The sequence below is a fragment of the Tachyglossus aculeatus genome, chromosome 10 (assembly GCF_015852505.1).
Source record: "Tachyglossus aculeatus isolate mTacAcu1 chromosome 10, mTacAcu1.pri, whole genome shotgun sequence".
Classification (NCBI taxonomy): Eukaryota; Metazoa; Chordata; class Mammalia; order Monotremata; family Tachyglossidae; genus Tachyglossus; species Tachyglossus aculeatus.
The window spans coordinates 59764583-59879924 of NC_052075.1; the positions used below are offsets into that span (position 1 = coordinate 59764583).

At 59.1% G+C, this 115342-nt stretch overlaps 3 protein-coding genes across 5 annotated transcripts; 2 read left to right on the plus strand and 1 right to left on the minus strand.

The window, feature by feature from the left end:
* Positions 1 to 13093: 13093 nt before the first annotated feature.
* On the plus strand, positions 13094 to 18710 carry NAB2 (NGFI-A binding protein 2). 2 transcript variants are annotated; one of them, XM_038752505.1, is made up of 7 exons: positions 13094 to 13257; positions 14083 to 14935; positions 15334 to 15467; positions 16389 to 16440; positions 16615 to 16714; positions 16963 to 17180; positions 18111 to 18710. In XM_038752505.1, the coding sequence occupies exons 1-7, from the start codon at positions 13175 to 13177 to the stop codon at positions 18285 to 18287; spliced, it is 1617 nt and encodes a 538-aa protein (XP_038608433.1). In that variant the 5' UTR covers positions 13094 to 13174; the 3' UTR covers positions 18288 to 18710. The 2 variants fall into 2 exon arrangements, with proteins under 2 accessions (XP_038608433.1, XP_038608435.1); XM_038752507.1 differs by having other exon boundaries at positions 16963 to 17163.
* Positions 18711 to 19460: 750 nt separating this feature from the next.
* STAT6 (signal transducer and activator of transcription 6) lies at positions 19461 to 34874 on the minus strand. Of its 2 annotated transcripts, none has more exons than XM_038753139.1 (22): positions 34730 to 34874; positions 31707 to 31848; positions 30717 to 30855; positions 28431 to 28514; positions 28073 to 28211; positions 27814 to 27857; positions 27447 to 27586; positions 27205 to 27336; positions 26759 to 26950; positions 26409 to 26496; positions 25945 to 26067; positions 25720 to 25812; positions 24958 to 25164; positions 24071 to 24165; positions 23641 to 23777; positions 23322 to 23468; positions 22779 to 22842; positions 22521 to 22634; positions 22253 to 22333; positions 21158 to 21229; positions 20463 to 20552; positions 19461 to 19966 (listed from the first exon to the last, which is right to left on the minus strand). In XM_038753139.1, exons 2-22 carry the CDS (start codon positions 31820 to 31822, stop codon positions 19810 to 19812), a joined length of 2454 nt encoding a protein of 817 aa, XP_038609067.1. In that variant the 5' UTR covers positions 31823 to 31848; positions 34730 to 34874; the 3' UTR covers positions 19461 to 19809. The 2 variants fall into 2 exon arrangements, with proteins under 2 accessions (XP_038609067.1, XP_038609066.1); XM_038753138.1 differs by having other exon boundaries at positions 31707 to 31843; positions 34730 to 34747.
* An 18259-nt stretch (positions 34875 to 53133) lies between these two features.
* On the plus strand, positions 53134 to 102589 carry LRP1 (LDL receptor related protein 1). Its single transcript, XM_038752247.1, has 89 exons — positions 53134 to 53239; positions 57548 to 57670; positions 58597 to 58734; positions 59741 to 59860; positions 59951 to 60079; positions 60192 to 60455; positions 61579 to 61741; positions 62127 to 62349; positions 62481 to 62670; positions 63115 to 63258; positions 63572 to 63808; positions 63958 to 64138; positions 64235 to 64457; positions 64664 to 64853; positions 64940 to 65065; positions 65185 to 65325; positions 65600 to 65725; positions 65911 to 66027; positions 66154 to 66234; positions 68517 to 68684; positions 68810 to 68992; positions 71358 to 71558; positions 71977 to 72222; positions 72647 to 72844; positions 73002 to 73206; positions 73461 to 73625; positions 73725 to 73969; positions 74302 to 74433; positions 74649 to 74876; positions 75291 to 75465; positions 77179 to 77273; positions 77451 to 77600; positions 78543 to 78683; positions 79132 to 79266; positions 79496 to 79627; positions 79841 to 79975; positions 80121 to 80250; positions 80539 to 80665; positions 81223 to 81374; positions 81471 to 81595; positions 82332 to 82715; positions 82917 to 83106; positions 83448 to 83652; positions 83783 to 83975; positions 84143 to 84268; positions 84407 to 84535; positions 84822 to 84941; positions 85070 to 85183; positions 85388 to 85537; positions 85686 to 85808; positions 86069 to 86185; positions 86327 to 86455; positions 86581 to 86706; positions 86854 to 86994; positions 87150 to 87337; positions 87799 to 87982; positions 88076 to 88161; positions 88884 to 89003; positions 89106 to 89293; positions 89403 to 89608; positions 89795 to 89983; positions 90112 to 90260; positions 90650 to 90743; positions 90873 to 90989; positions 91115 to 91234; positions 91346 to 91468; positions 91694 to 91819; positions 91918 to 92034; positions 92602 to 92708; positions 92825 to 92957; positions 94559 to 94678; positions 94779 to 94901; positions 96326 to 96469; positions 96779 to 96913; positions 97114 to 97233; positions 97401 to 97669; positions 98090 to 98268; positions 98372 to 98478; positions 98699 to 98815; positions 98909 to 99085; positions 99237 to 99377; positions 99503 to 99676; positions 99810 to 99971; positions 100089 to 100263; positions 100674 to 100778; positions 100997 to 101061; positions 101301 to 101391; positions 101625 to 101769; positions 101927 to 102589. The coding sequence occupies exons 1-89, from the start codon at positions 53176 to 53178 to the stop codon at positions 102068 to 102070; spliced, it is 13635 nt and encodes a 4544-aa protein (XP_038608175.1). The 5' UTR covers positions 53134 to 53175; the 3' UTR covers positions 102071 to 102589.
* The last annotated feature ends 12753 nt before the right edge of the window (positions 102590 to 115342 follow it).

The following is a 115342-nucleotide window of genomic DNA, read 5'->3' on the forward strand; positions in this document are numbered from 1 at the left end:
TCAATCGTATTTATTGAGCGCTTACTATGTGCAGAGTACTGTACTAAGCGCTTGGGAAGTACAAATTGGCAACATATAGAGACAGCCCCTACCCAACAGTGGGCTCACAGTCTAAAAGGGGGAGACAGAGAACAAAACCAAACATACTAACAAAATAAATAGAATAGATATGTACAAGTAGAATAAATAAATAAATAGAGTAATAAATATGTACAAACATATATACATATATACAGGTGCTGTGGGGAAGGGAAGGAGGTAAGTGGGGGGGGATAACTTCTCTGTCCCTCAGTTACCTCATCTGTAAAATGGGGATTAAAACTGTGAGCCCCCCCCCCGGGGGACAACCTGATCACCTTGTAACCTCCCCAGCGCTTAGAACAGTGCTTTGCACATAGTAAGCGCTTAATAAATGCCATCAGTATTATAAGGGGCCGGGACTACAACCCAGGGCTTTCTGTCTGTCTCTCCCGACCCTTCCCCTTCAGTCAGCGGCCTGAAAGGTCACGGGCTTCCTGTGTGCAGAGCACCGTACTAAGCGCAAATTTGCAACATCTAGAGACGGACCTTACCCAAAAGTGAGTCAGAGGTCATGGGTTCAAACCCCGGCTCCGCCAATTGTCAGCTGTGTGACTTTGGGCAAGTCACTTCACTTCTCTGGGCCTCAGTTCCCTCATCTATAAAATGGGGATTGACTGTGAGCCCCCCGTGGGACAATCTGATCACCCTGTAACCTCCCCAGCGCTTAGAAAAGTGCTTTGCACATAGTAAGCGCTTAATAAATGCCATCATCATCAACAGTGGGCTCACAGTCTAGAAGGGGGAGACAGAGAAGGCCCGGGTCCGCCCCCTAACAACGGACAGGCAGTCAGGCCCCGCCCCCTCACGACCCGCTGCCTATTAGAAGAGGTAGAAATCAATCAATAAATCGTATTTATTGAGCACTTACTGTATGCAGAGCACTGTACTAAGCGTTTGGGAAGTACAAGTTGGCAATATATAGAGACGGTCCCTACCCAACAGTGGGCACACAGTCCAGAAGGGGGAGACAGAGAAGGCCCGGGTCCGCCCCCTAGCAACGGACAAGCAGTCCGGCCCCGCCCCCTCACGACCCGCTGCCTATTGGAAGAGGTAGAAATGATTGACAGGACACCAGACCATTCATTCGATCGTATTTATTGAGCGCAGGCCCAGCACTGTACTAAGCGCTTGGGAAGTACAAGTTGGCAACATTCATTCATTCAATCGTATTTATTGAGCGCTTACTGTGTGCAGAGCACTGTACTAAGCGCTTGGGAAGTCCAAGTTGGCAACATATAGAGACAGTCCCTACCCAACAGTGGGCTCACAGTCTAGAAGGGGGAGACAGAGAAGACCCGGGTCCGCCCCCTAGCAACGGACAGGCAGTCCGGCCCCGCCCCCTCACGACCCGCTGCCTATTGGAAGAGGTAGAAATGATTGACAGGACACCAGACCACTCATTCGATCGTATTTATTGAGCAATGACTGTGTGCCCAGTACTGTACTAAGCGCTTGGGAAGTACAAGTTGGCAATATTCATTCATTCAATCGTATTTATTGAGCGCTGACTGTACTAAGCGCTTGGGAAGTACAAGTTGGCAACATTCATTCATTCAATCGTATTTATTGAGCGTTTACTGTGTGTCCAGCACTGTACTAAGCACTTGGGAAGAACAGTGCTTTGCACATAGTAAGCGCTTAACAAATGCCATCATTATTATTATTATTATTGGGAAGTACAATCAATCAATCGTGTTTATTGAGCGCTTACTGTGTGCAGAGCACTGTACTAAGCGCTTGGGAAGTCCAAGTTGGCAACATATAGAGACGGTCCCTACCCAACAGTGGACTCACAGTCTAGAAGTGGGAGACAGAGAAGGCCCGGGTCCGCCCCTTAGCAACGGACAGGCAGTCCGGCCCCGCCCCCTCACGACCCGGGGCCTATTAGAAGAGGTAGAAATCAATCAATCAATCAATCGTATTTATTGAGCGCTTACTGTGTACAGAGCGCTATACTAATTGCTTGGGAAGTACAAGTTGGCAACATATAGAGACGGTCCGTACCCAACAGTGGGCTCACAGTCTAGAAGGGGGAGGCAGAGAAGGCCCGGGTCCGCCCCCTAGCAACGGACAGGCAGTCCGGCCCCGCCCCCTCACGACCCGCTGCCTATTGGAAGAGGTAGAAATGATTGACAGGAGACCAGACCATTCATTCATTCATTCATTCAATCGTATTTTTTGAGCGCTGACTGTCTGCCCAGCACTGTACTAAGCGCTTGGGAAGTACAAGTTGGCAGCATTCATTCATTCATTCAATCGTATTTATTGAGCGCTGACTGTGTGCCCAGCACTGTACTAAGCGCTTGGGAAGTACAAGTCGGCAACCCACCCCTTTCTGCCCCCTTTTCTCTCCCCCGGCCGCTCCCTCCTCCCTTCTCTTTCCTCTCCCTTTTTTCTTCCCCTCTCCCTTATTCCTTTCCTCTCCCCCCCCTTCTGCCCCCTCTTCTCTCCCCCCGCCCCTCTCTCCTCCCTTCTTCCTCTCCCTTTTTCTTCCCCCTTCACTTACTCCTTTCCTCTCCACCCCTTTCTGCCCCCTTTTCTCTCCCCCCGCCCCTCTCTCCTCCCTTCTCTTTCCTCTCCCTTTTTTTCGTCCTCTCTCCCTTATTCCTTTCCTCTACCCCCCCCCACCCCCCTTCTGAGAAGCAGCATGGCTCAGTGGAAAAGAGCCCGGGCTTTGGAGTCAGAGGTCATGGGTTCAAATCCCGACTCCGCCGCTTGTCAGCTGTGTGACTTTGGGCAAATCACTTCACTTCTCTGGGCCTCACTTCCGTCACCTGGAAACTGGGGATGAAGAATGTGAGCCCCCCGTGGGATAACCTGATCACCTTGGAACCTCCCCAGCGCTTAGAACAGTGCTTTGCACATAGTAAGCGCTTAATAAATGTTATTATTATTATTATTATTATTCATTCAATCGTATTTATTGAGCATTTACTGTGTGCCCAGCACTGTACTAAGCGCTTGGGAAGTACAATCAATCAATCAATCGTGTTTGAGCGCTTACTGTGTGCAGAGCACTGTACTAAGCGCCTGGGAAGTCCAAGTTGGCATCATATAGAGACGGTCCCTACCCAACAGTAGGCTCACACTCTAGAAGGGGGAGACAGAGAAGGCCCGGGTCCACCCCCCTAGCAACGGACAGGCAGGCCGGCCCCGCCCCCTCACGACCCGCTGCCTATTGGAAGAGGTAGAATGATTGACAGGACACCATACCATCCATTCATTCATTCAATCAATCAATCAATCAATCAATCGTATTTATTGAGCGCTTACTATGTGCAGAGCACTGTACTAAGCGCTTGGGAAGTACAAATTGGCATCACATAGAGACAGTCCCTACCCGATAGTGGGCTCACAGTCTAAAAGGGGGAGACAGAGAACAGAACCAAACATACCAACAAAATAAAATAAGTAGGATAGAAATGTACAAGTAAAATAAATAAATAAATAAATAAACAGAGTAATAAATCGTATTTATTGAGCGCTGACTGTGTGCCCAGCACTGTACTAAGCGCTTAGTAAGTACAAGTTGGCAACATTCATTCATTCAACCGTATTTATTGAGCGCTTACTGTGTGCCCAGCACTGTACTAAGTGCTTGGGAAGTACAATCAATCAATCGTGTTTATTGAGCGCTTAATGTGTACAGAGCACTGTACTAAGCGCTTGGGAAGTCCAAGTTGGCAACATGTAGAGACAGTCCCTACCCAACAGTGGGCTCACAGTCTAGAAGATGGATATAATAATATCCATCCATCCACCCCCCCTTCTAGACTGTGAGCCCACTGTTGGGTAGGGACCGTCTCTATATGTTGCCAACTTGGACTTCCCAAGCGCTTAGTACAGTGCTCTGCACACAGTTTTGCTCAATAAATATGATTGATTGATATAATAATAATAATAATAATGGCATTTATTAAGCGCTTCCTATGAGCAAAGCACTGTTTGAAGCGCTGGGGAGGTTACAAGGTGATCAGGTTGTCCCACGGGGTCTCAGTCTTAATCCCCATTTTACAGATGAGGTAACTGTAGCCCAGAGAAGTTACGTGACTTGCCCAAAGTCACATAGCAGACAAGTGGCAGAGGTAGGATTTGAACCCATGACCTCTGACTCCAAAGCCCGGGCTCCCCCCCCCCCCCCCCCCCCGGTTTTTCTATCCGATATCCGATATGGTGTGGAGTCTCTCTAAGTCGGTTGGGTTGGTTCCTTCCTAAAAGGTTCAGCGTTTGAAAGTAGGGTCTGCTGCGCTAGCCCTTCTATCACGATGCTCGTTATATGACTCAGGAAGAGCTCGGGCCCCTTTGTTATTGTAGGGTCTGCCCCGAGCTGGGTGGTTCTACTACTAATTATGGTGTTTATTAAGTGCTTATTATCTGCCAAGCACTCTACTAAGCACTAGGTCAGAAACGAGATAATCAGACTGGACACAGACCCTGTCCCATGTGGGGCTCACAGTCTAAGTGGGACTGAGTAGGATTTAATTCCCATTTTATAGATGAGTAAACTGAGGCACAAAGGAGTAAAGTGACTTGCAGTGTCTTGCTGTTCTACCATCAGTAAAGTCTTTACTATGGCCTCAGTCATTCATTCATTCATTCAATCGTACTTATTGAGCACTTACTGTGTGCACAGCACTGTACTAAGCGCTTGGGAAGTACAAGTTTGCAACATATAGAGACGGTCCCTACCCAACAGCGGGCTCACAGTCTAGAAGGGGGAGACAGACAACAAAACATATAAACCAAATAAAATAAATAAAATAAATCTGTACAACTAAAATAGAGTAATAAATATGTACAAACATATATACATATATACAGGTGCTGTGGGGAGGGGAAGGAGGTAAGGTGAGGAGATGGGGAGGGGGAGTAGGGGGAGAGGAAGGCAGGGGCTCAGTCTGGGAAGGCCTCCTGGAGGAGGTGAGCTCTCAGTAGGGCTTTGAAGGGAGAAAGAGAGCTAGCTTGGAGGATGTGCGGAGGGAGGGCATTCCAGGCCAGGGGGAGGACGTGGGCCGGGGGTCGATGGCGGGACAGGTGAGAACGGGGCACAGTGAGGAGATTAGCGGCAGAGGAGCGGAGGGTGCGGGCTGGGCTGTAGTCAGCCTCCCTGCACTGTCCCTTTCTGTCTCATCCCAGTCTCAACCCTGAAGAATCTTTCTTCAGATAAGGCCGGCTTCAGACTTGGAGCTGCGGTGAGGTGGGCCAAAATGGCTGCCTCCCACTCTCCGCGCAACACCGTCCTGTCACACTGCTCGCAAAAGCGACATAATATCAATGATGTCATTCACCACACTTTTCAGAAGAGCATTTCTCTGCCCCAGCAACCGCCTTCCCACCTCACACCCTAGCAGCTCGGTTCCAAGTACCTGACTTACGTTCTTCTATTGGATCCCTTCCATCCCACCACCGTCTTTGAGGAGGGCAGCAACGTGGCCACCACCTTTGAGATGAGCAGTGGCGTGGCTGCCATCTTCGAGAAAGGCAGTGGTGCAGCCGGTGTGGTCTACTGGAAAGATACAGGCTTGGGAGTCAGCATATCTGGGGTCTAATCCTACCTCTTGCCTGTTGTGCGGCCTTGGGCAAATCACTTCTCTGTGCTTCAGTCTTCTCATTCTTAAAACGAGGACTATTCTCCCACCTACTTAGACTGTGAAAACCTTAGGGGACAGGGTCTGTGTCCAACCTGATTATCTTGTATCTACCCTAACACTTAGTATAGTGCCTGGCCCATAGTAAATCTTTAACAAGTACGGAACTCTGTGTGTCCAAGATCATTAGCATGATGGCAGTACCCAGCATAGCAGGTGTCTGCAGTCTAACACAATGGGATTCTGAACCTAGACTGCATCCCTCTTTCACTTCAAAGCCTTACTGAAGGCACATCTCCTCCAAGAGGCCTTCCCTGACTGAGTCCTCCTGTCCTCTTCTCCCACTCCCCTCTGCGTCGCCTTGACTTGCTCCCTTTATTCTCCCCTCTCCCAGTCCCACAGCACTTATGTCAATATCTGTAATTTATTTATATTAACGTCTGTCTCCCCCACTAGACTGTCAGCTCGTGTGGGCAGGGAATGTGTCTGCTTATTGTTATACTGTATTCTCCCAAGCACTTAGTACAGTGCTGTGCACACAGTAAGTGCTCAATAAATACGTTTGAATGAATGAATGAATCCCCAGGGGCATTTTTAGCCCCCAACACCAACTCTAGAGCTCCCCACCCCTCTCATCCTGGGGAGTAAGGGGCACCTTTACATTTTCTCCACCATCTCCACCACCTCTCCTAACCCACCCTGCCAGCCCCTCAGTGCCACACCGCTGCCCCTGTCTCCCCTTCCTCCTACAGCCTGTTCAGTGGTACCATGTTGCCATCCTCACCACCCATGCCACCCTTGACCCTGCCACCCGCTGAAGTGGTGGCCTTCCTCACTTCCATCTGTCCCTGGCCCTGATCAATGCTGTAAACTGAGCGTCTACTGAGCACAGCACAAAGCACTGTACTACCACTACTAGGAACAGCAATTCTGCCATTTACCAAGCACTTACAGTATGCTAAGCACTGGGATAGATACAAGGTTATTGGATCGCACACAGTCCCTGTCCTACCCAGGGCTCACAATCTATAATAATAATCATAATGTATTTGTTAAGTACTTACTATGTGTCAAGCACTGTTCTAAGCACTGGGGTAGATACAAGCTCATCAGGTTGGACACAGTCCCTGTCCCACATGGGACTCACAGTCTTAATCACCATTTTATGGATGAGGTAACTGAGGTACAGAGAAGTTAAGTGACTTGCCCAAAGTTGCACAGCAGAAAGTGTGCTTGTCTGCTCCACCTGCCTTCAAGACATCTCTACTTGAATGTCCTCCCATCATCTCGAACTTAACATGTCCAAAACGGAGCTCCTTTTCTTCCCACCAAACCCTGAACTCCCCTGACTTTCCCATCACTGTAGAAGGCACAACCATCCTTTCTGTCTCATAAGCCTGTAACCTTGACATTATGCTTGACTCCTTTCTGTCATTCAACCCAGATATTCAATCCGTCTCTAAATCCCGTGAGTCCCACCTTCACAACATCGCCGAAATCCGCCCTTTCCTCTCCATCCAAACTGCTACCACGTTAATACGATCACTCATCCTATCCTGCCTGAATTACTGCATCAGCCTCCTTGCTGACTTCCCCGCCTCCTGTCTCTCCCCACTCCAGCCCATACTTCACTCTGATTCCCGGATCAATTTTTTTACAAAAACGTTCAGGACACTTCACCCCCTGCCCCGGGCCCCTCCTCAAAAAAATCCAGTGGTTACCCATTAATCTCCGTAGCCAACAAAAACTTCTCACCATTGGCTTTAAAGTGCCTTACCTCTCTGCTCTCCTACTACAACCCAGCCCGCAAGCTTCACTCCTCTAATGTTAATAATAATGATAGCATTTTATTAAGCACTTACTATGTGCAAAGCACTGTTTTAAGTGCTGGGGAAGTTACAAGGTGATCCAGTTGTCCTATGGGGGGGCTCACAGTTTTCATCCCCATTTTACAGATGAGGAAACTGAGGCCCAGAGAAGTTAAGTGCTTGCCCAAAGTCACACAGCTGACAATTGGCGGGGCCGGCATTTGAACCCACGACCTCTGACTCCAAAGCCCGGGCTTTTTTCCACTGAGCCACGCTGCTTCTCATAACCTTCTTACTGTATCTCAATCTATCTCGATGCTGACCCTTCAACTCACATCCTGCCTCTGGCCTTAAACACCCTCCCTCCTCATATCCACCAGACAATTACTCTCTGCCCCTTCAAAGCCTTGTTGAAGGCACATATGCTCCAAAAGGCCTTCCCAGATTAAGCCCCACTTTTCCTCATCGCCCACTCCCTTCTGTGACACCCTGACTTGCTCCCTCTGCTTTCCCCCTCCCAGCCCCACAGCACTTATGTACGACGTACAGCACTTTCGTACATATCTGTAATTTATTTGTATTGACATCTGTCTCCCCCGACCCCGTGACTGTAAGCTCGTTGTGGGCAGGGAGTGTTACTGTTTATTATATTGTATTTTCCCAAGCGCCTAGTGTAGTGTTCTGCACACAGTAAGCGCTCGATAAACACAACTGAATGCATGAAGAAGTGGCAGAGCTGGGATTAGAACCCAGGTCCTTCGGACTCCCAGGACCGTGCTCTATCCACTAGGCCATGTTGCTTCCCATCTATCTTTAGCCCCATTTTACAGAGGAGGAAATCAAGAGAAGAGAAGTTAAGGAACTTGCCCAAGGTCCCAGGGCAGGTCAGCTACAGAACTGCGACTAGAAAATGGGTCTCCTGCTTCCCATTCCCGCGCTCTCTCCACCAGGGGGCGCCTGGGAGAGGACACCTGCAGTGGACACCCAGTCCCTGCCCGCAAACAGGCGACAATCAAATGGGAAAACCGACGGACTCAAACTACTGGCAAAGAGCGGATGTAAGAAGGAGTAAAAGTACACAGCAAAAGAAAGGGAAAGGGGAGGCTGGGGAGCAACAGGAAAGTCCTCAGGAGAGAAATAACACCTGTTTTTTTCTGTCTTTGGCCTCTGGCCCGATCTCAGCCTCTGTCCTATCTGGCAGAGGAGGGAAGGGAAAGGACAGGGAGGGGAAAGAAGGGTGGGGGGAGAAGAGATGGGAGGGGAAAGGAGAAGAAGGAAGTGAGGGGAAAGAGAGATAAGAGGACGGGGGGAGGGAATGGAGAGGAAGGGAAAAGTGGGGAGGAGAAGGGAGGAGAAGGTTAGGGAGGGGAGAAGGAGGGGGAAACAGAGGAAGGGGAGCTGAAGGAAGGCTGGAGGGCCGGAGGAGAACAAGGGAAGGCAGGGGAAGGGAGGGGTAGGAAAAGAAGGGTAGGTAGGGAAAGAGGAACGAGGGGACAGTGCAACTGTTGTGGCTTCAGGACCGAGGCCCTGTAGGGGCTTGAGGTTGGAGCCTGTGCCTCACCATTCGGAGATTAAAACTCAACATTTTAGCCAGAGACCGAGACACAGGCCCAGTTTACACTCAGACCTACAGCCTTAACCACAGAGTTAGAGAAGCAATTTGTCCTACAGTCTCTCTCTCTCTCTCTCTCTCTCTCACACACACACACACACACACACACACACAGACTCACCCCAAACAGTCCGGTCCCCCCACCCCGGGGCAGCTCATCCCTCCCCCTCCCCTCCTTTGGCGGAGAGCCTGACTCCTCGGGGACCGAGCCCCGAAGGGCAGCTCCCGGTGGCAGCCCGTTCCGGGGTTGGTGTGTGTGTGCGTGGTGTGTGTGTGTGTGTGTGTGGTGCGTGGTGTGTGCGCTGGGGGAGGGGGAGCGGGCTGCCTTTGCCGTCACGTGTCTCCGTGGCCGCCCCCGCCTTGCTCCCTCCCCGTGGGGGGGCCGGGCAGCCGGGCGGGCGCGCGTGGGTGGAGGATGTGCGTCAGCGGGGAGCGGGGGCGGGGGCTTCGGGAACCGGGAGGGGGGACGGGCTGGGCTGGGCCGGGGCCGGCGGGGGGCACGTGGAGAGCCGGGGGGAGGGGGGCTCCGCGCCCCAAGATAGCCAGGGCGGGGGCTGGGGGGGTCCCACTTCTCCCCCAAGCTCGGGGGAGGGCACGGTGCTGATTCACTGCCCTGTCCCCAGGGCGGCGGCGGCGGGGTGCGGGAGAGGCTCGTCTCCCCGGGTCCCGGGATCCCCTCTTCGCGCCCCCCCCCCCCCGCACCCCCGGCAGAGGGACGCGGAGGAGAGAGGACCGGAGAGGGGAGGAGCGGGGAAGAGAGAGGAGGAGGGGAGGGGAAAGGAGGCGGGAAACGGGAAAGGAGGGGGAGGAGGAGAGGGGAAGGGAGGGAGAGAGGAGGAAAGGGACGGCGAGAAGAGGAAAGGGGAAGGGAAAAGGAGAGGAGAGGGAGACAAGGGGAGGATGGAGGAGGAGAGGGGAAGGGAAGGAGAGAGGAGGAAAGGGGAAGGGAAAGGGAGAGGAGAGGGAGACAAGGGGAGGATGGAGGAGGAGAGGGGAAGGGAAAGGGAGAGAAGAGGAAAGGGGAAGGGAAAAGGAGAGGAGAGGGAGACAAGGGGAGGATGGAGGAGGAGAGGGGAAGGGAGGGAGAGAGGAGGAAAGGGGAAGGGAAAGGGAGGGAGAGAGGAGGAAGGGGGAAGGGAAAGGGAGGGAGAGAGGAGGAAAGGGGAAGGGAAAGGGAGGGAGAGAAGAGGAAAGGGGAAGGGAAAAGGAGAGGGAGACAAGGGGAGGACGGAGGAGGAGGGGGAAGGGAGGGAGAGAGGAGGAAAGGGGAAGGGAAAGGGAGGGAGAGAAGAGGAGAGGGGAAGGGAAAAGGAGAGGAGAGGGGAAGGGAAAAGGAGAGGAGAGGGAGACAAAAGGGGAGGATGAATTGAGAGAAGGAGAGGGGAAGGGACGGAGAGGAGGCGAGAGGGCGAAGGGTGGGAAAGGAGAAGAAAAGGGGAAGGGGACGAGACAAGGAGGAGGAAGGGAAGGAGAGGAGGGGAAGAGGAGAAGGGGAGGGACGGAGAAGAGGACAGAGAGAAAGGGGACGGGAGAGAGAAGGGAAGGAGAGGAGAGAAGTGGGGAAGGGAGGGAGAGGTGGAGTGTGGTTTAGTGGAAAGTGCCCGGGCTTCGGAGTCAGAGGATGTGGGTTCTAATCCCGACTCCGCCATTTGTCTGTTGTGTGACCTTGGGCAAGCCACTTATCTTCTCTGTGTCTCAGTTACCTCATTTAAAAAACGGGGATTAAGACTGCGAGACCCACGTGGGACAACATCTTGTAACTCCCCCAGCGCTTAGAACAGTGCTTAGCACATAGTAAGCGCTTAACAAATACCATAATTAGTATAATTATGAGTACTATATTATAAGTACTAATTATAATTAGTATACTTAGTATTAGAAGGGACGGGTGGGAGAGGGGAAAGGGAGGGAGAAAAGGGAAGGGAAAGGAGGGAGAGAAGAAGAGAGAAAGAGGAGGAGGGGGAAAGGAAGAGGTGGAGGAGGCAAGAGAAGGAAGAGGTGAGGGGACAGACAGTTATGTACATAGTAAGCGCTCAATAAATACGATTGAATGAATGAATGAATCTATATTCACACGGCGACATGCATATAGTCACAGAGGCATTCAACTTCATTCCCATCCTCGGAGACAAAACATAGACCCTTTGATACACATACAGACATTATACACACATACGCGCATGCACGGACCTGCATATTCATGGGGGTACACACACTGTACATGCATGCAAACACAAAGGCATACTGAAACACACCTACAGCACACAGTCACTGATTCAATAGAGATACACAAACACACAATGGGGAAGCAGGGTGACCTAGTGTAAATAGCATGGGCCTGGGACTCAGAGGACCTGAGTTATAATTCAGACAGTCTTTGCACACAGTAAGCGCTTAATAAATGCCATCATCATTATTATTATTGCTTGCTGTGTGACCTTGGGCAAGCGCTTCACTTCTCTGTGCCTCAGTTTCCTCAACTGTAAAATGCGGATTAAACATCTGTTCTCCCTCCTATTTGGATTGTCAGCCCCACCGGGACAGTGAATTGTGTCCGACCTAATTTAACTTGTACCTTCCCCAGCACTTAGAACAATGTTTGACACATACTAAGTGCTTAACAAATACCATAAAAAACCAGACACTGATATAGAACATAAAGATATGACTATTCATAATGACATATGAACACATATTGACACAGATACATGTAAGATAAGATATCTTGGTGCACACAGACATGCTAAGCACTGATACACATGGAGACACATATATACATACAGACATCTATATGTGTGGAGGCATTTTTACATAGACAAGAGACCCACTGACATACACAGGTATACTCATCTACACATCAAGCACTTAGAACATTACTCTGCACCCAGTAAGCATTCAACAAATACCACTGATTGATGCCCAGGAAGACATACTGGTACACATGTGGACACTGGTGTACGTGAAAACATGAAGGTATACACACACACAATGTCATACACACACGGACTTGTGTTCACACATCGATACACGAGGACATACTGAAACACATGTAGACTGCTAATAATAATAATAATAATAATAATGGCATTGATTAAGCGCTTACTACACTGTTCTAAGCGCTGGATAATGTTGGTATTTGTTAAGTGCTATGTGCCAAGCAGTGTTCTAGATACAAGGTCATCACATTGTCCCATGTGGGGCTCACAGACTTAATCCCCATTTTACAGATGAGGGAACTGAGGCCCCAAGAATTTAAGTGACTTGCCCAAAGTCGCACAGCTGACAAGTGGCCGAGGCGGGATTAGAACCCACGACCTCTGCCTCCCAAGCCTGGGCTCTGCCCACTACGCCACGCTGCTTCGCTAATGATGGCAACATGCAGGCCCACAGTCACAAAGACTTGCACACCGCGTTACATGTGCGCAGACACGGGGCTACACATTTACACAAAACCCCCCTCTTTCCCCATGACACCGGGGAGAATACAGCCGGTCCAAAGGCCCGGGAGGCTGGTTTACGTGTGCGTTTTTGTGTGACTGCATGCTTTCTGTGTGTGTGTGAGGGAGTGAACTTGTTTGTACGTCTTGCAGTTTGAGAGACTTGTGTCCAACGACTTTCTCCGTCCTGTGTCCGCGCGTCCCCACGCGTGTAGGGCTGCGTGGCCGTGGCCGGGGGTGCAGGCCTCTGTGCGCTGCGGGGTGCGGGAGCCCGGGGGAGGGGCCGCCTCTCTCTCTCTCTCTCCCCCAGTTTTGGGGGGCCTTCCCCCTCGTTCCCCGAGCCGTCCTCCCCCTCCCCCCCGGGCCGAGCGGGCCTCCAACCCTTCGGGTCTATCTCCGGCGCCGCCCGCCGCCCCCGGCTCTGCCCACGCTCGGCTCGGCTCGGCTCCGTGCGTCCTGCGGGGGAGGCGGCGGCGGCGGCGGGGAGAGAGAGGGGCGGGGGCAGGCGGGAGGGGCCGAGCCACAGCCGCCGAGCCCGGACCCCGACAGCAGGCAGCGCCGCGCCCGCCGCCGGCACGGAAGACCACGGGCACCGGCACCGGAGCCAAGCCGGGCGCGGGAGCAGGGCCGGCGGGCCCCGCTCCCCCCATGCGTAAAGTCCCTTCCCCCGCAGCCGACCAGCCTCCCGGCGCGGGGGACAGCGCCCGCCGGACCCACCAGCCCCGACCCCAGTGAGTGGAGCGGGGGGGAACGGACGGAGGGACCGGAGGCGGCGGCCACGCCCCCGGGGCGGCGGGCAGGGCCACCCCGCCGATGGGGCCCGGCAACCCACCCGCGGGTCGCGGCGGGACGGGCGGGGGGCGGCCCGAAGGGGTGGGGGCGGCGAGGGCTAAGGATGGCTGCCCTCGGGGGTCGTGGCGGGCGCCAGGACTGGCTACGGAGGGGAGACCGGGGGTCGCGGTGGGCACCGGGCAGGGGGTCCGTGGGGGCAGGACCGGCGGGGGCTGTGAGAGAAGGGCCGGGGTGGGGGCCAGCGGAAAAAGGAGGGAGTGGGGAGCCCCCCCACCCGGTCCCCTCGCTGGGGAGGGGGCGGCGTGGGCGGCCCAGCGCCCACACGCTCCACCCACAGTGGACGTGGGCGTAGGCAGATCGGTGCCCGCGGGAATCGTGGAGGCGCCCCTGGCTCCGGGGGCCGAGGGGCGGGGGGCCATGCTCGCCCCCTCCTCGGCCTCCCGCCCCGGCCGCTATGGGGGGCGTGGCCAGGCCCCTCTTCTGTCCCTTATTGCCGAGGAGGGGAAGGGTCTGTGCCCCGGCCTTCAACCAGAGTGTCCGGCCTACCCAAGCCTCCGGTGCCCGCTCCCTGCAGGGGGTGGAGGTGGCGGACGGGGCCTGGCCCTCAATCAATCGTAGTTATTGAGCGCTTACTGTGTGCAGAGCACTGTACTAAGCGCTTGGGAAGTCCAAGGTGGCAACATATAGAGACAGGCCCTACCCAACGGTGGGCTCACCGTGCGGCCCCTCTGTCTCCTCTCCTCTCCGCCCCGTCCCGCCCGTAGGCCCAGCGGTCGCGCCATGGCACTGCCCCGCACGCTCGGGGAGCTGCAGCTGTACCGGGTCCTCCAGCGCGCCAACCTGCTCGCCTACTACGAGACGTTCATCCAGCAGGGTGGCGACGACGTGCAGCAGCTGTGCGAGGCGGGCGAGGAGGAGTTCCTGGAGATCATGGCCCTGGTGGGCATGGCCACCAAGCCGCTGCACGTCCGGCGCCTGCAGAAGGTGCTCCGGGACTGGGCCACCAACCCGGGCCTCTTCACCCAGCCCGTGCCCGCCGTGTCCAGCATCCCGCTCTTCAAGATCTCCGAGACGGCCGGGGGCCGGAAGGCCGCGGCGGTCAGCAACGGGCACCAGAGCCCCGCCGACAAGGCCGGCGGCGCCCGCAGCTTCAGCCCCCGGAGCCCGTCGGAGCTGGGCGAGAAGCTGTCGCCGCAGGGCGGGGGGGCGTCGGACCCACGCGGCTGGCCCGGCCGCAGCACCCCGGAGTCGGACGGGCCCGGGGCCGAGGAGGAGGCCGGCTCCCCGCCGTTCTCCCCGCCGGCCGGGGAGGGGGTGGCCGCGGCGGGGGCGGCCCCGGGGGTCCCGGGGCCCGCCGGGCCCGAGCGGCTGGAGCCGGAGATGGTGCAGATGGTGGTGGAGAGCGTGGAGCGGCTGATCGCCAGCTACCCCCGGGGAGACGCGGCCGAGGTGTCCTCGCTGCTCCGCCTGAACCGAAAGCTGGCACGCAGCGTGGCCCACATCTTCGACATGGACCCGGCCGACGCGCAGAAGGAGGAGGAGATCCGCAAGTACAGCGTCATCTACGGCCGCTGCGACTCCCGGCGCCGCGAGGGCAAGGCCCTCAGCCTCCATGAGGTGACCGGCCCCCTCCCTCCGTCCATCCCCAGCGGAGGGGGTCCAGGAGGTTCGGGGGGGAGGAGGCCCGGGAGGCCCGGCCCTTCCAACCCGCCCGGCTCCCCCGTAGCCCCCGGACATTCCTGGGAGGTCGTGGGCTGGGTGACCCGTGCCTGCCCCCGTCCCGCTTTGATCCCCGACGGCCGGGGAGCGAGGATGGGGAGCAGGGGATGGGCCCCCCTATCCCCCTCTGCCTTAAGGACCGGGTGGAGGTCAGAGGTCATGCAGCCCCAGCAGAAGTATTGCGCGGGCCTGAAGTCGGACTGTGGCGTGCTTCCCAGCGGGAATTCATCATCCCTCTCCCTCCTTCTTCCCCCCCGTCCCCGACTGTCCGCCCTTCCTCCTCCCGTCCCCCGCAGCTGACCATCAACGAGGCGGCGGCGCAGTTCTGCCTCCGGGACAATTCCCTGCTGCTGCGCCGGGTGGAGCTATTCTCCCTGTCCCGCCAGGTGGCGCGGGAGAGCACCTACCTGTCCTCCCTCAGGGGCTCCAGGTGAGCGCCTGCCACACAATCATTCATTCATTCAATCATTCATTCATTCAATCAATCATTCATTCATTCAATCGTATTTATTGAGCGCTTACTGTGTGGGGAGCGCTGTACCAAGCGCTTGGGAGCTCCAAGCCGGCAACGTATAGAGATGGTCCCTACCCAACAACGGGCTCACTTATTGGGCGGTTACTATGTGCTGCGCACTGTACCAAATGCTTGGAAAGTATAATTCGGCAACAGAGACAGTCCCTACCCAACAATGGGCTCACAGTCACTCCATCATTCCTATTTGCTGAGCGCTTACTGTGTGCTGAGCGCTTGGGAGAGCAGAGAAGCAGCGTGGCTCAGTGGAAAGAGCCCGGGCTTTGGAGCCGGAGGTCGTGGGTTCAAATCCCGGCTCTGCCAATAGCCAGCTGTGTGACTTTGGGCAAGTCACTTCACTTTTCTGGGCCTCAGTTCCCTGGAAAATGGGGATTAAGACTGTGAGCCTTCCCGTGGGACAACCTGATCACCTCGTATCCTCCCCAGCGCTTAGAACAATGCTTTGCACATAGTAAGCGCTTAATAAATGCCATTATTATTATTATTACAACATTGTATTATGAGCTCTTTGTGGGCAGGAATTGTCATTGTCTACTGTTGTTTTTCCCAAGCGCTTAGTACAGTGTCCTGCACACAGTAAGTGCTTAATAAATACAATAAATGGATGAATGAACAGAATTGGCACACACTTTCCCTGTCCTTAACGAGCCAATCGATCGACCGTTTTTACTGAATGCTTACTGTGTGCAAGAGCCCTGTACTCAGCGGGCCCTGCCTGCCTGCGCCGGGGTGGGAGGGGGACATGTCTCCTCCAGCTGGGCCTGGGGGCGAAAGAACAAGCCCTGCCCTGACTGCTGTCTCTCTCACCACTCCCCGCAGGCTGCCCTCCGACGAGGTGGCCATGCCGCAACCCAAGAAGCTGAAGCAGGAGGTGAGTGCCCCTTAGGGTAGTACCTTCCTCCCTCCTTCCCTCCCTCCCCTCTGCCACCCGGGTGGGAGCGATCAACTTCTACACCCACCCCCCCTAGCTCCCCTTTGCCCCATCTGGCCCACTCCGGGTCCCCTCCTTGCCAGTTTGGGGAACAGTGGTTGTGAAATTCTGCAGCCAACCCCAGTGCCCGAGGCTTACGTGCCCCCATACCGGCCCAGCCTGGAAGAAGACAGCGCCAGTCTGTCCGGAGAGAGCCTGGATGGCCACGGGCACGGTGAGCCGAGTGGCGGCGGGAGAGGGGGGGCACGTGGGCAGGATGGGTTGGGGGGGGGTTTCCTCTGGGGGCTGGGGGCGGCGCCCCCAGGGATCAATCAATCAATTGTATTGAGCGCTTACTGTGTGCAGAGCACTGTACTAAGCGCTTGGGAAGTCCAAGTTGGCAACATATACAGTTGCCCAGCGGTGGGCTCCCAGTCTCCTTAGCCTTCCCGCCGATGACGGGCCCTCCTGTCCCCTCCGCAGCGGCCGGATCGTGCCCCCGGCTGACCCCCCCTCCCGGGGCGGCCGCGGACCTGGCCCTCGGCCTGCCGGCCGCCGGCCTCTGGAGCCGCCACCTCCTGCAGCAGACCCTGATGGACGAGGGCCTGCGCCTCGCCCGCCTGGTGTCCCACGAACGCGCCGGCCGCCTCAGCCCCTGCCTGGCCGGCAAGCCCCCCCCCGCCGGTGAGCCCCAGGCCCAGGTCCGGCCTCCCGCCGCCCCGGGGAGGAGGAAGGGGGTGGGGTGGGGGGGCAGGGGCGGGAGTGAGGAGGAGGGGGTGGGGGGGCAGGGGCGGGAGTGACGCGGGCCCCTCCTCCGCCCTGGCTCGGTATTTTTAGCCGGGCCGTGGGCGGGCGGGGGGCGGGCCGGGGGCGGCGCGGGGCGCGGCTTGCCGGGTTTCCGGAGGAGGTGGGGGGGCATTCCTGAGAGCCGCAGGGCCTGGGCGGGGGGCGGGTCCTAAGGAGGCGGGGGAACCGGGAGGGGAGGAGGGGGGAGCCGAGCCGCCCCCGCGCCTCCTGACCGAACCAGAAATTCCAGCAGCGCGGGGGCGGCCGGAGGGAGGAGGGGGGTGGGGGCCGGAGTCTGGACTGTGGAGTGCCGCCCCCCGCCCCGAGCCGGAGCCTCTCCGCTCGATTGTCTCCCCCCACCGCGGGCTGAAGGATCTCTTTCAGCACCCCCCACCCCAATGTCTCCATGGAGGGTCTCTTTAAGCCCCTGAGCTGGAGTATCTCTTCCCGCCCTCCCCCCGTCGGAGAGTCTCTTCCCCCATTGAGTTTCTCCTCATCGCCCCCGTTGTGGACCCTCTGCTCTTTCATCAATCGTATTTATTGAGCGCTTACTCATCATCATCATCAATCGTATTTATTGAGCGCCTACTGTGTGCAGAGCACTGTACTAAGCGCTTGGGAAGTACAAATTGGCAACATATGGAGACGGTCCCTACCCAACAGTGGGCTCACAGTTCCTGCCCCACCCCAGCGTCTCCTCCCCCGACTATCTTCATCAATTGTATTTATTGAGCGCTTGCTGTGTGCAGAGCACTGTACTAAGCGCTGTCTTCACAAGCCCCCGTCGTTGGAGTGCCTTCTCCCCCGGTCCCCCTCCCTAAATCCGCCGCCCCGTCTCCCCGCAGAGTTGGAGGAAGCCTCGTGTCCCGCCCCGCCCGGGGCCCAGCCAGGCCTGGTCGAGGGCCGTAGGGCCAGTGTCAAGGTGGAGGCCGACGCCGCCCGGCCGTGAGGGGCCGAAGCTCCGGACCCCCCACCCCGGCCCGGGCCCGCGGGATCGTCCCCCTTCCCGACGCCTGGAGTAGAGCCCTGCCCTTCCCCTCCCCCCGGACTGAGCATCGAGGGGAGAGGGCAGGAAACAACCCTGTGAACTGGGCCGCACTTGGGCCGGGGCGAAGTGGTGGGGAATCTCAGCTCCCCTCCCCTCCACCCTGAGCCCCCCTCGCTGAGAATGGACTCGGTTGGACCCTGCGGCACCAGTGAAGCCGGGACCCCCCCTCTCTCCTACTTCCTCCCTGTTTGTGCTTTTCTAGTTGGTTTCTTTGGTTTAACGGACGCCGCAGCCCCGTCAGCCCGTCCCCACTGTCCAGGCAGTAGGCGCCTGAACTTCCTCCCTTCCCCATGCTTTCTCCGTGCCCCGGCTGTGCGTCTGTTTAGTTTTTCCTGGCGGACTGTACAGTAGATTATTTATTTTGTTATTTTGGAATAAAGTTTATTTTATGGCGTAGGGGAGGACTGGGGGGGTTGCCAAGCGCATGGCCCCCTGAGTACTTAATATGGAGGAGTGGAGGTGGACGGGGGGCCTGGGATGTTTGGCTGGCGGGAGCCACCCCACACTCCCAAGTTCCTTGGCAGCGTCCCCTCCTGCCAAGGTGAGGCAGGAAGCCCAACTTGGGCATAAGTTGGCGCTTCTTCCCACTCAACTGGGCATATGCGCAGAGCTCTACTGCACTGCCTTTTCTCCTCTGCCGGCACCTCACTATATCCTGCCAGTGCCTCAGTCACCCCCCTCCTGGTGCCTTAATATCCCCTATTGGTGCCTCGGTCATCCCTGATAGCACCTTGGTATCTCTCCATTGCCTTGATCACCCCCACTGGCACCTTGGTCACTCCTGCTGGTGCCTCAATATCCCCCACGGGTGCCTCGGTCACCCCCATGGGTGTCTTAGTGTCCACCGCCAGTGCATCGGTCATCCCTGCAGGCACTTTGGCAAACCCCCCCCCCCCCCCCCCCCCCCCCCACTGCCTTGATATCCCCCCGCTGGCGCTCTGGTTACCACCGCTGGTGGTGTCCCCTTCCTGGCTCTCAGTCACCCCTGCTGGCGCCTGGCTATCCTGTTGGCATCTCAGTCACCCCTGCCGGAGCTTCAGCATTCCCCACCGGGCCTCTGTCCCCTCGGTACCCCCTGCCAGCCCCTCGGTGTCCCCCTCCAGCGCCTCACACCTCCCCTGCCCCTCACTGAGCTGTGGCACAAGGATCAGGATATACCATAAAGTTTTAATCTGTATGAAACCAGACCAGGCTGCCCCTAAGCCCCCACCTCCGATGCCTGCGTACATTTGGGGATGCCTGGGCAGCCCGTGTCCAGAACGCCCCTCCACCCTTCCACCCCCCAAAGGGGGTGGGTGCTCTCCGGGTCCTCTTTCCCCCTACCCTTCTCCCAGCTCTGGGTTGTGGGTGTCTGCTGGGGGGGTGAGGGCAGTATACGGAGACAGGTCCCTTGCTTTCCCACAGGAGAGAGGTAGCCACTGTCCACTCTCTCTCTAGACCATCTTTTCCTCTGCCGGGAAGGGGCGGGGGGAGGGAGTGTGCTCGGGCCACCCTTGTCACCAGCTGGGCTTCGGCCTCAGGTCCAGGGAAGCCAGGCCAGATGGCCCGTACTGGGGGAGGGGCAAGGGGGGCTGCGCGCCCCCCGACTCCAGCAGCAGCTGTGTCAGGTCCTGCTCCGAAGGGGGCATCAGCGGAAACTGGTCAGTGTTCCCCCTGGGCCGGGAAGAGTAATAATAAATAATCATGGTGGTACCTGTTAAGTGTTTACTGTGGACCGAGCACCGTGCTACCAACGTGTCTACCAACTCTGTTGTATCGTCCTCTTCCAAGCGCTTAGCACAGTGCCCTGCACACAGTAATCACTCAGTAAATACCACACTGATCGCTCTACTAAGCACTGGGGTAGATATAATCAGGTCAGAAACGGCCTGTCCGACATAGGGCTCCCAAGTCTAACTAGGAGAGGAGAAAGGTATTGAATCCCTATTTTACAGATGAGGAAACTGAGGCACAGAAAACTGAAGTGACTCGCCCACAGAGCAGGCAAGTGGCAGAGCCAGGATTAGAACCCCGGCCCTCTAACTCCCAGGCTCTTTCCTCTAGACCGTGCGGCTTCTCCAGCGGGGATGGGGACATGAGAGGGGCCCACCCCCTTTTCCCTCCAATCACGCTGCCCCTCCACGCCGTCCTCTCCCCCTCCCCGTCTCACCAGGTCTCTGGGGCAAACACATCTGCCATCTCAGTGTCTGAGCACAGTGGTCCTGCAGGACCCCCAGGGGCCAACGGACACAGCAACTCCCTGGGCAAGAGAAAAGCAGTGAGAGAGCAGGACGTGGGGAAGACGGGGGAGTAGGATAACCACTAACTACGTGTCAAACTCTGTTTTAAGTGCTGAGGTAGGTACAAGTGAATTAGGTCAGACATAGTCCCTGCCCACATGGGGCTCACAGTGGAGGGAGAATGAGGATTTAATCCTCATTTTATAGTTGAGGAAACTGAGGCAGAGAAGTGACTTGCCCAACTATAGCAGCAAGTGAAGTGACTTGCCCAAGGTCACACAGCAAGAAATTGGCAGAGTTAGGATTAGAACCCAGGTCTGCTGACTTCTAGGCCTGTGCTCTTTCTGCTCTTGCCTGCTGCTTCTCTAAATTGGGTGAGCGGAACGTGGGGAGAATGGGGAGCGGAGGCAGGATGTGGGGAGGATGGGGAAGTGGGATGTGGGGAGGAGACGGGAGCGGGCAGTGGTGGGGTGCACTGCGGGGGAGACAATATATGGGCTGTTGTTACAGGGCCATGCAGGGAAAGTATGTTGGGAGCCACACCTAGTCGATGTCAAAAGGAGGGGCTCACACAGAGGTATATGTGCGCGTGTACGTGCGTGTGTGTGTAGGGGATGGCACACACCCATGACTTGGTTGGTCATACGGCAGATTCATCTGGTTCAGTTCGCAGGGCATCGCAATCCTCTGAGTGGGGCTGGAAACAGATGGCAAATTTGGGGGGCATAAGGCAAAGGGAAGGGGTCTCCCTCCTCACTCCCGTCCCCAAGGAGCTGAACTGAACGCCCAGAGCCCGTTCTGACGCTGTGCTGAACGATCGCTAGTCATACGGGCCCCGACGCCCCTGCAACTGACTGTCCGGCTGCAGTATTGCATTGAAACCCGAGCGTCCCATCACATGACGGGTTTCTTCATGTGAAGAAGACCCGAGGGAACTGGAGGGCTGAACCGGGTTGTGCCACGTGGGGTCACAGTCCAGGCCCGCCGGCTCAGGGCTGGACAACTGGCTCGGCCACTCCCTTTCCTGCACCTCCCTCTGGGCAGCGTGCCACTGCCCAGAGGGGAGATGGGAGAGGAAGGGAGGGAGGGGGAGGACCAGGAGCAGTGAGGCACATAGTAAGCGCTTAACAAGTACCCATCATTATTATTATTATTTTCCAGTGCTTAGAACAGTGCTTGGCACATAGTAAGCGCTTAACAAATACCATAATTATTATTAGAAGGGACCCAGCTGCCCGTGGGATTCCCCATCCCTTGCCCCTGAGAGTGGCTCCGGGCATGCCCCTGTCCCCTCCCCACCCTCCCAACACACACACTGCGTGCGTGACCTCCTCGATTCAGTGCAAGGGCCCCCGCTCCAGGAAGCCTTCCCAGACTGATACCCTGCCTCCACAATCGACATTATCCAGAATGCAGTACCCCCTCCCCCTACCCCTGTTTCCCCATAGAGTCTGGCTGGCTATCAGTCCATCTCCCCTGCCATACCTAGAGCAGGACCACGTCTGCCCCAGAGCACCCACCGAACCGGGGCTCCCCAAGGGGAGAGGGGACCGTGTCCATCCTGTCTTCCAGGGGACTCCGATGCCCGGCCCAGGCAGCAGGACAGGCAGCCGGACAGATGTGCTGACTTGATTGTGGTATAACGGGGGGCTCTCCTTGATGGGGTCCTCTCTTGGACCCCTCTACTACAATGTCCCAGGCCTGGGGAAGTTGGACTTACTCGGGATACGGGGAGAGGCCCCTGGACAGTTCTTCCGTCGGGTACTGGCTCAGCACTGGTGGCGACGAGAAGGCCGGGGTCCTGGGGGGTGGGCAGCGGAAGGGCAGGGGTGGGTGGGAGCCTGGACTGGTAGACTGAGCTACCTCCCATGTCCTTCATAATCCCCACAACCACTGACCCCCCCGCCCCTCCCAAACACACACACACACACTCTCTCTCTCTCTCTCTCAACCTCCCTCCCTCCCTCCCAGTCTCACTTGGCTCTTACATCTCTGTCCCGAGCCGCATGCTCAGCGGCGGGTCAGGGCTGAGATGGATGTCATAGGTCGGGATGGGCACCATGGCGGGCAACTGGCTCTCCAGAATCGGAGGAGGCTGGTCACTGGGAGAAGGAGAGAGGCGCATGGGTAGGGCTGAAAAGCACCTGGCAGGCCAGCAGAGGCTTTCCCAGCCTGCCAGCCTGACTTACCAGCCCAGGCCCGGGACTATCTGCAGGGCTGGCTTAACTGACTCGTCACCCACTCACCGCTCCACAGTCATCTTGATGGTAGCCGGGACGTAGCCTCTGCCGTCCTTTCCGATCTGCTCCTCTGTGGGTGGGGAGAGGAAGGTCTTGGGAATGCTAGGGAGAGGGTGGGAGGGCGGGGGTGGGGGGCGAGGGCCAGGGGAGTCAGTCAGTCAATCATTTATTGAGTGCTTACAGTGTGTAGAGCACTGCACTAAGTGCTTGGAGAGAGTACAATATAACAATAAGCAGACATGTTCCCTGTCCACAATAAACTTGCAGTCTAGAGGACGAGGAAGAGCTTACAGTCTAGAGGGTTGATGGGGGAGGGGGTAAGGCAGGGCTTGTCGGGGGGAGGGGGTAAGGCAGGGCTTGTCGGGGGGGCCGGGGCCTGGGACCAAGGTGGGGGGGGGGTTGTGAAAGGAAGGAGGTCAGGGCACGCTGGGTCTTGGGGGATGGGTAGGGATGAGGGGGAGCCAGGGCAAGATGGGACCAGACGGGGAGGGGGGATGGAACCGAAGCTGGGGGGCAGGCAGGGCTGGGGCACGGAGGGGTCCCCCTCACGCTTATAGTGGCTCCGGAAGGCCTCGTCTTTGGGCTTCTTGGGGTAGAGGTTCTTGAGCTGCCCCAGATCGCGGATTCGGTCCCCCAGAGAGCGGATGGAAAGGTCTTTGGCAGAGAAGGGCTGGATGTTCTCAATGTGCCCGGAACCTAGCATGCAGAGTAGGGTGCTCAGTGAAGTGCAAAGCGCCCCTTCCCCACCCAGGGGGACCGGGGACCAGGGTTAGGGCTCTAGGCCTGGTGGAGGGTGGGGGGCAGAGAAGCCCTTGGGGGACAGGGACTGAACACGAGGAGGCGGCGAGCGGCCGGGATGACCCCTCACCGTCCTGGCCGCGGATGATGTGGGCAATGGTGATGCCGCCGATCTCAGAGTCACTGAAGCGGAGCAGAAAGGTGCCATCAGGCTGGGAGAGGAGGAGGCTGTTGACATACTGTTTGCTGATGAAGCCAACGATGAGCCTGGGGAAAAGAGTGGGTCACTGTGGGGGTGGGAAAGGTGAGGGACAGAATATTATTCCAGGGAATGCCCCCACCCCCAGAAGCCAGGTTCCAGACCTAGGCTCCAGCCAGAGCCCGGATAGATCTTTTCTGGGGGTCCTTCAAGGGCCGGGAACACTATGGGTGAGTTGGGGGAGAGGGGACGGGAGCAGGGGAGAGTGAAGGCCCAGGGCTGGAGATTGTAGGGAGGGTTAGGAATCAGGAGAAGAGACCCCGGGGTGATTCCTGTCCCCTCCCCTTCCACACTGTCCCACCTGTCTGACCAGTAGCTGCGGAGGCAGCGCTTGGTGAGATCCAGGACGCCGTCGAACCACTGCCAGAAAGTGAACCCACGGCCCAGCAGGATCTCCTGGAGGGGCAGGGCAGAGGGGGTCAGGGTCAGGGTCTGGGGTGGGTCACTTGAGCCTTAGTGAAGGCACATCTCCTTCAAGAGGCCTTCCCTGACTAAGCCCTACTTTCCTCTTCTCCCACTCCCTTCTGCATCGCCCTGACTTGCTCGCTTTATTCATGCCCCCACCTAACCCCGCAGTACTTCTGTACATATCTGTCATTTATTTAATTCTATTAATGTCTGTCACCCCCTCTAGACTGTAAGCTCATTGTGGGCAGGGAATGTGTCTGTTTATTGTTCTATTATACTCTCCCACGTGCTTAGCAGAGTGCTCTGCACACAGTAAGTGCTTACTAAATACGACTGAATGAATTAATGAATCCCCTCTCCCAGCCCCACAGCACTACTGTACGTGTTTATAATTTAGTTATTTCTATTAATGTTTGTCTCCCCTTCTAGACTGTAAGCTCGTTGTGTGCAGGGAATGTGTCTGTTATACTGTACTCTTCCAAGCACTTAGTATAGTACTCTGCACAAGATAAGTGCTCAGTAAATATGACTGACTGGCTGACTGGCTAACTGACCAGAAACTGTGAAGAGCGTTAGGGGGCTGGGCTACGGAGAGGATGGACCAGGAGGTAGCGTGAGGAGTGGGTTGGTGGTGGGGCTATGGATTCGGGGGCAGAGCCAGGGTGGCGGGAGGGTACGGGCAAAGCACCACTTGGGGGGTGGTCGAGGGGCAGGAGAAGACGGAGCAGCCAGGGCCTTGGGTCCCGAGGTTGTGGTACCCCCAGGATTGTGGGTCCGCACCTTGTTGAACTGGGCCCAAGACACTGCGCGGTGCCGGAAGGCGTCAGCACTCAGGTTGTTGTCGTTGAAGATTTTTTGCGCCAGGAAAAGGAAGTGTTCGGGGAGCAGTCCCTGGGCCGTGCCCACCTCCGCCATGAACTTCAGGTTCAGGGTCTCGCACATCCGCTCCCACGGCACCCGCTCTGCTACCACAAAGGGCACCCGTTCCTGAGGGGCACGGGGAGCCAGGGGGCAGTGAGTCGGGAGGAGGGGGGCTGAGAAAGGGGGCAGAGGGAGGAAGGAGGAGCAGGGAGGGCAGGGGGAGGGGAGGAGGGAGCTGGGTCGACAGGGGGAGAGAGGAAGGGGGCAGGGCAGTCCAGAGGGCTCTCCCTCTGTCCCCAGCCTGCCCTCCTTCTGTCCCCTCCTTCTCTCTTGGTCCCTGCCCTCCCTCCCTCTGTTTCCCATCCTCCTTCCCTCAGTCCTCACCCTCTCCCCTCTGTCCTTTCCTTCTCCCCTCCATCCTCACCCTCTCATCTCTGTCCTTACCCTCTCACCTCTATCCTCGCCCTTTCCCTTTGTCCTCACCCTCTCCCCTCTGTACCTGTTCTCTCACCCTTCTCGCCTCCCTGACTCTGTCTCTATCTCGGTCTCTGTGCCTGTTTCTCTGCATCTCTCCTGCCTTTCCCAGTTTGCCTATGGCTGTATCTTTCTGCCCTTCTGCGTCTCTCCCGGCTCACGTGTGCCTCTGTGCCCCTACCCAGTGTCTGGATCCCATCTACTCACAATCTCTGAGAAGGCATTATCCCACAGGATCGTAGCCTTGGCGTTGTTGTCCTGGTTCCCGTGGACGATGACCACGAGGGGCAAAGACAGGGCCTAGACCGGGTAGAGGGGGCAGGGTCTGTGCAGGCGACTGGGTGGACGCAACCCGGGGAATTACGGGGTGGGTAGAGGATCCATTGGGGGTGAAGGGGAGGGCAGGGGAAGGTGGCGGAAGGGCAGCGGTACCTGCAGACGGAAGGAGGTGTTGTTGGGCCCCAGGGTAACGCAGGCAGAGAAGAGGACAGCACATTTCTCCTCCGTCACCGACTCTGTGCCTTTCCGCTCGCAGCGCTTGATCTTCTTCAGCAGCTGGGGGGGGGGGGGGGGGGGGGGGGGTCCGGTAGGGGAAGAGGAGGTAGGGACAGAGAGGAAAGAGGGATCACATAGGGCAAGAGAAGCTGATGGAGGGGGCGGGGATGGAGAGTGTAGGGTGGGGTTGGGCGTCTGAGAAGGGGTGGGGTCAGATGAGGTGTGGTGGGGGTGGGTGGGAGGGAGGTTACAGAGCCTGGTTGGTAGGGGACCGGGGCGAAGGTGGTGAGAGTTTTGGGGGGGACGGGGTGCCCAAAGAATTGGGGTGGGGGACTGGCAGGATGGGTGTGGCTCGGAGTGAGGTTGCGGCAGGGGACAGCAGCCTCCTGCCCCTCCCTCACCAGGTTCTTGAAGACAGCTGAGCTGCAGTTTCCTGGGACACTGTGCTCCAGGGGGGCCGTGTGGTTGATGACTTCACCTGTGCTCTCCCTGTGGGGTGCAGGGGGTGGTCACTGGAGTTCAGCGGGGGATCACTGCCCCAGCTTGCCGTTGCCAGGGGCAGGGGGGAGAGGGCTCACTGGGGTTCAGCAGGGGGAGGTCAGTGTCCCATCTTCCCCGGGACCCACATCACTATTCTAGAGGATATCCTCGCCTGGGGAATGCCCCAGCCCAACATTCTGCTCCCCAAACTGGGGGTTCTGACAGGTACGGTGCCTACGCCCTCCCCCTCTCCGCCTCTGGCTGCACTCACGGGTGGGGGCCTCCAGCCCCCTGGGCTTGCATCAACTCCCGCGCCTGCTTCTCCGTGACGACATCGGCTCGAACCGCTGGTGTCACGGTGGGGGTCCCCAGCAGCCGGGCCCCCAGCAAGAAGCGGACGGTGGCTTGGAACTTGGTCTGAGTCTTCAGCACCTGCGGGGGCTGTCGCTCCACCAGAAAGCAACTGGGGGAGAAGGGGCAAGCCGGGGAGGGGTACCCAGGCATTAGCCGGAGACGCCCAGGGGCAGCGCCTTCCTGGCCGGCGGCTCCCCGATGCCCATCCCCGCCCTCTGCAAGCAGCAGGCACCCTGGGGGGTACCCAGTGACATGATGGACCCCGGGCACACGGCCCTACTGGGCCCAGCGCAACAGGGGTGGTGATGACAGGATGGGGAGGGCCGTCCCCGGGGGTTGGAGGTCGAGGGAGCAGAACCATACCTGGTGACCAGAGAGCGCAGGGCCTCCTCCAGTCGGGCAGCCAGCGCAGCGTGGACCTCGGGCTCTAAGTGGCTGCTGGCTTCACTCAGCTCCCGGTGCAGCTCTGAGAAGGCATCCGCAAGGTTCTCACACCTGAGGGCAGTGGTTGGAGGCTCAGGAGCCGGACACACGGACCCCCAGAAACCCGCCGGCGAGGAAGGGCCGGGGGCAGCACGGACCGCCCTCCCAGCCCCCCGACTGACCTTTCCTGCAGAGGGTTCAGACTGTCCTCGAATGGGGCCCCGTTGCCGGCCAGCTGTTGCTGGCGCTTCCAGATCTGGATCCGCCTGAGGACCAGGTCTCTGGCGTTCTCCATCTCAGCTGCGGCCTCCTGCAACAGGGCCTGGATGCCCAGGAGGGCCAAGGGTCAGAGAGGCCACTGGGGTCACTCTGGCCCTGGTCTTCCCCCATCCCTGCGACCGAATGCCCAGGCTGGGGGGTGGAGTCATTCCCGCCCAGTGCAGAGATCTCCAGGGAAGGCGACGCCAAGCCACCCTACTCTCCGGGACGGTCTCCCCCAACCCCCACCGCCCCACCTGAGGTTTCAGCCCAACCCCATTCCTCACTCACCTCAAGTCCCTGGCACTGAGTTTCCATCACACTCTGCAGACAACCTGGGAAATGATGGATTTCATTTAATGCGCACTGGGGAGGGGAGGACAGAAGGTGGGGAGATGGAGAGTCAGGTCGATGTGGGAGCTCATGGATCCCCAGATTCTCCTTGATCTGAGTCAGAAATGTGGTGGGCTACCCTGTCCAGCCCACCCCCCGACCCCCGGCTGATCCCCCATCCTCCAGGCTGCCCGCCGACCGGTCACGGAGTCCCCACCTGGCACAGGATCCTGGCGCTGCCGCAAGGTCTGCCCAGCGACGTGGATGTCTCGCACTCGGTGCCGCAGCCGCCCCAGTGCCACTCCAAACTTGAGTTCTTCCTGCTTCCGATGGAAGGTCAGGGGCAGGTGGTTGAACTGTGGGGTGAGTCACGGGGATTAGCCCAGCAGGTCGGGGTTTCCCTGAGTGGAGGGTCGGGGAGGGAGAGAGGTGTTCCCTGCCATCATCCCCGCCCCCCCAAAGCCTTTCCCATCCCCCCTGGGCAAGGAGTTTGGGTTTAGCCTGAGGGCCTCTTTAATCCCTGAATGTTCTTCCTCTGCTCTCTTCCTCCCGTGGGGGAAACTGAGGACACAGACCTGTTTCATCACTGCTGCTTTCTCCCCCTGGAGGATCAGTTTGAAGGTAGCCACCAGCTTCAGGGGGTCTCGCTGATACATGGTCTGGAGGAGATGGGAAGGAGGTGGCATTAGCAAACACATGGCAGGTCTCCCCTCCCCTGCTCATTTACATGGCACTGGCATTCATTTACCCCTTCCTCGCTGAATATTCAAATGCACAGGCCCACTCTCAGCTCTTTCCAAGCCCACCCTCCATGCTGTCCCCAGATCTCCTCTCACTCTCCTGCTCTCACTGGCCTCCTGGCCTGGGACTCCCTCAACCCAAGACACCTCAGTTCTCTCCTCACCTTTAAAGCCCACCTGATACCCACAAGAGCTCCCAGAATAAGTCCCGGCACCTAGAGTTGTATACACCCACCAGCTGGCAGGGAGCCTATCTACCAACTCTAATAATAATAATAATTATGGTATTTGTTAAGCGCTTACTCTGTGCCAAGCACTGTTCTAAGCCCCAGAGTAGATACAAGGTAATCAGGTTGTTCCATGTGGGGCTCACAGACTTAATCCCCATTTTACAGATGAGGTAACTGAGGCACAGAGATGTTAACTGGCTTGCCCAAGGTCACACAGCAGGTAAGTGTGGCGAAGCCAGAATTAAAACCCATGTCTTCTGACTCCCAAGCCTATGCTCTTTCCACTAAACCACACTGCTTCTCTATTGTACTGGACCCTCCCAAGCTCCTAGCACAGTGTTCTGCACCCAGTATGCACTCAATAAATACACTGATTGATTGATACATCCTATGTGTTTATTCTGATTCCACTCTTTGTACCTGTTTCTATGTCTATTTCACCACTTGAAAGCAGGGAATGTGAGGTATACTTTGGCTGAACTTATTAAGACCTGTATATAATGTATATATGTTTGTACATATTTATTACTCTATTTATTTATTTTACTTGTACATATCTATTCTATTTATTTTATTTTGTTAGTATGTTTGGTTTTGTTCTCTGTCTCCCCTTTTTAGACTGTGAGCCCACTGTTGGGTAGGGACTGTCTCTAGATGTTGCCAATTTGTACTTCCCAAGCGCTTAGTACAGTGCTCTGCACATAGTAAGTGCTCAATAAATACGATTGATGATGATGATGATGACAGTGCTTATTAGGACAGTGACTTGCACTTAGTGGGGGCACAGTACATACCATTATTCATTCAATCGTATTTATTGAGCGCTTACTGTGTGCAGAGCACTGTACTAAGCACTTATAATGATGGCATTTGTTAAGCGCTTACTACGTGCCGAGCACTGTTCTAAGCCCCGGGGTAGATAAGAGGTAATCAGGTTATCCCTCGTGGGGCTCACAGTCTTAATCCCCATTTTACAGATGAGGTAACTGAGGCAAAGAGAAGTCAAGTGACTTGCCCAAAGTCACACGGCTGGTCAGTGGCAGAGCCAGGATTAGAACCCACGACCTCTGACTCCCAAGCCTGTGCTCTTTCCACTATGCCACGCTGCTTCGATAATAATGTAGTGGCTGATATGTACTTAATCAGACGACAACACATTGAATGTACTACTTCTGAAATAAAGAATAGGAAGATGAACTTCCTACTCTCTGCTACAGAAACATATTCAACATGTCTGATAAAACAAAACCACATATCAAACACTAGATTTGGCCTAAGCCAATGGTATTTACTGGGCTTTTATCATATTCAGAGCACTGTACTAAGCACTTGGAAGAGTACAACAGAATTGGTAGCAACGATCCCTGCCCTCAAGGAGCTGGCAAGCTAGTGGGGATGACAGGCATTAAAGTAAATTACAGGTAGGGGACACAACAGTGTATAGAGATATGTAATTAACTGTCGTGGGGTGAGGCATCAAAGTGCTTTGGGGAGGGGTGCGGCCTTGGGTGCCTAGGTGACCTAGGAGGAAGGGGAGATAGGGAGATTAGTTTGGGAAGAGTTCTGGGATTTCAGATATGAAGGTGGGGGGAGGGGTGGGTTTCAGGCAGAAGGGCGGGGATGAGCATGGGGTCAGTGGTGAGAGAGAGATGAAGGCACAGTCAGTAGCTGGTGTTGGAGAAACGAAGTGTGTGGGCTGGATTGTCATGGGAGAGAAGAAGTGAGGGTAGGTAGCAAGGAGAGCCTGACTGAGCTCCTGCTACTGGAGGATGACAGCAGTACTTGTTAAGCACTTACTACGTGTCGAGCCTAAGTGCCGGGGTAGATTTCCTGTCCGGTTTTCCACCAGTTTTCCCCTCAGCCAGCCCCCAGCCCCCCTGCCCAGCCCCACCTCCAGGTGGCTGACGTGCTGGAGGATCTGTCTGGCTTCAGCCTGATCTCCTGCGGCCACCTGCAGCCGCTGGACCATGGCGGAGAGGAGGGCGCTGGCCATGCTGCAGCAGAAGGCGTCCGAGCCCCCGAGAAACTCCCTTTGGTGGCGGTGGTGGATGTGTGTGGGGAGAGAGAGGTGGGGGAGCACTGTCAGGCCGACCCTGACCCGTCATCCTCCCCTGCGTCCGTGCCCAGGCCACCCCGGCCCTCTCCCATCCTCCGCACCCAGGTCACCCTAGTCCTTCCCTGTCTCTGCGTCCAGTCCACCTCGGCCCTCTCCTATATCCACGCCCAGGCCACCCTGGCCCTCCCGTCTCCGCGCCCATTCCTCAGGATCCTTCCCTGTCATAATAATAATAATGGCATTTGTTAAGCGCTTACTATGTGCAAAGCACTGGGGAGGATACAAGGTGATCAGGTTGTCCCACGTGGGGGTCAGTCTTAATCCCCATTTTACAGATGGGGCAACTGAGGCATAGAGAAGTTAAGGGAAGCAGCATGGCTCAGTGGAAAGAGCCCGGGCTTTGGAGTCAGAGGTCAGGGGTTCAAATCCCGGCTCCGCCACTTGTCAGCTGTGTGACTTTGGGCAAGTCACTAAACTTCTCTGGGCCTCAGTTCCCTCATCTATAAAATGGGGATTAAGACGGTGAGCCCCCAGTGGGACAACCTCATCACCTTGTAACCTTCCCAATGCTTAGAACAGTGCTTTGCACATAGTAAGCGCTTAATAAATGCTATCGTTATTATTATTATTAAGTGACATGCCCAATATCACACAGCTGACAATTGGTGGGGCAGGGATCTGAACCCATGGCCTCTGACTCCCAAGCCCGTGCTCTTTCCACTGAGCCACGCTGCTTCTCTTCACATTATCCCTTCCGGACACCCACCCCTCCCTTGCCAGGGGGGTGTTGGGGGAGACTGGTATAGGGAGGGTGGGCACGCTCACCACGGCTGGCTCTCTAGCCAGTCAGCCAGAAGGTGACGCAGGCGTTGCGGAAACTCCCGGAACAGATCCCGAAACTGCTCGGGCGGCATCTTGGAGACCAGGGCCCAGAGCGCCATGGCAAGGAGGCTGGGGCCGGGCTGGGCTACCGGAAGGGAGTCGTGGTCACCGACGGGGCTAGGGGGAAGACCCCGCCGCTCCTCGGCCTCCAGGAAGCCCTCCGCGATTCCTCCAATCACCCCGCCCCCCGCCTCGTCTCCACTGGACAGCACGGCCCCCACCGTCCAACTCGACGCCGTAGAGGGGAGAGGACAAGATATGTGGCTGGGGTGGGAGGGTGGGGTGTGTGTGGTCTCTCCCGCTGATTTTGGGGGCGAGGAGCGTTGCTGAGGAAAGCCCCACGGTAAGGGGAGAGCGGACAGTCCCGGTATGGGGTCCAGTGAACCCTCTGAGGCCTAACTCAGCATCCCTAACCCTGTATATATGTTTGTACATATTTATTACTCTACTTATTTATTTTACTTGTACATATCTATTCTATTTATTTTGTTAGTATGTTTGGTTTTGTTCTCTGTCTCCCCCTTTTAGACTGTGAGCCCACTGCTGGGTAGGGACTGTCTCTACATGTTGCCAACTTGTACTTCCCAAGCGCTTAGTCCAGTGCTCTGCACACAGTAAGCGCTCAATAAATATGATTGATTGATTGACTCCGTCCAACATGGCCCAGCCGGCTCTCCCACCCCAATATATTCTGTGACTCCTTAGAGTGTCCTCCCGGATGGGTTCGTACCGGGGTGTTCACTCACGGATCTATCAGTGCACCTAGCATTCTCTCCCAAAGATATGTGGGGTTTAGCGTATTTGTCTAAAAGATTGAGCCCCCTTCTAGACTGTGAGCCCGCTGTTGGGTAGGGCCCGTCTCTCTATGTTGCCAACTTGTACTTCCCAAGCGCTTAGTCCAGTGCTCTGCACACAGTAATCGCTCAATAAATACGATTGATAATAATAATAATAATAATAATGGCATTTGTTGATGGTGATGATGATATTCTGTGACTCCTTAGAGTGTCCCCCCGGATGGGTTCGTACTGGGGTGTTTGCTCACGGATCCATCTGTGCACCTAGCATTCTCTCCCAAAGATATGTGGGGTTTAGCGTGTTTGCCTAAAAGATTGAGCCCCCTTCTAGACTGTGAGCCCACTGTTGGGTAGGGACCGTCTCTCTATGTTGCCAACTTGGACTTCCCAAGCGCTTTGTACAGTGCTATGCACACAGTAAGCGCTCCACACGATTGATGATGATGATATTCTGTGACTCCTTAGAGTGTCCCCCCAGATGGGTTCGTACCGGGGTGTTCGCTCACGGATCCATTTGTGCACGTAGCATTCTCTCCCAAAGATATGTGGGGTTTAGCGTGTTTGCCTAAAAGATTGGGCCCCCTTCTAGACTGTGAGCCCACTGTTGGGTAGGGCCCGTCTATGTTGCCAACTTGGACTTCCCAAGCGCTTTGTACAGTGCTCCGCACACAGTAAGCGCTCAATAAATACGATTGATTGATTGATTGACGTGTTCTCAGTGACTGGTTCCCGTGGGTCTAGGTCACCGGTCGCCCACCTACCCACCCAATGCGGCCGGGATTAGTTCGGATACCCTCGTGGCCTGGAAAAAAAGCCCCAATTCCAACTCCTGCCCCAAACTCCGTGCCGCTGTCGGGGCTGCCCTCCGCCCCGCACGGCAACCGGCGGCCCCGCCCTCCGGGCCCCCGGGCGAGGCCGGGCCGGGGGCGGAGGGGCAGGCCCAGGCTTGGCGGCCGGAGGCGGGAGAGGGGGAAGTGGCACCTCGTTTCCACCCATTCTCCCTCCCCGACTGTAGGGCAACTGAGGCCTTAAGCGTCCCGGGTCCAGGGTTCCCACTTGGAGCCCCGGGTCTCATCATCATCATCAACCATATTTATTGAGCGCTTACTATGTGCAGAGCACTGTACTAAGCGCTTGGGAAGTACAAATTGGCAACATATAGAGACGGTCCCTACCCAACAGCGGGCTCACGGTCTAAAAGGGGGAGACAGAGAACAAAACCAAACAGACTAACAAAATAAAATAAATAGAATAGATATGTACAAGTTAAATAAATAGAGTAATATGTATGTACAAACATATATCCATATATCCAGGTGCTGTGGGGAAGGGAAGGAGGTAAGATGGGGGGGATGGAGAGGGGGACGAGGGGGAGAGGAAGGAAGGGGCTCAGTCTGGGAAAGCCTCCTGGAGGAGGTGAGCTCTCAGCAGGGCCTTGAAGGGAGGAAGAGAGCTAGCATGGCGGATGGGCAGAGGGAGGGCTTACTATGTGCAGAGCACTGTACTAAGCGCTTGGGAAGTACAAATTGGCAACATACAGAGACGGTCCCTACCCAACAGTGGGCTCACAGTCAAAAAGGGGGAGACAGAGAACAAAACCAGACTAACAAAATAAAATAAATGGAATAGATATGGACAAGTAAAATAGAGTAATAAATCTGTACAAACATATATCCATATATCCAGGTGCTGTGGGGAAGGGAAGGAGGTAAGGTGGGGGGGGGGGGATGGAGAGGGGGACGAGGGGTCAAAACGAGGAGCGGGGCCGGGAGAACGGGGAAAGTGGGGAAATTCGGAAAGGCGGTGATGTCCGGGGGTGGGGCGGGGCGGAGGCATCCGGGGAGACGGGAATCTTGAGGAGGGGGCGGGCATCGGGGGCGGGACGTTTCCTCCCGCCCGGCAGCACGAGGCCTCCGCCCCCCTCACCGCCCCCCGACCATCAACCCTCTTCCCCGGGGGTCCGGTTGGGGACGGGGGCCCGCTGTAAACAGCCTGGGGGTCCCGGCCTTTTAGACTGTGAGCCCACTGTAGGGTAGGGCCTGTCTCTCTATAGGTTTCCAACTTGTCCTTCCCAAGCGCTCAGTCCAGTGCTCTGCACACAGTAAGCGCTCACTAAATCCGACTGCTGATGAGCGCCCCCCACCCCCCCCCAGCTCCCCCGGCCCTCACCTCGGGCAGCCCCCGGCGCGGCCGTCTCCGTCCCTCGGTCCGGTCCGGTCCGGTCCGGTCCGGCCCCGGGCCCTCGGTGGCGACGGCGACGGCGACTCCCCGCCCGGTTCCGGGCCCCCGGTCCCGGCCCGTTCCTCTTCCGCCCCAAAGCTCGGCCGCGTCCTTCCGGCCCCTGGGCCCGGCCCGGCCCGGCCCGGCCCTCCCTCTGACATCACGGCCGGGGGGTGGGGGGGACCCCGGATTTAGTGGGGGAGCCCCCGCCCAGACCTGCGCCCCGCCCCACCGTAGGCTCCTCCCCAGAGCGGCGGGGAAGCGAAACTACTGAGAGCTCACTTCCTCCAGGAGGCCTTCCCAGACTGAGCCCCTTCCTCCCTCTCCCCCTCGTCCCCCTCTCCATCCCCCCCATCTTACCTCCTTCCCTTCCCCATAGCACCTGTAGATATGGATATATGTTTGTACCCCAGCAGGCTCCTCCCCAGAGCCGCGGGGAAGCGAAACTACTGAGAGCTCACTTCCTCCAGGAGGCCTTCCCAGACTGAGCCCCTTCCTCCCTCTCCCCCTCGTCCCCCTCTCCAACCCCCCCCCCCATCTTACCTCCTTCCCTTCCCCACAGCACCTGGATATATGGATATATGTTTGTACCCCAGCAGGCTCCTCCCCAGAGCGGCCGGGAAGCGATACTACTGAGAGCTCACCTCCTCCAGGAGGCCTTCCCAGACTGAGCCCCTTCCTTCCTATCCCCCTCGTCCCCCTCTCTATCCCCCCTTCTTACCTCCTTCCCTTCCCCACAGCACCTGGATATATGGATATATGTTTGTACCCCAGCAGGCTCCTCCCCAGAGCGACCGGAAGCGAAACTACTGAGAGCTCACCTCCTCCAGGAGGCCTTCCCACACTGAGCCCCTTCCTTCCTCTCCCCCTCGTCCCCCTCTTCATCCCCCCCCCATCTTACCTCCTTCCCTTCCCCACAGCACCTGGATATATGTATATATGTTTGTACCCCAGCAGGCTCCTCCCCAGAGCGGCCGGGAAGCGAAACTACTGAGAGCTCACCTCCTCCAGGAGGTCTTCCCAGACTGAGCCCCTTCCTTCCTCTCCCCCTCATCCCCCTCTCCATCCCCCCATCTTACCTCCTTCCCTTCCCCTCAGCACCTGTATATATGTATATATGTTTGTACATATTTAGTACTCTATTTATTTATTTTACTTGTACCTATCTATTCTATTTATTTTATTTTGTTAATATGTTTGGTTTAGTTCTCTGTCTCCCCCTTCTAGACTGTGAGCCCGCTGTTGGGTAGGGACTGTCTCTATATGTTGCCAGCTTGTACTTCCCAAGCGCTTAGTCCAGTGCTCTGCACACAGTAAGCGCTCAATAAATATGATTGATTGATTGAAGAGACGCGGGGTCCGTGCCTCGTTCTCGCCTGTCCCGCCATCAACCCCCGGCCCACGTCATCCCCCTGGCCCGGAATGCCCTCCCTCTGCCCACCCGCCAAGCTCGCTCTCTTTCTCCCTTCAAGGCCCTACTGAGAGCTCACTTCCTCCAGGAGGCCTTCCCAGACTGAGCCCCTTCCTTCCTCTCCCCCTCGTCCCCCTCTCCATCCCCCCATCTTACCTCCTTCCCTTCCCCACAGCACCTACATATATGTATATATGTTTGTACATATTTATTACTCCATTTATTTATTTTACTTGTACCTATCTATTCTATTTATTTTATTTTGTTAGTATGTTTGGTTTTGTTGTCTGTCTCCCCCTTCTAGACTGTGAGCCCGCTGTTGGGTAGGGACTGTCTCTATGTGTTGCCAGCTTGTCCTTCCCAAGCGCTGAGTCCAGTGCTCTGCACACAGTAAGCGCTCAATAAATACGATTGATTGAGAGAGAGTGATGGGCCTCCCCCCAGCCAAGGCCGAGGGCTTTGCTCAGGGCTTCGTCCGGAGACCGGGGAGGGGCCCCAGGACGGGAATAATGGGCGCTAAGCGCGCTCCCCCTCAGACCTCAAAAAGAGAGGAAGGGGAGGGGGAGACCCCAACCATCTGGGCGCCCTCGGCTGCTCCCCCCCACCCCCCACCCCCTTCCCCTCCTGGACCAAAACCAAAAGGACGCGGGCCGAATGACTCAAGGCCAAAGGAACGGGACACGGGCAGGTGCACAGTTACACACTCTACACACTCCAAATCATCCACGCAGTCACAATCCCACTCATAAAAATCGCACCCGTCACAGTCACCCACACAATCACACCCCATCACGGTCACTCAGGCATAATCTCGCAGACAGTCATCCACAGAGAGGCGCACAAAATCGTACCAGCGGCGAACACAAAATCACCCACTCCGTCGTACACAAATAATCTCTCAAGCACACACGGCCAAACACGGGATCACACACAATCACATACGAAGGTATCCACAAGAACGGTCATACAGAGTTACACACGGTCGCACAAAATCTCGCAACCGTACGCATACATACAGTCACCATCTCAGTCGCACAGTCATTCATTCATTCATTCAATCGTATTTATTGAGCGCTTACTGTGTGCAGAGCACTGTACTATCAATCAATCAATCAGTCGTATTTATTGAGCGCTTACTGTGTGCAGAGCACTGTACTAAGCACTTGGGAAGTACAAGTTGGCACAAGGTACAGCGAGGAGGTGAGCGGCAGAGGATTATTACAGGTGATTATGATCACCATCCCCATTCCCCAGCCACCCCTTTCCCTTCCCCTACCCCCGGTACCCCCTCACTACTACTACTACTACTACTAATGATGGTATTTGTTAAGCGCTTATTATATGCAAAGCACTGTTCTAAGCGCTGGGGGGGGATACAAGGTGATCTCGTCCCACGTGGGGCTCACAGTCTTAATCCCCATTTTACAGATGAGGTAACTGAGGCACAGAGAAGTTAAGTGACTTGCTGACAAGAGGTGGAGCTGGGATTCATTCATTCAATTGTATTTATTGAGCGCCTACTGTGTGCAGAGCACTGTACCGAGCTCTTGGGAAGTACAAGTTTGCAACATACAGAGACGGCCCCTACCCAACAGCGGGCTCACAGTCTAGAAGGGGGAGACAGACAACAAAACAAAACATATAAACCAAATAAAATAAATATAATAAATATGTACAAGTAAAATAAATAGAGTAATAAATATGTACAAACATATATACATACATACAGGATTAGAACCCATGACCTCTGACTCCCAAGCCCTTGCTCTTTCCATTGAGCCACGCTGCTTCTCTACTAAGCGCTTGGGAAGTACAAGTCGGCAACATATAGAGATGGTCCCTATCCAACAACGGGCTCACAATCAATCAATCAATCAATCAATCGTATTTATTGAGCGCTTACTGTGTGAAGAGCACTGTACTAAGCACTTGGGAAGTACAAGCTGGCAACATATAGAGACAGTCCCTACCCAACAGTGGGCTTACAGTCTAGAAGAAAACACTGTTCTAAGCGCGCAGGGGGGCTACAAGGTGATCAGGTTGTCCCACTTGGGGCTCAAGGTCTTAATCCCCATTTTACAGATGAGGTAACTGAGGCACAGAGAAATTAAGTGGCTTGCCCAAGGTCACACAGCTGACAAGTGGCAGAGCCGGGATTCGAACCCATGACCTCTGACTCCCAAGCCCTCGCTCTTTCCACGGAGCCACGCTCTAGAAGGGTCGCACACCATAGTCTGACAGTCCCACAGTGAGAGCCATACTCTTACCCACAGTCACCCATGTACAATCCGACAGACCCACATCGAATCCAACGTACACTCACACAGTTACACACGGAATTAAACCCACACTCGGTGACCCACATAAATAGTCACCAAAAAAGATCACACAAAGATACGGCGTAACCCACAGTCACACGCTCACGGAGGCATAAGCAGCAAGCAGACACAGTCCCACTCGGATAACACCCTCCTCCCCGCCCCACCCCCAGCCCCTGAGACGCTCAGTGGAAAGAGCACGGGCTTTGGAGTCAGAGGTCATGGGTTCAAACCCCGGCTCCCCCAATTGTCAGCTGTGTGACTTTGGGCAAGCCACTTAATAATAATAATAATAATAATAATAATGGCATTTATTAAGCACTTACTATGTGCAAAGCACTGTTCTAAGCACTGGGGAGGTTACAAGGTGATCAGGTTGTCCCACAGGGGGCTCACAGTCAATCCCCATTTTACAGATGAGGGTACTGAGGCCCAGTGAAGTGACTTGCCCAAAGTCACACAGCTGACAATTGGCGGAGCTGGGATTTGAACCCATGACCTCTGACTCCAAAGCCCGGGCTCTGTCCACTGAGCCACGCTGCTTCTTCTCTGTGCCTCAGTACCTCATCTGTAAAATGGGAATGAAGACTGTGAGCCTCCCGTGGGACAACCTGATAACCTTGTAACCTCCCTAGCGCTTAGAACAGTGCTTTGCTCGTAGTATGCACTTAATAAATGCCATTATTATTATTATTATTCAGAGTCCGGTCCGTACAGAGATGGCGTGGAGAGACTCGGGGAGAAACCCGAGGTGAAGAGACGCGGGGTCCGTGCCTCGTTCTCGTCTGTCCCGCCATCGACCCCCGGCCCACGTCCTCCCCCGGGCCTGGAATGGCCTCCCTCTGCCCATCCGCCAAGCTAGCTCTCTTCCTCCCTTCAAGGCCCTACTGAGAGCTCATCTCCTCCAGGAGGCCTTCCCAGACTGAGCCCCTTCCTTCCTCTCCCCCTCGTCCCCCTCTCCATCCCCCCCATCTTACCTCCTTCCCTTCCCCACAGCACCTGTATATATGTATGTACATATTTATTACTCTATTTATTTATTTTACTTGTACATATCTATTCTATTTATTTTATTTTGTTAGTATGCTTGGTTTTGTTCTCCGTCTCCCCCTTTTAGACTGTGAGCTCACTGTTGGGTAGGGACTGTCTCTATATGTTGCCAACTTGGACTTCCCAAGCGCTTAGTACAGTGCTCTGCATACAGTAAGCGCTCAATAAATATGATTGATTGATTGATTGATGGAGATGCAGCGTGGCTCAGGGGAAAGAGCCCGGGCTTTGGAGTCAGAGGTCATGGGTTCAAATCCCGGCTCCACCACTTGTCAGCTGTGTGACTTTGGGCAAGTCACTCAACTTCTCTGTGCCACAGTTCCCTCATCTGTAAAATGGGGATGAAGACTGTGAGCCCCCGTGGGACAACCTGATCACCTTGTTAACCTCCCCAGCGCTTAGAACAGTGCTTTGCACATAGTAAGCGCTTAATAAATGCCGTTATTATTATTATTATTATTATTATTGATTGATTGACGGGAGATCCGCCCTGCCTGAGCCCAAAGCGCGGTGTGTGCTGCCCCCTGCTGCCCGCTGCCTTCCCTTGTTGTCCACTGCTGCCCCCTGCTGTCCACTGCTGTCCCCTGCTGCCCCTTATTGCCCGCTGCTGCCCCCTTCTGCCCGCTGCTGCCCGCTGCCGCCCCTTATTGCCCGCTGCTGCCCCCTGCTGCCCGCTGCTGCCCCCTGCTGCCCGCTGCTGCCCCCCGCCCCCGGCCCAGGCTCGGCCCCGCTCCGTCCCCTCAATCAATCAATCAATCAATCAATCAATCAATCATATTTATTGAAAGCTTACTGTGTGCAGAGCACTGTACTAAGCGCTTGGGAAGTCCAAGTTGGCAACATATAGAGACAGTCCCTACCCAACAGTGGGCTCACAGTCTAGAACGGGGAGACAGAGAACAAAACCAAACATACTAACAAAATAAAATAAATAGAATAGATATGTACAAGTAAAATAAATAAGTAAATAAATAGAGTAATAAATATGTACAAACATATATACATATATACAGGTGCTGTGGGGAAGGGAAGGAGGTAAGATTGGGGGGATGGAGAGGGGGACGAGGGGGAGAGGAAGGAAGGGGGTCAGTCTGTTGGGAACCCAAGGAGCCCAACAGTGGGCTCACAGTCTAGAAGGGGGAGACAGAGAACAAAACCAAACACACTAAGAAAATAAAATAAATAGAATAGATATGTACAAGTAAAATGAATAAATAAATAAATAAATAGAGTAATGAATATGTACAAACATATATACATATCATTGTCCCCGCCCCCGCCTCGGAGCTCCAGAGAGAACTGTCAGGGGACAAGAGGTTCTTTCATTCATTCATTCAATCCTATTTATTGAGCGCTTACTGGGTGCAGAGCACTGGACTAAGCGCTGGCAAAGTACAAGGCTGACTCCTCATCCCCACCCCCTGACCTTGGCCCCGTTCTTCCTTGTCGCCCACTGCATTTCATTCATTCATTCATTCAATTGTATTTATTGAGCGCTTACTGTGGGCAGAGCACTGTACTAAGCGCTTGGGAAGGACAAGTCGGCAATATTGAAAGACGGTCCCTACCCAACAACGGGCTCACAGTCTAGAAGTCTAGAAGTCTAGAAGTCTAGAAGTCACAGTCTACTTGTACATATTCTATTTATTTTATTTTGTTAATATGTTTTGTTTTGTTCTCCGTCTCCCCCTTCTAGACTGCGAGCCCACTGTTGGGTAGGGACCGTCTCTATATGTTGCCAACTTGTACTTCTCAAGCGCTTAATACAGTGCTCTGCACGCAGTAAGCGCTCAATAAATACGATTGAATGAATGAATGAATAGAAGGGGGAGACAGACAACAGATCCCAGCAGAAGCCTGGATTCATTCATTCATTCAATCGTATTTATTGAGCGCTTACTGGGTACTGGGAAGGAGAACTGGTACTATGTACTGTATTAAGCGCTTGGAAAGTACAATTTGGCAACAGAGACAATCCCTACGTAACAACAGGCTCACGGTCTAGAAGGGGGAGACAGACAACAAAACAAAACATGTACAAAGGCACTAATAGCATCAATATAAATCTATAGAATTATAGCTATATACACATCATTAATAAAATAAATAGAATAAAATAATAAATATACATATATACACAAGTGCTGTGGGGCGAGGAGAGGGGTAGAGCAGAGGGAGGGAGTAGGGACGATGGGGAGGGGAGGAGCCGAGGAAAAGGGGGGCTCAGTCTGGGAAGACCTCCTGGAGGAGGTGAGCTTTCAGTAGGGTTTTGAAGGGTGGGAAGTATGGTAGTTTGGCGGATGTGAGGAGGGAGGGCAGGGAGGGCAGGGAGGGAGGGATTCAAGCGCTTAGTACAGTGCTCTGCACACAGTAAGCACTCAATAAATATGATTGAATGAATGAATGAACTCAACTCTCGGGAGTTCATCGAGGTTCTGCCCCCTCCTCCCCGCCTCCAGCCCTCCCCTCAATCTCAGCCTCTTCACTCCAATATAGAGAAGCAGCGTGGCTCAGTGGAAAGAGCACGGGCTTGGGAGCCAGAGGTCATGGGTTCTAATCCCGGCTCCACCACATGTCTGCTGTGTGATCTTGGGCAAGTCACTTAACTTCTCTGAGCCTCAGTTACCTCATCTGTAAAATGGGGATTAAGACTGTGAGATCCACGTGGGACAACCTGATCACCTTGTATCCGCCCCAGCGCTTAGAACAGTGCTTGGCACATAGTAAGCGCTTAGCAAATGCCATCATTATTGTTATTATTATATCCAGCTTCAGCCCTTCTCCCCAGTATCCAGGCCCGCTCCAGCCCAGTATCCAGCTCCAGGACCAGTTCTCCTTCCCAGTACCCAGCCCTAGCTCCGCAGCCTCTCTCCTCAGATCCTAGTCCGGTATCCAGCCCCAGCCCCAGCCCCAGCCCCAGTCCAGAATCCATTCCCAACCTAGCATCGGGTTCCAGTCCCAACCCCCCAAGCGATTAATACAGTGCTCTGCACACAGTAAGTGCTCAATAAATACGATTGAATGAATGAATGAAAGCCCCCATTCCAGTATAGAGCCCCAGACCCCCACCCAAGTATCCAGCTTCAGCCTCTACCCCAGTCCTCACCCCAGTAACCACCATGGCCCAGTGTACAGATAACAGGCCTGGGACTCAGAAGGACCTGGGTTCTAATCCCGACTCTGCCACTTATCTGATGTGTGATCTCAGGTAAGTCCTTTCACTTCTCCCTGCTTCAGTTCCCTCATCTGTAAAATTGGGGTTGAGACTATGAGCCCCATGTGGGATAGGGACTGTGCCCAACATGATTTGTTTGTATCCACTCCACTGCTTAGTACAGTGCCTGGCACATAATAAGCGCTTAACAAATACCACGATTATTATCATTATCCCGCTCCAGTCTCTCACCCCAGCGTCCATCCCCACCACACCCCGCACTTGGATATTAATGTATTCATTGGTTCCTAGAGGCAAGTCGTGTGTGCACTGCATATTTGTATATATTTATTACTCTATTTTATTAATGATGTGTACATATTTACTGTATTTACTATTCTATTTATTTTGTCAATGATGTGCATCTGGCTTTACTTCTATTTATTCTGATGACTTGACACCTGACCACATGTTTTGTTTTGCTGTCTGTCTCCCCCTTCTAGACTGTGAGCCCGTTGTTGGGTAGGGACCGTCTCTAGATGTTGCCAACTTGTACTTCCCAAGCGCTTAGTACAGTGCTCTTGACACAGTAAGCGCTCAATAAATACGATTGAATGAATGAATGAATGCGAGCCCACTGTTGGGTAGGGACCGTCAACTTGTACTTCCCAAGCGCTTAGTACAGTGCTCTTGACACAGTGAGCGCTCAGTAAATATGACTGAATGAATGATTTATTTTATTTTGTTAGTATGTTTGGTTTTGTACTCTGTCTCCCCGTTTTAGACTGTGAGCCCACTGTTGGGTAGGGACTGTCTCTATATGTTGCCAACTTGGACTTCCCAAGCGCTTAGTACAGTGCTCTGCACGCAGTAACTGCTCAATAAATACGATTGATTGATTGATTGAATGAATGAATGCAGTCACTACGCGGTGAGGAGCCGCTAGTCGTCTTTTCATCTGCTCCCGGAAGCCGCCCAGCCCATGGGGCCAAAGGGTAAAACGAGGCACGGGGGAGTGGAGACGCCTGGACCAATCGGAAGCCCAGGCGCACTGCTCGATGCGGCCACCAGGTGGCGGCTGACGCCGGGCAGCAGGATTTGGCCGCGCTGTGACCTCATTCATTCATTCATTCAATCGTATTTATTGAGCGCTTACTGTGTGCAGAGCACTGTACTAAGCGCTTGGGAAGTCCAAGTTGGCAACATATAGAGACGGTCCCTACCCAACAGTGGGCTCACAGTCTAGAAGATGGCGGGGTCCCCGGCGCCCTCCTCTGCCCGTCTACCCCTTCCCCAACGTGTACTTCCCAAGCGCTTAGTACAGTGCTCTGCACACAGTAAACGCTCAATAAATACGACTGATTGATTGATTCCCCGCGGCTCTCCTTTCCCGATATCCCCCCCCCCCCACACACACACACAAACAGTCCCCAACCTGAGGTCTCAAGCCCTACTGCTCTACACAAAATTGAGCCGGCCCCTGCCTGTGCTCTAATCCCCAACCTTTGTCCCCACCCAACCGTCCTAGACACCCTTTCGGCCTGCGCTCCCTCTCCCTAATCTTCCCTTCCCCACTGTCTCCAAGTGGTGGGAAAATGAGACAGGGAGGGAGCCCAAATATTCTGTTGCCAGGCCCAGCTTCTCTCAATCCATCAATGGCATTTACTGAACACTTACTGTGTGCAGAGCATTCATTCAGTCGTGTTGATTGAGCGCTTACTGTGTGCAGAGCACTGTACTAAGCACTTGGAAAGTACAATTCGGCAACATATACAGTCCCTACCCAACAACGGGCTCACAGTCCAGAAGGGAGAGACAGCAGCAAAACAAGACAGGTAGGCAGGTGTCAATACCATTAAACAGAATTATAGAGATGTATACATTCATTCATTCATTCAATTGTATTTATTGAGCACTTACTGTGTGCAGAGCACTGTACTAAGTGCTTGGGAAGTACAAGTTAGCAACATATAGAGATGGTCCCTACCCAACAACAGGCTCACAGTCTAGAAGGGGGAGATAGACAACAAAACAAAACATGTGGTCAGGTGTCAAGTCATCAGAATAAGTAGAAGTAAAGCTAGATGCACATCATTGACAAAATAAATAGAATAGTAAATGTAGTAAATATGTACACATCATTAGTAAAATAGAGTAATAAATATATACAAATATACACAAGTGCTGTGGGGAGGGGGGAGGGCAGAGGGATGGAATGGGGGCAATGGGGAGGAGAGGAGGAGCAGAGGATAAGGGGGGCTCAGTCTGGGGCAGTCAGTTGATCATATTTACTGGGCGCATACTGTGTGCAGAGCACTGTACTAAGCACTTGGGAGAGTACAATACAACAATATAACAGACGCATTCCCTGCTGGCAATAAGATTACAGTCTAGAGGGGGAGACTGACATTCATATAATTAAGTAAATGACAGGTATGTACATAAGTGCTGTAGGGCTGGGAGGGGGGATGAATAAAGGCAGAAAGTCAGGGTGATGCGAAAGGGAGTTGAAGAAAAGGAAAAGAGGGATTAGTTAGGAAGGCCTCTTGGAGGAGTTGTGCCTTCAATAAGACTTTGAAGTGAGGGAGAGTAATTGTCTGTTGGATATGAGGAAGGACAGCATTCCAGGCCAGAGGTAGCACTTGGGCAATAAGTCGGTGGTGAGATAGATGAGATACAGGGAGAAGGTTGGCATTAGAGGAGTGAAGTGTGAAGGTTGGGTTATAGTAGGAGAGCAGCAAAGTGAGGTAGGAAGGGCATAAGGACTAAGTCGGTCACTCAGTCATCTTTATTGAGTGCTTTTTCTCCTCAATCTGGCTTCCATCCCCATCACTCCACAGAAACAACCCTCTCAAAGATCACCAATGATCTCCTTCTTGCCAAATCCAATGGCCTCTACTCCATCCTAATCCTCCTCTACTTCTCAGCTGCTTTCATCACTGTCGATCACCCTCTTCACCTGGAAACATTATCCAACCTTGGCTTGACTGACACTGTCCTCTCCTCATTCTCCTCCTATCTCTCTGGTCACTCATTCTCAGTCTTTTTCATGGGCTTCTCCTCTGCCACCCACCCCCTAACTGTTCAAGGTTCAGGTCTGGGCCCTCTTCTATTCTCCATCTACACCCACTCCCTTGGAGAACTCATTCACCCCCATGGCTTCAACTATCACCTCTAAGCGGATGACACCCAAATCTACATCTCCAGCCCAAATCTCTCTCCCTCTCTGCAGCCTCACATTTCCTCCTGCCTTCAGGACATCTCTACTTGGATGTCCCCCCATCAACTCAAGCTTAACATGTCCGAAACAGAACTCCTTATCTTCCCACTCAAACCCCGTCCTCCCCATGATCTTCCTGTCACTGTAGGCGGCACCATCATCCTTCCTGCCTCACAAGCCTGTAACCTTGGTGTTATCCTTGACTCCTCTCTCTCATTCAACCTACAAATTCAATCCATCACTAAATCCTATCGGTTCCACCTTCACAACATTGCTAAAATATGCCCTTTCCTCTCCATCTGAACTGCACGATAATACAATCACTTGTTCATTCATTCATTCATTCAATCGTATTTATTGAGCGCTTACTGTGTGCAGAGCACTGTACTAAGCGCTTGGGAAGTACAAGTTGGCAACATATAGAGAAGGTCCCTACCCAACAACGGGCTCACAGTCTAGAAGGGGGAGACAGACAACAAAACAAAACATGGGGACAGGTGTCAAGTCATCAGAATAAATAGAAATAAAGCTAGATGCACATCATTAACAAAATAAATAGAATAGTAAGTATGTACAAGTAAAATAAATAGAGTAATTAATCTGTACAAACATATATACAGGTGCTGTGGGGAGGGGAAGGAGGTAGGGCAGGGAGAGGAAAAAGGGGGCTCAGTTTGGGAAGGCCTCCTGGAGGAGGTGAAAGCTCTCAGTAGGGCTTTGAAGGGAGGAAGAGAGCTAGCTTGGCAGATGTGTGGAGGGAGGGCATTCCAGGCCAGGGGGAGGACGTGGGCCGGAGGTCGACGGCGGGACAGGCGAGAACGAGGTACGGTGAGGAGGTTAGCGGCAGAGGAGCGGAGGGTGAGGGCTGGGCTGGAGAAGGAGAGAAGGGAGGTGAGGTAGGAGGGGGCGAGGTGATGGACAGCCTTGAAGCAGAGAGTGAGGAGTTTTTGCCTGATGCGTAGGTTGATTGGTAGCCACTGGAGATTTTTGAGGAGGGGAGTAACATGCCCAGAGCGTGAAGTATAGACTGAATTGGGGGGAGACAGGAGGATGGGAGATCAGAGAGGAGGCTGAAGCAGTAATCCAGTCGAGATAGGATGACAGACTGAACCAGCAAGGTAGCGGTTTGGTTAGAGAGGAAAGGGCGGATCTTGGCGATGTTGTGGAGGTGAGACCGGCAGGTTTTGGTGATGGATTGAATGTGAGGGGTGAACGACAGAGCGGAGTCAAGGATAATAATAATAATGGCATTTATTAAGCACTTACTATATGCAAAGCACGGTTCTAAGCGCTAGAGAGGTTACAAGGTGATCAGGTTGTCCCACGTGGGGCTCGCAGTATTAATCCCCATTTTACAGATGAGGTAACTGAGGCACAGAGAAGTTAAGTGACTTGCCCAAAGTCACACAGCTGACAATTGGCGGAGCCGGGACTTGAACCCATGACCTCTGACTCCAAAGCCCGAGCTCTTTCCACTGAGCCACGCTGCTTCTCTGTTTCTCTGCTTGGTGTCATCTGCTAAGGATGACACCAAGGTTGCGGGCTTGTGAGACGGGAAGGATGGTAGTGCCGTCTATAGTGATGGGAAAGTCAGGGAGAGGGCAGGGTTTGGGAGGGAAGATAAGGAGTTCAGTCTTGGACATATTGAGTTTCAGACAGCGGGCAGACATCCAGATGGAGATGTCCTGAAGTCAGGAGGAGACCCGAGCCTGAATGGAGGGAGAGAGAGCAGGGGCAGAGATGTAGATTTGGGTGTCATCGGCGTAGAGATGATACTTGAAGCCGTGGGAGTGAATGAGTTCACCAAGGGAGTGAGTGTAGACAGAGAACAGAAGGGGACCAAGAACTGACCCTTGAGGAGCCCCTACGGTAAGGGGATGGGAGGGGGAGGAGGAGCTTGTCCTACCCTCAGTGGAAAGAGCCTTGGCTTTGGAGTCAGAGGTCATGGGTTCAAATCCCGACTCCACCAATTGTCAGGTGTGTGACTTTGGGCAAGTCACTTAACTTCTCTGTCTCTCAGTGACCTCATCTGTAAAATGGGGATTAAGACTGTGAGTCCCCTTTGGGACAATCTGATCACCTTGTAACTTTCCCAGCGCTTAGAACAGCGCTTTGCACATAGTAAGCGCTTAATAAATGCCATCATTATTATTATTACCCTGTCTTGATTACTGTATCAGCCTTCTTGCTGATCTCCCAGCTTTCTGTCTCTCCCCACTCCAGTCCGCACTTCACTCTGCTGCCCAGATCATTTTTCCACAAAAATGTTCAGGACATGTTTCCCTACTCCTCAAGAAACTCCAGTGGTTGCACATCCACATCAAGCAAAAACTCCTCACCGTTGGCTTTGAAGCAGTTAATCACCTTGCCCCCTCCTACCTCGCCTTGCTACTCTCCTACTACGACCCCACCCACACTTTGCTCCTTTAATGCTAACCTTCTCACTGTGCCTCTATCTCATCTATCTCACTACAGACCCCTCACCCATGTCCTGCTTCTGGCCTGGAATGCCCTCCCTCCTTAAATCCGACAGACTACGACTCTCCCCTCCTTCAAAGCCCTCCTTTTCTTTTCTCCCACTCCCTCCTGCATCACCCTGACTGGCTCCCTTTATTCATCCCCTCGCCCAGCCCAGATAGTCTCTGTGCCTCAGTGACCTTATCTGTAAAATGGGGATGAAGAATGTGAGCCCCACGTGGGACAACCCGATTACCTTACATCTCCCCCAGTGCTTAGAACAGTGCTTGGCACATAGTAAGTGCTTAACAAATGCCATCATTATTATTATCTGCCAACTATTTATATGAATGTCTGTCTCCCTCTCCAGACTGTAAGCTTGTTGTGGGAAGGAAATGTGTCTGTTATATTGTGTGGTACTCTCCCAAGTGCTTAGTACAGTGCTCTGCACACAGTAAGCATTCAATAAATATGATTGAATGAATGCAAGTGCTTGAGAGAGTACAATACAATAATATAACAGACATTCCCTGCCCACAACGAGCTTACAGTTTAGAGGGGGAGACAGACATTAATATAAATGACAGATAAGCACAAAAGTGCTGTGGGGCTGGGAGGGGGGATGAATAAAGGGAGTGAGTCAGGGTGATGCCGAAGGGAGTGGGAGAGGAGGAAAGGAGGGCTTAGTCAGGGAAGGCCTCTTGGAGGAAATGTGCCTTCCATAAGGCTTTGAAGGAGGGGAGAGTTGTTTTCTGTCGGATTTAAGGAGGGAGGGCGTTCCAGACCAGAGGCAGGATGTAGGTGAGACAAACGAGATGGAGATACAGCGAGGTGAACATTAGAGCAAAGTGTTCGGGCTGAGTTGTGGTAGGAGAGTAGTAAGGCGAGGTAGGAGGGGGCAAATGAATGAGTGCTTTAAAACCAATGCTGAGAGTTTTTGCTTGATGCGGAGGTGGATGGGCAACCACTTGACTTTCCTGAGGAGTGGGGAAACATGTCCTGAACGTTTTTGTAGAAAAGTGATCTGGGCAGCAGAGTGAAGTATGGACTGGAGTGGGGAGAGACAGGAGGTTGGGAAGTCAGCAAGAAGGCTGGTACAGTTATCAAGGCAGGATAGAATAAGTAAGTGGATTAACGTGGGAGCAGTTTGGATGGAGAGGAAAGGATGGATTTTAGCACTGTATCAATCAATCAATCATATTTATCGAGCGCTTACTGTGTGCAGAGCACTGTACTAAGCGCTCGGAAAGTACAAGTTGGCAACATATAGAGACAGTCCCTACCCAACAGCGGGCTCATAGTCTAGAAGGCACTGTACAAGGCACTTGAGAGAATACAGTACAATAGAGATGGTAGACACGATCCCTGCCTCCAAGGAGCTTACAGTCTACAGTTTACTGCAAGGAAACGGACATTAAAATAAATTACAGATAGGGAAAACAGTAGAGTATAAGAACATGTATTATAAGCTCATTGTAGGCAGGGTACGTGTCAACCAACCCTGTTGTATTGTCATATTTACTCTCCCAAGAGCTTAGTACAGTGCCCTGCATACCACAAGCGGTCAATAAATACGATTGACTGATAAGTACTCTGGGGCTGGGTGAGTATCAAAGTGCTTAAGAGGTTCACAGCCAAGTGCATAGTCAATGCAGAGTGGAGGGTGGGGGAGGGGAAATGAGGGCTTCGTCCGGAAGGCCTCTTGGAGGAGATGTGATTTTAATACAGCTTCAAAAGTGGGGAGAGCGGTGGTCTGTCAAATGAAGGGGGAGGGTGCTGCAGGCCCGAGGGAGGATCTGGGCAAGGAGTCAGCAGCAAGATAGACGAGATTGAAGTACAGAGAGTGGGTTAGAGAAATGAAGTGCGCTAGCTGGATTGTGGTAGATCAGCAACGTAAAATAGGAGGAGGAGAACGGACTGCTGAGAGCTAAGCACCTCCAGGGTCCACCCGAAACTCACCTCAGCCCTTTCCACCTCCTTCATCATCATCATCGTTTACTGACTCCTAGACCTTACTGGGTAACTGGTATCTATGGAGCAGTGTACTGTGTGCAGTTCTCTGCACTGAGACCTTAGGAACAACTAACTGGGGAACCAGGTACCCCCAGACTGAAACATACATGGGAAACAACAGGGAAGATGGGACAAATGGTGTTGTCAATGAATCAATAAGGAAAATTCATTCTTTGATATCCCCCAAGGGCCATGGCCCAATCCCTCTGCCCTCTTTGGCCTTCTCTTCCCCAGCCCCCTCCCCGCGGCCCGCAACTTCCCTTCCGGCCCCTCACCGGGGGTACCCCCCAACCCCCTCCCCCTCCCCAACCCCCTGCTAGGGGCTCCCCCCTCCCCACACCTTCCCCCTCCCTCACTTCCAGGGGCTCCCCTGCACCCTCCCTCCAGGGCTCTTCCTAAGGTTCGCCCCACCGCCCCCTCCTCTGGGCTCCCCGGCACCCACCCCCGACTCGGAGGCAGCATGGCTTAGTGGATAGAACACAGGCCTGGCAGTTAGAAGGTCACGGGATCTAATCCCGGCTCCGTCACTTGCCTGCTGTGTGACCTTGGGCAAGTCACTTCACTCCTCTGGGCCTCAGGGACCTCATCTGTAAAATGGGGATTGAGGCTGTGAGGCCCGCATGGGACCGGGAAGGTGTCCAACCCGATTTGCTCGTATCCACCCCAGTGCTTAGTACATTGCCTGGCACATAGTGAGCGCTTAACAAATGCCATCATCCTCACCATCCCCCTCCCCCTTCCCGGGACTCCCCCGCGTTCTCCCCTCCGCTGCCCGCTTCCTCCGCCCACCCCGGCCCTCTCCTCCTCCCCGGGGTTCCCCCGGCGGCGGCGGCGGCGGCCGGGCGGGAGGACAGGCCGCGGCGTGTCCCCACGGGCTCTGAGGAAGCGCCCTGTTTATCCGCGAGAGGGAGGCGCCCGTCCCCCGCCCCGCCATCCCACCCCTCTCCCACGAGCAAGAGGGGAGGCCCCCAGCGGAGCCGAGAGCCGGGGCGGGGGGCGACCTTCTTGGGCCCCCCACCCTGGAGCGGGTGAATCCCCCCTCGTCCCCCTCTCCATCCCCCCCCGCACTTTACCTCCTTCCCTTCCCCACAGCACCTGTATATATGTTTGTACATATTTATTACTCTATTTTACTTGTACCTATCTATTCTATTTATTTTATTTTGTTAGTATGTTTGGTTTTGTTCTGTGTCTCCCCCTTCTAGACTGTGAGCCCACTGTTGGGTAGGGACCGTCTCTATATGTTGCCAACTTGGACTTCCCAAGCACTTAGTCCAGGGCTCTGCACACAGTAAGCGCTCAATAAATACGATTGATTGATTGATTGATATATTACTCTATTTATTTATTACTCTATTTATTTATTTTACTTGTACATATCTATTCTATTTATTTTATTTTGTTAGTATGTTTGGTTTTGTTCTGTGTCTCCCCCTTCTAGACTGTGAGCCCACTGTTGGGTAGGGACTGTATATGTTGCCAACTTGGACTTCCCAAGTGCTTAGTCCAGTGCTCTGCACACAGTAAGCGCTCAATAAATACGATTGATTGATTGATTGATTGATTTTAGACTGTGAGCCCACTGTTGGGTAGGGACTGTCTCCATATGTTGCCAATTTGTACTTCCCAAGCGCTTAGTCCAGTGCTCTGCACACAGTAAGCACTCAATAAATACGATTGATTGATTGATTGATATATTACTCTATTTATTTATTACTCTATTTATTTATTAATTTTACTGGTACATATCTATTCTATTTATTTTATTTTGTTAGTATGTTTGGTTTTGTTCTCCGTCTCCCCCTTTTAGACTGTGAGCCCACTGTTGGGTAGGGACCGTCTCTAGATGTTGCCAATTTGTACTTCCCAAGCGCTTAGTCCAGTGCTCTGCACACAGTAAGCGCTCAATAAATACGATTGATTTATGGATTGATTTTAGACAGTGAGCCCACTGTTGGGTAGGGACCGTCTCTACATGTTGCCAACTTGGACTTCCCGAGCGCTTAGTCCAGGGCTCTGCACACAGTAAGCGCTCAATAAATACGATTGATTGATGGATTGATTTTAGACTGTGAGCCCACTGTTGGGTAGGGACCGTCTCTACATGTTGCCAGCTTGGACTTCCCGAGCGCTTAGTCCAGGGCTCTGCACACAGGAAGCGCTCAATCCATGCGATTGATTGATTGATTGATGGGGGGGGCAGCAGCCCGGCCGCTGCGTCCACGCGCTGTCCTTCGGCGACCCCTCGTCCGGGAGACCCCGCACCCGGCCGCCCCTCGCCCCCCTCCCCTGCTCCTTCGGGGGGCTCCGAGAGCGGAGTGCGACAGACGCATGCGCCGGAGGGGCCTGCCGCGTAGCTCGCTCCCCCCCTCTCCCGTTGCCTCTCCTCTCTCCGCCCCCTCCCCTCCCCTCCCCCTCTCCCCCTCCGCCCCCGGCACCACCTACATCCCGGGCGCAGCGGCGCGAGCTCCGGGCCCTCGCACCGAGGAAGAGGAGGAGGAGGAGGAGGAGGAAGCGGAGGGAGGGAGGGAGGGAAGGAAGGAGGGCAGCAGCAGCAGCAGCAGGGACCATCTCCGGGCCACTCCAGGAGCGCGCCCCCCTCCCCGCCCCCCATTGTGCATCTTGCAGCCGCGCGGCCGCGATGGGGCTGTGAGCGGGGCCGAGAGGGCGGAGGCGAGGATTTGGGGAGGGGGCGTCACCGCGGGGACCCCGGAGCCGAGCGGGGCGGGGCGGGGCGGCGCCCCCCTCCCCCCCCCCCAGGACCGAGCCACGATGCTACCCCCGTGGCTGGCGCTGCCGCTAGCCCTGGCGCTGACCACGGCTGCGGCCATCGACGGTGAGTGCCCCCTCTCCGAAGCCCCCAATCCGACACCCTCCCCTCCTCCCCGCTGCAGGGAGCCGAGGACTCGGGGGGGTTGGTGTATATATATATATATATGGATGTGAGTGTATGTGAGCTCTTTGTTATATAGGGTCCTGGAGATGGGGGAGCAGTAAGGGGCTCCCCCCCCCGCAGCTCAAACAAAGACCGGGCCCCTCCCTGGCTGCCCCCCCTTTCCTCGGAGCGGGGGCGCCGGGCCTCCTCTTCTGCCCCCGGCCCGGCCCAGGGGGGCGACCCCAATAATCCAGGAGAAAGAGGGGGGGCTCTGGATTAGCGGTGAACATCTGGGCTGGGGGCGGGGGCGCCCGCACTGCGCTTCGCATTTAGTGCGTGACGGGGATGGGGGACACGGGCAGAGGTGGCCCACAGCTGACCAGAGGTGCTGCTAGGACCGAGCAGAGGGAGGAGGAGGGAGGGAGGGAGGGAGGAGGAGCGGGGCTTCTAGGCGGCATCGCCCCTCTCTGGGCCTCCGCCTGCAGCCCGGCCGGGGAGGGGGCGGGGGGCGCGGGGTTGGTTGCGGGGGGGGGGGCGGGGGACCGTGCCCAATTTCCAACGGGGTCTCAGAAATCAACGGGCGACGCCGTGGGGGGGGGAGGGGCTGCCTCTCCCGGCAGCACCGCTCGAATTGGAGGGAGTCTGGGGGCGCAGGCCGGGGCTCCCCTCCTTCCCCCCGTTAGCTGAATTTGTTTTCGGCAATTTTCCGCCCTCCCCCTCCCTCCGCCTGTTTGCGTAACTCGGCCAGGCGGGCGGGCGGGCGGCCACTCTGGCTGGGACTCTCTGTCCTTGGGGGGGCGGGTGTTTGACCCCCTCCCCCCCCCCGGCCCCTTCTTCTGCGTCGTGTTTCTTCCTGTGAGTCACGGGTTCGAGTCTTGCCCAAGAACACCCCCTCCCCGAGGGTGGGGGGCCCGCGGGAGGGGGTGTTCATCCCTAAACTCTGCCAGCTCAGGGCTTGGGACGTTTCCGCTCAAGTCAGCAACCGCCCCCGGCTCCCCTGCTCCCTCTTGTTGTTTTGGGGAGGGGGGGCGCCCGGCCAGAGGCTCTGCCGATTGGGGGGGGAGTGGACCTCAAGACTGGGGTTTCTGCGCCCCCCTCCCGCCTTGTTCCTAGGCCCAGGAGCCACTGTGTCACAGGCCAGGATGGGATTTTCTCCCCAGACCAGCTGTGCCCTCCCTTCTCCCGTCCAGCGTCCCTTCGGAGCGGGACTGGGACCCCCGGGCCGTTGATGGGGAAGGGCCTAGTGAACCCTTCGTGTGACCCAGAAATGCCCCCCCTCTCCCCTCCCCCGTGGGTCTGCAGCATCCCTGCAAATAGTTACCAGCCCATGCAGTTAGCAGCCTGGAGAGGGCAGGCTGGTGAGCCCCTGTGGGCTGATAAATTGGTCTCGTTATCTGCAAGGATGCCTTCCAGAAAGCCGGGAGTGCAAATGGGCCCGGATATCTGGGGGTGGGGGGGTGGGCAGGTGGCTGAGAAGCTGGTGGCTGGGAGATGGGAGGGTTGGGGAAGGCACAGGCCTGGGGCAGCTATGCGTTCGAGGGGGCAACGAAAGGGCCTGGGAAGTTCACCTAGGTGAAGGGCCGTTCCTGCAATCCTGGGCCTGTCTGAACACCTGCCCTCTGCCCAGTTGGGCCCGGGGCCAGTGTCCCCTGGGAGAGGTTGGGGCCCCCGGGGACTATAGAGTTGCTGAGGGGAGCCAGGAGGCCGTGGCAGCAGGAGGAAGAGGAGGAGAGGGTCAGCGGGGCAGGGGCCTGTGGGGACAGAGACTCCCGGCCTTCTAGCTCTGTGCTTAGGTCACCCCCTCCCCGACTGCCTCAAGTCTTTCTCCTCCCTCAGCAGCAGGTCTGGGGGCTCCTTTGCCTGAGTCTTGTTCTGGGGTTCCCATCGCCGCGGTCCCCTTCGCTGGAAGGCTGCTGCGGAATCCGGGGTTACGGGGGTGGAGAAGACATCAGAGGGGGGCTGACTTCCCTCCGCCTCCCACCCTTCTGGGAGCAGACGTTCAGCTGGGCTCACGGGGGTCAGCGGGCAGGCGGGTAGGCTGGAGGCCGAGGAAGTCCAGGCCCCGGCAGCCTCCGCCTGCCCACCCGCCGTGTTTGGAGACGGAAGCTGTTGGGTCCCAAGTGTTTCCGCCTCTCATAGGCGAGTGGAGAATAAATCGGCTTCTTTGCAGTGAGGTCACACCGGCACTCCCCAGCCTCTGTGCCCTGTGGAGAGACATTGGTAGAAGGGGAGGGTACATCCATGTTGTGCATGCATGCATGTGTGTGTGTGTGTGTGCGTGTGCACATGTGCGTGTGTGTGTGTGTGTACACCTACTGGCTGCTGAGGCCTCAGCCCCTGCTGCTTGTGATCATGGGGCCTGGGGCCAGCTGGGTCCCCACCTGGTTTTCTCGGGTGGTCCCTGGCTGGCTTGGGGTCAGTGTCTCTGCCACCTTCTCTGCCCATCTAGGCTGCATGGGGCCCCCACCCACCTGGCAGGCCCTGCATGGAGACATGGGGGTGGGGGGAGGGCCAGAGTGACCCCAGAGACCCCAGGGGTGTCATTGCCCAGTGAGCTGATCTGCCAGGCCTGGGGATCAGGGGTCGGGGGTCAGGAGTGTGTCTTGCTGAGTCAATATTGACTCTGGCTCAGATCTGCCCCCCATCCCCCGACACCCCCCCCCCCCAACCCCCATCCCCCGAGTCGGGGTGGGAAGGGGCCCTCCCTCGCGGCTGGCCGCAGGGAGCCAGGGCCGGGGCGGCTGGCGGGGCCGGACGTGGTGGGGTGCCGGCCAGGGCTCAGGAATGACAAAAATGCGTCTGAGGCTGCGGCCGGGGGGCCGGGGACCGGGGGGGGGGGGGGGGCCTTAGGCACCAGGAGCAGCGGGTGACTGGGACCTGGACCCCACCACCCGTGGGCTCAGCCTGGCCCCCCGCCACCCGAGGCCTCTACCCCTTTCTTGGCCAGGCCGGACCAACGCCCGGTTTCTGGGGACGTGTCTTCCCTGGCCTAGGGGCCGAGGGGCTGCCAGGCCAGTGTCCGGGTGTCCTGCCCGCAGTGGCGGCAGCGGCGGCGTTAGCATGGAGCTCACACCCGCCCGGAGGAGGAGAACAGACAGGGCTTGTGTGTGCCAGCCGTTCCCCCCCCCGCCCCCGTCTCTCTGCCTCCCCCCACCCCCCCCACCGCCGGCCTCCGCCAGCCCCCCCGCCCGGCGGCAGCTCGCCAGCATGGCTGAGCGCTGGCGGCCTTAGCCCGTCTCCACGGCCACCCGGGCCCCGGGCTGACCCCTGGGGGCTCAGCCCTCATATCCCCTCTCCCCCCACCCCATCTCAAACATCTCAAGCTCCATGGTGGGTTAGGTCCCCTGCCCCCCGCCCACATAGCTTGCCCCCCTCCCGCAGCCTGGACGTCAGCGGGAAACTCATTTTGGAGGCCGTTAGATGGATGGCGCTCTGAAGGAGTCTCTGGGCTGGCATAGACCTGATCCCGGCCTCGGGGGCCCCTTTTCTCTCGGCCCAGAGGTCTAACCCCCATCCCTCCCACTGCAGCCCGCTCCGCCCCTCTGTCTTGGCTAGTCCAGAGAGCACAGCTGGGCCCTGCCCCCTCCCCCACCACATCTGGATTGTGGATTTCCCATTCCAGCCGCGTGCGTTCAGCTCTGCCAGCACTGCTTCCTCCCCCTCTGGGCCAGGTCCAGGGTTGGGTCCAGGGCGGGATCCACGGAGCCCGGAGGGTGGGTGGGGGGGGGCGGACCTGGAGCTTGGCTCAGGTGGGGAAACTGAGGCGAGAGTCATTCAGACCTCCCTGCCACCCCCTCAGGCCCCCCGATCACGTTAACGAGCTTGCTGTCCTGGAGGGAGAGGCCCCAGCTGGCTCCCAGAGGCCTCGAGAACCATTTACCCGCCTTGCTGGGAGGGGGTGGCTGGTCAGAGCCCATAGCCCCGCCTAGGGTGGGGGAGACCAAGCATAGGGGCCCCTGGGGGACTTGGGGGAGGATGGACCTGAGCAGGGGCATGAGACTGGAAGCAGAGCCTTCTGGCACGAAGGCGGGGGCAGGACTGGGATGGCACCACGGACCCTCACGTTCCACCCTCGCGGTCTGCCCTCAATCCATCCTGCTGCTGGTTCTGTCGGGCTTCCCCACCACAGGGGCCAGTGGAGGTTTCAGTCTCTTGCCAGGGAAGTGAGAGGCGGGACTTGGTCCGTCCTGTCTGTGGACTGCGAGGGGCTGAGGGGGGGTGCTCTCTGCTCCAGCCGCAGCGGCCTGAGCCCCCACTGTGTCCCTGCAGCTCCCAAGACCTGCAGCCCCAAGCAATTCACCTGCCAGGACCAGATCACCTGTGTGTCCAAGGGCTGGCGCTGTGACGGCGAGAAGGACTGCCCCGATGGCTCAGATGAGGCCGTCGAGATCTGTGCGTGAGCCCTGGCCCCTCACCCATGCCTGATTCCCAGCCCCACCCTCTAATACCTGGCTGTAGGCCCACTCTGGGCTTTCCCGTTTCTGAAGCCAATCTTGGAAACAGACTCTGCCTGGAGCCCACCCCCGTGCCCTCCCTGGTACCCACTCATCATCAATCGTATTTATTGAGCGCTTACTGTGTGCACAGCACTGTACTAAGCGCTTGGGAAGTACAAATTGGCAACATATAGAGACGGTCCCTACCCAACAGTGGGCTCCCTACCCTACCCTCCCCTGCCCTGCCCATCACCCCTCGGCCCGGCCTGGCACCCACCGCATGTCCTCTTGTCAACCCCTAGCCCAGCCTGGCACTTGCCCCTTGCCCTCCCCATCACCTCCCAGCCCAGCCTGGCACCCACTCCCATCCTTGCTCTCCAAGGCTCCGTGGGAAGGGATGGGGGGGCCCGGACTCTGGACTCTGGTGTGCCCCCGCCCCTCCTTGGAAGGTAGAGGCTTAGGGTGTCTGTGTGTCTGGGGCTGGGGGGCTGCCTCTTACCTGCTGCGATCTTTGGTCTGCTGCCTGATCAGGTGGACACAGAGTCATTCATTCATTCATTCAATCGTATTTATTGAGCGCTTACCGGGTGCAGAGCGCTGTACTAAGTGCTTGGGAAGTACAAGTCGGATCACTTCTCCATCTCCACCGGTGACCCCTCCTTCTCACCTGTGACCTTTCCCCACCTAGGGACAAGGGAGGGCCTGGGAGGCTCGTGGCCTGGACCTTGCCTCAGTTTCCCTGGAATGAGCAGGCTTAGCTGAGGGGCCTGGGGCCAGGCCTGCGGCAGCAGAGGCAGGGGGATGGGTGGAATGATGCAGGGGCGGGAAGGGGCGGGGGTTCCGCGTGCCCGCTGCTTCAGCTGCCTGTACCTCTGCCCCCAGGTCCGCAGAATAAGGGACGGCAATGCCAGCCAAATGAACACAACTGTCTGGGGACAGAGCTGTGTGTCCCCATGGGGCGGCTGTGTGACGGGGTCCAGGACTGCGCTGACGGCTCAGACGAGGGCGTCCACTGCCGAGGTGCGGGGGGCGCCGGGTGGTGTATGTGGGGGTGGGGGTCTGGCCTCACGGCCCCTCTCCCACCCCGGGCCGGGCCGACGGGAGGGGCTGGGGGAGGGGCCCACGGTGCTCTCTGCCAGCAGGGACTGAGTCATGGGGAGGTGACTGACCGGGTGGGGGAGCGGGGTGTCTGGTCTGGTTTCTGGGAAATTGTGTGTCTCCCCGGGCCCCCCCAGCCTGCCCCCTTCCTCCCTCCTTCCCTTCCTCCCATCGTCCCCCCAACCCCAGCTGGCCCGGGCAGGCCCTTCTCGCCACGGTGGGGGGCTTCATGGAAGAAGGGCCTGGGGGAGGTGGAGGGAACCCGGGTTTGAGGCATTTAGGCTGATGGGGGTGGGAGAGGTAGGGAGGGTCGGGGTTGGTGGCTGGGGGTAGGGGGGAGCAGGGGGGCTGTGTGTGTGATGCAGGGATCACATCTGGATTGTTTTCTAGCCGAGAGGAAGTTTGCATGCATTTTTTATTCTAATCTCCCCCCCCCCCCACCCCGCAACCCCCTGCAAGCCCCACTTCCCCCTCCTCCCCACTTCCCCCATCTCTCCTGGTCTCTGCTCATTTCTGTTCTAATCTCTGTTCCTTCCTGGAGATCTGAACTCCGTCCCCGGCCCCTTGGATTGGGACAGGCCCCCGGGTCTGGGTGGGAGCTAAGTAGATTGTTGGTTTGAAACCGGGTGGGGGAAGCGGGGATCAGCCTCCTCAAACCACCCCCCACAGCCTCACTAACCCTCTTAGCCTGGAACTTTTCTCACTGGGGCTTGTTGGTGGGGGGGGCGGGCGGGTGGACAAAGAGGCCTTTGAGAGTGGACCTGCCATCACCCTGGACGGAGGCTCCAGACCTGATTTCCCCCTTTGCCCTCCTCCCCAATAACTGGGTCACGTTCCGTCGCCCTTCCCCATCTTCCCCTGGGCAAGGCCTCTGAGATGGGGCAGGGGGCGGGGACCCCCCTTGCCCACAGCCCCCTCTGCCCAACAGAAATGCTGACCAACTGCTCTGCCCGAGGCTGCCAGCACCGCTGTGTGCCCACCCTGGCCGGTCCAGCCTGCTACTGCCAAGGCGCCTTCCGGCTGGCCAGCGATGGCCACAGCTGCCAGGGTGGGTGGGGTGGACGAGGGGGGCCGGGGGGAGCCGGGGAGGGTCGGTCTACCTCTCACGGGCTCACCCCCTGCCCCTGCTCGCCTCCAGACGTGGACGAGTGTGCGGTCCATGGCGCGTGCAGCCAGGTGTGTGCCAACAGCGAAGGCTCCTACTCCTGCAGCTGTGTGGAGGGGTACCTCCTGCAGCCCGATGGCCGCTCCTGCAAGGCCAAGAATGGTGAGGGGCGGGCAAGGGGCACGGGGCAGGCAGCTGGGCGGCTCTGCCCCCCAGGTCCAGGGGCGGAGGAGAGGAGTGGGCCGGCCGCTGACCCTCGGCCCCCGACCCCCAGAGCCGGTGGACCGCCCACCCGTCCTGCTCATCGCCAACTCTCAAAACATCCTGGCCACGTACCTGAGCGGCGTGCCAGTGCCCCACATCGCTCCCACTGGCGCCAAGCAGACCACGGCCATGGACTTCAGCTACGCCAGCGAGACGGTGTGCTGGGTGCACGTTGGGGAGCAGGCCGCACAGACCGACCTGCGTTGCGCCCGCATCCCCAACCTCAAGGGCTTCGTGGACGAGCGGGTGGTCAACATCTCCCTCAGCCTGCACCGTGAGCGGCAGATGGGCTGGGTGGGCTGGGGGCCGGGGGCCTGGAACTGGGGCTGGAGGTGGCAGTCAACGTCTCTCTCAGCCTGCACTGTGAGCGGGAGCCAGACTGGGCGGGACTCGGGGCAGATTTTCTGTATGGGGGCTTGGGGTCTGGCCGGTGCGGGGTGGGGGAGTGGGGGGTGGGCGGGGATTGTATGTGTGTGTGTGTGTGTGTGTGTGTGTGTGTGTGAGAGAGAGGGAGAGAGAGAGAGCATGCACGCATGAACATGTGTGTATGCGTGCCCTCTGACCCACAAGTACATTTGGGAAGGTGGGGGCTGGGGGGAGGGCATGCATTGTGCTCAGAGCACTTGCCCCGCCCAGATCAGTGTGGGCAGAGTCCAAGCTGTGGGGGAGAGGGGGTGGGGGCTGGGGGAGGAGGAGGAGGGGAGGCTGGGGCAGCCACTGCTGGGTTCACCAGTTCCTCTAGCCTGGGCCCAGTGCCGAGAGGGAGGGAGAGAGAGAGAGAGAGAAAGACTGGGTCATCCCCAGCTCCCCCTCTCTTTCCTTCCCTTCCATGGCGCCCCCCCCACCCCCCCCCCGCCTATTTTCAAGGGGGGAAGCGAAACTCATTGCAACATCAAGGGCCCCCCTCATGACCCCTCCCCAGGGCCAGCTGAGCTGTTGTGGGGGGGTGGCGGGCGGTCAGGGAGAGAGCGCATAATAGTGTCCAGCTGCTCAGACACTTGGGAGCTGGAGGGTGGGGGGGCGCACAGAGAGAGCCGGAGGATCCAGGCAATTGAACCTTCCCCACTGAGTCCCCCCTCTCCACCCTCCAAGTCCGCACTTCAGAGATTCAGAAGTGCCGGTGGGAGCTGAGACCCCCTCCTCCCCCCACCCCCTCCCCACCGCCATCCTTTCAGTCTGAGGGTTGTGGGGGCTCGAGTTGGAGTTATGGCAGGAGGGAAGATGGTCAGTCCCTCTCTAGGGCTCTCCACGTCCTCTCCCTGGCCTTCCTGTTCTGCTCCCTCACGGGCCACCACCAGGGAACCAGGCTATGCCCCCTGTTCAGGGCACTGCCGTGGAGCTCTAGGAGTGTCAGGCAGGGGGGGAGCCTGGGGTCTTGATCCCTGATGTGCCCCCAGATGTGGAGCAGATGGCCATCGACTGGCTGACCGGCAACTTCTACTTTGTGGATGACGTGGACGATCGGATCTTCGTATGCGGCCACGATGGGGAGGCCTGTGTGACGCTGCTGGACCTGGAGCTCTACAACCCCAAGGGCATCGCCCTGGACCCTACCATGGGGTGAGCCGACCCCCAGGGCATCGCCCTGGACCCCACCATGGGGGAGCCTTCCTGACCCCAAGGGCATTGTTCTGGACTCCACCATGGGGTGAGGCCCCCACCCCCCCCGACACTTGGGGCACCATCGCCCTGAACCCCACCAGGGGTGACCAACCCCCCCAGGCCCCAGGGCATCACCCCGGATCCCATCATGGCGGGAGGATGATGGGAGTTGAGGGGTCACAGCCCTGGAGCTAGGGTTGGGAGTGGGGAAGACAGAAATTGAGAACCAGGAGTCCGGGGCTGGGGGAAAGGGAGGGGAGAGGGGCCTGCCTAGGCCAGGGGAAAGGTATTCATGGGGAGGGCTGACCACCGCCGGGGGGTTGGGGGGCTGCTTGCCGCACAGGAAGGTGTTCTTCACGGACTACGGCCAGATCCCCAAGGTGGAGCGCTGCGACATGGACGGCCAGAACCGCACCAAGCTGGTCGACAGCAAGATCGTGTTTCCGCACGGCGTCACCCTGGATCTGGTCAGCCGCCTCGTCTACTGGGCCGACGCCTACCTGGACTACATCGAGGTGGTGGACTACGACGGCCGTGGCCGGCGTACGGTCATCCAGGGCGTCCTGGTGAGGGCCTGGCATGGGTCGGGGGGATGGGTGAGGGGAAGAGGGGGGCCGTCCCCATGGAGCTTGGGCCGGGGAGCGGGCGGGGGGGGACCACGGGGATCTGGATCGCCGGCCATATGCCCCCCTCCCAGATCGAGCACTTGTACGGACTCACGGTGTTTGAGAACTACCTGTACGCCACCAACTCGGACAACGCCAACGCGCAGCAGAAGACCAGCGTGATCCGCGTCAACCGCTTCAACAGCACCGACTACCAGGTGCTAACACGTGTGGACAAAGGCGGGGCCCTGCACGTCTACCACCAGCGGCGCCAGCCGCGAGGTCAGTGTCCACATCACTCCCCCTTCTCCCTCCGTGACCCACTTGTCCCCCAGGTTCCCCGGGCCCCACCCCGCTCCCCGTCCTGCTCTCTGGGGCCTGGGAGTCTGCGAACCTGGGTTCTAATCCCAGCTCTGCTGCTGTCCTGCTGGGTGACCTTAGGCAGGTCATTTCAGTCTTCTGTGCCTCAGTTTCCTCATCTGTAAAATGGGAATTAAATGCCAGTTCTCCCTCCCATTTAAATTGTGAACCCCATGTGGGAAGGGGACTGGGTCCGACCCGATTCTATTGTATCTACCGCAGGGCTTAGTACAGTGCTTTGTGCAGAGTAAGCACCTAACAAATAATAATAGTGATGGCATTTATTAAGTACTTACTACATGCAAAGCACTGTTCTAAGCGCTGGCGCCATAGTCATCATCATCATCACGATGGTCGTCCCTACAGTGCGGAGCCACGCTTGTGAACCGGACCAGTTTGGGAAAGCCGGCGGCTGCTCAGACATCTGCCTCCTGGCCAACAGCCACAAGACCCGTACTTGCCGCTGCCGCTCTGGCTTCAGCCTGGGCAGTGATGGAAAATCCTGCAAGAGTGAGCCTACGGATGGGGATGAGGGTGGGGCCAGGGCCGGGGCCCGGTGTCATTGACCTTCTCCTAATGTATCATGGGAGGTGCGGTCTGTCCACTGCCCCGGCGCGTCCTGGTAGGCATGGCCCATCCACTGCCCCGGTCCATCCTGGGAGGCGCGGTCCATTCACTGCCCCGATGCACCTTCGGAGGCACGGTCACACCACTGGCCTGCGGCCTCCTGGGGGGCCTAGCCTGTCCATTTCCCCAGTGCATCCTGCGGGGAGCATTCACTCCCCAGACCGTCATCCTGACCCTGAGGCCGTGTGTCCCTCAGAGCCGGAGCACGAGCTGTTCCTGGTGTACGGGAAGGGCCGGCCGGGCATCATCCGGGGCATGGACATGGGCGCCAAGGTGCCCGACGAGCACATGATCCCTATCGAGAACCTGATGAACCCCCGAGCCCTGGACTTCCATGCCGAGTCCGGCTTCATCTACTTCGCCGACACCACCAGCTACCTCATTGGCCGCCAGAAGATCGATGGCACCGAGCGCGAGACCATCCTCAAGGACGGTGAGGGTGGGCGTGGCAGGGACGGCGGTGACGTGGGCACGATGCGGGGGGACACCGAGGGTCAAGATGTGGAGGACCAGGGGCGGGTTAAGGTGGGCCTCGGAGGGACCGGGGGTGGTGACGCCGGGGACTGGGGGGGCCGCCCACAGGCATTCACAACGTGGAGGGTCTGGCCGTGGACTGGATGGGCGACAACCTGTACTGGACGGATGACGGGCCCAAGAAGACCATCAGCGTCGCCCGGCTGGAGAAGGCCGCTCAGACTCGCAAGACCCTCATCGAGGGCAGGATGACACACCCCCGTGCCATCGTGGTCGACCCCCTCAACGGGTGAGCGCCGGGGGGTGGGGGTGCTAGGGGGACCGGCGGTCCGGCTGGTCCGGGGGAGGGTGGCAGCAGTGATGAGCCCCGGGGCCTGTCCAACAGGTGGATGTACTGGACCGACTGGGAGGAAGACCCCAAGGACAGTAAGCGTGGGCGGCTGGAACGGGCCTGGATGGACGGCTCCCACCGTGATGTCTTCGTCACCTCCAAGACCGTGCTCTGGCCCAACGGACTCAGCCTGGACCTCCCGGCCCAGCGGCTCTACTGGGTGGACGCTTTCTACGACCGCATCGAGACCGTGTTCCTCAACGGGACCGAGCGCAGGGTAGGCTGGGATTGGGGCTGGGGCCTGACCTTGCCAGTAAACTGACCCCACCCCTACCCCGGGCAGGTCGACCATTCTGCCCGGTGCCCGTGACCCCACTCCAGGCACGGGCACACTGACCTTCCCCCACCTCCACTACGGGCACACTGACCGACCACCCCCTCCCCTGCCCCGGGCACTCTGCCCCCGGCTGCGCCCCTCTGCAGACGGTGTATGAGGGTCAGGAGCTGAACCACGCCTTTGGCCTCTGCCACTATGGAAATTACCTGTTCTGGACGGAGTACCGCAGTGGCAACATCTACCGCCTGGAGCAGCCTGGCAAGACCGTGACCCTGCTGAGGGCCGAGCGGCCGCCTGTCTTTGAAATCCGCATGTACGATGCCCAGCAGCAGCAAGGTAGGTGGGGCCGGGGCCAGGGTGGGCAGGGTTGGGTGGGCCCCATGGGGCCGATGAGATAACTCCTCCCCCTCCCCCCCGGGCAGTGGGCACCAACCGCTGCCGCGTGAACAACGGGGGCTGCAGTAGCCTGTGCCTGGCCACGCCGGGCGGCCGTCAGTGTGCCTGCGCTGAGGACCAGGTGCTGGACGACGACGGGGTCACCTGCCTCGGTACGGAGACGGGGCCCAGGGCCTGGGGGAGTGTCTGGTTGGGGCCTGGGGCCTGCAGGCCCCCGGCTGACTCGCCCATCCTGTCCCATGCTGTGCCGTGCCCCGTGTGCCCCCCACAGCCAACCCGTCATACGTGCCCCCGCCCCAGTGTCAGCCCGGAGAGTTTGCCTGCAGCAATAGTCGCTGTGTCCAGGAGCGCTGGAAATGTGACGGTGATAATGACTGCCTGGACAATAGCGATGAGGCCCCGGCTCTCTGCCGTAAGTCTCAGACCCCCGACCCCCAGAACTCAGCCCTCCTGGAGGGGAGGGACCTGGTACCCTCTGTCCTTTTCCCATACCTTCCCTCCCCTCTTCCTTCCCCCTTCTTTTCCCTTCCCTTCTCCTCTTCCTCCCCTCCCCCTCCTCCCCCTCCCCTCATCCTCCCCTCCCCTCTCCTCATCCTCTTCTCATTCCTGCCTCCTGTCCACCCTCCTCTTTCTGACCCCTCCATCTGAGTTCCCCTGCTGTAACTTGCCTGCCTGCCCTCCCTCAGACCAGCACACCTGCCCCTCTGATCGCTTCAAATGTGGAAACAATCGCTGTATCCCAAACCGCTGGCTTTGTGATGGAGACAACGACTGCGGCAGCAACGAGGACGAGTCCAACGCCACCTGCTCCGGTGCCTGGCCAGGGTGGACCTCGGGTGGCAGGGGTGGAACCTGGGCGGCGGGGGCAGACTTCATGTGGCGGGCAGACCTCGGACGTCAGCGGGGACCCTGGGCTGTGGGAGCAGACCTTGGGCGGCGTTGCGGGCTCCGGGCGGTGGGACGTGACTGGGAATTCTGCCCCCTCCTGTTACCCCAGCCCGCACCTGCCCCCCCAACCAGTTTTCCTGCGTCAGTGGGCGCTGCATCCCGGTGTCCTGGACCTGCGATCTGGACGATGACTGCGGGGACCGTTCAGATGAATCGGCGTCCTGCGGTGAGCGGCTGAGGGCGCGGATGGGGGAGGGTGGAGGAGAGCAGGTGGGGGCGGAGGACGTGGAGGGGCCGTGGTCCCCTCCTCCCCCGCTCATCATGCTCCCCTCCCGCATGCTGTGCTCCTCAGCATATCCCACCTGCTTCCCGCTGACCCAGTTCACCTGCAGCAATGGGCGCTGTATCAACATCAATTGGCGTTGTGACAATGGTGAGTCCCTGCCCCCCTCTCTTCCACCCTCCATAGATGCCCTCCCCTGCTCCCACCCTCTGCCACCCCTCACCCCTTCAACCCGTTTGGGAGCTGGCAGCTGGACAGCGTGCAGGTGTGTGATGTTGTGACTTCGTAGTGGTTTGTCCCCAGGGGTGCCTAAGGGTGTCCTGTTGTGCATTGCTTCTCTCCTGGGTCAGTGTGAGGTGGTGGGGGCCTTTCCACACTGTAGGGGTGTTGTCGTGAGGTACAGCTGTTGTGGATGTGTGTAACAGCCTCCCTGTGACAAGAGTAGCATTGAGGTGGTATGCATGTCCAAAATGATTCCTCAGCTTCCCACTCAAAATCCTGTCTTCCCTGTCTTTCCTATCACTGTAGACAACACCACCATTATCTGTCTCACAAGCTTGTATACTTGGCATTATCCTAGACTCATCTCATTCATTCAACCCATATATTCAATGTCACCAAACCCTGTTGGTTCAACCTTCATAACAGTGCTAAAATCTGCCCATTCCTCTCCATTCAAACTGCTACCACATTAATCCAAGCACTTACCCTATCCCTCCGTGATTACCGTATCAACCTCCTTGCTGACCTCCCTGCCTCCTGTCTCTCACCACTCCAGTCCGTGCTGCCTGGATCATTTTTCTACAAAGCTGTGCAATCCATGTTTCCCACCACTCCTCAAGACCCTCCAGTGGTTCCCCATCCACCTCCGCATCAAACAGAAACTCCTTACCATCAGCTTTAAATCACTCAATCAGCTCGCCCCCTCCTATTTTACCTTGCCAATTTCGTACTACAACCCAGCCCGCATGCTCCGCTCCTCCGCCAACCTTTTCACTGTATCTGAGCTCCTCTATCTTGCTGCCGACCCCCGGTCCACCTCCCTCTGGCCCAGAACTCCCTCCTCTTTCACCTCCGACAGACCGCCACCCTCCCCACCCCTAAAGCCCCGTTAAAATCACACCTCCAAGACACCTTCCCCGACTAAGGCCTCATCTCCCCTACTCCCCCTCCCTTATGCATTGCCTGTGCCCTTGGATCCATCCCTTTTAAGCACTTGATATTCACCTTATCTTCAGCCCCAAAGCACTTCTAGCCATATCTACAATTTATTTTACTTGCTGTCTCCCCTTCCAGACTGTAAGCTCCTTCTGGGCAGGGAACATGCCTACCAACTCTGTTGTATTCTTTTAAGGGCTTAGGACACAGTAAGCGCTCAATCAATCAATGGTATGTATTGAGCGCTTACTATGTGCAGAGCACGGTACTGAGTGCTTGGGAGAGTCAATCAGCCAGTCATATTTTTTTGAGTGCTTACTTGTGCAAAGCACTGTACTAAGCACTTGGGAGTGGACAATGCACCGGAATTAGCATAGCCATTCCCTGGCCACCGCGAGCTAGATAGGGAGACAGACGTTAATAGAGATAAATAAGTAATTTATAATACATGATCTCAAGGTATGTACATACATACAGTGAGTGCCCTGATAGATGGATTGCATGACGGTGTGCCTGGGTTTCTGTGTTTCAGAGAAGGATTGTGGGGACGGCTCGGACGAAAAACACTGTCCAGAGCCTGTGGCTGGTTAGTGCATAGATCAGTATGTGCACCATGACCTCCCCTCCCCCTCCCCCTAACCCTCCCCGGCCACCCTGGGGCCCCCAGGACCCCTGGCTTCCAGGACAGGGGCCCAGCTCGACTGGGGCCCAGTGCCCAGGGAGGAGGAGGGCTCCGCCTTCCAGCCGAACAGTGGGAAAGACTGGGAAGAAGTGGAGATGGGAATGAGAGAGAGACACAGAGTGGGAGACACTAGGGCCCTGCCCTGGGGAAGGGTCAAGACAGGTGGCCAAGCCCTTTCAGGAGCCAGGATAGGGGCAGGGACAGGCAGCGGTGAATGGCAGCAAGCAGCAAATTTATCCTGTACCAGGCTGGTTCCGACACTCCCACCCCCTTCTTCCCGTCTGTGACCAGGGACTTCCTGGCAGGTCCCTCTCCCACTGGCCAGCCCTGAGGGGAACCTTCTCTCTTTTGGGATGAGAGCTGGGGGAGGGGTACAGTCTGTGATAGTGTGCCCCCACCCCCCACCCCCCACCATCCCCAAGCAGGTCCATGGTGCAAGGTGTGATCTATGCAGTTTCTGTGACTTTTGTTTGTTGTTTTCTTGCTGTCATGTTGGGGTGGGGGTGGGGGCGGGAGCGGCGCAGGGGCTGAGAGGTTGGGGGGGTGGCCCCGCCCGGCTGACCGTCACCCTAACCCCCGCTTCCCTGCCCAGATAACGACTGCGGCGACAACAGCGATGAAGCGGGCTGCAGCCACGTCTGCTCCAGCTCGCAGTTCCGCTGCAACAGTGGCCGCTGCATCCCAGAGCACTGGACCTGCGACGGGGATAACGACTGCGGCGACTACAGCGACGAGACGCATGCCAACTGCACCAACCAAGGTGGGGCCCCGGAGGGTGATGGGTGGGGTGGGGGGGGCCCCAGGCAGTCTGAAGGGGCGGAGGGTCCCGTCTTCCCTCACGAGCTTGAGTCCGTTCTCCCCCCCGGTCCTCCCTCCCCCCCGCAGCCACGCGGCCCCCTGGTGGGTGCCACACAGACGAGTTCCAGTGCCACCTAGACCTGTTGTGCATCCCCCTGCGCTGGCGCTGTGACGGCGACACCGACTGCATGGACTCCAGTGACGAGAAGAGCTGCGATGGCGTCACCCACGTCTGTGACCCCAACGTCAAATTCGGCTGCAGGGACTCAGGTAAGGCCCCCCTGGCCCTCTCGCCCGCCGGCTCGCCCGCCCGTCCACCTCTCACAGGCTGTGGCCTCCCAACTTCTGACCTGTGAGCCCTGTCCCGCTCCAGGGCCTCCGGCTGCAGGGACCCCAACTCCCCCAGATCGATCGATCATTCAGTTGATCCGTCTATCCTAAGCACTGAGGAGCGCCTGCTGTGAGCCCAGCGCTGGGGAGAGTACATTCCAGTTGCTAGGCACGATCCCTGGCTTCAAGGAGCTTATAGGCCAGAAGGGGAGACAGACATTGGAATGCCTTCAAGCCCAAACTCTCCCCCCATCTGCTTTAAGGTCCTCCATCAGTCAATCAGTCAGTTAATCAATCCATTGAAGTTATTGATCGCTTACTATGTGCAGAGCACTGGACTAAGCACATGGGAGAGTACAGCCCAACAGGGTTGACAGACAAGTTCCCTGCCCAGAGTAGAGGATCGGTTACTCCTCCTCATTCCTCTCTCATTCCACTCCAGCTCATCTGCTTGGCCCCTCTCGAGCAAGCCGAATCACGGTACCTCATTCTCACCCCTTCCTCTTTCAGCCCCTTACTCACATCCTTCCTCCTTCCTGGAACTCTCTCCCCCTTCACACCCGACAGACCATCGCTCTTCCCATCTGCAAAACCCTGTTAAAATCATATCTCCTCCAGGAAGTCGTCCTTGGCTAATCTCTCATCTCCCCTCCCTATTTCCCCCTCTACCGCCACTTCAGCACTTCTCCTACACACAAGCACTTCAGTTAGCTGCCGTCCTTCCCCCTTAAATTTCTGGGCCTATCTCCTCAGCTGCACTGTGAGCTCCTTGAGAGCGCGGATCATGTTTACTAATTCTGTCGCACTCTCCGACGTGTTCAGTGCAGCGCTTCACGGGCAGTAGGGGCTCGGTGTTATTGGTCGATGGAAGTTACAGATGGGAGGAGGAGGAAGTGAAGGAAGTAGAATGTATAAGCAGTAGGCACAAAAGCACTATGGGAAGTAAGTGATGGTATTTATTGAGCGCTTACTCTGTGCAATCAATCAATCGTATTTATTGAGTGCTTACTGTGTGCAGAGCACTGTACTAAGCGCTTGGGAAGTACAAGTTGGCAATATATAGATACTAAGCACTTGGGAGACTATGATACAACTGAGTTGATAGGTACGTTCCCTGCTCACAAGGAGCTTACGGTCTAGAAGAAGAGGCAGACATTGATATAAATGAAAAGAGGTATTATAATTATAATAATAATGGTATTTGTTAAGCGCTTATTATATGCCAAGCACTGTTCTAAGCACTGGGGTTGATACAAGGTAATTAGGTTGTCCCACATGGGGCTCACAGTCTTAAACCGCATTTTACAGATGAAGTAACTGAGGCACAGAGAAGTTAAGTGACTTGCCCAAAGTCACACTGCTGATAAGTGGCAGAGGCGGGATTAGAATCCATGACCTCTGACTCTCAAGCCCTTGCTCTTTTCACGAAGCCACGCTGCTTCTCTGCTTTTCTATACGTACACGTAAGAGTAGTAATAATAATTATGGTATTTGTTAAGCGCTTACTATGTGCCAGACACTGTACTAAGTGCTGGGGTGGATACAAGCAATTCGGGTTGGTCCCAGGTGGGGCTCACAGTCTTAATCCCCATTTCACAGATGAGGTAATTGAGGCACAGAGAAGTTCATTCATTCATTCAGTTGTATTTATTGGGCTCTTACTGTGTGCAGAGCACTGTACTAAGCGCTTGGAAAGTGCAATACAGCAATGAAGAGAGATAGTCCCTGCCCACAACGGGTTTACAATCTAGAGTCTTACTGTCTGAAGTAACTTGCCCAAGATCACACAGCGGACATGCGGTCGAGGCAGGATTAGAAGCAGCGTGGCTCGATGGAAAGAGCACGGGCTTTGGAGTCAGAGGTCATGGATTCAAACCCTGGCTCCACCAATTGTCAGCTGTGTGACTTTGGGCAAGTCACTTAACTTCTCTGTGCCTCAGTTACCTCATCTGCAAAATGGGGATTGAGACTGTGAGCCCCCCGTGGGACAACCTGATTACCTTGTAACCTCCCCAGCACTTAGAACAGCGCTTTGCACATAGTAAGTGCTTAATAAATGCCATCATTATTATTAGAACCTACGACCTTCTGATTCCCAGTCCCTGCTCTATCCACTACGCCACGTGTAGGGCTGAGGGAAGGGTGAATAAAGGGTGCAAATCCGAGTGCACTCAGGTGGGAGGGTGGGGGGGTTGCGTAACTAGCGCGAGTGAAGGAGTGTGGAGGTGGTAGCATTCAGTGGGGAGGGCACGCACATATACACATGGGCCGCTCTCCCCCTCCTCCTCTCCCCCGCCCCCGCCAGCTCGCTGCATCAGCAAGGCCTGGGTGTGCGACGGAGACAGCGACTGTGAGGACAACTCGGATGAGGAGAACTGCGAGGCCGCCTCCTGCAGACCGCCGTCCCACGCCTGTGCCAACAGCAGCGCTGTCTGCCTGCCCCCAGAGAAGCTCTGTGACGGCACCGATGACTGTGCGGACGGGAGTGACGAGGGCGAGCTGTGCGGTGAGTGTGGGCCCGCGGTGGCCCCTGGGGGTGAGGTCCGAGGAATGGGGGCCGGGGCAGGAGGCACTAGGGGTTGTGGTGCCGGGGATGCCCTTGGGATCCCAGAGGGGAGTGTCCTCGTGGTGGGGAGTTTTGGGAGAGAGAGGGGTGTGTGTGCATGCTTGCGTGCGCGCGTGTTGGGTCCAGACGGTGAGGATCTGTGGTGGAGGGGTTGGGGGAGGCTATGCGGGGCTGTGCAGTCAAGGGAGACCTGGGGTGGGAGTCGCGCAGGGATGGGGGCAGTAGGGAAGGCAAAGAGTCATACAGCAGTGGAGGGTGAAAAGGGGGACTGTGGGGTCCCCCACTCCTCGACCTCTCTGTGACCCTGACCTTCAATCCTCTCCCCCCCACCCCACCAACCCCCGACCACCACCACCAGACCAGTGTTCTCTGAACAGCAGCGGTTGCAGCCACAACTGCACCGTGGCACCGGGCGAGGGCATCGTGTGCTCGTGCCCACTGGGCATGGAGCTGGCGCCCGACAACCGCACGTGCCGCATCCAGAGCTACTGCGCGCGGCACCTCAAGTGCAGCCAGAAGTGCGAGCAGAACAAGTTCAGTGTCAAGTGCTCCTGCTACGAGGGCTGGGCGCTGGAGGCCGACGGGGAGAGCTGCCGCAGCCTCGGTACGGGAAGGGGCGGAGAGGGGCGCGACCCCAGGACCCACAGAGCTACCGTACCTTCCCCTCCCCTGCCGACCTTTCACCCCTCTGACTGCCCCCGACCATATCCACCCAACCGCTCCTTCCCCCCTGATTTCCCCTTCCTCGCCCTCCACTGACCTCCCTCCTGACCTTCTCTCCCCTTACTCCCACTGACCGCGCTCCTGACCATCTCTCCCCTTGCCCCCCGACCATCTGCTTCCTCACCCCGCTGGCTATCTACTCCCTCCCCTCCACTGACCACCCCTCCTTGCCTCCACCAAACCACCTCCCCTGCTCTCCTGCTCACCATCCACGCCCTCGTTCCTGAGGACTGTCCCGCACCCCTCCTGGCCCCGTACCCCCCTCGCCCTGGCTAACCCCATCCTGTGGCGGACCCCCGGCCCAGATCCCTTCCGACCGTTCATCATCTTCTCGAACCGACACGAGATCCGCCGCATCGACCTGCACAAGGGCGACTACAGCGTCCTGGTCCCCGGGCTCCGCAACACCATCGCGCTGGACTTCCACCTGCGGCACAGCAGCCTCTACTGGACCGACGTGGTGGAGGACAAGATCTACCGCGGGAAGCTGCTGGACAACGGAGGTGGGAGCCGGATCGGGTCGGGTCTGGTCGGGGGGCCGATCGATCGATCGATCGGGACCTTTACAGCCTGCCCACCGCGTGCAGCCTCGGTGGGGAACAAGGACGGGGCCGGGTGGAGGGCACGGCCGTGAGCCAGCGGACACGGTGTCGCCCACAGCTCTGACCAGCTTTGAGGTGGTGATCCAGCATGGGCTGGCCACTCCCGAGGGACTGGCAGTGGACTGGATCGCTGGGAACATCTACTGGGTGGAGAGTAACCTGGACCAGATCGAGGTGGCCAGGCTGGACGGCTCCATGCGGACCACCCTGCTCGCCGGGGGCATCGAGCATCCGCGAGCCATCGCCCTGGACCCCCGTGAAGGGTCAGCGCATACACCCTCCCCGACCCCCACGAAGGGTCAGCTCCCCCACCCCCCACTGCCTCCCATCTCCCCTCTGGCCCCCGTGGCCAGTTCGCCCGCCCTTCTGTCTCCCAGGCCCCCGCGACAGGTCATCTCCCCGCCGCCTCCCTCGCACCCGCCCCTACCATGCCCTCGCCACCTCTGCTGTGGGAAATCATCTCTTCCCTTCCCCTGCCTCTGAGCTGACGACTGCTCTCTCCCTGGCCGGGTGGCAGGATCCTGTTCTGGACCGACTGGGATGCCAGTCTCCCTCGCATCGAAGCGGCGTCCATGAGTGGGGCTGGCCGCCGGACTGTCCACAAGGAGACGGGCTCTGGCGGCTGGCCCAATGGCCTGACCGTGGACTACCTGGAGAAACGCATCCTCTGGATAGATGCCCGGTGAGGTTCCTGAGCACCCCCGGGACAGGGACAGACATACACGTGCACACCACCACACACACACACGTGTGACGGTCGGTGGTGGTAATGTGCCCCCAGGTCTGATGCCATCTACTCAGCCAAATACGATGGGTCTGGCCACATGGAGGTGCTGCGAGGTCACGAGTACCTGTCCCACCCATTTGCGGTCACGCTGTTTGGCGGTGAGGTGTACTGGACCGACTGGCGCACCAACACTTTGGCCAAGGCCAACAAGTGGACGGGCCACAACGTGACCGTGGTGCAGCGTACAAACACCCAGCCCTTTGACCTGCAGGTCTTCCACCCCTCCCGCCAGCCCCTGGGTAAGCCCCACCCCTCCCCCCAGCCCCTGGGCACGCCCCACCCTCCTGCCAACTGCTGGGGCAACCCCTCCCTTTAGATGAGCCCTGCCCTTGTGGTCGGCCCCTGGATAAACTGTCCCACCCCTCTCACCAGCCCCAAGGGAAGCCCTGCCCCCATCACCCACCTTGCCGGCCCCTCCCACCTGCCCCTGAGTCCGCTCTGCCCCATCCCTCCCAGCAGCCCTGACCCTGGCCAGGGGTCTGTAGGGGTCTGTGGGAGGCAGGGGTGGGGAGGACGGGGGCCATGGCAGCCGTCAGGCAGCGGGAGCAATCACTGGCCATCCTTCCCTCAGCTCCAAATCCCTGTGAGGCCAATGAAGGGCGGGGACCCTGCTCGCATCTGTGTCTCATCAACTACAACGGGACCTTCGCCTGCGCCTGCCCCCACCTCATGAAACTCCAGCCAGACAACACCACCTGCTACGGTGGGTGGAGAAACCAGGTGGCGGGTGGACATGGCAGGTGGACAAGTCGCACCAACCTTAGGCAGGGACTCCTCGGATAGGTTGGGAGGTGTTGTGGGGCGGGGCCCTTGGGGCAAACAGAGAGCTTAGGGGAAGAAGACCTGGGCAGTTGGTGGTCCAGATCCCCGACTCACCCCCTACCCCCTGCTTACCTTCGTTCACCTCCCCCCGCCCAGAATCTCGGCGCTTCCTGCTGTATGCGCGGCAGATGGAAATCCGCGGAGTCGACCTGGACGCCCCATACTACAATTACATCATCTCGTTCACGGTGCCTGACATCGACAATGTCACCGTCCTCGATTACGACGCCTTGGAGCAACGCATCTACTGGTCCGACGTCCGCACTCAGACCATCAAGCGGGCCTTCATCAATGGCACCGGCGTGGAGACTGTGGTGTCCGCAGGTACCCCCAATCTGGCCAAACCTCATACTGGGCACCCCCCCCAAAACTAGATCCCTCCCTCACTTGACCCTCCTTTCCTCCAGGCATGCTGGTAGCCCCCATGCTGGATGCCCCTTACAGACACCCCCCTCCTGCTGGGCGTGCTGGGGTCACCGGGTACATATCCACTGAGCACCCCATCCATTGACCACCTCCTCTTGGGCACCCCCCAATCCTGGGCATGCTGGATGCAATGGGCACCCGTCTCTTGAGTCCCCTCCACAACTTCCCTTTTCCCCTGTTCAGTTCCAAATTTAGTTGCCCGCTCCCCCTCCCTTCTCCCCTCCATTTCCCTCTGGGTGTGGGTGGAGGAACCCTCCCCCCCCCCCCGCCGTGGGCCCAGCTGATGACTGACACCCCCCCACAAATGCCCAGACTTGCCCAATGCCCACGGGCTAGCAGTGGATTGGGTCTCGCGAAACCTGTTCTGGACCAGCTATGACGCCAACAAAAAGCAGATCAACGTGGCTCGACTGGACGGTTCGTTTAAGAACGCCGTCGTTCAGGGCCTGGACCGGCCCCACGGGCTCGCCGTGCACCCGCTGCTGGGGTATGGTATCCGCGCCACCCATGCCTTGCCCTGCTTCGACCGCGCCCGAGCTCGGGCTGGGGGGCTTGGGGATTGAGGGGCTGGGGGGGGGGGTCAAGGCTCTGCCCATCCAGACCCTCCCAGCTCAGCGGGGCAGGGCCTGAGATAGGGGAGAAGTAAGGGCAAAAAGGTTATGGTCCCTGGAAGAATCAGGTTGTTAGCGTGATGGAGATTAAAGATCCACACTCAGAGCTAGGCCCTGAGCGAGGGATGGAGTGCAGAGGAGACACAGTACCTGCCCTTGAGGGGCTGCCAGTCCCATGAAGACAGGACCCTGACACTGTTCTGAGGGTGGGGGGGCGGGGCAGTGGGAGGAGACAGACCCTGTCCTTGAGAGGCTGCCCTTCTGATGGGAGACAGGATATCCACACTGTGCTGGGCACTGGGGAATGGGCAGAGGGAGGGGATAAGGTACTTGCCCTTGGGGGGCTGCAAGTCCTTGGGGGAGATGGGATATATATATATATATATATATATATATGTATATGTGTATATATATATATTTGTATGTATATGTATATACATATATATATATATGTACACACACACACACACACACACACAAAATGTGCTGGGTGCTGAGAGATGGACTTAGGGAGGAAGTGAGGTCCCTGCGCTCAAGGGGCTACCAGTTGATTGGGGACAGCACACACACACTGTGCTGTGTGCTGGAGGTCAGCAGGAGTAGACCTAGTCCCTGCCCTCAAGGGGCTGCCAATCTGATTGAAGACAGGACCCCCACCCCAACCCCGACACACACATATAAACACTCTGGGAGAAGGAAAGAGGGAGGAGGAGACACGATCCCTGACCTCAGGAGGTGACAATAATAATAATGATGGTATTTGTTAAGCGCTTACTATGTGCAAAGCACTGTTCTAAGCACTGAGGGGAAACAAGGTGATCAGGTTGTCCCACGTGGGGCTCACAGTCTTAATCCTCATTTTACAGATGAGGTAAGTGAGGCACAGAGAAGTTAGTAACTTGCCCAAAGTCACACAGCTGACAATTGGCAGAGCCGGGATTTGAACCCGTGACCTATGACTCCAAAGCCTGGGCTCTTCCCACAGAAGAGCCTAATGGAGAGACCTTGAGCCTGGGAGTCAAAGGACCTGGATTGTAATTCTGGCTCTAATGCTTACCTGCTGTGTGACCTTGGACAAGTCACTTAAATTTCTCTTTGCGTGTTTCCTCATCTGTAAAATGGAGATTGCCTACCTCTTCTCCCTCCCACTTAGACTGTGTGCCCCTTGTGGGCCAGAGACTGTGCCCAACCTAATTATTTTATATCTACCCCAGCACTTGAGTACAGTGCTTGGCAGATAGTAAACTCTTAACGAATACTGTCACAATGATATATTGCTGTGCTGGGTGCTGGGGGAAGAACAGAGGGAGGAGAACGGTCCTTGCCCTCGTGTGGCCGCCAGTCTGATGGGGATCCAGATGCACGCGCAACATACTTGCACTGGGGGAAGGACAGAGGGATGGGGAGCCATGGGGCGTGCATGCACGCACACACACACACACACACACACACACACACACACACAGTGAAATGCTGAGTGAGGACACAGAAGGGAAGGGAGAGGGAATGTGCAACCCACTGGAGCTGGGCCCCGAGATGACCCCCCCAGCCCCACCAACCTCCTAAATCCCTCCTCCCATCCCATGCAGGAAGCTATACTGGACAGATGGGGACAACATCAGCTCAGCCAATCTGGATGGCAGCAATCAGACTCTCCTGTTCAGCGGCCAGAAGGGGCCAGTCGGTGAGGCCCTCACTCTAGGCCTTCCTCCTCACCCCCTGTCCAGACCACTCCCTACTCAGTCCTACCCAATGCCCACCCCAGAACTGCCTCAAGACCCCTGCTCCCACCCAGCGGCCAGCAGCCCAGGCCTCTGGGCCTCTCCCCAGCCCTGAGTCTGGCGTCCCCCCCACTCCATAGGTTTGGCCATCGACTTCCCTGAGAGCAAACTGTACTGGATCAGCACCGGCAACCAGACCATCAATCGCTGCTCCTTGGACGGCAGCGACCTCGAGATCCTCACCGGCCTTCAGGGGCGGCTGGGCCGGGCCACGGCGCTGGCCATCATGGGTCAGTAGCTATGGGAGTTTGGGGCTGGGGACTCTGGGGAGGCAGGGCCTTAGGCAATCAATCAACCATTTTTTGATGATTCATTCATTTAATCGTATTTATTGAGTGCTTACTGTGTGAAGAGCACTGTACTAAGCGCTTGGGAAATACAAATCGGCAACATATAGAAAAAGCAGTGTGAGAAGCAACGTGGCTCAGTGGAAAGAGCATGGGCTTTGGAGTCAGAGGTCACGGGTTCAAATGCCGGCTCTGCCAATTGTCAGCTGTGTGACTTTGGGCAAGTCACTTAACTTCTCTGTGCCTCAGTTACTTCATCTGTAAAATGGGGATGAAGACTGTGAGCCCCCCGTGGGACAACCTGATCACCTTGTAACCTCCCCAGTGCTTAGAACAGTTCTTTGCACTTAGTAAGCGCTTAATAAATGCCATCATGATTATTATTATTATTATATAGAGACAGTCCCTACCCGACAGTGGGCTGATGATGATGATAATGGTGTTCATTAAGCGCTTACTATGTGCCAAACACTGTTCTAAGCTCTAAGGTAGATACAAGTTAATCAAGTTGCACGCAGTCCCTGTACCATTTGGGGCTCACACTCTTAATCCCCACATTACAGATGAGGTAACTGAGGCCCAGAGAAGTTTAAAGTGACTTGCCCAAGGTCACACAGCAGACATGTGGCGGAGCTGGGATTAGAACATGGGTCCTTTTGACTCCCGGGCCCATGCTCTGTCCAATCAGCCTCACTGCTTCTCTTTATTGAGCGCTTACTGTATGCAGGGCACCATACTGAGCGCTTGGGAGAGTACAGTATATAACCATTGGTAGTCATGTTCCCTGCAAACAATGAGTTTACAGGCTGGAGGGGTGGGATGTGAGGGGGCGGGGCCTCAGGGGCCGTGCTTGGGGGCGGGGCTCCTGACGCCCCCCTCCCCCAGGGGACAAGCTGTGGTGGGCTGACCAGGCCTCGGAGAAGCTGGGGACGTGCAACAAGGCAGACGCCTCGGGGGCCACAGTCCTGCGCAACAGCACGACCCTCGTCATGCACATGAAGGTCTACGACGAGGCCGTGCAGCTCGGTGAGAGGCGCAGGGGACGCTCAAGTGCCCAGTGAGGAGGGGGAAAGGCGGGGTTCAGCGGTCTAAGGCTCGCACGCCCCCGTGATTTACCCGCCTTCGCCCCTTCACTCGCACGGACTCCCAAACCGCCTGCCCTGAAGCCCCGCGATCTGTTGCCCGCGAGCACCTCCCCTTATTCGCCCACGCTTCCTTCTCATCTCACACACACCCTCATCCGCCTCCTCCAGCCGGCACGCCCCTCCTGCCAATCCCCGCACATCCCCTCACCTTCCAGCCTGCACGCACGTTCTCACGCAGTTTCCCCTTACCCACCCGGCCTCCCTCACCCACCCGCCCTTGCATGCCCCTTTTCATTGCCTCGTTCCGGGTCCCCCTCACACACCCCTGGAACTTCTTTTGACACCCTTCATGCCCCTCTCTCTTCCCCCCTGCCCCTCTGTGTGCCCAGGCCAGCAGGGCACCAACCCCTGCAGCGTGAACAACGGTGACTGCTCCCAGCTGTGCCTCCCCACGTCGCCCACCACACACACATGTATGTGCACCGCTGGGTACAGCCTGCGGGGTGGCCAGCGAGCCTGCGAGGGTCAGTATTGTGGGGCGCGGGGTTCAGGGGGTTGGGGAATGAGGGAAGAAAGCGGAAGAGGGGGAGGGAGGGAGGGAGGGCGTGTGAGAGGAAGTGAGGGAGGGAAGGAACGAGGGAGGGAGGGAGGGAGGGAGCGGGAGCCTTGGCCCTGGCCGTCCCCTGCCCATGGCTGGCGGCAGTGCAGCGCTCCGTGAGCTCTGAGTGGGACCGTGTCCGTGTCTGGGCCCAGGCGTGGGTTCGTTCCTGCTCTACTCGGTGCACGAGGGGATCCGGGGCATCCCGCTGGATCCCAACGACAAGTCGGACGCGCTGGTCCCCGTGTCTGGCACATCCCTGGCCGTGGGCATCGACTTCCACGCAGGTCAGTGATGACCAAGTCGGGTCAGCTGCGGTGGGGTGGGGGTGGGGGAAGGTTGGTACCACACCCCAACTGCCCTGCCCCCTGCCCCTCCTTTTCCCCCGTCCCCACGTCACCCTGCCTTGCCCTCCATCCCTGTCCCACCCAGTCATCCCTTCCCGCCCTGCGCCCCCTCCCCCCGCCCTGCTCTGCTCCAGCCCCCACTCTGCCCCCCAGACAACGACACCATCTACTGGGTGGACATGGGTCTCAGCACCATCAGCCGCGCCAAGCGGGACCAGACATGGCGGGAGGACGTGGTCACCAACGGCATCGGGCGTGTGGAGGGCATCGCCGTGGACTGGGTGGCAGGTAAGTGAGGGGACTCTCCCTGCCTGGGGAGGGAGTGGGGGATACTGGGGCTGAGGGGGGTGGATTGTCAACCGTGGGTGGGGAGGGCAGATGGTCACAATGGGCTCACCCTCCCTCTGCCCCCTCCCCCCACCCCCTTCCCCAGGCAACATCTACTGGACGGACCAGGGTTTCGATGTCATCGAGGTGGCTAGGCTGAACGGCTCTTTCCGCTACGTGGTCATCTCCCAGGGGCTGGACAAACCTCGGGCTATCACTGTCCACCCAGAAAAGGGGTCAGTGGGGAGGGGTCAATCACTGTTGTTCTGACTCCATGCCTGTTTCTCCAGTCGAGGCTGGCGCTCTCTCTCTCTCTCTCTCTCCTCTCTCTCTCTCTCTGTCTCTGTCTCTGTCTCTCTCTGTCTCTCTGTCTCTCTCTGTGTCTCTCTCTCTCTCTCTCCCCCCCACCCTTGTCATTGTTCCCGGTGTCCGCCCTTCTGTCAGAGTCCCCAGCCCAGGGTGGGTTGTGCTTTGTCTTCACTGGCCCTGGCGAGGGTCTCACCTGAACCCGGCCCCCATCCCAGGTATCTGTTCTGGACGGAGTGGGGTCAGTATCCTCGGATTGAGCGCTCCCTGCTGGACGGCTCCGAGCGAGTGGTCCTGGTCAACGTGAGCATCAGCTGGCCCAACGGCATCTCCGTGGACTACGAGGTGGGTGCTGGGGACTAGGGCGGCAGGGGGCTAGCTCAGTAGTCCAGTCCAGAACTGACCATCCCTCTACCTACCAGTCCAGGATTGACCATCCCCCTGCCTGTGGGCCCTGGACTGACCACCCTCTTACCTGCTGGCCTGGGACTGACCATCCCCCTGCCCACCAGCCCATGACTGGCCACCGTCCTTCCTGCCAGCCTGGGACTGATCACTCCCTGCCTGCTGGCCTGGGACTAACCCTTCCTCTACTATTAGACTGTGAGCCCACTGTTGGGTAGGGACTGTCTCTATATGTTGCCAACTTGTACTTCCCAAGCGCTTAGTACAGTGCTCTGCACACAGTAAGCGCTCAATAAATATGATTGATGATGATATTAGCCCATGACTGACCACCATCCTTCCCACTGGGTCAGGACTGACCACCCCCTGCCCACCAGCCTGAAACTGACCACCCTCCTCCCAGCCTAGAACTGACATGCGCCCTCCCTTTCTCCCCCGCAACGCCCCTCCACCCCACGCTCTCCCCCCCCACCCCCCGGCCCCCGGCCCACCCGCAGGCTGGGAAGCTGTACTGGTGCGACGCGCGGACAGACAAGATCGAGCGCATCGACCTGGAAACGGGGGAGAACCGGGAGCTGGTCCTGAGTAGCAACAACATGGACATGTTCTCAGTGTCCGTCTTCGAGGACTTTGTATATTGGAGCGACAGGTGGGCTGGGGGCTAGAGGAGCAGCAAGGGGGCCTGGGGAAGGCTGGGAGGGTCGGGAGGGACCCTGGAGGATGTGGCCAATGCTCCACCCCTCAGGACTCATGCCAATGGCTCCATCAAGCGCGGGAACAAGGACAACGCATCAGAGTCGGTGCCGCTGCGCACGGGAATCGGGGTCCAGCTCAAAGACATCAAAGTGTTCAACCGTGACCGACAGAGGGGTGTGTTCATGGGGCAGTGTGGCAGGGGGCAGGGCCTGGGGCCAGCGTGGGCAGGGACCAGGACCAGGGCTGGTGTGTGTGGGGAGAGATGGGTCTTCCACCACTTCCTCCTCTCATCTTCTCTCCTCTGCTTCCTCCCTTTTCCCCTTCTCCACCCCCTTCTTCTTCTTTTTCTCCCCCTTTCTCCTTCCACCCCTACTCCCACTCCTTTCCCCTCCTCTTTCTCCTCCTCTTCCCCCACCTTCCTCTCCTACATTTCCTCATCCCCCTTTCTCTCCCTGTCAAGCGATCAGTCAGTGGTATTTGTTGCAGGCTTACTGTGGGCAGAGCACTGTGCTAAGTGCTTTGGAGAGTTCAGTACGATAGAGTAGGTAGACACAGTTCCTGCCCTCAAGGAGCTTACAGCCTGGTGAACTCTCCCCCTCCTCTCCCCGCTTTCCCTTCCCCCTTTCCTCTCATCCTTCCTCCCTCCCCTCCTCCCCCAACCCACTCCTCTCCTGGGGACCCTATGATGTTCTCAGGTGGCCATGGCTGAATGTGGCCCTCTCTGGGGAGGGAGCTCCTGGTGGGAGGCACTAATAGTTGTTCAGGGGACTGAAGACAGAAGCCTGAGGGAGGAGGTGAAGGCAGACTGAGGGCAGCAGGAATGTGGAGCTAGACCTCAGGCGGGTCCAGGGTGGGAGGGGCCGGGGGGCACCATATCGGTGCTCTCCTCATGGCTCCGTCCCGCCCCCAGGGACCAACGTGTGTGCGGTGGGCAACGGCGGGTGCCAGCAGCTGTGCCTGTACCGGGGACAGGGCCGGCGGGCGTGCGCCTGTGCCCACGGCCTGCTGGCGGCGGATGGAGCCGGCTGCCGCGACTACGCCGGCTACCTGCTCTACTCGGAGCGCACCATCCTCAAGAGCATCCACCTGTCGGACGCCCAAAACCTCAACGCGCCCGTGCAGCCCTTCGAGGACGCGGAGCATATGAAGAACGTCATCGCCCTCGCCTTCGACTACCGTGCTGCGGGTAGCGGCAGCGGCCACGGAGCCAACCGCATCTTCTTCAGCGACATCCACTTTGGCAACATCCAGCAGATCAACGACGACGGCTCCGGCCGTGTCACTGTTGTGGAGAGTGAGGGCCTGCTGACCGCTACTGGGGGCGTGGTGGGGACCTGGAAGCTAGCAGGGGGGCGTGGAACGATGACCACTGGGGGGCTGGCTGGGGGTAGGGGGGCGCCGGGAGAAAGCTGTGGGATGGAGGGACTAGGGGAGGGGTGGAGGCAGGGGGCACCCTGACCCCTCCCCCCGTCCTGGCCGCTTCCCCTCTCCCCAGATGTGGGCTCCGTGGAGGGTCTGGCCTACCACCGTGCCTGGGACACACTGTACTGGACCAGTTACACCACATCCACCGTCACCCGCCACACCGTGGACCAGTCCCGACCCGGCGCCTTTGAGCGTGAGACAGTCATCACCATGTCTGGCGACGACCACCCCCGCGCCTTCGTGCTGGACGAGTGCCAGAGGTGGGTGGGGGCGGCTGTTCATTCATTCGTTCATTCATTCATTCAGTTATATTTATTGAGCGCTTACTGTGTGCAGAGTGCCGTACTAAGTGCTTGAGAAGTACAGATCAGCAGTTCACAGGAGGGCTCTCCAGTCTGTGGCCTGCCTAGTCCCCAGCCGTAGGCCCTCTCCCTCCCTAGCCTTATCTGGGCTAGGCCTCGCCTCAGTCCACCCGCATGGCTGGGGTCCCTTCCCTTCGCCCCAGTGGTTCATCTCCGGCTTGGTGTCGTGCTGGGGGTCGAGGGCCGTGGGACCAGGTGCGGCTCTGACCATCCTCCCATCTGCCCGTCCGCCCTGGCAGCCTGATGTTCTGGACCAACTGGAACGAGCAGCACCCCAGCATCATGCGGGCGGCCCTGTCGGGCGCCAACGTGCTGACCCTGGTGGAGCGCGACATCCGCACACCCAACGGCCTGGCCATCGACCACCGGGCCGAGAAGCTCTACTTCTCGGACGCCACCCTGGACAAGATCGAGCGCTGCGAATACGATGGCTCCCGACGCTATGTCAGTGCCCGGTGGGGTCGGAGCTGGGGTGGAGCTGGGGTGGGGGACACGGGGCTGGGCTCTCCCCTGCTGACCCCGGGTCCCCCACTTCCTCCGTGACCCCTCTCCCTGCCAATGACCCCCCACATAGGTGATTCTGAAGTCGGAGCCGGTGCACCCGTTTGGGCTGGCTGTGCATGGCGAGAACATCTTCTGGACAGATTGGGTGCGACGGGCTGTGCAGCGGGCCAACAAGCACACTGGCGGCGACATGAAGCTTCTGCGAGTGGACATCCCCCAGCAGCCCATGGGCATCGTGGCCGTGGCCAACGACACCAACAGCTGTGAGCTGTCCCCTGGCCCTCCCTGTCACCCCTCCAGCACCCTCGATTCCCAGCCCCAAATGTTCCCAAACCCCCCATCCTGCACGACTGTCACTTTCTCTATCTCGCCCGCCCCCTTGCCCAGCGGGTGCCCCATCCTACCCCCTGACCTTGTCCCCTACCCCCAGGCGAGCTGTCTCCCTGCCGTGTGAACAATGGGGGTTGCCAGGACCTGTGTCTGCTCACGGCCAAAGGTCACGTCAACTGCTCTTGCCGCGGAGACCGTCTGCTGCAGGATGACCTCACCTGCCGGGGTCAGTGGGGGGCAGCTGGGACTGTGGGGCTATGGTGGGGAGGGGCAGGGGTGGGATCAGCTGGGCAGGAAGTGTCTGGGTTGGGGACTTAACTTTGGGCCCCCCTCCCTCCCCACCGGCACCCTCTTCCCCCAACAGCGGTAAACTCGACGTGCCGGGTGCAGGATGAGTTTGAATGCGCCAATGGAGAGTGTGTGGCCTTCAGCCTGAGCTGCGATGGCGTTGCCCACTGCAGGGACAAATCTGATGAGAAGCCATCCTACTGCAGTGAGTGCCCCGCGACCCTCGGTGACGACCCCTCCCCCCACCCACCAACCTTGCTTCAGTGAGGCCCCTGTGACCCATGATGACCTCCCCCACTCCCCCCCCCCCCCCCCCCCCCCCCGGACCTCACTGCGGTGAGGGCCCCTGGACCCATCACCGCAGCAAGTCCTGTTCTGGCCCCTCTCAACTAGCCCAGCCCCCATTCTGCCCCAGGTGTGGGAGGCAGTTAGCCCTTTGTGGCTGGGGGTGGACCCCTCTAGCCCCCCCAACGACCACCCCCTCCCCGCAGACAGCCGCCGCTGCAAGAAAGGCTTCCGCCACTGCCTCAATGGGCGCTGCGTGGCCTCCGCCCTTTGGTGCAACGGTGCCGATGACTGTGGGGACAGCTCAGATGAGGTGCCCTGCAACAGTGAGTGCTCGGCCGGCTCCGACCCGTGACCTTTGAGTGACCCCTGGGTGGGCAGCAGGTGAGGAGGGAGGGTGGGGGCAGGTCCGGGGCTGATGAGCCGCGGCGGTTGGTTGGGGGGGTCATTACAGAAACCGCGTGTGCTGCCGACGAGTTCCGCTGCCGAGACGGACGTTGCATCAGCAACGCCAGCCGCTGCAACCAGCTGGTGGACTGCGAGGACGCGTCGGACGAGATGGACTGCAGTGCGTGCCCCCTCCCTTCCTCCGCTCCCCCCCCCCACACACACCCCGCCCCTGGCTCCAGGAGAGAGGAGTGGCTGCTGGGGCTGGGGAGGGGCGGTTGGGGCCCTCAGCTGGTGCGGCGGGGGTTGGGGAGAGGGGCTAGGGTTGGGTGGGAGGGAGCAGACTGACAGCTGTTTCACCGTCTGCCCCCACTGGCTCCCGCAGGCGCCACTGACTGCAGCAGCTACTTCCACCTGGGGGTGAAGGGATTGACTTTCCGGCCGTGCGAACGGACGTCCCTGTGCTACGCGCCTTCCTGGCTGTGCGACGGCGCCAATGACTGCGGAGACTTTTCTGACGAGAGGGACTGCCCCGGTCAGCCATCCCCTGGTCCCCTCGCTGTCCTCTCGCTTCCCCCCGCCCCGGGCCCCGTTGGTGCCCCCCAACGGTGCCCCCTCGCCACTCCTGCCTCCATCGCTGGCCCGCTTTGCTGCCCTCTCATCCTTACCCCTCATGTCCCCAGGTGTTAAGCGGCCACGCTGCCCCCCAAACTACTTTGCCTGCCCCTCTGGCCGCTGCATCCCCACGAGCTGGACCTGTGACAAGGAGGACGACTGTGAACACGGCGAGGACGAGGCCCATTGCAGTGAGTAGCAGCTCCTCTCTCCCTCCTCCACCCCCTCCCAACCTCCCCCAGTGCCATGAGCCACAACCCCTCCCTCCAGGCTGCCCACTTGGCCCTCCGCCCTTCAGCACCCTTGAACCCGGTACATCCCGCTAGCCAACCTTGCCTGGCCAGGGCTCGACCACTGCCCTAGCCATGGGTGGTGACCCCAGGGGTGGGATGGAGGAGCCTGGGAAGGGTTGGCTGCCTCGACCCCTGTGACCCTGTATCCTGGCTCCCAGACCAGTTCTGCTCGGCTGCCCAATTCGAATGCCACAACCATCGCTGCATCTCCAAGCTGTGGCTCTGTGACGGCACCGACGACTGTGGCGACGGCTCGGATGAGGATGGACGCTGCCGTGCGTGACCGGGGAAGGGCCGGGCCGGGGGAGGGGTGGATCCTCCCCGCCGGGGCTCTCTGTTACTGCATCTCTCCGCCTGACGGATTGCTGTACCCAACGACCCCCTGTGACCGTCCCCCAATCTCCCCTACCCCACAGAGGGCACCACCTGCAGCCTCACGTCCTTCTCCTGTCCGGGCACACACGTCTGCGTCCCGACACACTGGCTCTGCGATGGTGACCGCGACTGCTCCGATGGGGCAGACGAGAGTGTGGCGGCCGGCTGCTGTGAGCTGAGGGCGGGGGCAGCGGGCGGGGGCAGGGAGCAGGCCCGGGAGGGGGGCGGGCCATCAGAAACCCGGAGGAGCAATGACGGCTGGTCCGGTCCTCTCGGTCCCGTCCCTCCCGCACAGTGTACAACAGCAGCCGCTGTGATGCCCGGGAATTCGCCTGCCAGAGTGGCCAGTGTATCCCCAAGCATTTCGTGTGTGACCGCGACCGTGACTGCCCCGACGGGTCCGATGAGTCTCCCGAGTGTGGTGAGGGATGGGCTTGGGGGGAATACCGGGTGAAGTGCCTGGGGGAAATGCTTAGGGATCGTTGGGGGGCCGAGGGCCTGAGGGGTGGGGAATCAGGCCCATGGAGGAGAGTAAGGTCTGGCTGACTGCCCCTCTCCTTCTCCCCAGAGTACCCGACGTGTGGGCCCAGTGAGTTTCGTTGTGCCAATGGGCGCTGCCTGTCCAGCCGGCAGTGGGAGTGCGATGGCGAGTTCGACTGCCATGACCACAGTGACGAGGCTCCCAAGAACCCAGCCTGCTCCAGCCCCGGTGAGCACGGGGGTGGGGCACATGGAAGCAGGCGGGTGGGGGGCTGGGCTCCACAGGTGCCAACTCTTTAGCCAGCGTGGGGTGCCCTTGGGGGCTGGGTCCCCCCTCTGTGGGCCCTGACCCTGCCACCCCCGGCTCCGGTCCCCACCCCACAGAGCACAGGTGCAACGCGTCCATGTTCCTATGCGCCAACGGTCGCTGCGTGGGCGAGGGGCAGCTCTGCGATGGGCAGAACGACTGTGGAGACGGCTCCGACGAGCTCAACTGCCACGTGAACGAGTGCCTGAACCGCAAACTGAGTGGCTGCAGCCAGGACTGCGAGGACCTGCGGGTCGGCTACAAGGTGGGCCCCCGCTGGCTGACCTCCCCGCTCACTCACGTCGACCCCTGCTGACCCTTGGCCCCCAGTGGTGTGACAACCCTCCCCCCAACCGACTGCTATTGACCTGCCTCGACCCCCCACTCCCTCATCACCTCCCCCTGCCCCCAGCCCCATTGACTTCCCCCACGGGCCCATGCCAACCTCCTTTGCTCCCCCGTGACCCCTGTTGACCCACGTCGACACCCACTGATTCCTTCAAGTTGCGCTGACCTCCAGCGATCCCCCGGGACCATACCAGACCACCCCATGACCCCTGCCCTGGGGCTACTGTGCGGCCGGAGGTGGGGGCCTAGCCCACGACCCTGGTGGTGCCTGCAGGCACCCTGCTGCCCTGAGGCGGGGGGACAGCTCAGGGCGGCGGAGGGGTGGGGCACGGTCGGTTCCCTTTGGGGCCGTGCCCATGGCCCTGGCGGTGCCCACAGTGCCGGTGCCGGCCTGGGTTCCGACTGAAGGACGACGGGAAGACGTGCGTGGACGTGGACGAGTGCAGCACCACCTTCCCCTGCAGCCAGCGCTGTGTCAACACTGCTGGGAGCTACAAGTGCCTGTGTGTGGAAGGCTACCGGCCCCGCGCTGGGGACCCCCACAGCTGCAAGGCCGTGACCGGTGAGGGGGCAGCTGGGGGGCTGGGGGTAGGGGGCAGGGGAGGCTTGGCCCCAGAGGAACCCTTTGGCGCTCAGCCCTGTCTGTCTCCCCCAGATGAGGAACCATTCCTGATTTTTGCCAACCGTTACTACCTGCGGAAACTCAATCTGGATGGCACCAACTACACCCTGCTCAAACAGGTGCCCGGTTCCTGACCCCCGACTGACTCTGGCCCTGACTGACCCCACCCGGCTCAACCATGTGTCTGGGCCCCAACTCACCCCTGACCTTCCCAACCCCGCCCCCGCTCAAACCCGTGTCTGACCCTGGGGACCCTTGACTGATGTTGCTGCATCCTGCTTGAACACTGTCAACTCGTGGATTTGTCCCTGCCGTGTAATTGTCCCATCTCGATTTTTGAGGAGGAAAGTAAAGGTTCTTTTTCTGTATTATGCAGTTATAAACAGTGATAGCCCTATGCTAGAGGTGGAGGGCCAGGAGGAGGAGAAAGTGAATTGTGAAGATAAAGCAAGGGGGGGTGGAGCCCAGGCAGATGGGTGGAGAGTCAATTGCCTGAGTGGCTCTTGTAGGCAACACTTCCAACTGCCCTCTTACCTTTCTCTTCCTTCTGCCTGCCTTCCTTCTCTTTCCTGTTTTTCCTCCTTTTCCTCAGTGCTAAGCTTAGTACTCATATGTCCCTTGTAAAAGCCACCCTCCTATTTTAATGTTATACAGAAGGTGAGGCAATTACGCAAGGGAATGCAGTGGGTGCCTGACCCCAAAGGGCCCCACTTGCTGTAGGACCTACGCAACCTGATGGTCTCCAAATTCCAATCCCCCTGCCCCCTCACCCCCTAGGGATGAGGAGGGGTCTGGTCACGCCTCGACCCCCCCCCAGCTCATCCTGCCCCCTGCTCCACAGGGGCTGAACAATGCAGTGGCTCTGGATTTCGACTACCGTGAGCAGATGATCTACTGGACGGACGTGACCACTCAGGGCAGTATGATCCGCAGGATGAACATCAATGGCAGCAACGTGCAGGTCAGGGCCCCTGTGCTCCGTGTCCGCCCCCCGTGTCTCCCCTGCCACAAGCCCCCATCTCCCCCACCCTGACCTCTGCTCTGCTCGACCATCCCATGGCAGGTGCTGCACCGCACGGGGCTGAGCAATCCGGACGGGCTGGCCGTGGACTGGGTCGGCGGGAACCTGTACTGGTGTGACAAGGGGCGGGACACCATCGAAGTCTCCAAGCTCAACGGCGCCTACCGCACCGTGCTAGTCAGCTCCGGCCTGCGCGAGCCCCGCGCCCTCGTCGTCGACGTGCGGCATGGGTGAGGGGGCACTGGGGGTCGTGGACTGGTGGGGGAGGGGGAGGGGGCACCAGCAAGCAGGGACGGGTCTCCGGATGCTGACCCCCCCCACCACCCCGCCCGGCCTCAGGTACCTGTACTGGACAGACTGGGGAGACCACTCGCTCATCGGTCGCATCGGCATGGACGGCTCGAGCCGCAGCGTGGTGGTAGACACCCGGATCACGTGGCCCAATGGTCTGACCCTCGACTCCGTCAATGACCGCATCTACTGGGCCGACGCCCGCGAGGACTACATTGAGTTTGCCAGCCTGGATGGCTCCAATCGGCACATAGGTTCGCGGCAGGGGGTGGGGGCCCCAGGGGATGTGGGGGGTGGGGCATGGGGTAGGGTGGCAGTCCCAGCCCCTGCAGGCAGGAAACACATCTCCTAATTCTGTTGTATTGTGCTCTCCCGAGCGTTTAGTACAGTGCTCAAATCAAGTGTTATTGATTGATCGATTCACCACCACCCCTCCACAGTGTTGAGTCAGGACGTCCCCCACATCTTCGCACTGACGCTGTTTGAGGATTTTGTGTACTGGACCGACTGGGAGACCAAGTCCATCAGCCGCGCCCACAAGACCAGCGGAGCCAACCAGACCCTGCTGATCAGCACCTTGCACCGGCCCATGGACCTGCACGTCTTCCATGCTCTGCGCCAGCCCGACGGTGCCTGCGGAGGGCGGGCACGGGTCCGGCCGGGGAGGGGGTGGGATGCGGGCCCGGATGGGGGAGGGGGACTGGTCCGAGCCCGGCATGGGGTGGCCTGCCGCTTGACCCCCCAACTCTGTCCACAGTGCCCGATCACCCCTGCAAAGTGGACAACGGTGGCTGCAGCAACCTGTGCCTGCTGTCCCCTGGGGGGAGGCACCAGTGCGCGTGTCCCACCAACTTCTACCTTGGGGGTGATGGGCGCACCTGCGTCTCCAACTGCACCGCTAGCCAGGTGGGCCCCAGGCCACTGGCCCTCCAGTCCCCCCAGGCCCCTTGAGCCTCCAGTCCCCCCAGCCCTCCAATCTTCCCAGCCCCAGGCCTCCAGTTCATCCCCCCCAGACCCTCCAGTCCACCCGGTTCTCCCGGCCCACAGACCTCTAGTCTTCCCAACCCTCCAGTCTCCCTAGTCCTCCAGTCCCCCAGACCCTCCCATCCACCCAGTCCTTGAGTCCTCCTGGCCCCCAGACCTCCAGTCCCCCCAACCCTCCAGTCTCCCTAGTCCTCCAGTCACCACCCCATCCCCCAGGCCTTCCAGTCCTCTCCAGCCCCCGGCCCTCCATGCCCTCTGGCCCACCCCGCCCCTGTCCCACCCCCCTACTCACTCTGAGCCCCACCCCACAGTTTGTCTGCAAGAATGACAAGTGCATCCCCTTCTGGTGGAAGTGCGACACGGAGGATGACTGTGGGGACCGATCCGACGAGCCCAGCGACTGCCGTGAGCATGGGGCGGGAGCACCAGGGGGGAGCACTGGAGGAAGCACCGTGGGGAGCATGGGGGGAAGTGTGGAGAGGAGCACCAGGGCCCTCGACTGTCCCGTCCGTGACATCCTGCTGTCCCCCACAGCGGAGTTCAAGTGTCGGCCAGGCCAGTTCCAGTGCTCCACCGGCATCTGCACCAACCCGGCCTTCATCTGCGACGGCGACAACGACTGCCAGGACAACTCGGACGAAGCCAACTGCGGTGCGGGCACGGGGCCCGGGGCCCGGGGGTCGCCTGGGGGAGGGGTCCGTCCTCCAGCCTACCCCATCCCTTCCCCCACGCCCGACCAGCTGATGGACATCTGGCCGTCCCCCCACCCCCTGCAGACATCCACGTGTGCCTGCCGAGCCAGTTCAAGTGCACCAACACCAACCGCTGCATCCCGGGCATCTTCCGCTGCAACGGGCAGGACAACTGCGGTGACAGCGAGGATGAGAAAGATTGTCGTGAGTGGGCATGGGGCCGGGGCAGGGAGGGTGAGTTTGTGGGGGGCTGGCAGGGGGTCCTTAATCTGTGGTACTGAATGGCTCCCCTCCCTCCCACCCTCGTACTCCCAGCGGAAGTGACCTGTGCCCCGAACCAGTTCCAGTGTTCCATCACCAAGCGCTGCATCCCACGCGTCTGGGTCTGTGACCGGGACAACGACTGCGTCGACGGTTCCGATGAGCCGACCAACTGCAGTGAGTTGTCCTGGCCCCCTCACTCGCCTACCCCCCACTGACCCCTGTACCCCCCCACACCCCTACTGATCCACTCACTCCTTCGTACCCCCCTGCTGACTGCTTCATCCTCTTCCCCCTCCCCCCGCTGACCCCCTCGCTCCCATCCTGCCGACCCCCACCTCCCCCTACGACCATCCCCCTCCCCCCATGGCCCGCTGACATCACCCCTTCCTCCCGATGCAGCCCAGATGACGTGCGGGGTGGACGAGTTCCGCTGCAAGGACTCCGGCCGCTGCATCCCCGCTCGCTGGAAATGCGACGGGGAAGACGACTGCGGGGATGGCTCCGACGAGCCCAAGGAGGAGTGTGGTGAGCGTCTGTGGTGGGGCCTGGAGGGACTAGACCCACGGGGCTGGGGGACAGACCAGCTCACCCCCGACCCCGGCTGACCGCCTCCGTTGCCATAGACGAGCGCACCTGTGAACCGTACCAGTTTCGCTGCAAGAACAACCGCTGCGTTCCTGGCCGCTGGCAGTGCGACTACGACAACGACTGCGGTGACAACTCGGACGAGGAGAGCTGCAGTAGGTGCCCCCTGGGACCCTGTCTGGAGACGGCCCCCCTCCGGAGACCCCCTCCCCACGGCTCCCAGCCCCCGGCCTGCCTCTGCCTGCCCGGTTTCAGCCCCCCAGCCCTCACCTGCCCCGCAGGTCCTCCCGCGGCCCCTCCATATGGCGTGTGTGTGTGTGTCTGTATGTGTGTGTGTCTGCGAGTCTACATTTGGTCATTTCACTGCATCTCCATGTTTCTCTCCATTTCCACACTGTCCTCTCAGGCACTCAGAGGTAGGTGTCTCTGCCCACCAGCCCCCTCAGCCTTTCCCCTCCCTCTCTCCCTGCCTCCCACCTCCCTCCCGCTCCATCCTTTTTCCCATGCCCTGCCCCCTAGCCGTGGCGTGTCTGTCCCTGTTCACTCCTGGGCCCCGGGGGAAGATATCTGGGCCAGGAGGGCGAGGGCACTGGCCCCAAGGAGGGCAAGGGCAGTCAGAGGGGAGTCATGGAGAGCCTTGAGCCAGGGGCACTGAGCGTGGGAGGAGGGTGTCCTGGGCAGACACCCCCGTGCCCACCTCCCGGTGCCCATCCACCCGCCAGCTCCACGGCCCTGTTCCGAGAGTGAGTTCTCCTGTGCCAACGGGCGCTGCATTGCGGGGCGCTGGAAATGCGATGGAGACCATGATTGCGCAGATGGCTCAGATGAGGTAAGGGGTGGGGCCGGGCTGACCAGGGACTCACTGGGCAGGGACCAGAGTGGGGAGGGCTTTGTCCACTGAGGGGGGATGAGGTAGTCACTGGGTCTCGGACCCTGTCCCCACAGAAAGACTGCAGCCCACGTTGCGACATGGACCAGTTCCAGTGTAAGAGCGGCCACTGCATCCCCCTGCGCTGGCGGTGCGACGCGGATGCCGACTGTATGGATGGCAGCGACGAAGACACCTGCAACACAGGCGGTGAGGGGACGCACAGGGAGTGTGGGAATTACCTAACCCCTTCCCCACCTGATCCCCAGCCAGAGTATTTGCCTGTCCCCACCAGCTGCCCCCACTTTGCCCACCATCAGTTTCTCTGATCCCTTTCATTGCCCCTTCAATCAATTATTCAGTGATATTTATTGAGCACTTATTCTGTGCAGAGTACTGTACAGTTGTGCCCTGGGATAGTACACTAGGGTTGACGGACACAATCCCTTTCCTCCAGGGGTTTACCCTCTAGTGAAGGAGACTGACACTAAACTCTTACCATTAGGGGAGGCAGCAAAGTTAAGCTATTCCATAAACTGGTCGGGCGATCTGGCAATACTGAAATGGTAATGTGGTGCCAAACAGTGGATTAGGAAAGGCCTCCTGGAGGAGCGCCCTGGTTTGTTTGCCCGCTGGGAAGGGGGTGGGAGGGGGAGAGAGAGACAAGAACCAGGCCCAGGGAGTAGGTTGCTTTGAGAGGAGGTTAGTCAGTCTATTGTATTTATTGAGCACTTATTGTGTGCACAGCACTGTACTTGGAAGTACACTATAAAAATAAACACATTCCCTGCCCACAGTGAGCTTACAGTCTGGAGGGGAAGACAGGCATTAATATAAGTAAATAAAATTACAGATAGGTATGTAAGTGCTGTGGGGATGAATAAAGGGAGCAAGTCAGGACTCTTGGCCTTGAGAAGCAGGATGGCTTAGTAGTCAGAAGGACCTAGGTTCTAATACTGGCACAGTCACTTGTCTGCTGTGTGACCTTGGGCAGGTCACTTAACTTTTCTGTGCCTCAGTTGCCTCATCTGGAAAATGGGGATTAAGACTGTGAGTCTCATGTAGGACATGGACTGTGTCCCATCCCATTAGCTCGTATCTACCCAGCGGTTGGTATAGTGCCTGGCCCGTACTAAGTTCTTCACAAATACCGTTAGATTTAAAAAAAAAAGGGAGTGAAATGGGCGTGCTGAGGTGGGGTGGGAGAGAAGTGAGGGTAAGGAGGGCGGGAGAGAGCTGAGGGAGGAACTTAATGCCGATGGGCAGAGGTTTCTGCTTGATACCGAAAGGGATGGAAAAACCTCTGGAGGTTTTGGAAGAGCAGGGAGATAGGCGTGGGAAAGTGGTAGAAAAGTGATGCGAGCAACAGAATGTAGTGTGGAATGGAGCCTGGAAGCTCGTAGTGGTGGGGAATATGTCCGTTTATTGTTACATTGTACTCTCTCAAGTGCTTAGTACAGTGCTCCGCACACAGTAACAGCTCAATAAATGTGACTGACTGACTGGAGAGGGGGGCAGTTTGAGCAGGAGGTTGATGCAATAGTCGAGACCGGGTGTGACGAGTGCTTGGCCCAGCTTGGTAGCCGTTTGGATGGTGGGGGTGGTGGGGTGGGTTGTGAAGATGTGAAGGAAGAAGAATGACAGGCTGAAGATGGGGGTTGAAAGAAAAGGAGTCAAGGATGATGGGAGATGAGAGGGTGGTGGTGCGGTCGTCAGCGGTGAGGGGAATGTGCAGAGGAGGAGGAGGTTCATGTGGAAAGAGGAGTTGAGTTTTGGACAGTGCCCCCTCACCACTCCTCCCCGCCCCACAGTGCGAACCTGCCCGCTGGATGAGTTCCAGTGCAACAACACACTGTGCAAGCCTCTGGCCTGGAAGTGCGATGGGGAAGACGACTGTGGAGACAACTCGGACGAAAACCCAGAGCTCTGCGGTGAGTGGTTTCCTCCTGCCCCTCCCCCTCCTTGCCCCACCCCGTCCCCACCCCGCCCCTGCATCTCTGATGCTGGGGTGGGGGTGGTCTCCACCACCAGCTCGGTTCCAGTGTCCCCCCAACCGACCATTCCGCTGTAAGAACGACCGCGTTTGCCTCTGGATCGGCCGCCAGTGTGACGGTGTAAACCACTGTGGGGACGGCTCCGACGAGGAGGACTGCGGTGAGCATGGGGGCCGCAACCGGCAGCGGGGCTGGGGGCTGGGGGACGAGGGTGAGTGGGGCTGCAATCAATCAATCGATCGTATTTACTGAGCGCTTGCTGGGTGCAGAGCACACCGTACTAAGTGGTTGGTAGAGGACAATATAACAGAGGTGGTGGGCATGCTCCCGACCACGAGTGCACTGTCTAGAGGAGGAGACGGACGTTAATATACAGAAGTAAATTACAGATACAAAGTGCTGTGGGGCTGAGGGAGGGAAGAAGAGAGGGTGCAAGTCCAAGTGCAAGGGCACACGCAAGGGAGGAGGGGAAAAGGAAGCGAGTGCCTATTGGAGGAGATATGCCTTCAGTAAGGCTTTGAGGGTGGGGAGAGTGATCATCCATCGGATATGAAGAGGGAGGGCGTTCCAGGCCAGAGCAGAACGCGGGCGAGAGGTCGGCGGTGAGATAGATGAGATTGAGGTACAGTGAGTAGGTTGACAATAGAGGAGCAAAGCATGCGGGCTGAGTCGTAGTGGGAGAGCAGTGAGGTGAGTCAGGAGGGGGAAAGGTGATTGAGTGTTTTAAAGCCAACGGTAAGGAGTTCCTGTTTGATGTGGAGATGGATGGGCAACCACTGAAGGTTCTCGAGGAGTGGGGAAATGCAGACTTGAACGATGACTTATAGAGAAATGATCCAGGCAGCAGAGTGAAGTAAGAACTGAAGTGGGGAGAGACAGGAGGCAGGGAGGTCAGCAAAGAGGCTGATGCAGTAATCAAGGTAGAATAGGATAAGTGTTTGGATTAACGTGGTAGCAGTCTGGATGGAGAGGAAAGAGCGGATTTTAGCGGTGCGGTGAAGGTCGAGATGACTTTTTTTGGTGACATTGAATATGTGGGTTGGCTCAGAGAGAGGAGTCGAAGAAAACGGCAACGTTACGGGCTTGTGAGACGGAGGATGGTGGTGCCATCTACAGTGATGGGAGAGTCACGGAGAGGACAGGGTTTGAGTGGGGAGATAAGGAGTTCTGTTTTGGACCTGTTAAATTTGAGGTGTGGGTGGGATATCCAAGTAGGGGGGTCCTGAAGGCACGAGGAAATGCGAGACTACCCAGAAGGAGAGAGGTCAGGGCTGGAGATGTAGATTTGGGAATCATCCGCATAAAGGTGGTAGTTGAAGCCATGGGTGCAAATGAATTCTCCAAGGGAGTGGGTGTAGATGGGGAATAAAAGGGAACCCAGAACTGAACCTTGAAGGACAGCCGCAGTCGGGGTGGGAGCCAGAGTGGGAGTCCTCCAATGAGCGGCCAGAGAGATGGAAAGAGAACCAGGAGAGGACAGCGTCGGTGAAGCCGAGGTTGGATGATGTTTCCAGGAGAAGGGGAAGTGTCCTGACAGTTGTTTCCCCAAGCGTCCTGACCCATCTCTCCCCTTGCCCCTCCCAGAGCCCCCCACGGCCCAGACTCCACACTGCGGGCACGAGAAGGCCGAGTTCTTGTGCCATAACCAGCGCTGCCTGCCCGCCGCCTTGCGCTGTGACTTCTTTGATGACTGTGGGGACGGCAGCGACGAGCTGGGCTGCTCCACCGGTACGGGTTTTGCAGGGAGGGGGGCACTGTTGAGCTGGGCTGTCCCACCCGTGCAGGTGGGCAGGGTGGCCGGTGATGGGTGGGGGGCCAAGTGATGAGCTGGGCTGTTCCACCCGTGCAGGCATTGGTGTGGGGGGGGCAGGGGCAACGATGAGCTGGACTGCTCCATCGGTGCTGGTGGAGGGGGGCGGGCAGTGACAAGCTGGGCTGCTCCACCAGAACGGAAAGTGGAGAAACCGGAATGGGGAAAGTGGGGGCAGGGGTGGTGTGGAGGCTTCATGGAACCCTGGCCCGGACCCTTCCCTGCAGACCCAAAGGGCAGCGGTTGCCAGGCCAACGCCAGCCTGTGCGGGGACGAGGCCCGCTGTGTGCAGAGCTCCAACTCTGCCTACTGTGCCTGCCGCAGTGGCTTCCAGAAGGTGCCCGGACGCAACGCTTGCCAAGGTGCCCGGGCCCTGGGCCGTCTGTGCCTGCCCCCCCACACAGCCCACATCCCCAACCGGCCCTCCCTGTCCCATCCCCCTTCTCCCCACTCCATCCCTCCCTGTCATGGTCGCCCCTCCCCCGCCCCCTCCTGTCCCTGTCCCTGTCCCCGTTCCCCTCCCCTCACCTCCCGTTCCGGATGCGCTGTTGTTTTCCTGCAGATGTGAACGAGTGCCTGCGCTTTGGCACCTGCTCCCAGCTCTGCAACAACACCAAGGGCAGCCACCTGTGTAGCTGCGCCCGCAACTTTGTCAAGGCACGCAACACCTGCAAAGCTGAGGGTGCGCTGGGGCCTATCTGGGGTGGGCCTGGGGAGGGCCCCGGGGTGCTGGGGAGTCTGGGGGTACCGAGGAGAGAGCAGGGAGTAAACGGGGCGGAGGGGAGGCGACAGAGGTTGTCTGCGTACCCAGCCCCCCTGACCCCACGCCCCCTGACCCAATGCCCCCAGGCTCGGAACACCAGATCCTGTACATCGCGGATGACAATGAAATCCGCAGCCTGTTCCCCTTCAACCCCAACTCGGCCTACGAGCAGGCCTTCCAGGGGGACGAAAGCGTCCGCATCGACGCCCTGGACGTCCACGTCAAGGCCCATCGTGTCTACTGGACCAATTGGCACACTGGCAAGATCTCCTTCCGGGAGCTGCCACCCGCCGCACCCGCCACCACTTCCAATCGCAACCGGCGCCAGCTGGACGGAGGCGTCACGCACCTCAACGTGAGTGGGGAGCAGAGGACGGGGTGCCAGGAGAACTGCCTAGCCTAGCCAGGGGATGCGGGGGGGACGTGGAGGGGGGAGGGGGGCGGGCTGAGAAGCGGGAGTCCAGGAGGGGTAGAATGACTGGCTGGAGGCGGGGAGGGCAGTGGTGGAGTCTACGCTGTCACTGCTGCAACAGTGTGGACCGGAGCTAGCCCTCCCTGTCCCCCCACCATGGCCCTCCTTGCTCCTTTCATCCTAGACAGTAGCATGATGCAAGCACTGTAGCTTGCTGACTGGGTCGCCCCGTGCCAGAGGCCGGAGGCTGGACGCTGCCCGTGGTGCTGGGGTGGCTATGGCAGGGGGCCCTGGGAGCTGGGAGGGTGGCTGTTGAGCAGAATCTCCCCCTCTCCTTCCCTGCCCACCTCACATCCCGGCCAGATCTCCGGCTTGAAGATGCCCAGGGGCATCGCCATCGACTGGGTGGCCGGAAACATCTACTGGACGGACTCGGGCCGTGACGTCATCGAGGTGGCCCAGATGAAGGGCGAGAACCGCAAGACGCTCATCTCGGGCATGATTGACGAGCCTCATGCCATCGTGGTGCACCCACTGCGGGGGTGAGGGGCTTGGAGAGCCCGGGGGCAGGGAGTAGGGGCAGGCGCCGGGGCAGGCGGGGGTCCCTCTCCCCGGTACTCACCGTCGCCCCGCCCGCCTCCCCAGCACCATGTACTGGACGGACTGGGGGAACCACCCGAAGATCGAGACGGCGGCCATGGATGGAACCCTGCGGGAGACGCTGGTACAAGACAACATTCAGTGGCCGACGGGTACGGCCCGGGGCCACCGGTGCTCTGAGCCCCTTTCTCCCAGCCCCGGCTTGGGGGACCACGGCTGGATTGGTGGGGGAGGGAGGGCCGTGCCTGGAGGAAGAGGAGCGGGGAGGGCATTCCCGACCTGGGGCTGGCTCGGGAGCAGGGCGGCGGGGCATGGGCCAGGGAGTGGGGTGGGCGGGGCCAGCATCCCGACCCCAACCCCCTGGGTCCCCAGGTCTGGCCGTGGACTACCACAACGAGCGGCTCTACTGGGCGGATGCCAAACTCTCGGTCATCGGCAGCGTCCGGCTCAATGGCACTGACCCTGTGGTGGCTGCTGGCAGCAAGCAGGGTGAGAGGGCAGGCAGGGCGCGGAGCCGGGGGAGGCAGCCCCGTTTTGACCCCATCCCCCGGCCCCTGACCCCTGACCCCGGACTCCCCGCAGGGCTGAGCCACCCATTCAGCATCGACGTGTTTGAGGATTTCATCTACGGGGTCACGTACAGCAACAACCGCGTCTTCAAGGTCCACAAGTTCGGCCACAGCCCGCTGATCAACCTGACGGCGGGGCTGAGCCACGCCTCGGATGTGGTCCTCTACCACCAGCACAAGCAGCCTGAGGGTCCGGGCTGGGTGGGGCCCGGAGGGGTGGGGGTGCACGGGGGTTGGTGGGGGGACCCTGGTGGGGAAGAGTTGGGCCGGGGAGGGGGTACTCAGGCAGGGAGCAGGGCAGAAGAAAGTGCTGGCTCTGGCTGAGGGTCCCACCCCCACAGTGACAAACCCATGTGACCGGAAGAAATGTGAGTGGCTGTGCCTGCTGAGTCCCAGCGGTCCCGTGTGCACCTGCCCCGACGGCCGGCGCTTGGACAACGGCACCTGCGTGCTGCTGCCCGCACCCACCACCCCGCCCGACGGTGCGACCGCTGACCCCAGCCCCGACCCCCGACCCCAAGGAGGGACCCGGCCGTGGGGCTGAGGATGTGGGTGTCCCACCCTCTGCTTCCCCGACTGAAGTGCCCCCACCCCCACCTCCCGACAGCTTCCCGGCCTGGCACCTGTGCTCTCCTCTGCCACAACGGCGGTAGCTGCTTCCTCAACGCCCGCCGGCAACCCAAGTGCCGCTGTCAGCCACGCTACACCGGTGACAAGTGTGAGGTGGACCAGTGCTGGGGCCACTGCCAGAATGGGGGCACCTGCGCCGCCTCCCCCTCGGGTATGTGGGGGGGCCGGGGGCAGAGCAGACGGGGGAGGGAGGGCACAGGCACACGGGATCCCTCCAGGGGCGGAGGGCGGGAGCCCGTTTCCCCCCGTCCCCCCTAGCTTCCTCATCTAGTCCCACCCTCCAGGAATGCCCACCTGCCGCTGCCCCACGGGCTACACGGGAGCCCGCTGCACCCAGCCTGTCTGCGCCGGACACTGCCGCAACAACGGCTCTTGCAGCGTCAACCAGGGCAACCAGCCTCTGTGCCACTGCCCGGCCGGCTTCCTGGGAGACCGGTGCCAGTACCGTGAGTGCCCGTGGGAGGGCCGGAGGGGTGGGGGTGGAGCAGAAGGTGAGGGTGTCGGGGATGGAGAGCGTGGCCCCCGTGGAAGGAATGTGATGTGGGACCCGGTCCCCACCGCAGAGCAATGCTTCGATTACTGCGAGAACCAGGGCGAGTGCCGGCTGACCGCCACGGGCACGAGGCAGTGCCGTTGCCCCGCACAGTTTGAAGGGCCTCAATGCCAGCACGACCGGTGTGCCCGCTGCCTGGGGGGCCAGTGCAGGGTCAGCAAGGCGAACGCCGACGTCACCTGCACGTGAGCCCCTGCCCCCTCCCCTCCTCCCTCCTGCCCGCATCTCCCTCCTCTTCTCTCCTCCTCTGTCCCCTCCTCCCCCGCTCTCCACCCCCTATTCCCCCCTTCCCTGTCCCAATTCCCTCCTCCCCATCCCCAATTCCCTCCCTTCCCCTCCCTCCACTGTCTGCCCCTGGTTTCGCCATGGCACTCTCCCTTCCCACTACCCCCATGGCACCCTTCCCGCCAATGGCTCAATCTTCCCTTCCCTCCAGCACCCTCTTCTTCCCCCCACCCATGGCACACTACCTCACCCAGCACCCTCTCCCCAACTGTGGCACTCTCCCTGCCTGGCACCCTCTCCCCAATCCTCGTTGCACACTCCCCTGCCCAGCACCCTCTTCCACCCCCAATATGGCAAATTCCCCCGACAGCTGCCCTGACGGGAAGGAGGCCCCCAGTTGTCTGACCTGCACCGGCTACTGTGCCAACGGTGGCTCCTGTACCCTGGACAGCCGCACACAAATGCCCGAGTGCCTGTGAGTGCCCGACCCCACCCCGGGGATGTCATCCAACCCACCTGAGGGGGACACCGACTCCACCCTGGGCAAAACCCACCAGACACCTCCTTGCCGAGGCCCAGTCCTTGGGCTCCTAGAGGGGGAAGGAGGAACAGGGGCCCGGGGCTGTGCTCCTAGGGGTCCTCTGGGAGCTGGGGAGCTAGGCTGCACTCACACTCTTGCCCCCACCCCCACAGGTGCCCCCACCCGATGATGGGCCTGCGCTGTGAAGAGCAGGTCGTCGGGGAGGAGCAGACTGGACGTAGGTTCCGGGGTCAGGGGGAGTGGGGGGGTGGTAGGGGCAGGCAAGAGGGCAGATGGAAGGGTTGCAGAGAGGCAAGAGGGCATTGGGGCTGGGGGGAGGCCGGAGGGGTGCAGGGGGGCAAAAGGGCAGGCTCGGGTGGGGGGGCTGGCGAAGGGAAATGGAGAATCCACCACCCAGAGCAAACTCTGCCCCCTGCCCCCGCCCCCCTTCCCTTCCCCTCCCCTTCCCTCCCCCAGGCGTGGCCTCCATCGTTGTCCCTCTGCTGCTGCTGTTGCTGCTGCTCCTGGGAGCTGTGATCGCCGTCTGGTACAAGCGGCGCGTCCAGGGGTGAGTCGAGGGGGGAGGACGAGGCCTCCCTGCCTTGGCCTAGACCCCAGGCCCAGCCCCCTAGACTCCCGCAGACCCCAATGCCCTCTCACTGATGGTGCATCTCCCCGCCGACCACGCTGCCCTCACCGACCAGGGGTCCCCTCACCCACCGGCCTACCCCCCCACTGACCTTGTACCACCCCATCAGTGCTGCCCCCTCCCAACTGGTCCCCCTTCCCTGCCCCCCTCAGCGCTAAGGGGTTCCAGCACCAACGCATGAGCAATGGGGCGATGAACGTGGAGATCGGGAACCCCACATACAAGATGTATGAGGGCGGTGACCCTGACGACGTGGGGGACTTGCTGGATGCCGACTTCGCGCTGGACCCTGACAAGGTGGGGGAATCCCGAGGCGGCGGGGGGGCCTGGTGGGGGGACTGGGGCCGGGGGGACGAGTGAGGGGAGCCCCGGGGTGCAGGGCAGGGTGCAGGTGGGGGGTTGGGAGGCCGGGCCCACGTGCGGGACTCCCAGCTGACCCCCCTCCCCCCGTCAGCCGACCAACTTCACGAACCCGGTCTACGCCACGCTGTACATGGGGGCTCACGGCAGCCGTCGCTCGCTGGCCAGCACCGACGAGAAGAGGGAGCTGCTGGGGCGGGGAGGGGCCGAGGACGACCTGGGGGACCCCCTGGCCTAGATCCCGCCCCGGAGAGAGGCCCCCTCCCCAGTGAGAAACCCTGGATCCGGGCCCGGCCCAGACCCCGGCTCGGCCGCCCGCCCGCTGTATAAATGTACAAATGAAGGAATTACTTTTTATATGTGAGCGACTGAGCGAACAGTATTATGTCTCCCTGCCCCCCTCCCTTGCTGCCTTCCTGGGGGGCTGGGGGATCTCCCCCTGCAGCCCTGGGGAAGGGGGCTGTAAAACTGTAACTCCCGGGGGACGGGGAGCCCCTGCTGCTGGGGGGAGGGGGCCGGGCTGATCTCCTTTCTAGATTCGCCCTCGACCCCTCCCTCCCCTCCCCTCCCCTTCCCGCCATGAGATGGACGCTGCCCCTGCCCCCGGCGAGGAGGAGGAGGAGGAGGAGGAGGAGGAAGGCCGGGGAGGGGCGATGGCCCCGGAGTTGGGGGTCTGGGCCTGGCTCGCGGACACGAACGTTTTAATAATTTTTGCTGATTCCTTTCCACTAAACATCACAGATATTGTTCTAACCAACCAGCGTGGCCTGCACTGCGCGTGCGCCGGGGCTGGGGTGGGGGGCGGGCGGGGGGCTTTGGGCCTGGGTGGGAAGGGGCGCGGCGGGGGGAGCGTTTCCCTGCGGGGCCGCCAGGGGGCGCCGCGTTCTGCGACGACGGCCGCCCGCGGGCTCGGGACCCCCCCCAGCCCCTCCAACCCCCGCCCGGCGAGGAGGAGGGGGCGACAACTGTGAGCCCACTGTTGGGTAGGGACTGTTTCTATATGTTGCCAACTTGGACTTCCCAAGCGCTTAGTCCAGTGCTCTGCACACAGTAAGCGCTCAATAAATACGACTGATGATGATGATCATCATCAATGATGATGATGATGATGCGCCGGGACCCTCGGTTTCTCCGTCCCGCTCCCCGCGTCAACTCCCCACCGCCTGAGCTCTTTCCTCGCTCTCCCCACCTGTGGGCCCAGCCCCCCTCCCCTGCCCCCGCTCCGCCCTGCGCTTGGAGATCCGTCCCCGGCGGCACTGCCGTGGAGCTGCGCTCCGCGGTCCCTTTGGTGAGGGGAAGGGCAAAGAGGCTGGCGATCTCCTTTGTATGCCCCTAGCCAATCGCTCAGCCAGTGGGGCGAAGGGGTAAAACGAGGCACGGTAAAGCCTAGGAGTTCGAGCCGGGAACGGGTGGTCTGCGCAGGGAGGCCCAGCCGCACTGCTTAATCAATCTTAATCGTATTTATTGAGCGCTTACTGTGTGCAGAGCACTGTACTAAGCGCTTAGTACTCAACGTGGCCGCCAGGTGGCGTGGAACTCTAGGCCGCGCTCTGCCCGTGCGGGGTCACCGGGGTCTGACCCCAGCACGACCCTCAGCCCAGACCCCAGCATGACCCCCATTGGGGCTTCTCTGCCCGGCTCCCCCCGCTCCCGGGACTCTCGTCAGCCCCTGCCCCCTGTCCCCCAACCAAGTAACCAGCCTGAGGCCTCAACCCACCGTGAACGAACCTGCCCTTCGCTAACCCCCTTACTCCGGCCCTGGAACCTCCGCTTCCAGTCTGGCAGACAGACCTCAGCTCTCCCCAGTCTTCTAAGCCTCCTGAAATCCCACCTCCTCCAGGAGGTCCTCCCTGGCCCGGTCACCCTGTTAGCCACCGGAGAGGCCCCGCGTTTTATCCATTAGAATCGTATTATTAGTTCAGCTGACACTTGTGGTTCACCGGTGGTCTCTACACCTTCACTCTTTTACCTTTTGAATGTTAGGAGGTTTGTTGTCTACACCTTCCCCACGTTGAACTGTGAAGCCCTTGAGGTCAGGAATTTATTCTTCAATTTTCTTTGTTTTCGAAGCCCACACAGACCGGGCGCCCAGGACATTGCTCCGGACCCTGTCAGTACTGTCGGTGACGACCCTCCCCCCCGCCCCCTCGGAGAATGCCCCCTCCATTCTCCTCTCCCTGCTCGGACCCCGGGACAGGACATACAGTCCCGGTTCCCCCCTGTCTCCCCATCCTGTCTGTCTCCCCATCCTGCCTCCCCCGAGCTAGGGCCTCCAGAGCCAGAAAGTGATATTGTGGGTGGGGCCCGTGGGTCTCCAGGGGCGGGGGGGGAGGGGGCGGAGGAGGCGCTGCCCCCGACTGCCTCGAACGCGGGGGCCGAGCGGAGAGTCGTTGTGGCCTAAAGGCCGCAGGTGTCCGGAGCCGAGCCCAACCGAGCCGAGTGGAGCTGAGCCGAGTCCCGGCCCGGGCTCCCGGCTGACGGCGGGCTGCTCTACCAGGCGTGGACGCCAGGTGGTGCCGGCGCGCAACTCACGGGCGGAGCCGAATGGACCGAACCGGAGCCTTCTGCGCCCCCCTGGCTCCCCGGACCCCCGGGCCCCCGGCTCCCTGGCTTCCAGGCCCCCCGGCTCCCCGGCCCCCCGGCTCCCTGGCCCCCAGGCCCCCTGGCTTCCAGGCCCCCCGGCTCCCTGGCCCCCAGGCCCCCTGGCTTCCAGGCCCCCCGGCTCCCTGGCCCCCAGGCCCCTGGCTCCGCTGTCCCCCGGCTCCCCGGCTCCCTGGCCCCAAGGCCCCCTGGCTCCCCAGGCCCCCTGGCTCCCCGGCTCCCCGGTCCCCCGGCCCCCCGGTTCCCCGGCCCCCTGGCTTCCAGGCCCCCCGGCTCCCCGGCTCCCTGGCCCCCAGGTCCCCCGGTCCCCAGGTTCCCCGGCCCCCTGGCTTCCAGGCCCCCCGGCTCCCTGGCCCCCAGGCCCCCCGGCTCCCCGACTTCCTGGCCTCCAGGCCCCCTGGCTCCCTGGCCCCCCCGGCTCCCCGGCCCCCCGGCTTCCAGGCCCCCTGGCTTCCCTTTCCCTTTGGCTCCCCGGCCCCCCGGCTTCCAGGGCCCCTGGCTTCCCTTTCCCTTTGGCTCCCCGGCCCCCCGGCTTCCAGGCCCCCTGGCTTCCCTTTCCCTTTGGCTCCCCGGCCCCCCGGCTTCCAGGCCCCCTGGCTTCCCTTTCCCTTTGGCTCCCCGGCCCCCCGGCTTCCAGGCCCCCTGGCTTCCCTTTCCCTTTGGCTCCCCGGCCCCCCGGCTCCCTGGCCCCCAGGCCCCCCGGTTCCCTGGCCCCCAGGCTCCCCGGCCCCCAGGCCCCCCGGCTCCCCGGCCCCCAGGCCCCCTGGCTCCCCGGCTCCTCGGCCCCCTGGCCCCCCAGCCCCCCGGCCCCCCGGCTCCCCAGCTCCCCGGCCCCCCAGCCCCCCGGCCCCCTGGCTCCCCAGCTCCCCGGCCCCCCAGCCCCCCGGCCCCCTGGCTCCCCAGCTCCCCGGCTCCCTGCCCCTTGGCTCCCAGGCCCCTCTGGCTCCCCGGTCCCCTGGCTCCCTGGCTCCCCGGCCCCCTGGCTCCCCGGTCCCCTGGCTCCCCCGTCCCCGGGTCCCCCGGTCTCCCCTGGTCCCCCGGCCTCCCTGGTTCCCCCGCCCCCCCGGCCCCCGGCCCGCCCTGACCTCCCCGTCCCAGGGGCCCCCTCCTGTGTTCCGCCCCGGAGCCAGTCGGCTGCCAGCCGCTCACCTGGCAGGCGGGTCCCCAGAGCACGGTACGACGGGAGGGGGTGGCGCGGACAGGGGTTAGGGACCTCCAGCGACCACTGACTCACCAGTCCCGTGAGGGAGAGAAAGAAGGAGGTGGAGGCAGAAACGTAATAATTACGGGACTTGATGAGCGATTACTCTGGGCCAAGCACAAGCACTGTGCTAAGCACTAGGAAGGTAACGGGATCATCCACCCGGAAACGTTCCCTGTCCCACGCGAGGCTCACCGTCTGAGACAGAAGTGGGCGTCTTGCTTTGCACATAATAAGCGCTTAATAAATGCCATTATTATTATTATAGCGGAGGAAACTGAGATCCAGAGAGGGTAAGTAACTTGATCAAGGTCACACAGCTCACGAGTGACAGACGTGGAATTAGAACACGGGTCTCCCGGTCCCGTGCTCTTGCCACCAGGCAACACTGCCTCCCCGAGGGAGAATCAGAGTCTCCGAGACGCAGAGACACGGGCGAAGAGGGCAAGGTGCCTGGGCTGGGGGAGAGAGGCTGAAGAAGATGGGGGTGGGGCCTTGAGGGCTGGGACGGTCCGAGGGTCTGGGGGTCTCTGTGAACTGAGGGTGGTTTGCGAGCCTCGGCCCCACCCGGACCCCGTTCTTGCCCCCGGTCCCCGGCCTCTGGCCCGAGCCGGTATCCGCGATGAAGGAGACGCGGGCCGGGCGCTGATGGGGATCGATGAGGTCCCCGAGCTCATTCCACCCGGAGACGGGGGTCATTGATCACAGAGGGACCCGGCCTCCGCCCCCGCCCCGCTGTCACCGGCCAGACAGGGCCCCGGCTTCCCGGGAGCCCCCCCACCCGGTCCCGCCCCGCCCGTGGGGAGGGGGCGAGGGGAGTGGCAGGGGGGGCGTGGCGAGACAATGAATGTCTCCGTTCCTGCCCCCCCCCCCGGACCCCTCCCGTCCTGCGCGGGGAGGAGGAGGGGGAGGGGAGGGGGCGCGGCCCGGGATTGGTGGGTCCCAGAGCCCCGCCCTCCCCCCGCCCGGGTGCCAGACTGAACTTTCTCCCCCGCCTCCGCCCCCCCACCCCCACCCCCGCCGCCCATCTCTCTCCTCCGCTCGCCGCCCGGATCGCCGCTCCGCTCCCACCGCCCCCGCCGGCCCGGGAGAGCCCCGCCGCCCCCCGAGAAGATGCGGCTGTGGTCCAGTTGGCTGTCCCTGCTGCTCGTCCCCTGGCTGCTGCGGAAGGTAGTGGGGGCGAGGGTCCGGGGGGGGGGGGGCGGGGGCCTGGGGGCGCCTGCCGTCTTTCGAGGCGGGGGTCCGGACTTCGTGGGGGAGGCGGAGGGTTCGAGGGAAGGGGTCCCTGGAGCCGGGAGGGCGTGGAGAAGGGCCCGGGAAGGGGGCACCCCCGGCGGCTCCGGACCCCCGCCCCCGGCCGGAGCCAACTTTCTGCGCCTTCTCTGAGCCGAGGGGGAGGGCAGGAAGGGAGAACGGGCGGGAGGGGGCGGACAGACCCCCTAAACCCTCACCCCGCTCCAAGCTCCTGCCCAAGTTTGTGGGGGGAGGGCGGAGGACCGGGGACAGGCAGGTGCGGGAGGAGGAAAAGCCCCCAAGACCCCCGGGCCTGGGAGTGAGAGTGCGAGACGGAGACAGACAGAGAGCTAGAGCTAGAAATCTCGTCAGTTTCTGTTTCTCCCGCCTGACCATCTAGACCATGCACAGGTGACTATGTTTGTGTGTTTGTGTCTCTGTGTGTGTCTGTCTCCAGGCGCTCCCACCTCCATTTCCCCCCGAGTTCGGGGCTGGGGAGGGACGGGGACGACGGTGTCTCTACCCATCGTGTACCTCCCTCGAGGCCCCCCTCAAATCACCGCAGAGGCCTGACTCGAGTTAGGTGTGCACGAGTGTGTGTGTGTGTGTGTGTATGTGCGTGTGCGCGCGCGCGCCCGCCTGTGTGCCTGTGTATGTAGGAGGGTGGGGTTGAGTACCACTGTGTCCCCATCTCCATCCCAGCCTTGCCCTTTCCTCCAGCTGTGGCGTCAAGTGTGGAGAGGCCGAGGGGATGAGGGTTGTCGGGCCTCCACATACCGAGGGGAAGCGAGAAGCTGAGAAGGGGTTGGGTTGGGGGAAAGCTGGAAGGGGCTGGATTGAGGGGGAGAGCTGAGAAGGGGCAGAGGGGAGAAAAGGAGCTAGTCGGGAACCACCTTCCTAGCCCCTCCTCCAGTGGTTCCATCCTGTCGGGGGGCTGGGCGGCCGCAGCACCATCCCTCCTGTGACCTTGGAGGAGAGGGCCATGTCTTAAGCCTCAGGTTTTTAGGCCCTACACACTGTCTTGTCGGTCCCCTGCACACTGCCCTCCTCCCCGGTTTGGGGAGAGCCGTTGGGGGGGGAACGCTGAGCGGAGGTCTGGACCCCCAGAGTCGAGGTGCATTAGGCCTGTGGTTTCACCGACCTCCCCTTTCTGCCCATTTACCCATTCTGCCCAGCCACTCCGCCCGCCATCGCTCCTGCCACCCCTCACCGCTCGTCCGTCAGTCTGCCCGGTCCCGGTTCCATGTCCACTGCCCCAGCGAAAGAACAAGCGTCTGGTGGGGACGCTGGAAAACAGTGTGTTCGTCTGGAAATGCCTGTATGGGCGTTTGTGTGCATACGTGTACCCGTGTGTCTGGGAGCCTCTGTGTGCATGCGTGTACGTATGTGTCTGTGCGTCTGTGTCTCTACACACGTGTGCCTGTGTCTCTACATATGTGTGCCCTTGTGCGTGTGTGACTGGGCGATTGTGCGCGCCCAAGTGTATATGCGTGTCTGGGTCTGCGAATATCTACATGTGTGTGTGCCCGCGTCTGTGTGGATTTGCACGAGCTGGTCTGTGCCTGTAAGTGTGTGTGCGCGCGCGCGCGCGTCTGTGACTATCTGGTTGTGTGCGTTTCTCCGTGGGCTCCATCCAGCCTTCCCCGTCAGGTTGTGACTTTGGCGGGGGAGGGGGTTCAAAAGCAGAGGGAGAGGAAGGGTCAGGCCGAGACCCCGGCCACCTCCACAGACCCCCTCCTGCCCGTTTGTCTCTGTCCACCTCTCGCCCCCGCCCTTTCATCTCTGCCTCTGCCACCCCGTCTCTGTCTCCTCTGTCCCCGTGTCTCTCTGTGTGACTCTCCGTTGCTCCGTCTCCGCGTCTCGCTTTCCCTCTCTGGCTCTGCCCCGTTTCTCCCCGGGCGGGGGCGGGCGCAGATCGATAGCTACTAATCGCTAATTACTAATCGCTAATTTCTAATCGGAGCGGGCAAGAAGGGGCGGGGCCCGGGGAGCGTGTAGAGCCGCCGCCGCCACCACCTCCTTCACCGCCGCCTAATCCCCGGCTCGGCCTCTCAGACACGCGCGGCGGGGGCGGTGCGGGGGTGCGGGTCTGGGCAAGCGGGATAACGGGGTATCGGAGAGGATTCCAGGGGGAGACGGGATAAGGATAGCGTGGAGGCAGAGCGGGAGAGCCGGGGTGAGGCAGATAGCCGGCAGGACGGGAACAGAGCGGTTTGGAGAGGAAGGGAGCGGGCCGGGGGCGGGGCGCAGAGCGGGAGGCAGGGATTGATGAGGTCCGGGTGCCCCCGCTCCCTTCCCCCTCGGGCCCCAGTTTATTGCGGCTTCGCGGCGGGGGCTCGGCGGCTGCGGGAGGGAATAAAAACCGAATCAACTCACCGCAGCCCGCGCGCCCCGAGGACACGGCGAGGGGGGAGGGGAGAGGACGTGGGGGGAGGGGCCCACGGCGGGCAGGAGGAGCAGGCGGCGACCCCCCTCCCCACCCGAGGGAGAGGCAGGATGGGGTGGTCTCGCCCCCTCCCTCCCCCCCGCCCCAAGTTCCCTCTCGGTGAACCTCACTGGCTGCGAGGAAAGACAATGTGTCCGCGGTTTACGCGGGGATGCGCGCCAGAGGCGGGGGAAAGTCCCCCGCTCCCCCCACCCCTCCACCCCCAGCCCTTCTCCTGTGCGGACTCGGAGGGGGGACCCGCGCGGGGCAGGCTCCCGTTCATTCAATCGTATTCACTGAGCGCTTACTGTAGGCAGAGCACTGTACTAAGCGCTTGGGCACTGTACTAAACCCGTGGCGCGGCCGCAGCGGTCGTCGTGAACGGGGGGCGAGGGGCGGGGAGGGGACGGTGATGGCCCACTGAGTCATCAGTGCCGGTCAGCTCGGGCCGGGAGGGGACCGGGGGGACGGGCCGACGGCCTCTGAATGGCCCCCCAACTCCACGGATCCGACCTGCAATGCGGCTGGGGGGGTTCGGGCCTTGCCGTCCATGGCCACCTCTGCCCCACCACCCCTCCACCCCTCCGAGCCCGGCCCCCTCGCCCAGACCCTCCCCACTTCTCCCTCTCCTTAGTGGCCTCCCCCACCTTCCTCCATGGACTTATTTTGAGCATCTTGTTGTAACTATCTTCATGTTTTTCGCCCCCGTTAGAGTGTAAACGCTTCCTGGGCAAGAAACACGACACTTGGTCCAAGTGCCTAGAACGGTGCAGCACACCAAGTGGGCGCTCAGTAACGGCTTCTTTCTACTCAATCAATCGTATTTATTGAGCGTCTCTTATGGGCAGAACACCATACTAAGCGCTTGGGAGAGCAAGACCCAACAGAATTAGCAGGTGCGTTCCCTGCCCATGATGAGCTTACAGTCTGTTATTCCTTTCTCTCCCTCCATTCCTCGCCCCCTTTAGCCAGCCTCCCTCTCCTCCTGCCAACCTCCCCTTCTTCCCTTCTCGTTTTCCTCCAGTCGACCTCCCCCTTCTCCCTTCCCGCTTCCCTTCGGCAAATATCACGGACCCAATTAGCCTAATTACCTGTCCACGGCGCCCCCAGCAGGAAGCCGAGCGGGAGCCGGAATGAGGCCCGGGGAGGCGGCCCCGCGCCCTCGCAACCTGTCCCGGACGGACATCTCCGGAGCGAGGCCCACTCTCCCCTCCACCGACCCCCGACCCCCGACCCCCGACCCCGGCTCTGGGGCGGCTCCGTGGCCGCCCAGCATCCCCGGCCTCCGGGGGCGGCCCCTGCTCCCTCCCATCCCCTCCCCTTCCCCCCGCTGACCTCCGGCGGGGAGCACAGACCTGGGGCGGAGAGGCGGGGTGAGGGCTGCTCCGGGGAGGGGACGGGAGGGGAGGAGCGGACCAGAGAGAAACTCCAGAGAGCCCCTCCCCCCGTGGCGGCGGCGGCGGCGCGGACGATAAATATGGATGAGCGGCGGCGGTGGCGGCGGCGGCGATGGCATTAATAACCCGGGACCGCAGGGCTGCGGGGACTGGGGCAGCAGCGGCGGCGGCAGCGGAGATGGAGATTTCTCTCTCTCTCGGGTGTCTGCAGCCCCCACCCCCACCGTAGCAGAGTGCGCAGGCACACACGTGGGGACACACATACACAGGGTCACACGTGGACACGCACACACGGAGACACAGTCAACCCCATGTGCCACTACACACAGCCCCTCCCCCCCTGGACACACACACAGAGCTACGCATACATATACACACTTTCTATTTTTCTCCACGTCTTCTGCCAGCCGAGGTCGGGGTCCACGCGCTGTTTCCCCTCCCGCTTCAGCTTCCCGCACCTGACACGGGAGACAGAGCCGGGGAGCGTGCGGGGAGAGGGGCGGCGCAGCATCCGTACCCCATCGCCGCTCCGGGCCCCATGGCAGAGGGGACAGGGACGGGTTCTCTGGTTGACCGAGGAGGGGGGGCGGGGATTTCCGAGGACTGGGGACTTGGGTGGGGGCTGCTGAGGAGACAGAGTTTCTGCCGTGGGCCGGAAGAGACGGGAGTTCCAGCGGAGGCCGGGCGGAGGGACGGAGATCATCATCAATCGTATTTATTGAGCGCTTACTGTGTGCAGAGCACCGTACTAAGCGCCTGGGAAGTACAAATTGGCAACACATAGAGACAGTCCCTGCCCAACAGTGGGCTCACAGTCTAAAAGGGGGAGACAGAGAACAAAACCAAACATACTAACAACATAAAATAAATAGAATAGATATGTACAAGTAAAATAAATAAATAAATAGAGTAACAAATATGTACAAACATATATCCATATATACAGGTGCTGTGGGGAAGGGAAAGGAGGTAAGATGGGGGGGATGGAGAAGGGGACGAGGGGGAGAGGAGGGAAGGGGCTCAGTCTGGGAAGGCCTCCTGGAGGAGGTGAGCTCTCAGTAGGGCCTTGAAGGGAGGAAGAGAGCTAGCTTGGCGGATGGGCAGAGGGAGGGCATTCCAGGCCCGGGGGATGACGTGGGCCGGGGGTCGATGGCGGGACAGGCGAGAACGAGGTACGGTGAGGAGATTAGCAGCAGAAGAGCGGAGGGTGCGGGCTGGGCTATAGAAGGAGAGAAGGGAGGTGAGGTAGGAGGGGCAAGGTGACGGAGAGCCTTGAAGCCCAGGGTGAGGAGTTTCTGCCTGATACATGATGGCAGAGATGGCAGCAGAGGCTGAGGGAGAGGGATTCTGGTGGAGGCTGGGGGGTACAGGGGTTCTGAGGGAGACGGGAAGAGACAGGGGCTCCTGTGGAGGCTGGTGGGGGCTTGAAGGTTTCAGCGGAGCCTGGGGGACAGAGGTTCTGGTGGAGGCTATAATAATAATAATAATGGCATTTGTTAAGCGCTTACTATGTGCAAAGCACTGTTCTATGGTTCCAGGGGTGAGAGTGGAGGCCGGCAGAGCGGGGTCTGGTGGGGGACAGGGGTTCTCGCGGAAGCCGGAGGGACAGGTGACTCCAGCGTAGGTTTGAGAGGGGTGGACAGGGGTTCCAGCAGAGGCTGGGGACAGGGGCCTTTGGTATAAGCTGGGGAGACAGGAACTAGACAGAGGGTGTACACACTAGACAGAGAGTGGATGAGGGGCAGGAACTCCGGCGGAGGTTGGTGGGGGGGTAGACCAGAATACTCCCGTGGGGTCTAGGGAGGGGAAGGGGTTCCGGCGGAGGTTGTGCGGACAGAGGTTTTGGCGGAGGCTGGAAGGGGACGGGGATTCCGGTGGAGGCTGAAGCAAAAGAAATTCTGATGGAGGCTAGGGGGACAGAGGTTCTGGTGGAGGCTGGGAAGGGACAGGGGTTTTGATGGAGGCTGGGGTGGACAGGGCTGCCGGTGGAGCTGGGGGGGCCGGGGCTTGGAGAACCAGCGGTTTCGGTGGAGGCTGCAGGGATAGAGGTTCTGGCAGAGGCCGAGAGGGTGGGGAGCAGGGGTTCCGGCGGAGGTTGGTGGGACAAGAAGTTCTGGAGGAGGTTGGGGTGGTTAGGGGTTCCCACAGGAGCTAGGGAGGACAGGGGCTCTGGTATAGGCCAGAGGGGCGGGGGATGGGGGGGGACAGGGGTTTCAGTGGATGCCCGGGTGGGGCAGGAGTTCTGGCGCAGGGTCCGGCGGAGGCTGGGGGACAGGGATTTCAGTGGAGGCCGGGTCGGGGGGCAGGGGTTCTGAAGCAGTCTGTGGGGAACAGAGGTTCCTGCAGAGGCTGGTGAAGTAGGGGTTCCGGCGGAGGCTGGGGGGGCAGGGGTTTCAGTGGAGGTTGGACGGGATAGGGCATTCAATTTTCAGTGGAGGCCAGGGCGGGGGGGCAGGGAGCTCCGGCTGAGGCTGGAGGTGGGGGTGTTTGGGGGGGGGGGAATAAGGATTCCGGCGGCAGTTGAGCGGCAGCGGTTCCAGTGGGGGTTGTTGGGGGACACACACACAAGCGTTCTGGGGAAAACTGTGGGGAAAAGGGTTCCGGCGAGGACGGGGATCGGTGGGCAAGCATTTGGGCAGAGGCTGGGGGGACAGGACTTCCGGGGGGCTTGGCGGTGCAGAGGTCCTCGGGGGGGCAGGGAGGGGGGCAAGGTTTCTTGCAGAAGCGCCGGGACCCATCATCATCATCATCATCAATCGTATTTATTGAGCGCTTACTGTGTGCAGAGCACTGTACTAAGCGCTTGGGAAGTACAAGGTGGCAACATATAGAGACAGTCCCTACCCAACAGTGGGCTCACAGTCTAAAAGGGGGAGACAGAGAATAAAACCAAACATACTAACAAAATAAAATAAATAGAATAGATATGTACAAGTAAAATAAATAAATAAATAGAGTAACAAATATGTACAAACATATATACATATATACAGGTGCTGTGGGGAAGGGAAGGAGGTAAGATGGGGGGATGGAGAGGGGGACGAGGGGGAGAGGAAGGAAGGGGCTCAGTCTGGGAAGGCCTCCTGGAGGAGGTGAGCTCTCAGCAGGGCCTTGAAGGGAGGAAGAGAGCTAGCTTGGCGGATGGGCAAAGCGAGGGCATTCCAGGCCCGGGGGATGACGTGGGCCGGGGGTCGATGGCGGGACAGGCGAGAACGAGGTACGGTGAGGAGATTAGCGGCAGAGGATCGGAGGGTGCTGGCTGGGCTGTAGAAGGAGAGAAGGGAAGTGAGGTAGGAGGGGACGAGGTGATGGACAGCCTTGAAGCCCAGGGTGAGGAGTTTTCTGCCTGATGCGCAGATTGATTGGTAGCCACTGGAGATTTTTGAGGAGGGGAGTAACATGCCCAGAGCGTTTCTGGACAAAGACAATCCGGGCAGCAGCATGAGGTACGGATTGAAGTGGGGAGAGACACGAGGATGGGAGATCAGAGAGAAGGCTGATGCAGTAGTCCAGACGGGATAGGATGAGAGCTTGAACGAGAAGGGTAGCGGTGTGGATGGAGAGGAAAGGGCGGATCTTGGCAATGTAGGGCGTTCCGGTGGAGTTTGAGGGGAAAGGGGCTGGGGGGGGGGGGGGGAGAGGCGGGGGCCCCATCTGTCTCCGGGCAGAGCTGCTGACTCGCTTCCCCCAGGGATTACCCAGATTTTGATAAATTGCCGCTCCGCCCCCTCCTGATAAATGAGAAGGGACGGGGTGGGGCGGGGACCCCAGATGGAAAGGGACGGAGGCAGCCGGCCAACTCCTTTCCCCTCCTGCCTGCCTCTCACCCAGGCTGGGCTGCAGCCTCGGAGATCTGGGGGCGGGGGGAGAGGGCGACGCGAAGACAGAGAGGCAGAGATCCGCCAAAGGCCCAATGGCTGGAAGAAAGGCCCCGTGAGTTCCCTATCTGACAGGGACGATAACCAACTGGATTATCTTGCATTTACCTCAAGGTTTAACACAGTGTTTGCAACACAGTAGGCACCGAACAAATCCCCTTATAATAATAATGATGATGATGATGATGGTATGTATTAAGCGCTTACTATGTGGCAAGCACTGTTCGAAGCGCTGGAGTAGATAAAGGGTAATGAGGTCCCACGTGGGGCTCACAGTCTTCATCCCCATTTTACAGATACGGTAACAGAGGCACAGATAATAATAAGAAGAAGAATGTTGTTTGTTAAGCGCTTACTATGCGCCAAGCACTGTTCACACAAAGAAATTGTCCAATTTTGCAGAATTGCCCCAGGTTGACCCATATGTAGTACGCTCAGCTGAGGACAAGTTTTCAAGAAGCACACATGCACTCAGGCTACAAAAATTTCAGAGATACCCATTAACCTTACATACATGATTCAGGACTCTAAGGGCAGTAACAGATGGAAATTGAATGGAAACAACCTGGGGTTTGTGATTAAGGTAATAGTTTCATACCACATACACAGAAGTGAAGTGACTTGCCCAAAGTCACACAGCTGATAAGTGGCAGAGGCGGAATTAGAACCCACGACCTCTGACTCCCAAGCCCGTGCTCTTTCCACTAATCAATCAATCAATCAATCAATCGTATTTATTGAGCGCTTACTGTGTGCAGAGCACTGTACTAAGCGC

Excerpts from the sequence above, each read along its gene's own strand:
- STAT6 (XM_038753139.1), bottom strand. The coding sequence starts at position 31,822 with ATGGCGCTCTGGGCCCTGGTCTCCAAGATGCCGCCCGAGCAGTTTCGG. Across the intron at positions 27,337-27,446 it reads CTGAACCCTCTGCAGGAAAG|GTGTGAGAACCTTGCGGATG; the intron begins GTCAGTCGGGGG and ends CACTGCCCTCAG. Across the intron at positions 23,778-24,070 it reads CGCAGCTACTGGTCAGACAG|GCTCATCGTTGGCTTCATCA; the intron begins GTGGGACAGTGT and ends TCTTTTCCCCAG.
- LRP1 (XM_038752247.1), top strand. The coding sequence starts at position 53,176 with ATGCTACCCCCGTGGCTGGCGCTGCCGCTAGCCCTGGCGCTGACCACG. Across the intron at positions 64,139-64,234 it reads GTGGTCGACCCCCTCAACGG|GTGGATGTACTGGACCGACT; the intron begins GTGAGCGCCGGG and ends CCTGTCCAACAG. Across the intron at positions 73,970-74,301 it reads CCCCTCCCGCCAGCCCCTGG|CTCCAAATCCCTGTGAGGCC; the intron begins GTAAGCCCCACC and ends TCCTTCCCTCAG.
- NAB2 (XM_038752505.1), top strand. The coding sequence starts at position 13,175 with ATGCGTAAAGTCCCTTCCCCCGCAGCCGACCAGCCTCCCGGCGCGGGG. Across the intron at positions 13,258-14,082 it reads ACCCACCAGCCCCGACCCCA|GCCCAGCGGTCGCGCCATGG; the intron begins GTGAGTGGAGCG and ends TCCCGCCCGTAG. Across the intron at positions 16,441-16,614 it reads CCAAGAAGCTGAAGCAGGAG|CCAACCCCAGTGCCCGAGGC; the intron begins GTGAGTGCCCCT and ends GAAATTCTGCAG.